Below are 105,919 nucleotides of genomic sequence, written 5' to 3'. Positions count from 1 at the left end.
TGATAACAACTGGTAGCTTACAGCCACCAATTCGCTCAAATCAGTGGTTGTGAGGGAGAGAGAATATGAGAAAAGGAGGCCATTTTAGAGTTTTGAAACAAGACCCTTACTTTGCTGACAACGGACAGGGTTACATCTGTTCCTGACGGGGTGCTGGCGGGCACCATGAGGCTCACTGTACCGTTGGCCGCAGCGCCCCCAGTCACCATGGAGATGTTGGCAGGGAAGGAAGAAGTGAATCTGCGATCGTTGGTGGCTCGGACGGTAAAGGTTCCTCAGGTTCTGTTGGCCGTTTCTACGGTGAATGGGACTGAAATGGTGGAAAACTATGGACAGAACAGGGCTTAGACTCTGATTGGTTAAGTAGTAGTAGTATTTATAAATGAGGCCTCAAGGCTCTGTATTTATGTTGATTTATTTTCCCTTTTGTACATTAACCATTTGTACATCGTTACAACACTGTATACAGTGCCTTGCGAAAGTTGTTGATGAAAGTTGATGCTCTCTGTGCTTTTAACGGACCTCTGAGACTATCACAGTGCAGGTGCATTTATACGGAGACTTGATTACACAGAGGTGGATTGTATTTATCATTTTTTATTTTTTTTTATTTAATTTTTTTAATTTTACCCCTTTTTCTCCCCAATTTCGTGGTATCCAATTGTTGTAGTGGCTACTATCTTGTCTCATCACTACAACTCCCGTACGGGCTCGGGAGAGACGAAGGTTGAAAGTCATGCGTCCTCCGATACACAACCCAACCAAGCCGCACTGCTTCTTAACACAGCACGCATCCAACCCGGAAGCCAGCCGCACCAGTGCGCCGGAGGAAACACCGTGCACCTGGCCACCTTGGTTAGCGCACACTGCGCCCATCCCGCCACAGGAGTCGCCGGTGCGCGATGAGACAAGGACACCCCTACCGACCAAGCCCTCCCTAACCCGGGCGACGCTAGGCCAATTGTGCGTCGCCCCACGGACCTCCCGGTCGCGGCCGGTTACGACAGAGCCTGGGCGCGAACCCAGGGACTCTGATCGCACAGCTGGCGCTGCAGTACAGCGCCCTTAACCACTGGGATTGTATTTATCATCATTAGTCATTTAGGTCAACATTGGATCATTCAGAGATCCTCACTGAACTTCTGGAGAGAGTTTGCTGCACTGAAAGTAAAGGGGCTGAATAATTTTGCACGCCCAATTTTTCAGTTTTTGATTTGTTAAAAAAGTTTGAAATATCCAATAAATGTCGTTCCACTTCATGATTGTGTCCCACTTGTTGTTGATTCTTCACAAAAAAATACAGTTTTATATCTTTATGTTTGAAGCCTGAAATGTGGCAAAAGGTCGCAAAGTTCAAGGGGGCCGAATACTTTCACAAGGCACTGTATATATATAATATGGAATTTGAAATGTCTTCATTCTTTTGGAACTCCTGTGAGTGTAATGTTTACTGTTATTTTTTATTGTTAATTTCACTTTTGTTTATTATCTACTTCTCTTGCTTTGGCAATGTCAACATATGTTTCCCATGACAATAAAGCCCCTTTAATTTAAATGAATTGAGAGACACAGAGAGACACACAGAGAGGAGACAGAATGTTTGTTACTGTGTTATTGTTACACCACATTCTCACAGATCCAGTTATGATTTGTGCCACATTTGTCATCATTCCATGTCTTTACAGGGTCATCTTGTCTAAAGTATATCTCAGCACAGTCCTCCTGCCCATAATTATCAGGCTGTCCTGCGCTCCAGTACCTAAACAACACAGAGAACCAGACAGTCAGACACTGTGGTACAAACATCCTCCTCATTTATACACATAGTCCTACGTTTTGAAGACACTCTCTGTAAGATGATAATACCGTTATCAAGAATGGGCCATCAACACATTTCACTACATTCATATGTAAATATTACCTGGTTTCTATAATACATCTATAGTTCTCATTGAATGACATTCATGAGTGGAAACATACCTTTTTATGAACATGAATGGTAAGCAATATGTCTTTGTTGTTTTTTTATCACCATATCAACTGGTAAAATGGACAAATCTCTCACCCTGTGGTCAGTGATGTGCCGTCCACCCACTTCCAGGTCCCCTCAGTGACAGAGTCAGTCAGACCAATCCAGGCTCTCATGTGGAGGTTAAAGACAAATGTCTGTTGTTGAGAAAGATAAAAACGTATTATACTGCACATATTAGTGTACTGCTGGAAATGGAAATCTCTCTCTCTCTCTCTCTCTCTCTCTCTCTATCTCTCTCTCTCTCTCTCTCTCACCTGTTCCTCTCTGCTGTTTATGATCACGAGGTCTGCTCCTCTCCTCTTGCAATCCTGTCTGCTCTCCTCCCAGGTTTTCTTCTCAGTAGAGAGGAAGTACAAACTGGAGTCAAAGTATCTCCATCCCTCCTGACAATGCTGCTCTGTTGAAGAGCAAAGGTGAACACATTGAGAAACTTAGCCAGTATCTTTATACTCATAAAGCCATGATATATAATTACTGTTGATTTTACTTCGAATTTATCACAGTTATATCTCACCCATCACAAAAAGCTTTGCCTGAATATGACCTTTCTCTTTAGTCAGGTTGTTGTATCTGGTCTGTAGCTGGTCTCTCTCTGCAGTTGCGTTATTCTCATAAAGGGAACAACTCTGTGACAAGTTGTTCCTTTTATCCTCAGAATCTTTGATGACTCTGTTATCTACAAGGTATAAACACATAGTTACTAGGTAAAACACCAGGTAAATAGGCTTAGTAACCTACACCTCTATATAACTGGGTGATAATCAATGAACTTGGACACAAACTCACAGTAGACAGACAGGCCTATGATCCCAGCCAGTAGGAGAACACACAGCAGCCCCAGACACACTGCGGCAACTAGGAAGGGTCTCTTCCCTGAGCTATCAGGTTCTGTGGACACACATAATATACTGTTATGTTTTGTGTGTGTGTGTGTTTTACCTGAGTGCTGGTCTCCTGGTCCATCATTAGGAGCAGTGTCTGCTGTCTCTTCTCTCTTGGTGCTGGTCTCACCGTCTCTCAGGGTGTCTGCACTGACGTAGATATCCACAATCCTCTCCTCCATCTCACCTCTGTCAAACTTGACCTTCTTGTTCATATCTGGTTCAGTATAGATGACCTTTGACATCTTTAACAATGCCTGGGTCTTTCTTTCTATGTAGGGCTACTTACTATACATTAAGTCTCTGCATCTAGAATTAATGTGATGGTCTTCCAACATGGCCACCAGGAGGCGTCATATGTCAACTGCAAGCCCTCTATACGTTCAGTCTCTGCTTCTAGTGACGTCTCTGTCTCTGAGTCATCTGTGTTTCTGTGTCTGTGTGACTGCTGTAGCTGTTAACTCTATGGAAGTAACAAAAAAATGACATGGGAAGTTGTGGCTATGATAATACAAAAATGTTTACAAGTTTGAAAACTTGTGTGTGTAGTTATGCAAGAGATTGTTACCAGTGGTTATTGTTAAACCATTTTCTGCTGCATAATATAAATCATTCCATGTCTTTACATGATCATCTTGTCCAGAGTGTATCTCAACACAGTCCTCGTGTCCAGGGAATGGGACTTGCTATTTGTGATGTTGGACAGAACACTAACATACCAGGAAGATATAGATCATACAGGGGAAGTGGAGAACAAAGGCTAGCTATTAACATATATTAAATATCATATGTAACAGTCAAACATGAGCATTTGATGTTGTGCTTATATGTAACTTGACAACAAAGACTGACTGTCAAAGATGATTAGAACACACAGCAGCCCCAGACCCACTGCAGCAACTCCAGAGGGTCTCTTCCACCACTGAACATGTACTGAATAACACATTATTAAAGTAAGATCTTTAGTGATGTGTATTACTGTATCATTTAGGATTGGGACAAATAAAGGTATAGAAATACTGGGTAATCTCACCTGTTTAATATATTGTGTGTGGTGTGTGTGTGTGTGTGTGTGTGTGTGTGTGTGTGTGTGTGTGTGTGTGTGTGTGTGTGTGTGTGTGTGTGTGTGTGTGTGTGTGTGTGTGTTCGTGCAATCTTACCTGAAGCAACAATTCCATCTCTTGGACTGGGCTTGAAGGCTCTTACATTGGAATATATTTGGCCATCAATGTCTGTGTTCTTCATAGCATCAGGCTCATCGTCTTTAAATGGTTCTGGGTTTTCATAGACTCCCTCTGACATCTTAACACACTGGTGGTCAAATACAGTAACTTCTACTTCTTACCTCAACTCTAATGTGCATCTAGATGTGTTGTCTCCCTGTGCTGTTCTGCGTCTGTGTGACTTTAGGTAGTGAAACTCCTTATCAGTCAACCACAGTGGATGAAAAATTGTGAAATCAACACAACACTGGCCACCATGTGACTTCCACCAGCCTTAGTTTGATAATATACATTATGTGACTCTATATCATGATATATGATGTATGTGTGAATTCACAGGGTCACAATTTTGTATCTGCTAAAATAAATTGGGATCCTGTTAATTGACATATACACTACATATATCATGACTGAGTTTACAGCATCCCTAGCCTTCAAATGGAGAACACATTATGGCTCTCACTCTGTGACTGGAGGTGTAGGGGGGAGTTGCCCTTAGATGCTGATCTTGTTCAGTTTTATATTTCTTCCACAAATGGTTAAGGTTGGGATTGGGGGAAAGTAACCTGATCCTAGATCTGTACTTAGGGGAAACTTCCCCCTGTGTTGTGACCGGCCACCAATGGCCATGTAGGGGTCTATGCTCTATCTATGCTGTCTGTGAAGAGTTACTCAGAATGAAAAAGCAGAAGATCTGACAATATCTCCATAGTTTCACTTTGACAGATTTAAGAGGAAGAAGAATAAAAACCCTTCACTTGTATTATGATAAAACGTTCATATTTCCACCCTGTCTTTCAGTACAACATAACATATATACTGGTTACATCTAATGACTCAACTCTCTCTGCACTGATTCCACTGTTCCACATGACTTCTACCTACATGAACTACTATACAACTCTATAGCTCTATTCTATTCCACTGGAGGAGAGAAAGCATCACACAGATCCTTAGATACAGGGACAGAGTCAAAGGTGTCCCTCTGGTGGACGTAGTACTAACTACAGGTACAGCTGTAGTGTTGGTGACAGAGACATTGGTGGACGTAGTACTAACTACAGGTACAGCTGTAGTGTTGGTGACAGAGACCTGGGTGGATGTAGTACTAACTACAGGTACAGCTGTAGTGTTGGTGACAGAGACCTGGGTGGATGTAGTACTAACTACAGGTACAGCTGTAGAGTTGATTACAGAGACCTGGGTGGATTTAGTACTAACCACAGGTACAGCTTTGGGCTGTAGAGCTCACAACCACCTCCAAGGAGTCTTTCAATGAGACCAGACTTACACCTACTTTGCCTGCCCTGTCCGCCACCACCAGTTCTACCTTCTATGAACAGCAGGTTGTGCTGCAGGCAACCCGGGTCACATTCCCGGCTCTGGGGCCCACCGCCGTAGAAGTCCTTAAAGACAATTATTTAAATTTAAATAATTTAATGGATATTTTTTGCACAAAGGTGATGACAGAAGTGTCTTACTAAGAATGTTCAAATGTGACAAATTTGACTCTGTGTCCTTGTATGGAAATTGTGTTGAGCGTCCGTTAAACAGCAGTACTGAAAAAAAACTGTAGGCGCAATCGAAACCGTGCTTCTAGACAAGAACCCTGGTAGCCCGCACTGGGGAGCAGTAAAATGTCACCTCGAGGAAGGAAGGAAGGAAGGAAGGAAGGAAGCAAGGAAGGAAGGAAGGAAGGAAGAGGGGATAGATAGAGAGAGAGAGAGCGCTTAGTCAGACAACTGATTTAGCTGATAACAACTGGTAGCTTCGAGCAACCATATCCTTTCAAATCAGTGGCTGTGAGGGAGAGAGAACATGTGAAAAGGAGGCAATTCTAGAGTTTTGAAAGAAGACCCTTACCTTGCTGACAAGGAAGAGATGCAGGAATGTGTTGTTCAAGTCTGCGGCTCCAGTGGCCTCGGCCCCGATGGTCAAGGTGATGTCCGTTCCTGACAGGGTGCTAGTGGGTGCCATGAAGCTCATGGAGATGCTTACAGGGAATAAGGAAGCGATGTGGCTCGGATGGTAAAGGTTCCTCTGGTTCCGTTGGCCATTTCCACAGTAAAGGGGACGGAAATGGTGGAAATCTATGTCTGCGTATTAATCAGAAGTTTTAAATGGAAAATGTTTGCGCATCAGTGGAGGCTCCTCAGAGAAGGAGGGGGAGGACCATCCTCCTCATGAATTTCATGATTTAATTATTATTATTATTTTTAGACCAAACTCAACTAAATGTGTTCACGTCACAAAATAATTGATTAAAACCGATTTTTTTGCAAAGAAGGTCAACAGTAGCATCAGCAACACTATGTAGGGTAGTACCATGGTGTAGCCGGAGGGCAGCTGACCTCTTTTGGAGTCTCGTGGTTCTCACCCTCTTCCATAAACTTACACATAAATGATGACAACGTCCGGAGGACGTCCTACAACCTATAATTCGTCAGTCACTGGCAGCAGAGAACTGGAAGGAAAGGCGGCCAAAAGAGGTGTTGGCTTTGGGGATGATCAGTGAGATATACCTGCTGGAACGTGTGCTGTTATCATGACCAGTGAACTGAGATAAGGTGGAGCTTTACGTAGCATAGACTTATAGATGACCTGGAGCCAGTGGGTCTGGCGACGAATATGTAGCGAAGGCGAGACGACTAGAGCATACAGGTCGCAGTGGTGGGTGGTATAAAGTGATTTGGTAAAAAAATGGATGGCACAGTGATAGACTGCATCCAGTTTGCTGAGCAGAGTATTGGAAGCTATTTTGTAGATGACATCGCCAAAGTCGAGGGTCGGTAGGATAGTTAGTTTTACTAGGGTAAGTTTGGCGGCGTGAGTGAAGAAGGCTTTGTTGCGAAATAGAAAGCCGATTCTAGATTTGATTTTGGATTGGAGATGTTTAATATGAGTCTGGAAGGAGAGTTTACAGTCTAACCATGCACCTAGGTATTTATAGTTTTCCACATATTCCAGGTCGGAACCATCCAGGGTGGTGATGCTATTCGAGCGGGCGGGTGCGGGCAGCGAACGGTTGAAAAGCATGCATTTGGTTTTACTAGTGTTTAAGAGAAGTTGGAGGCCACGGAAGGAGTGTTGTATGGCATTGAAGCTTGTTTGGAGGTTAGTTAGCACAGTGTCCAAGCAAGGGCCAGAAGTATACAGAATGGTGTTGTCTGCGTAGAGGTGGATCAGGGAATCACCCACAGCAAGAGCGACATCATTGATATATACAGAGAAAAGAGTCGGCCCCAGAATTGAACCCTGTGGTACCCCCATAGAGAGTGGCCAGAGGTCCGGAAAACATGCCCTCCGATTTGACACACTGAACTCTTTCTGCAAAGTAGTTGGTGAACCAGGCGAGGCAGTCATTAGAAAAACCAAGGCTATTGAGTCTGCTGATATCGTTTATTACATTTTTTATTTTTACCTTTATTTAACTACAAAATAGCTTCCAATACTCTGCTCAGTTAAGAACAAATTCTTATTTTCAATGACGGCCTAGGAACAGTGGGTTAATTGCCTTGTTCAGGGGCAGAACGACAGATCTTTATCTTGTCAGCTCAGGGATTTAAACTTGCAACCTTTCGGTTATTAGCTCAACGCTCTAACCACTAGGCTGCTCCATTGAGCGTAGCTGAGGTGCACCCGTGACCGGCTCGGAAACAGGATTGCACAGCGGAGAAGGTACGGTGGGATTCGAAATGGTCAGTCATCTGTTTATTAACTTGGCTTTCGAAGTCTTTAGATAGGCAGGGCAGGATTGATATAGGTCTGTAACAGTTTGGGTCTATGGTGTCACCCCCTTTGAAGAGGGTGATGACCACGGCAGCTTTCCAATCTTTAGGGATCTCGGACGATACGAAAGAGAGGTTGAACAGGCTGGTAATAGGGGTTGCAACAATGGCGGCGGATAGTTTTAGAAAGCGAGGGTCCAGATTGTCTATCCCAGCTGATTTGTAGGGGTCCAGATTTTGCAGCTCTTTCAAAACATCAGCTGACTGGATTTGGGAGAAGGAGAAATGGGGATGGCTTGGGCGAGTTGTTGTGGGAGGTGCAGTGCTGTTGACCGGGGTAGGGGTAGCTAGATGGCAAGCATGGCCAGCCGTAGAAAAATACTTACTGAAATTCTCAATTATAGTGGATTTATCGGTGGTGACAGTGTTTCCTATCTTCAGTGCAGTGGGCAGCTGGGAGGAGGTGTTCTTATTCTCCATGGACTTTACAGTGTCCCAGAACTTTTTTGAGTTTGTGTTGCAGGAAGCAAATTTTTGCTTGAAAAAGCTAGCCTTGGCTTTTCTAACTGCCTGTGTATATTGGTTTCTAGCTTCCCTGAAAAGTTGCATATCACGGGGGCTGTTTGATGCTAATGCAGAACGCCATAGGATGTTTTTCTGTTGGTTAAAACCTCTTGAGGATAGGAGAGACGTTAGCGTCTCAAGTGGCCAATTTCCAGGGGAAATGCAGAGCGCCAGATTCAAATAAAATGCTATAAAATTCAAACTTTCATTAAATCACACATGTAAGATACTCAATTAAAGCTACACTCGTTGTGAATCCAGCCAACATGTCAGATTTATAAAATGCTTTTCGGCGAAAGCATATGAAGCTATTATCTGATAGCCTGCAGCCACCCTCACGAGCAGTAAACAATGGAGCTAGCGTAGCAGGCGCTACACAAAACACTGAAATAAAATATAAAATATGCATTACCTTTGACGAGATTCTTTTGTTGGCACTCCAATATGTCCCATAAACATCACAATTGGTCCTTTTGTACGATTAAATCTGTCCATGCATATCGAAAATTTCCATTTATAAAGCCCGTTTGATCCATAAAAAAACAGCTTAGAAAAACTCAACGTCACTACAAAATATTTCAAAAGTTGCCTATAAACTTTGCCAAAATATTTCAAACTACTTTTGTAATATAATGTTAGGTATTTTTAAACGTTAATAATCGGTCAAATTGTAGACGGGCAATCTGTATTCAATACATGAACGAAAATAAAAAAAACTCTGCTCATCACGTCTTGTGCAACTCACAAAAGTGTTCCCCGTTCCGAGTTGGCCTACTTCCTGCTAAGACAAACAAATAACCTCAGCCATATTCCAAACACTGGCGACATCGTGTGGCAGATGTAGGAACTGAAAATATGTTCCTATTACATTTCCAATGGCAAAGACAATTATAGGGAAGAGAGATGGGAAAAAAATAAAATAATTCTGAACAGTTAGTCCTCGGTGTTTTGCCTGCTACATAAGTTCTGTTATACTCACAGACATGATTCAAACAGTTTTTAGAAACTTCAGAGTGTTTTCTATCCAAATCTATGAATAATATGCATATCTTATATTCTTGGCATGAGTAGCAGGAAGTTGAAATTGGGCACGCTATTTATCCAAAAGTGAAAATTCTGTCCCCTAGCTTTAAGAGGTTAAATCTTGTTAAGGCGAGGGGTTCCCCCCAGGGAACTCCACCCCCCCCCCCCCCGTTCAGCTGAAAAGGTGGCGGAGGGAATGCAAAAATATTCTTTAGAAATATTTAACCTCGACACATTAACAAGTCCAATACCTCAAATGAAAGATAAACACCTTGTTCATCTACCCAGCGTGTCAGATTTTTTAAATGTTTTACAGCGAAAACACAACATATATTTATGTTAGACCACCACCAAACCAAAGAAAGAACGTAGCCATTTTTTCCAGCAAAAGATAGAATCACAAAAGCAGGATAAAAAAAAAATCAATCACTAACCTCTTGAAAATTTTCATCAGATGACAGTCATATGACATGCTACACAGTACATTTATATTTTGTTCAATAATATGCATTTTATATCCATAAATCTTGGTTTACATTGACGCCATGTTCAGAAAATCCTTCAAAATATCCGGAGGAATTATAGAAAGCTACGCCAGATAACAGAAATACTCATCATAAACTTTGACTAAAGATACATGTTCTACATATAATTAAAGATACACTGGTTCTTAGTGCAACCGCCGTGTCACATTTTTTTTTACGTTACAGAAAAAGCCTAACATTGCAATAATCTGAGACGGCGCTCAGACGTAACAATATTTCTCCGCCATGTTGGAGTCAACAGAAATGCAAAATTACAACATAAATAAATATATAAATAAACATAAACAACATAAATAAATATTCCCTTACCTTTCATCAGAATGTAGTGCAAGGAGTCCTAGTTCAACGATAAATCGTTTTGTTCCATAATGTTCAATTCTAGTGTCCAAGTAGCAGCATTTGCTATCACTTTCAGCTCACATGCCCAAAAAAATGACTTCTGGTCCAGGATAACTTTGCATGAAAACTTCCAAAAGACATATTACAGGTCGAAGAAACTGGTCAAACTAAGTGCAGAATCAATCTTCAGGATGTTATAATCATATATATCCAATAACATTCCAACCGGATCATTCGTTTTCATCTGGGGCTGATTGGAACAGCCGTAGCACTCAAAGACAAATGCACCACAACAAAATGGCATTCTCTTGCGACACCGACTACTTTCCAACCCATTAGGTCAAAGTTCACAGCAAATGCTCCATTACACTTTCTACTGAATGGGGACATCTAGTGGAAGACGTAGGAAGTGTTTCCAGATCCATAACTTGTTGGGAAGGGAGGGGGCGATGACGTCAAAGTTGCCCCAACTGTCAGGATTTCAAAACTTGTTCGGAAGATTGCCTGCCCTGTGAGTTCTGTTATACTCACGGACATAATTCAAATGGTTTTAGAAACTTCAGTGTTTTCTATCCAATATTAATATTAATATGCATATATTAGCAATTTAGGACAGATTTTGATGCAGTTCACTATGGGCACGCAATTCATCCAAAGTGGAAATACTGCCCCCTATATCTAACCGGTTTTAATGATCACCAGAGGCCTCATCACCCGCAGACAGACACAAATCTGTTAGTAAACCATGTGTAGCGTAATTTCCACTCAAGGTCTGAGATTTATATGAATGTTTGCTTGATTTTACACACAGACATTACCATCCGCTAGGAACAATGAGTGCCAAGTGGTGGAATAAGGGAACTGCTTGTCAAGAATGGGGAAAACATATGTTGAAAATGTGTGAAAAAGTGAGTAATATATATTTATTTTTAATCGATTTTAATTGATCTTGACAGACTAATTATAATTTCACCACATCAGTGCATTTGTTACGATAATAATCAATATAAAGTAGGGTAATATGTTCAATTAGAGACATGTGTTAAAGTGAAACCATTGTAGAAATACTCTAAGACTGAGATAATGGAAATGGAATTAGAGATGCCTGATGTTGCTCTGTTAGAAGGTTTGTCACACACTGCATTTAGCAGAGCGTGTTTTTTTTTTTTTTTTTACAGAAAGTACAGATTGGCTCATCAGATATCATTTCCCAAAACCAATCGTATTGGATCTTTTCGAGGATTTAAGACCTACCTAAGAAAGGCAAAAAATGTCAGTCCAGCGCACATCAAGTGCCATCCAACCAGCACTTTTCAGCGGGAGCCGATTTGCCATCTGACATCCCTTTATGAGCCAATGTTTTGGATTTAGTCATCAGCAAAATTAACTGTAACATACAATTTCCATAAGTCATCGTGCAACAGGTTGAAATCAATCGTTTTTTTTGTCATCAGTGGATTTCCAATTACAAATGGATCAATAGACAGCACCCACATCACCATCCCAAAACCAGTTCAACTATGTCAACAGAAAAGGCTTCCACTCTTTATGTGCAGGTGATAGGTTACATGACAACAAAACAACGCTGCTGAATGTGCTGGCAGGTGGCCAGTTGGAACGCTCACTCTTTCATTCTGTTCATGTTGGCCTACACACCTACAGTAGGGAGCTGTTGAGGATGGATGGTTTATTGGTTAGTGTTGACCACTCATTTGTAGTAAATGTGCCGTTGATAAAGCAACTTAAATTGTCCTAATGGTCCTCTCTTTGTAGCTATGTTTTAATTTTTACTGTTCAAACCACAACTGAGTGAGACAATTAAAACATGTTGGTTGACCTCAATCTCTGACACTAGCACCTGTATTACAGTCTGGATTATTATCATTCTAAGGTTCTTTTGGTTGTGCCTTTGTAGCCTATATCACATACGGCGTTGTATATTCCCACGGGCTTTAAAGGGTTTATTTTGACCCTATATGATTAATTAGAGGCATTTCAATATCCAACTAGCCAAGGTTGTGCAAGAGCACTGAGGCTGAGAACAATTTGGTATTTATCAAAGGTTATCTTGGGGTGACAGGGTAGGCTAGTGGTTAGAGCATTGGACTGGTAACCAAAAGGTTGCAAGTTCAAACCCCCGAGCTGACAAGGTCTGTTGTTCTGCCCCTGAACAGGCAGTTAACCCACTGTTCCTAGACCAGTTAACCCACTGTTCCTAGACCAGTTAACCCACTGTTCCTAGACCAGTTAACCCACTGTTCCTAGACCAGTTGACCCACTGTTCCTAGAGCGTCATTAAAAATAAGAATTTCTTCTTAACTGAATTGCCTAGTTAAATAAAGGTAAAGTAAGATATATCTCCTGCTGTCTCCTTATGATGCTGGAAGGATTGTTTTGATAAATCTAACTGTTTCTATTCATACCAATATTCTAAATTCAGTTCTAATGTGGTATTGATAAATGAGGCCCCAGGTCTTTTACTCTCTTGATACAGTCCTGTCTGCTGTCCAGGTTTTGGTAGCTAGTCTCTCTCTAGTCAGATTTTTGTAACTGGTCTGTAGCTGGTCTCTCTCTAGTCAGATGTTTGTAACTGGTCTGTAGCTGGTCTCTCTCTAGTCAGATGTTTGTAACTGGTCTGTAGCTAGTCTGTTTCTAGTCAGATGTTTGTAACTGGTCTGTAGCTGGTCTCTCTCTAGTCAGATTGTTGTAAGTGGTCTGTAGCTGGTCTCTCTCTGTAGTCAGGTTATTATAACTGGTCTATAACTCGCCTTTCTTTAGTCAGGGTGTTGTAGCTGGTCTCTAGCTGGTCTTTCTTTAGTCCGGTTGTTGTATCTGATCTCTAGCATGTCTCTCTATTTGAGACGTTTTTATCATCAATAACAATAAAGAAGAACTGGTTCACTAAAACAGATCATAACAGAACTAGCCGGTCTCAATCTTTAGTCAGGTTGTTGTAGCTGGTCTGTAGGTGGTCTATCATTAGTCAAGTTGTTGTAACTGGTCTCTCTCTTTAGTCAGGTTGTTGTAGCTGGTCTGTATGTGGTCTCTCTTTAGTCAGGTTGTTGTAACTGGCCTCTCTCTTTAGTCCGGTTATTGTAACTGGTCTCTCTCTTTAGTCAGGTGGTTGTGTCTGGCCTGTAACTGTCCTCTCTCTTTAGTCAGGTTGGTGTAGCTGGTCTGTAGGTGGTCTCTCTTTAGTCAGGTTGTTGTAACTGGCCTCTCTCTTTAACTTCTCTGAGATAGCGTCCCACCTAACCAACAGCCAGTGAAATTGCAGGGCGCCAAATTCAAAACAACAGCAATCTCATAAATACAATTCCTCAAACATACAAGTATTATACACCATTTTAAAGATAATCTTCTCGTTAATCCAGCCAAAGTCTCTGAGGATTTACGGTGATAGCATACCTTGCGATTATGTTAGCTCAAGACATAGCCACAGAAAAACACAGACATTTTTCCAGCCAAAGAGAGGATAACAAAAAGCAGAAATAGAGTCAAAATTAATCACTAACCTTTGGTGATCTTCATCATAGGACCTCATGTTACAGGACTTCATGTTACACAATACATGTATGTTTTGTTTGGTAAAGTTCATATTATATCCAAAAATCTGAGTTTAGGCGAGACACTACTGTCTCACTTGGCTAAAAGCCAGAGAAAGTGTGCAAATTCAAATAAAATACTATAAAAATCTAACTTTCATTAAATCACACATGAAAGATACCAACTTAAAAAGCTACACTGGTTGTGAATCCAGCCAACGTCTCAGAATTCAAATAGGCTTTTCGGAAAAAGCAAACAATGCTATTATCTGAGTTAGCACCATTGTAAACAAAGAGAGATAAGCATATTTCAACCCTGCAGGCGTGACACAAAACGCAGAAATAAAATTATAATTCATGCCTTTATACAGTTATACGGTTATACAGTAACATGTCCTGGCTGGTTATAGTTGGGACACCTTCTTCTTTTCACCTTGTTATCTGATTCCTGAATAACTTCCTGGTCTACTGGGGGAAGTTCCACCCACATACACCAGACACACCCACCCTCTTATATGATCTCTTACTACTCTATATCACTGAATAACATATTGGATGTATACATCTTAATAATGTCTCTGGATGATTTAAAAAATAACTAATAACCAGACCTGGGTTTAAAAACGATCTAATATCTGTAAAACACTTTGGGCGTTTGGGACTATTCTATTGGTTACATTAAGCCAGACAAGCTCAACCAAGCACAGCTAAAGTATTTGGGTTGTATTTATTAGGCGCCAAAAAAAGAAAACAAACTGAAACAGGGAGGGACTAACTGTACCTGTCCAATAAGAATAACATGTTTTCATTTGTGGTTGTTAAATATTTTACTATGGTGTGCACTAATGAATACATGGCCCAGGTCTGCTAATAACCAACAACCACTGACAGACATACAGACAGCCAGACAGACAGGAAGCTGTTATTAAATATCATATGTAACAGTCAAATATGAGCATTTGATGTTGTGCTTATAACTTGCCAACAAAGACTGACTGTCAAATATTATTAGAACACACAGCAGCCCCAGACACACTGCAGCAACTCCAGAGGGTCTCTTCCAGTAAGTGCCAGGACTGTCTCCTAAAGTTGATTCAGCTGCGGGATCGGGACACCACCAGTACAGAGCTTGCTCGGGAATGGCAGCAGGCAGGTGTGAGTGCATCTGCACGCACAGTGAGGCGAAGACTTTTGGAGGATGGCCTGGTGTCAAGAAGGGCAGCAAAGAAGCCACTTCTATCCAGGAAAAACATTAAGGACAGACTGATATTCTGCAGAAGGTACAGGAATTGGACTGCTGAGGACTGGGGTAAAGTCATTTTCTCTGATGAATCCCCTTTCCGATTGTTTGGGGCATCCGGAATAAAGCTTGTCCGGAGAAGACAAGGTGAGCGCTACCATCAGTCCTGTGTCATGCCAACAGTAAAGCATCCTGAGACCATTCATGGGTGGAGTTGCTTCTCAGCCAAGGGAGTGGGCTCACTCACAATTTTACCTAAGAACACAGCCATGAATAAAGAATGGTACCAACACATCCACCGAGTGAAACTTCTCCCAACCGTCCAAGAACAGTTTGGTAATGAACAATGCCTTGATGATGGAGCACCTTGCCATAAGGCAAAAGTGATAACTAACTGGCTCTGGGAACAAAACATCGATATTTTGTGTCCATGGCCAGGAAACTCCCCAGACCATAATCCCATTGACAACTTGTGATCAATCCTCAAGAGGCGGGTGGAATAACAAAAACCCACAACTCCAAGCATTGATTATGCAAGAATGTGCTGCCATCAGTCAGGATGTGGCCCAGAGGTTAATTGACAGCATGCCAGGGTGGATTGCAGAGGTCTTGAAAAAGAAGGGTCAACACTGCAAATATTGACTCTTTGCTTCAACTTCATGTACATTTTCAGTAAAAGTCTTTGACACTTATGAAATGCTTGTAATTATACTTCAGTATTCCATAGTAACATCTGAAAACAAAATCTAAAGACACTGAAGCAGCAAACTTCCTGGAAATTAATATTTGTGTCATTCTCAAAACTTTTGGCCACGACTGTACATTGAGATGCAGAGAAAGAGAGAGAGAAGAGTGTCAGAGAGAGAGACAAAATGAGAACAAGAGAGAAAGAACAGAAAGACAGAAAGAAAAACAGTATTGAAAGCCCTTGTAACCACAAACTTGGTGCTCTCTATGATGGTGGTGACAGTCAATAGAGGCTGGTGGAAGGAGCTATAGGAGGATGGGCTCATTGCAGTGGCTGGAATGAAATTTTGGTCAAACGTGTGGATTCCATATATTTGATGTGTTCCATGTATTCCAATCCAGCCATTACAATAAGCTTGTCCTCCTATACGTCCTCCCACCAGCCTCCACTGGTGTATGTGTGTGTGTGTGTGCGTGTGTGTGTGTGTGTGTGTGTGTGTGTGTGTGTGTGTGTGTGTGTGTGTGTGTGTGTGTGTGTGTGTGTGCTCTACAGTGCAGTGTCTTTAGCAGGCGCATCAGTGAACACAAAGATCTCAGAGGGGGGTGACGCCACCATGAGGGCCAGCTGTGAATTACAACACACACTTAAGAGAGTCAGACCACACTGGGATCAAGTACTGGAACTCTACGGGAAGTAACATTTTCAGTCCACTGGCTAACTAACCAGCTCTGGCAGAGTTACCAAAACAGGCAACCACTTTTCAAATGCAGCCATTCAAATACAGCCTTCATTTTGGCACTGTAAAGAGAATTGAACAAGTGAATAGGCATTGGTTGGAAATGATGAACCATCCCCTTTTCTAAATGTCTATAAAAGGCCTGTGACCCAAAGCCACGTCATTTCCAAATACCGTGAGGATTTGTTCTCACGTTCAAAAGGGCTAATTCTAATGTCAACCATACAGGCCAGGAAACGTGGGAGCTTGCTCTATACGTGGAATGGTATGACCTCTGAACTACTGATCACTCAAGAAGAAGTGAGTCCTAGATGACAGCCGAACAGACTGCAGCTGGAAAGGTAGCAAATCTAGTACGAGAACACTGACAGACGTGAGCGAATCTCTAGAGTGAGATGAACCTCTCAGACCAAACCAACTTCTCACACGACGACCCGGAAGATTCCACAAAGGACAGGATGACATCGACTGGGCAAACCAGAGCCTCACATCACCAACTTCACGTAAACACTAAGCATTGCTTTTCCGGATGAGCAATAGTTAGTGGCATATGTATTTGTGTGAGAATAGCTTCCCAGGTCTGTCCCAAGACCAATGTTCCTAAATCTTTCTTCCAAAACCCCCTTCTCTTCTCACTGATTTTACTGTGTTATAACCAAACAGTTTTGTCTTGTTTAGTCCACTAGGGATGGTATTTTACTGTATAATGTTATTATGAAATTGTTTAATTAGTTAGTAAATAAATAATTGAGTCAATTGGTGTATGGATCATTCAAAGTAGAGGCTGGGTTCATGCATATAACCAACAATTTACAACGTTCAGATGAGACTGACGAAGGTAATAAGAACATTTAATGACTGATTGACTGCTATTGATATAAAATATCTCAGATCTTTAAGAGTGGATTCGGGAGATATATATATAAACAAATTCTTCCATTGTTCACCGACTTCCTAGTTAATTTAATGTACATGATTAGTTTAATCAGGTAATGATAATTACAGATAATTGATTTGATAAAATAGCAGGTCTTCACATTTAATGACAGAAACACTGGCTCTTTCCCCGGTGAGTCACCAGCAGACATTTTCTCCACCTTATTTTAATTACGTTGTCGTTTGTAAATGAGCTTTTTCTTTCCATTGTTGTTGTTTACATTATTACCTTGTCAGGGTTTTTTTAATGCTTTTTTTTGTCAGGAAAAGTTCACGTCAATCCATGGAGGCATAAATGACATGTTTGATGTTTAATTCAATAAGACAAAAGCTGCGAAAGGAGAGTTGAAGATAAAGCGAAGGCAGGGACAGAAAATATATAGAAAATATTTGGTGAAGTGGTAAAAGAGTATGATAGCAGTGTTGGGTTATGCTATGTGTTATATGTGATGATTGTGAGGTGCTACACACATTTGACAGTCATAAGATGGGACTTCAAATAGGCCTGTGGCACATCAAGGGGAACTGTAGCCTACTGTTTAGATGGGTTAAATAGAATCTGAAATCTGGACACTGACTATAGGTCTATAACCTCTCATATAGCCTTAAAATCAACTCCTGCAGAATTAAACACTTATCGCAGTAAAAATGAAACACCAAATGTAGGCAAAGCTTGGACAATGGAACAGGAGTGTAGAAATAGGATTTATTTATTGTAGTAGTGTGCCAGAGTCCCACAGGGGGAGTTTTTTGGTGTGTCTGAGGGGAGAGAGCAACAGCACCACCACCAAATCATCACCTAGCCTCTTCCAGAGACAGGCCTCCACTCAGATAAAGACTTCCAGCATCTCTGTTACGGTCAGTTGGTTTCCTCTTGTAGAACTCTCTGTCTGGGCCTGAAAGTGCACACTTTTCCTCTGGACCATGGCCCCGAGTGTTCTGGTGAAATGTAGTGGAGGAACCTTTGCCGTCCGAGACATCAACGACCTTCACTTCCTCCTTCCCCACCAGCATCTCCATGGTGACCCTCCTAGCGCCTGCCAGCACTCTGTCGGGAACGAACGTCACCCTGAACATCGATTCCGTTGGAGCGACAGACTTGAACTACGCTGTCCTGCGTCTCTCTGTTGTCAACAAGGTAAATGTCATGTTCCAAAACTTTAAAATGAACTACGCCGTCCTGTGTCTCTCTTTTGTCAGCAAGGTAAGAGCCATGTTCCAAAACTCTAAATTTGGTCCCCTTTCCTCATATCGTCTCTCTGGTCATTGATTTGAAAGGACTTGTTGGTGTAAGATACCAGCCCTGCTGGTCAGAGATGGTGCCACCTCTACCACCACAATCGACACAACCACCACTACCATCACCACAACAACCACCACAACCGCCACCAAAACCGCCACCACAACCACACAACCGACACTACCAACACTACCACCACAACGAACACTACAACAACTGACACTATCACCACAACTACCACTACAACCACCACCACAACCAACACTACCACCACAATCAGCACTACCACCACTTCCACCACAACAACCACAACCACAACTACCACCACAACCACAACCGCCACCACAACCACCACCACCACATCCACCACCACAACTACCACCAACACAATGAACACTCACCCCACTAGCCACCACAACTGACACTACAACAACTGACACTACCACCACTACCACCACAACCACCACCACAACCACCACCACCACCATAACCGCCACCACAACTGCCACAACTGCCACAAACGCCACTACCGCCACTACCACCACAACCGACACTACCACTACCGCCACAACCACCACAACCACCACAACCGCCACTACCACAACCGCCACTACCACCACAACCACCACAACCGACACTACCACAACCGTCACTGCCACCACTAACACCACAACCACAACTGCCACCACAACCTCCACCACAGCCGCCACCACAACTACCAACAAAATAACCACAACCACCACCACCACCACTACCACAACAACCGACACTACCACAACCGCCACTACCACCACAACCACCACAACCACCACAACTACCAACAAAATAACCACAACCACCACCACCACCACTACCACAACAACCGACACTACCACCACTACCACCACAACTATCAAAAAAACCACCACAACCACCACATCCACCACCACCACCACTACCACCACAACCGACACAACCACCACAACTACCAATACTACCACCACCACAACCACCACAACTGACACTACCACTACCACCACAACAACCACAACCTCTACCACCACTACCTCAGTTGTCTGACTAAGAGCTATTTCTCTCTCTCTTAACCACTCACTCTCTCCCACTGTCTCTCTCTCTCTCTGTCTGTTCCATCTCCCCTTCCTCCAGGTGACAACCCCCCTGTACCTGTAGTAAGTACTACATCCACCCAGGTCTCTGTCACCAACACTACAGCTGTACCTGTACTTAGTACTACATCCACCCAGGTCTCTGTCACCAACACTACAGCTGTACCTGTAGTTAGTACTACATCCACCCAGGTCTCTGTCACCAACACTACAGCTGTACCTGTAGTTAGTACTACGTCCACCCAGGTCTCTGTCACCAACACTACAGTTGTACCTGTAGTTAGTACTACAAACACCCAGGTCTCTGTCACCAACACTACAGCTGTACCTGTAGTTAATACTACATCCAACCAGGTCTCTGTCACCAACACTACAGCTGTACCTGTAGTTAGTACTACATCCACCCAGGTCTCTTTCACCAACACTACAGCTGTAACTGTAGTTAGTACTACATCCACCCAGGTCTCTATCACCAACACTACAGCTGTACCTGTAGTTAGTACTAAATCCACCCAGGTCTCTGTCACCAACACTACAGCTGTACCTGTACTTAGTACTACATCCACCCAGGTCTCTGTCACCAACACTACAGCTGTACCTGTAGTTAGTACTACATCCACCCAGGTCTCTGTCACCAACACTACAGCTGTACCTGTAGTTAGTACTACGTCCACCCAGGTCTCTGTCACCAACACTACAGTTGTACCTGTAGTTAGTACTACAACCACCCAGGTCTCTGTCACCAACACTACAGCTGTACCTGTAGTTAATACTACATCCAACCAGGTCTCTGTCACCAACACTACAGCTGTACCTGTAGTTAGTACTACATCCACCCAGGTCTCTTTCACCAACACTACAGCTGTAACTGTAGTTAGTACTACATCCACCCAGGTCTCTATCACCAACACTACAGCTGTACCTGTAGTTAGTACTAAATCCACCCAGGTCTCTGTCACCAACACTACAGCTGTACCTGTACTTAGTACTACATCCACCCAGGTCTCTGTCACCAACACTACAGCTGTACCTGTAGTTAGTACTACATCCACCCAGGTCTCTGTCACCAACACTACAGCTGTACCTGTAGTTAGTACTACGTCCACCCAGGTCTCTGTCACCAACACTACAGTTGTACCTGTAGTTAGTACTACAACCACCCAGGTCTCTGTCACCAACACTACAGCTGTACCTGTAGTTAATACTACATCCAACCAGGTCTCTGTCACCAACACTACAGCTGTACCTGTAGTTAGTACTACATCCACCCAGGTCTCTTTCACCAACACTACAGCTGTAACTGTAGTTAGTACTACATCTACCCAGGTCTCTATCACCAACACTACAGCTGTACCTGTAGTTAGTACTACATCCACCCAGGTCTCTGTCACGAACACTACAGCTGTACCTGTAGTTAGTACTACGTCCACCAGAGGGCCACCTTTGACTCTGTCCCTGTATCTAAGGATCTGTGTGATGCTTTCTCTCCTCCTGTGGAATAGAGTAGAGTTGTATAATAGTTAATGTAGGTAGATGTCATGTGGAACAGTGGAATCAGTGCAGAGAGAGTTGTGTCATTAGATGTAACCATGTTGTATATGTCATATGTATATGTCACGTTGTACTAAAAAACAGGGTGGAAATATGAATGTTTTGTCATAATACATGTGAAGGGTTTTTATTCTTCCTTCTATTCTCTTAAATCTGTCAAACTGAAACTATGGAGATGTTGTCAAAACTTCTCTTCACAGTCAGTATAGATGGAACAAAGAGCCTATATGGTACAGATCTAGAATCAGGTTTCCCTCCTAAAATCCTAACTTTAACCATTTGTGGTGGACATTCAAAACGGACCTAAGATCAGTGTGTGTGGCAACTTCCCCCCTGCACCGCCGGTCACAGAGTGCAAGACATAAGTGTCTCTCCATTTGAAGGCTGGGGGTGCTGTAAACTTAGTCAGGATATATGTAGGGTATATGTGAATGTATCCAAAATTGTGACCCTGTGACCCACACATACATCATATAGCATGATATAGAGTCATATTGTGTAGTATATTATCACTTTAGTTGAATCATATGTTTAAAACTAATGATCACTGTGGGAAACAAACATGTTCAGATTAGGAACTAAGACTGGTTCAAGTCACGTGGGGACCAGTTTCCCCTTCACTGTGGTTGAAAGTTTAAAAAATAGTGTCACTACAGTAAATCACACATACGCAGGACAGTGCAGGGAGAAGACACAGCTACAGACGTATATTAGAGTTGAGGTTAGAAGTAGAAGTTACTGTATTTGAGCACAAGTGTGTTAAGATGTCAGAGGGAGTTTATGAAAACTCAGATGGATTTGAAGGCGATGAGCGTGATGTAATGAAGAACACAGACATTGATGGCCAATTATATGGCAACGTAGGAGCCTTCAAACCCAGTCCAAGAGATGGAGTTGTTGCTTCAGGTAAGATTGCATGGACACACACACACACACACATAAGCACACACACACATTGAACAGGTGATATTACCCTGTATTGCTATAGCTTAATTTGTCCCAATCTTGGATGATACAGTAAAACACATTACCAAAGATTACTTTACTTACTTTAACAATTTGTGGTTTAGTGCATTTTCAGTGGTGGAAGAGACCCTCTGGAATTGCTGCAGTGTGTCTGGGGCTGCTGTGTGTTCTCTTATTGGCTGGGATCATCGGCCTGGCTGTCTACTGTAAGTTTAGTATGTTGTCACTGAGACTTAAGTAGCCTACTTAATCATCAATGGTGAGGAAATTACATTTTTAATGAACTCTTCCATTTTACAGATGGAGTCATTGGTCATCACTACTCAACAGAGAGAGACCAGCTACAGGCCAGTTACAACAACATGACTGAAGAGAGAAACCAGCTACAGACCAGTTACAACACCCTGACCAAAGAGAGAGACCAGCTACAGACCAGTTACAACAACATGGCTGAAGAGAGAAACCAGCTAAAGACCAGTTACAACACCCTGACCAAAGAGAGAGACCAGCTACAGACCAGTTACAACAACATGGCTGAAGAGAGAAACCAGCTAAAGACCAGTTACAACACCCTGACCAAAGAGAGAGACCAGCTACAGACCAGTTACAACAACATGACTGAAGAGAGAAACCAGCTACAGACCAGTTACAACACCCTGACCAAAGAGAGAGACCAGCTACAGACCAGTTACAACAACATGGCTGAAGAGAGAAACCAGCTAAAGACCAGTTACAACACCCTGACCAAAGAGAGAGACCAGCTACAGACCAGTTACAACAACATGGCTGAAGAGAGAAACCAGCTAAAGACCAGTTACAACACCCTGACCAAAGAGAGAGACCAGCTACAGACCAGTTGCAACAACATGACTGAAGAGAGAAACCAGCTAAAGACCAGTTACAACAACATGAATGAAGAGAGAGACCAGCTACAGATCAGGGTTAGGTTCTATGGTGGGTGGAGTTCATTTATTTCATTTAGTACATAGAAGAGATATATTTGTTGACTTTTGAATGCCTGCTGTTCTGTTGTGTTTATCTCAGAGAAACCCTGTCTAGCTGGATGGTGGAAGTTTGGCACCAGCTGTTATTATGTCTCCTCCACAATGAACTCACCGGGGGCCGGTCAGAAGGAGTGCAGAACAATGGAAGGAGAGTTGGTTGTTATAAACAGCAGAGAAGAACAGGTAATAGATAATACATTATTAATACTACAATACTACAGTTTATTTATTATCATCTACTTCTCTGATTAGTATTCAACATGTATAACCAACTGCATTGCAAATGTTTATATCACTGTTTTAAAATACATTTCCTCTCAGAAACGAAAGTTTGCATGAAATTATATAAACTCAGCAAAAAAAGAAAAGTCCTCTCACTGTCAACTGTGTTTATTTTCAGCAAACTTAACATCTGTAAATAATTATTTCTATGAACATAACAAGATTCAACAACTGAGACATAAACTGAACAAGTTCCACAGACATGTGACTAACAGAAATTGAATAATACATCCCTGAACAAAGGGGGGCGGGGGGTCAAAATCAAAAGTAACAGTCAGTATCTGGTGTGGCCACCAGCTTCATTAACTTCTTATGGCTGAAGGGGCAGTATTGAGTAGCGTGGATGAAAGGTGCACAGAGGTGCCCATATTAAACTGCCTGCTCCTCAGTCCCAGTTGCTAAAATATGCATATTATTATTCATATTGGATAGAAAACACTCTGAAGTTTCTAAAACTGTTTGAATGATGTATGTGAGTATAAAATAATTCATATGGCAGGCAAAAACCTGAGAAAAAAATCCAAACAGGAAGTGGGAATTATGAGTCTGGTCGATTTTTAACCTCTTGGATTTAGGGGGCGCTATTTTAATTTTTGGATGAAAAACGTTCCCGTTTTAAACAAGATATTTTGTCACGAAAAGATGCTTGAATATGCATATAATTGACAGCTTTGGAAAGAAGACACTCTTACGTTTCCAAAACTGCAAAGATATTGTCTGTGAATGCCACAGAACTGATGTTACAGGCGAAACCCAGATAAAAATCCAACCAGGAAGTGCCGCATTTTTTTAAACCGCCTCATGCCAATGACTCCTTATATGGCTGTGAATGAGCTACGAATGAGCTTACGTTTTCCACGTATTCCCCAAGGTGCTACAGCATTGCAACGTCTTTTTAGGCATTTCCATTGAAGACTGGGTGTAAGGGACCATATATGGCAAGACATGGTGTCTCCTGATAATCTTGCGTAAAATACTGAGGTAGCCATTTTTCCAATCGCTTCTTTTGAGAAACCAATTGCCTCGACGGATATATTATCGAATATATATGTTAAAAACACCTTGAGGATGGATCCTAAACAACGTTTGCCGTGTTTCTGTCGATATTATGGAGTTCATTTTGAAAAAAGTTTGGCGTTGTCATGGTAGCATTTTCCGGTCGATTTCTCAGCCAAGCATGATGAACAAATGGGAGCTATTTCACCTACAAAAATGTTTTTGGAAAAAAGGAACATTTGCTATCTAACTGGGAGTCTCCTGAGTGAAAGCATCCGAAGTTCTTCAAAGGTAAATGATTTAATTTGGTTGCTTTTCTTATTTTCGTGAAAATGTTGCCTGCTGCCAGCAGAGCTAGCATAGCATTATGCCATGATAAACTTACACAAATGCTTGTCTAGCGTTGGTTGTAACGCATATTATGAAAATCTGAGATGACAGTGTTGTTGACAAAAGGCTAAGCTTGTGTTTGAATATATTTATTTCATTTCATTTGCGATTTTCATTTACAGTGGGGCAAAAAAGTATTTAGTCAGCCACCAATTGTGCAAGTTCTCCCACTTAAAAAGATGAGAGAGGCCTGTAATTTTCATCATAGGTACACTTCAACTATGAGAAACAAAATGAGAAAAAAAAACAGAAAATAACATTGAAGGATTTTTTATGATTTTATTTTCAAATTATGGTGGAAAATAAGTATTTGGTCACCTACAAACAAGCAATATTTCTGGCACTCACAGACCTGTCTCTTCTTCTTTAAGAGGCTCCTCTGTCCTCCACTCGTTACCTGTATTAATGGCACCTGTTTGAACTTGTTATCAGTATAAAAGACACCTGTCCACAACCTCAAACACTAACACTCCAAACTCCACTATGGCCAAGACCAAAGAGCTGTCAAAGGACACCAGAAACAAAATTGTAGACCTGCACCAGGCTGGGAAGACTGAATCTGCAATAGGTAAGCAGCTTGGTTTGAATAAATCAACTGTGGGAGCAATTATTAGGAAATGGAAGACATACAAGACCACTGATAATCTCCCTCGATCTGGGGCTCCACGCAAGATCTCACCCCGTGTGGTCATAATGACGGTGAGCAAAAATCCCAGACCCACACGGAGGGACCTAGTGAATGACCTGCAGAGAGCTGGGACCAAAGTAACAAAGCCTACCATCAGTAACACACTACGCCGCCAGGGACTTTCAGCATAACAATGATCCCAAAGACACCGCCCAGGCAACGAAGGAGTGGCTTCGTAAGAAGCATTTCAAGGTCCTGGAGTGGCCTAGCTAGTCTCCAGATCTCAACCCCATAGAAAATCTTTGGAGGGAGTTGAAAGTCTGTGTTGCCCAGCAACAGCCCCAAAACATCACTGCTCTAGAGGAGATCTGCATGGAGGAATGGGCCAAAATACCAGCAACAGTGTGTGAAAACCTTATGAAGACTTACAGAAAACGTTGATCTCTGTCATTGCCAACAAAGGGTATATAACAAAGTATTGAGATAAACGTTTGTTATTGACCAAATACTTATTTTCCACCATCATTTGCAAATAAATTCATTAAAAATCCTACAATGTGATTTTCTGGATTTTTTTTTCTAATTTTGTCTGTCATAGTTGAAGTGTACCTATGATGAGTGTACCTCTCTCATCTTTTTAAGTGGGAGAACTTGCACAATTGGTGGCTGACTAAATACTTTTTTGCACCACTGTATAGGAAAAGTTACTAGGGGTATTTATGTCCGCTGCGTTATGCTAATGTGTTTGAGGCTATGATTACGCTCCCGGATACGGGATTGCTCGTCGCAAGAGGTTTTAACCAAGATCCTATTGAAATCACAGCGAGATATGGAGGAGTTTGCACTTCCTATGGGTTCCACTAGATGTCAACCATCTGTAGAACTTTGTCTGATGCCTCTACTATGAAGGGGTGCCGAATGAGAGGACAATTAGTCAGGTCTGCCATGAGCTGACCATGCTCTAACCATGCACGTTCACATGAGAGGGAGCTCTGTTCCATCGCTCATCTGAAGTCAATGTAATTCTCCAGTTGGAACGTTATTCAAGATTTATATTAAAAACATTCTAAAGATTGATTCAATCCATCGTTTGACATGTTTCTACTGACTGTTACGGAACGTTTGGACATTTCATCAGCTTTTAGTGAACACGCTTCGTGACTTTGGATTTGTTTCCCAAACGCGCTAACAAAAGTAGCTATTTGGACATAAAGGATGGACATTACCGAACAAAACAAATATTTCTTGTGGGAGTCCTGGGAGTGCATTCCGACGAAGATCAGCAAAGGTAAGTGAAGATTTATAATGTTTTTTATGAGTTTTGTTGACTGCACAATTTGGCGGGTAACTGTATGGCTTCCTTTTGTGGCTGAACGCTGTTCTCAGATTATTGAATATTGTGTTTTGCCGTAAAGCTTTTTGAAATCTGACACAGCGGTTGCATTAAGAACAAGTGTGTCTTTAATTCTATGTAAAACATGTATCTTTCATCAAAGTTTATGATGAGTATTTATGTTATTTGACGTGGCTCTCTGCAATTTCTCAGGATATTTTGGAGGCATTTCTGGTGGGATTAACAACAAGATTGATTAAAATGGTATGAGATACATGTATGTTTGAGGAATTTTAATTGAGAGATTTCTGTTGTTTGAATTTGGCGCCCTGCACTTTCACTGGCTGTTGTCATATCGATCCCGTTACCAGGATTTCAGCCATAAGAAGTTAAGATCTGCAGCGCATCTTCTCCTCATGGACTGCACCAGATTTGCCAGTTTTTGCTGTGAGATGTTACCCCACTCTTCCACCAAGGCACCTGCAAGTTCCCGGACATTTCTGGGGGGAATGGCCCTAGCCCTCACCCTCTGATCCAACAGGTCCCAGATGTGCTCAATGGGTTAGAGATCCGGGCTCTTTGGCAGAACACAGACATTCTTGTTTTGAGGGAAATTACGCACAGAACGAGACGCATGTGTCACGCCCTGACCTTAGACAGCCTTTTTATTTCTCTATTTGGTTAAGTCAGGGTGTGATTTGGGGTTGGCATTTAAGTGTGTATATGTCTTTTTTGGCCGGGTATGGTTCCCAATCAGAGGCAACTGACTATCGTTGTCTCTGATTGGGGATCATACTTAGGCAGCCCTTTTTCCCACCTTCAGTTGTGGGATCTTGTTTTCTGTATAGGTTCTTAGCCTTACAGAACTGTGCGCATTCGTTTTTTTGTCTTTGCTATTTTGTTTTGGTGTCATCAATAAAAAGACGATGTACGCCTACAACGCTGTGCCTTGACCCACTCCTTCTACAAACGAGAGCCGTAACAGAAGATCCCACCACCAAAAGACCAAGCAGCGTGCCCCGGAGTGGAGGACATCATGGACATAGGAGGAGGTAATGGCAGGGCATGAGAGCCTGCCGTGGAAACAGGCGGAAGGAGCGAGTGGCGATAGCAGGAGTCACGGCAAGGAAAGAAGCAAGAGAGGCAACCTCCCCCAAAATTTGGAGGGGGGCACACGGGTTGGCGAGCAAAGCGAGCGGAAGGAACGGAACTAAGGGGTGAACGAGAACCAACTCCCATGAGGAGTTGGTCACAGTTCAAGTGCCACATTTTCCGATTCTGTGCACCGTGCATTCAGTGCGCATCCACAGCCCGGTGCGGCCTGTGCCAGCTCCCTGCACTTGCCGTGCTACAGGGGTATTCAGCCAGGATGCGTTGTGCCAGCTCTGCGCTCCAGACCTCCATTGCGCCTCCACAGCCCAGTATATCGTACGCCGGTTATACGCACTATGCCTCCAGTGTGCCTTCTTAGCCCAGTGCGTCCTGTGCCAGCTCTCCACACTCACCGAGCTAAAGTGGGTATCCAGCCAGGACGCGTTGTGGCAGCTCCACGTACCAGGCTGCCAGTACGTCTCCTCACTCCTGTGGTCGCTGGGGAGGAGGTGCTAGTGGACGACACAGTGCTGCTATTCAAGGAGAGGCGGTGGTGGGACCCGGTAGGGACCAAGACGGCATTAGACGGGACCTTTCAATGGCTGAAGGGTAAAAAAGGAAGAGGCCACATTTCTTAAACTCTTCCACCACAGAGCGCATGTCCTTGCAGCGCTGGGACGGGTAACGTAATACTCTGGCAAATTCTGATTTGTTTACCATATAGGAGTGGTCAACATGGCTGAGGTCTCCAGCTACCTTGTAGAACTCAGCCTTTAAAGAGCCAGACTATGCCACGTCCAGAGGCTACAGGGCATAGGTGCAGTGTGGTGGAAGAAAAATAAGTCTTCCCTTAGTGCTGCCGCCATCACCTCCGGGGTCAACGTGTATCTTGTGCTCATCGAAGAGAAGAGGGAGAGGGCGCTCTTTCACTGTATGCTTATTGAAGTACTCAGACCACTTCCTGAACAGGTCCCCGTCAAAGTAGCCACTGTTTGACCGTCCATACAAGGCTTGGGAGGGGCCTCCCAACGTGTTGTGGCAGCAGGGGAAACACTTGGGGTAGATGATAAACGGGGGGGACGTCATCTCTCTCTCTGTCTCGTCCTCTCTCTCTGAAGCAGGCCAGCTCGGTGATGTGTTCCTCGGTCCGCAGTGCCTGCTGGAACACGCGTTTCGCACCCCGGGGGGCCAGCACTTTGTGCCTGCTCTGACTGCTACTAAACCCAGACTCGTCACACTTATAGATTTGTGTGGGTTTCTCCCTCAACCCACTCTCCTCCAAGTGCTTCTCATAAGAAGTGAAGATGTTGTCCATGGACGGACGTGTGGCACACTCAGCTCTCACCCTGTCCAGGGTGTCCAGCCTCCTCATGCTCAGGTTCTTGTGCCTCCTCCTGATAATTTCCCAACACCTCTTCCCCGGTAGTGGGATTGTCTTTCCTGGGTGCTGAAACCTGGAAGAGAATAGAATGAAAATTCTCCATCCTGGATGAACACATTGAGAACAGTCAGTCCACCATTCTACATACATTAACACATAGAACACTAGATACCTTCTGATTTCATCAGCCTCTATCTGGTGAAGGGGAACCCACGGCTGGCACAGTCGATTCAATACTGCTCCAGAGAATGTTCATCCTCGGTGCAAGCAATGTGGGTGGTCCAATGTGGATGGTCCCCTCTGACCACCATGGGTGACCCGAGCGGGGGTCTGCCGAGCTGCACCATGAACTTTGGTAGATAAGAAAATTAAACTGTTACATCATGGGTGTCAAACTCTGGCCCGTGGGCCAAATTTGGCCCACGGGGTAATTATATTTGGCCCGCGAGACAATACCAAATTACTACTAGAGCTGGCCCGCCGGTATTATACAGCGCATTCACCACTAATACTACGAATCCCATAATGCTCTGCTGTTTTCGCGCGCCAATCAGGACAGGACCCAGAAACGCTCTCTCCTCTGTGACAGTAGTCATAGCAACATAGACGCTACAACTGCCAGCGAGCTAACCCTTCCCAAAAATGGCGAAAAGAAAGGCAGAAAACAGGAGCTTTCTGGACAAGTGGGAGGCAGAATATCTGTTTACATATGTAAAAGACAAACCTGTTTGTCTTGTTTGTGGAGTCAATGTGGCTGTAAGTAAGGAGTACAACATTAGACGACACTATGAAACGAAACACCATGACAAATACAAGGACCTGGACATGACTCAAAGGAGCCAGAAAGTAGAGGAGATGAAAAGAAGTTTGGTTTCACAACAGAATATGTTTAAAAAAGCCACATCACAAAGCGAGGCTGCTGTAAAGGCTAGTTATATAGTGGCAGCAGAGATCGCAAAATCAGCCCGGCCCTTTAATGAGGGAGAGTTCATGAAAAAGTGCATGATGAAGGTTTGTGACCTCGTATGCCCAGAGAAAAAAACAAGCATTTTCAAACGTGAGCCTGAGCAGGAACACAGTAGCTGATCGCACATGTGATCTTGCCACCAATCTGTATGACCAGCTGATGGAAAAGGGAAAAGATGTTGTTGCGTTCTCCCTCGCTGTGGATGAGAGCTGCGACGCATCTGATACTGCTCAGCTGTCAGTCTTCATCCGTGGAGTGGACTCAAATCTGTGTGTTACGGAGGAGCTATTAGGATTCAAATCAATGCATGGCACAACCACAGGAAAGGAAATCTTTGAGGAGGTTTCCAAATGTGTAACTGAAATAAAGCTGCCGTGGGATAAACTCGTTGGATTAACGACAGATGGTGCGCCAGCGATGTGCGGTAAAAAGAGTGGGCTGGTGGGCATGGTTCGGGAGAAGATGCGGGAAGAGAACTGTGCAGGTGAGCTAACTGTTTACCATTGCATCATACATCAGGAAGCACTGTGTGCCAAAGCCCTAAAGATGGAACATGTTATGACCACAGTAACACAGGTAGTTAACTTTATAAGAGCCAAAGGTCTAAATCACCGCCAGTTTAAATCTTTTCTGGAGGAGTGTGGTTCGGAATACGCAGACGTGCCGTATCACACAGAGGTGAGATGGCTAAGCAGAGGAAAAGTACTGAACAGATGTTTCGAGCTGCGTGAGGAAATATGTCAATTCCTGGAAACCAAAGGGAAGGATACAGCAGAGCTCCGGGAGCAAAAGTTCCTGTGTGAGCTGGCCTTTCTCTGTGACATCTCGAGCCATCTCGATGCGCTGAACCTGCAGCTTCAGGGGCGGGGGCGCATCATCACAGACATGTACGCTGCAGTGAGGGCCTTCAAAACTAAACTGTGCCTGTGGGAGAATCAGATGCTGCAAGGAAACCCTTGCCATTTTCCCTGCTGCCAATCCATAAAAGCGCAGATCTCTACCGCCGTGTTCCCATGCGCACAGTTTGCTGAAAAACTCAGTGTTCTCGCCGCTGAGTTTAGCCGGCGATTTGCCGACTTCGATGCCCAGAAATGCAAGTTTGAACTGCTTAGTAATCCCTTCGCAGTTGATGTGGAAAATGCACCAACCAACATCCAAATGGAGCTGATTGAACTCCAGTGCAACGACACGCTGAAGTCAAAGTATGATGCTGTGGGCGCCGCACAGTTTCCACGGTTCATCCCTGACACAATGCCTCAGCTCCGCACCCAAGCTGCTCAGATGCTCTCCATGTTCGGCAGCACTTATCTATGCGAGCAACTTTTCTCCTCGATGAAGATGACCAAAACAACTCACAGTCTGACTGATGAACATCTTCGCTCGATACTGAGGATTTCTTCAGCTCAGAGCTTGAGCCCAGACATTGATGAACTAGCATCCAAGAAGAGATGCCAGGTATCTGGCTTGGGCACATCAGATTAGACCAGTGTGCAATAATTAACGTTTTCTTTATGCACTTTTTCTTGCTACAAGGCATGGGCTTGAATGGTTGATTGATTTATTATCATTTTATTTGTAAAATTATTAGCCAGTGGAAAAAGTTTATTTTGGTATTTAAATCAGGAGGCTGCAAATAGAAAAGAGGCATACAATTTTTATTTAAATTGTATTTATTTAATAAATGAATGCCATTGATGTGTTTTTTCATTTGAAATTCGATTTTGCATGTCTCCACTATTAAATTATATATTGTATGGTAATAAGCAATGCTTGTTCCATATTCAATGTTAAAGCAAAACTTGTTTGGGTCCATATTAAAAGGTTAATTTGTTCAATGTTGGCCCGTGACTTTGTTCAGGTTTTACATTTTGGCCCACTGGGTATTTGAGTTTGACACCCCTGTGTTACATGGAGATAAAATTAACATACACATGGTTATCTCCTAAAAACAATAGATGTCTAAACTTGCCAGTCTGACAGATAGTCATCCCTGCATGGAACATGTCCACCTGACTCCACTGCTTCCTCTTGTCGTCCTCCATGCTGTGTTGGGAACGTAGCTAAATAACTTGGCAGCCTGACAGATAGTCATCCCTGCATGGAACATGTCCACCTGACTCCACTGCTTCCTCTTGTCGTCCTCCATGCTGTGTTGGGAACGTAGCTAAATAACTTGGCATAATATACACATTCTAGAAAAATAACTCCATCTTAATATGTATAAACATCTACAATTCATAACTAAGGCATTGAAAGGTGACAGTGAAAGGTTTCACAATAACTGAAAGTGTACCCACCTTTGTTGTTATCTGAAATAAAAATGATTTTATATTGATACATACATTGTAACATTTGACAAAATACTGCCTCTATGTAGGTGTTGTAAGATGAAACAGCCAACAGTGATAGGTGTCAAAAAGTTAATGGTTCAAAGTAGAAATGACCCCGTCAGACGACTCAAATTTTGACAAGGTAAAGCTTGACAACTTTCAGCTGTTTTTGTGGTTACTTTTTTTGGTTACTAAGCAGTTTTATCAACGTTTAGTGACCAATCTAGCAATATTAGCAATGCCGGTGGCTATATTTCAGAGATAAAAAGTTGGATATTAAATTATGTGAGGTCTGTTGCGCAGTCAAATTTTACAACATACAGTGTCTCCCTCAAAAAAAAACATAATAATAATAATATATATATATACACTATAGTACTTTTTTTTTTTTTTTATAGTATATATAGTACTTTTTTGAAAACTCTCATAAGCTAACTCAAATTCCAAAAATTGTAATGAAAATCAGTGGTCAGGCAGCTAGAAGGGTGTATTTAGTCGCAAAACTTACCGTTATCTTCTTCGAGTCCATTTAAGTTTTGAGCTCGAGGTGTCTGATATTGGGGGGAAATTGGGGGGAAATTAGCGACAGTACAGTACTACTACTATTTCTGCTATTATGCCATTACTATTATACTACTACTATCATGATATTTTGGGTATGTGTAGTTTTACTTTCTACTTACAGCGGTGGAAAAAGTACTGAATTGTCAAAGTAAAGATACCTTAATAGACAATGACCGAAGTAAAAGTGAAAGTCACCCAGTAAAATACAACTTCAGTAACAGTCTAAAAGTATTTGATTTTAAATATACTTAAGAATCAAAAGTAAAAGTCTAAATAATTTCAAATTCCTTATAAAGCAAACCGAACAGCATAATGTTCTTGTTTTTTTTTATTTACGGAAAGCCACATGGGCATGCTCCAACACCCAGACAAAAATGACAAACAAAGCATGTGTTTAGTGAGTCTGCCAAATCAAAGGCAGTAGGGATGGCCAGGGATGTCCTCTTGATAAGTGTGTGAATCAGACAAATTTCTTGTCCTGCTAAGCATTCAAAACGTAACGTTATATTATAGATATTCTTTAATGAATTTAAGAAGAATGTCTGGATTGGTGCTTATTTTAATGAAGAAGGAATCTGGAAGTGGGTTGACAGCACACCATTTACAACTACGTGAGTGATTGACAGTTCTGAATTTCTTAATACTATCTGTTTCTCTGTTGTTGCAATGAACATTTCTACAATCCTGTAATCTCATCCCCATCTCTCTCTCTCTCTCTCTCTCTAATGGTAGCAATTAAGCCTGGTGACGAGGTTAACGGACTGATTCTCTATGATGTTTTAGACGATTTTCAACTCTGATTCACTGTGTGGTTTATAGGTATTGGATGGAAGGGGAACCTAATAACATCAATGGCACGGTGGCTTGTGTTGAGATCTCACAGACAGCAACAGACCCATTGAAGAGTTGGAAGGCCGGACCATGTGTTCCAAAACACTGGGTCTGTGAGAAACCAATCACACCGTAATTATTGGTTATCCCTGTGATAGGTTTAAGATGATTTTGTATCTCTCTTTCTCTCTCTCTCTTGTTGTTTACTGGTAAGTGACAATGTCTAGTAGTTAATATGTTCATAATCATGATGAATGGTTAAGAGATGATGTCTAGTAGTTATCATGTTGATGGTCATGCTGAATGGTTAACCATTCATTATGACCATCAACATGATAACTACTAGACATCATCACTTAACCATTCATCATGACCATCAACCTGATAACTACTAGACATCATCACTAAACCATTCATCATGACCATCAACATGATAACTACTAGACATCATCACTTAACCATTCATCATGACCATCAACATGATAACTACTAGACATCATCACTAAACCATTCATCATGACCATCAACATGATAACTACTAGACATCATCTCTTAACCATTCAGCATGACCATCAACATGATAACTTCTAGACATCATCTCTTAACCATCCAGCATGACCATCAACATGATAACTACTAGCCATCATCACTTATCATCACTAACCCTAACCCTAACCCACTATCGCCCCCCCCCAAAAGATATTTTTTTAAATATTTAACTTTCACACATTAACAAGTCCAATACAGCAAATGAAAGATAAACATCTTGTTAATCTGCCCATTGTGTCCAATTTTAAAATGTTTTACAGCGAAAACACAACATATATTTACGTTAGATCACCACCAAATCCAAAAAAACACAAACGCAGAATTAGAGATAAAATGAATCACTAACCTTTGATAACCTTCATCAGATGACACTCATATGACATCATGTCACACAATACATTTATGTTTTGTTCGATAATATGCATATTCATATCCACAAATCTGGGTTTACATTGGCGCCATGTTCAGAAATGCCTCCAAAATATCCAGAGTAATTACAGAGAGCTACGTCAGATAACAGAAATACTCATCATAAACTTTGACGAAAGATACATGTTTTACATATAATTAAAGATACACTGGTTCTTAATGGAACCCCTGTGTCATATTTTTTTTAAACGTTACGAAAAAAGCCTACCATGCAATAATCTGAGACAGCGCTCAGTAAAGTAAATATATATCTCCGCCATGAGTCAGCAGAAATACGAAATTACATCATAAATATTCCCTTACCTTTGATGATCTTTCATCAGAATGCAGTGCAAGGAGTCCTAGTTCAACAATAAATTGTTGTTTTGTTCCATAATGTCCACTACTAGTGTCCAATTAGCTACTTTTGCTTGCAGGTTTAGCTCACATGTCCAAAAGCTGGCGCTGGTCCAGGCGTACTTGGACGAAAACTTAAAAATATATATTCCAGGTCGAATAAACTGGTCAAACTAAGTAGAGAATCAATCTTCAGGATGCTATTATCATACATATCCAATAACGTTCCAACCGGAACATTCGTTTTTGTCTACAGAGTAATGGGACGCAGGCGATATCATGACTACTGCGCGTAACCAGGAACTGGCATTCTGCCAGACCAGTGACTCAAATAGCTGCCATCAGGTCCCACATCACACTAGCGGCTCTATTCCACGTTCTACTGACTGTTGACATCTAGTGGAAGGCGTGGGAAGTGCGAACACAACCATATCTTATTTGGATGTGAATAGGCGATGAGTTGAAAACCAGAATTTCCACTTCCTGTTTGGAAGTTTGCCTACCCTTATACTCACAGACATAATTCAAACAGTTTTAGAAACTTCAGAGTGTTTTCTATCCAATAGTAATAAAAATATGCATGTATTAGCATATGGGACAGAGTAGGATGCAGTTCACTATGGGCACGCAATTCATCCAAAGTGAAAATGCTGTTCCCTATCCCTAACAGGCTTTAGTTATCATGTTAATAGTCATGATGAATGGTTAAGTGATGTCTCGTAGTTATCATTTTGATGGTCATGCTGAATGGTTATGTGGTTATTATTAGTAGTTATTATGTTGATGGTCATGATGAGTGGTTAAGTGATGATGTCTAGTAGTTATTATGTTGATAATCATGATGAATGGTTAAGTGATGTCTCGTATTTATCATTTTGATGGTCATGCTGAATGGTTATGTGGTTATTATTAGTAGTTATCATGTTGATGGTCATGATGAATGGTTAAGTGATGATGTCTAGTAGTTATCATGTTAATTGTCATGATGAATGGTTAAGTGATGATGTCCAGTAGTTATCATGTTGATGGTCATGATGAATGGTTAAGTGATGATGTCTAGTAGTTATCATGTTGATGGTCATGATGAATGGTTAAGTGATGATGTCTAGTAGTTATCATGTTGATGGTCATGATGAATGGTTAAGTGATGATGTCTAGTAGTTATCATGTTGATGGTTATGATGAATGGTTAGGTGATGATGGCTAGTATACTCAGAAAAAAGAAACGTCCCCTTTTCAGGACCCTATCTGTCAAAGATCAAATCCAAATAACTTCAGATCTTCATTCTAAAGGGTTTAAACACTGTTTCCCATGCTTGTTCAATTAACCATTATTAATGAAAATGCACATGTGGAACGGTCGTTAAGATACTAACAGCTTACAGATTGCAGGCAATTAAGGTCACAGTTATGAAAACTTAGGACACTAAAGAGGCCTTTCTACTGACTGAAAAACACCAAAAGAAATATGGTCCCTGCTCATCTGTGTGAATGTGCCTTATGCATGCTACAAGCAGGCATGAGGACTGCAGATGTGACCAGGGCAATATATTGCAATGTCCGTACTGTGAGATGTTTAAGACAGCGCTACAGGGAGACAGGACAAACAGCTGATTGTCCTCGCCGTGCCACACCTGCACAGGATCGGTACATCTGAACATCACACCTGCAGGACAGATACAGGATGGCAACAATAACTGCCCGAGTTACACCAGGAACGCACAATTCCTACATCAGTGCTCAGACTGTCCGCAATAGGCTGAGAGAGGCTGGACTGAGAGCTTGTAGGCCTGTTGTAAGGCAGGTCCTCTCCAGACATCATCGGCAATAACATCCCTTATGGGCACAAACCCACCGTCGCTGGACCAGACAGGACTGGCAAAAAGTGCTCTTCACTGACGAGTCACTTTTTGTTCTCACCAGGGGTGATGATCGGATTCGCGTTTATCGTCGAAGGAATTAGCGTACACCGAGGCCTGTACTCTGGAGCAGGATCGATTTGGAGGTGGAGGGTCTGGGGTGGTATGTCACAGCATCATTGGACTGAGCTTGTTGTCAGTGCAGGCAATCTCAACGCTGTGCGTTACATGGAAGATATCCTCCTCCCTCCCTCATGTACCTTTCCTGCAGGCTCATCCTGACATGACCCTCCAGCATGACATAGCCAACAGCCATACTGCTCGTTCTGTGCGTGATTTCCTACAAGACAGGAATGTCAGTGTTCTGCCATGGCCAGCGAAGAGCCCGGATCGCAATCCCATTGAGCATGTCTGGGACCTGTTGGATCGGAGGGTTAGGGCTAGGGCCATTCCCACCAGAAAGGTCTGGGAATTTGCAGGTGCCTTGGTGGAAGAGTGAGGTAACATCTCACAGCAAGAACTGGAAAATCTGGTGCAGTCCTTGAGGAGATACACTGCAGTACTTAATGCAGCTGGTGACCACACCAGATACTGACTGTTACTTTTGATTTTGACTCCCCCTTTTTTCAGGGATACTTTATTCCATTTCTGTTAGTCACATGTCTGTGGAACTTGTTCGGTTTATGTCTCAGTTGTTGAATCTTATGTTCATACAAATATTTACACATTTTAAGTTTGCTGAAAATAATCGCAGTTGATGAGAGGACGTTTCTTTTTTTGCTGAGTTTAGTTATCATGTCATTCAGTCATGCTGAATGGTTAAGTGATGATGTCTAGTAGTTATCATGTTGAAGGTTGGAAACAGTGCTGAGTGGTTAAGTGATGATGTCTAGTAGTTATCATGTTGATGGTTGGATACAGTGCTGAAATGTAAGTGATAATTGAGATATCAACTTACCACAGAGGTAAAATAGTGGTATTACAGACTTGCCAACTGCTTTTTCTCAATGAATCCGTCCTCCTCGCATCCTTCCCCCTCTGCTCCTCAAAACACATTGGATAATATGGTCCAAGAGGAGTGACCCTGGACTTTCTCCTCTAATAGTGTTGTGAAGGAGGAGAGGAGAGGAGACAGGAGGAGAGAAATCTAGGAAAGACTAATTAATATAGAGCCTTAGTGTCAGAGAGACATAGAGAAGAAGAAAATTAAGAGAATAAAAACACAAAAACTAAAACATTGAATTGTTTTAATTTAGAGGATCGTATGTAGACATGCAATCAGTAAAATGCTTATATTCATAGTTTTAATTAGTATGTAAGTCTCTCTGGATGAGGGCTTCTGCTAAATGACGAAAATGTAAATTTAATGTAATTTGCCATAGGCTTATGCTAGTTTATTATTCATATCTTGATATTTTTTTTTGGATGTTAAATTGTTAGCATAAATGGCTTTTATCATAACAACAAAGTAAAGTAATAAAGGAACAATGTTCTTTAACCAGCTTCCTGATTGAATGTGATTGAATTGTTAAAACAGTGTCATCTGCTGTTGGACACACACAGAAAGCAGAACAGTACTGAGAGGGTCCGCCCGAATGAATGCATGAGCACACACAAGTCTGAAGTTCCCTTTTTACAACCTCTGAGAAAGATGCAAACATCGATTCATAGGTCATGATAGTTTATAATGGAGGAAACCATCTTGTCCATGAGAGTCTCAGCTTTCAATAGAGTGGTTCTAATAGTTTATAATGGAGGAAACCATCGTGTTCTTTAGAGAGTCTCAGCTTTCAATAGAGTGGTTCTAATAGTTTATAATGGAGGAACTATCGTGTTCATTAGAGAGTCTCAGCTTTCAATAGAGTGGTTCTAATAGTTTATAATGAAGGAAACTATCGTGTTCTTTAGAGAGTCTCAGCTTTCAATAGAGTGGTTCTAATAGTTTATAATGGAGGAAACTATCGTGTTCTTTAGAGAGTCTCAGCTTTCAATAGAGTGGTTCTAATAGTTTATAATGAAGGAAACTATCGTGTTCTTTAGAGAGTCTCAGCTTTCAATAGAGTGGTTCTAATAGTTTATAATGGAGGAAACTATCGTGTTCTTTAGAGAGTCTCAGCTTTCAATAGAGTGGTTCTAATAGTTTATAATGGAGGAACTATCGTGTTCATTAGAGAGTCTCAGCTTTCAATATTGTGGTTATAATAGTTGATAGGTGTTTTTGCGAGAAGACCAATTTGCAACCCATAACGGGACCTCAGTTTGAAGGCTGGGGTGTCAAAGCCTCAGTAATGCTATGTGATCTATGTGCAAATTCACTGAGTCCAATATTTTATCTAATACATACCCACACACTCATCATGGTGTATATCTGCTGTTGTGTCTCTTCCTGGAGGTTGCTGTCTGCTCAAACCACCGGTTAAGGTGTGAAGTTCTCCCTACACATGTAACACTACGTTCTCAGACCCAACAGACTGATAAACTAAAGCAGCTGTTTAACAGGATATACAACATAATATACTGTCTGTTGTACTGTGTGCAGATACATAAAGTACCAAAGTATATTTTAAGGTAGTAATTAGAATTAGCCTTTATATGGAGCAGTCTGAGGAGATTTATGCTAATGTAGATTTTGCCAGAATAACAACTTATCCCTCAACGTAGCCAAGACTAAGGAGATGATTGTGGACTACAGGACAAGGAAGACTGAACACGCCCCCATTCTCATCGATGGGGCTGTAGTGGAGCAGGTTGAGAGCTTCAAGTTCCTTGGTGTCCACATCAACAACAAACTAGAATGGTCCAAACACACCAAGACAGTCGTGAAGAGGGCACAAAGCCTATTCCCCCCCAAGGAAACTAAACAGATCTGGCATGGGTCCTGAGATCCTCAAAAGGTTCTACAGCTGCAACATCGAGAGCATCCTGACTGGTTGCATCACTGCCTGGTACGGCAATTGCAAGGCCTCTGACCGCAAGGCACTTCAGAGGGTAGTACGTACGGGCCAGGACATCACTGTGGTTAAGCTGCCTGCCTTCCAGGACCTCTACACCAGGTGGTGTCAGAGGAAGGCCCTAAAAATTGTTAAAGTCCCCAGCCACCCCAGTCATTGACTGTTCTCTCTACTACTGCTTGGCAAACGGTACCAGAGTACCAAGTCTAGGACAAAAAGGCTTCTCAACAGTTTTTACCCCCAAGCCATAAGATTCCTGAACAGGTAATCAAATGGCTACCCGGACTATTTGCATTGTGTGCCCCCCAAACTCTCTTTTTACGCTGCTGCTACTCTCTGTGTATCACATATGCATAGTCACTTGTACTATACATTCATGTACATACTACCTCAATTGGGCTGACCAACCAGTGCTCCCGCACATTGGCTAACCGGGCTATCTGCATTGTGTTCCGCCGCCCACCAATCCTGACAACCCCTCTTTTACGCTACTGCTACTCTCTGTTCATCATATAGTCACTTTAACCATATCTACATGTACATACTACCTCAATCAGCCTGATTAACCGGTGTCTGTATGTAGCCTCGCTACTTTTTTAGCCTCGCTACTGTATATAGTCTGTCTTTTTACTGTTGTTTTATTTCTTTACTTACCTATTGTTCACCAAACACCTTTTTTGCGCTATTGGTTAAGTAAGCATTTCACAACGGTTGTATTTGGCGCACGTGACAAATACACTTTCATTTGATTTGAGGAAAAGCTGTGGACAGGATACTGTGAACTGGAGCATAAACAACCTGAATCTCAGAACACTGGTAAATACATCGTAGTCATGGAGACACACACATGGAAATCTAAACCAATAGTTATTATTCTTGCAATGCCACACAAACAATTTAGCTTATGTTAATGTGATGAGGTTGGCTGATGCCCCATGCTCCAAGGCTTCAAAATAAACTAACAAACAGATTGTTAATATTCAAAAGCAGAATACAAATGATCTTCCAAATGAAGGTACCTTACTTCACAAGGAAAACTTTTGAAATGACGTACTTATGGAAATGAATACATCAAATGCTAAATACTACAGCTCCTAAATGAAACGTTGTTCCTTTAAGACGAGAATTTAAATGATCTGAAATGTTTGAGGCTCTGTATTTCAGGATGTAAAGTAACTGCAGAAACGTACATTGTTATGTTTATAAAGTCCTACGTAACTCGCCACTGTGTATTTCCAACCTGGTCTCAGAGCATTTCGTATTATACGGTACGCAAATCTGAGACACCCATTTAGTATGACATGTTACCTTTCACATGGTATGCATCAGTTTGTGGATGCCCATCATCCAATGTGTATGATATGTTATGAATTACAATGTGTCTGATCTGTTAAGAATTACAATGTGTAAATATGTTATGAACTACAATTTACATGAAATGTTACGAATTTGCTAAACATATGATGTGTTCTGAATTCTACTAACATTAGCTAGCTGACTAACATTAGGAAGGTGAGGGGTTAACTGTCACTGGCCACTATATTTCCTGTTCATGTGTGAAGCTGTATCTTTAACGAGTCAAGTCCCCCTCAACAGGAAGAGAGATGGGGTGAGAAAACACCACTTTGAATACAGCTATTCTTCCACCATTTACAGATGAAACAACAGAGATGCTTCATCATAGATTATATGAGTCAAATTATATTTTACACTCAAATCAAATTTAGACATTCATTGATGGCGATGGGAGACAAAGTGAAATGTTGTATTAAAGGGTTACTTCAGGATTTTGGCCCTTTATCTACTTCCCCAGAGACAGATGAGTTTATGGGTGACATTTTTATGGCTGTATCCAGTATGAAGGAAGTTATCTGAATGTCTTTAACCCTGTAGGTACTGGTATTAACCATGATATCTGACTGTTGTTTAACCCTGTAGGAACTGGTATTAACCATGATATCTGACTGTTTTTAACCCTGTAGGTACTGGTATTAACCATGCTATCTGACTGTTTTTAACCCTGTAGGTACTGGTATTAACCATGATATCTGACTGTTTTTTAACCCTGTAGATACTGGTATTAACCGTGATATCTGACTGTTTTTAACCCTGTAGGTACTGGTATTAACCATGATATCTGACTGTTTTTAACCCTGTAGGTACTGGTATTAACCATGAAATCTGACTGTTGTTAACCCTGTAGGTACTGGTATTAACTATGATATCTAACTGTTTTTAACCCTGTAGGTACTGGTATTAACCATGATATCTGACTGTTTTTAACCCTGTAGGTACTGGTATTAACCATGATATCTGACTGTTTTTAACCCTGTAGGTACTGGTATTAACCATGATATCTGACTGTTGTTAACCCTGTAGATACCGGTATTAACCATGATATCTGACTGTTTTTAACCCTGTAGGTACTGGTATTAACCATGGTATCTGACTGTTTTTTAACCCTGTAGGTACTGGTATTAACCATGATAGCTGACTGTTTTAACCCTGTAGGTACTGGTATTAACCATGATATCTGACTGTTGTTAACCCTGTAGGTACTGGTATTAACCATGATATCTGACTGTTGTTTAACCCTGTAGGTACTGGTATTAACCATGATATCTGACTGTTTTTAACCCTGTAGGTACTGGTATTAACCATGATATCTGACTGTTTTTAACCCTGTAGGTACTGGTATTAACCATGATATCTGATTGTTTTAACCCTGTAGGTACTGGTATTAACCATGATAGCTGACTGTTTTTAACCCGAATCCAGGTGGTGAGTCACATATAGTCAATATAATATGTAACAGCCTCAAGATAATTCAGAAGTTTCCGTAACTCCCCCTTTCATCTTTCTGCTGATTTGGACCCTCTGTTTACTCCCAAATATACATCAACATGTTCAGGAGGTCCAGGACTACAAACATGGGTCATTATAATGTCCAGACAATAGATGTGAGACTACAAACTGTTCCAAGTGGATATTGAGGATGGGTAGTCTTAACCAGTGAGGATGAGATGACAACAGAAACCAACCTCTACATTTACATTTGAGTCATTTAGCAGATGCTCTTATCCAGAGAGACGTACAGGACCAATTCGGGTGCCTTGCTCAAGAGCACATCGACAGATTTTTTTATGTAGTCGGCTCGCATTTTAAAGAAGCAGCAAACTTTCGCTTACTGGCCCAACGATCTTAACTTCTAGGCTACCTGCCGCCCTCTCTCTTAATGAACCTGATTGTTCAAGGAGGTTTTGATTGACAGCTTGTTGAACGACTTAAAATAACCACATCATTTCCCTCTTTTGGGACCATTATAGGGGAACAACTGTCAAATATGAGCATCTGATATTGTGCTTATATGTAACTTGACAACAAATATTGACTGTCAAAGATTTTTAAGTAGCATCCTTTGATACCCTTTGATATCTCTATTACACTCATTGATTGGTGATACAGTCCCCTCCTATACAGTGTATGTAATGGTGGTTTGGTACTGTTGAGAATGTCATCACCAGGCCTAAATTGGAGCATGTAAATATCTGTAGAATATATTTGAATTGAGAAATATTTGAATGCACAAAGTCAAATGTACTAAGTTCAAGTTGTATCTGATGATGTGTGAAACATAACTACTGGTCCACAGGAAGCTACAATGTCGCGACTCCTTCCGAAGTTGGTTCCCCTTCCTGTTCGGGTGGCGCTCGGCGGTCGTCGTCACCGGCCTACTAGCCGCCACTGACTTTTCCCTCCCCCTCCTTATTTGTTTATTGGTTACACCTGTTTTTAGTTAGGGTGATTAGTAGGGCTTTATTACCCAGCAGGCCCGCCTGTTGGGTGTGCGGGATTGTTTTGTGTACTGTTTGTACATGCGTGTATGTCACGGTTCGTGGTAGTTGTATTTTTCGGAACTATTTTGTTCCCCTTGTGTGTTGGGGCATTCGGTTGGAGTGTGCATGCATGTGTACGTGTACATATGTGTGCGTGCTTGTGCGTGCATGTGTGTGTGAGGGTGTGTGTGTAGGTTTGAGACAGAGAGACTGTGTGTGTGTGTGTGAAAGAGAGAGAGAGAGAGAGAGAGAATGAATTAGGAAATTGTGTGCACTGTAGGCTACTGTATGTGTTACAGTATGTTGTCATGGTGATGTTAAACCACTTTTTCACAAATGCAGTTGAGTTTCCTGTCACATGACAAGTCATTCCATGCATCTAGAGAACTCTGTTCATTACGTATCTCAACACAGACCGCCTTACCATATTCTGGTTTGCCAGCACAATTATCAGCCTGATGTGGTGTAGACCGGTATCTACAGGGTTAAAAACAGTCAGATATCATGGTTAATACCAGTACCTACAGGGTTAATAACAGTCAGATATCATGGTTAGTACCAGTACCTACAGGGTTAATAACAGTCAGATATCATGGTTAATACCAGTACCTACAGGGTTAAAAACAGTCAGATATCATGGTTAATACCAGTACCTACAGGGTTCACAACAGTCAGATATCATGGTTAATACCAGTACCTACAGGGTTAATAACAGTCAGATATCATGGTTAATACCAGTACCTACAGGGTTAATAACAGTCAGATATCATGGTTAATACCAGTACCTGCCATATGAGTTATGTTATACTCACAGACATCATTCAAACAGTTTTAGAAACTTCAGAGTGTTTCTATCCAAATCTACTAATAATACAGTTTACTCTGGGCACGGTTTTCATCCGAACGTGAAAATACTGCCCCCTAGCCCAAAGAGGTTATGGAGAAGTTTATCTTTAATCCTATGCATAACACTTGTATCTTTCATCAACATTTATGATGAGTATTTCTGTAAATTGACGTGGCTCTCTGCAAAACATTACTGAACATAACGCGCCAATGTAAACTGAGATGTTTTTATATAAATATGAACTTCATCGAACAAAACATACATGTAATGTGTAACATGAAGTCCTATGAGTGCCATCTGATGAAGATCATCAAAGATTAGTGATACATTTTATCTCTATTTCTGCTTTTTGTGACTCCTCTCTTTGGCTGGAAAATGGCTGTATGTTTTTTTTGTGACTAGGCACTGACCTAACATAATCACTTGGTGTGCCGTAAAGCCTTTTTGAAAAAACGATGGCTAGATTATCAAGAAGTTAAGCTTTAATGTGGTGTATTGCACTTGTGAATGTATTAAAGTTAAATATTTCACCCCCAAAAAGTTGCATTTCGCCATTTCACCAGATATTGTCGAGAGGTTCCGCTACAGGTTTAAATAATGTTTCTGGATGATTAAAAAAATAACAAATAACCAGAACTGGGCTTAAAACATATTTGAAATGTGTCAAATCTTTTGAGCTTTTGGGACTATTATATTGGTTCCATTAAGCCAGGCTCAACCAAGCAAAGCTAAAGTATTTGGGTTGTATTCATTGGGCACAAAATGGAAGAAAGCAAACTGAAACAGGGAAGGATGAACTGTCTAATAAAACATTTTTTAATTTGCCGTTGTAAAACATTTTTACTCTGGTGTGCACCTAATGAACGTGGTCCAGGTCTGCTAAAAACCACCATCCACTGACGGACGGTCGGAAGGACAGATGGACATACAGGAAGCTGTTATTAATTAAAGGAAGTTAGTGATAGGGTTAAATAGCAATGCATGCTGAAATCAACTGAAGTTACAATACAAAATGTGCTCAAGCAATAACTTCCCTTAACTCTGTGTCCCAAATGGAACCCTATTTCCTACATAGTGATGAACCCCGATCAAAAGTAGTGTACTACACAGAGAATATGGTGCCATTTGAGATATACCATTAATGTCATTATTCATATTCTATGTAGGCCTTATGTACTGCATCAGTACTAAAAACACAGGACACGTTTCATCCATGGATAAAAGGTCACCACAAGTACAACAGGACATTTATAAAGAAAATTGCTTTATTTTAAACATCAATAACATCATATTATTTAATCATAAAACATTTATCATCTGTTCAGTATCTGAATTGGTTCAAATTAGGTGAAGGTTAGGGTCAAGGAAAGGGTCAGTTTTAGGTTTTGTCTATAATCTGTGTGTCAATGTGATGCTGGTCAGAAAAGTCCCTCATGTTGGGTATAATACCTTCTTTATTAAGTGTTTGTCTCCCCCTACTGGCTGTTTTCTACAAGCTCAGTTTCTTCCTTCTATTAATGTGACCTTGACCCATAGAGATAGAAAGAGGATTCATCTTAAAATGTGTTCAATTATAGTGTCTTTGACAATGTGTGCAGCACCACTGAGGCTACAACCCATAGGAAAACCCACCCAGTTAACTACCTTGACTACTTTAAAATGTTGGAAGAATGGTGGAAGCCGTCAATGGCGCTGCAAGTGCCTTACTCTCCAATTTCTAGTTTAACATTTGGTATTCTACCAAATCAAAGCAGTCTTCAGACCATCATTAACATATATTATAGAGTTCCTTAAACAGCAGTGCAGACAAAGTACCTACAAAAGGAATTTCTCACTCTGGATATGAAAATTGACAGTCCCACTACTCTCCTTGGCCTGATAACCAGTAAGGTACCACCACACAGTTCTGACCTCTGCCACCATTAGAATCTCCACTCTACCAATACCTGCATTAAAGTTAGACTGTTAGACTGACCTCTCTCTCAGAACCTAGAGTATGAACAACACGGAGTTAGATTGACCTCTCTCTCAGAACCTACAGTATGAACAACAAAGAAAATGAGTCCAACTACTTAAACTGTGGTCAATCTTATTATAGCAGTAGTCTCTTACCTTGGGGTGGTCAATCTTATTATAGCAGTAGTCTCTTACCTTGGGGTGGTCAATCTTATTATAGCAGTAGTCTCTTACCTTGGGGTGGTCAGTGTTATTATAGAGCAGTAGTCTCTTACCTTGGGGTGGTCAGTGTTATTATAGAGCAGTAGTCTCTTACCTTGGGGTGGTCAGTGTTATTATAGAGCAGTAGTCTCTTACCTTGGGGTGGTCAGTGTTATTATAGAGCAGTAGTCTCTTACCTTGGGGTGGTCAGTGTTATTATAGCAGTAGTCTCTTACCTTGGGGTGGTCAGTGTTATTATAGAGCAGTAGTCTCTTACCTTGGGGTTGTCAGTGTTATTATAGCAGTAGTCTCTTACCTTGGGGTGGTCAGTGTTATTATAGAGCAGTAGTCTCTTACCTTGGGGTGGTCAGTGTTATTATAGAGCAGTAGTCTCTTACCTTGGGGTGGTCAGTGTTATTATAGAGCAGTAGTCTCTTACCTTGGGGTGGTCAGTGTTATTATAGAGCAGTAGTCTCTTACATTGAGGTGGTCAGTGTTATTATAGAGTAGTAGTCTCTTACCTTGGGGTGGTCAGTGTTATTATAGAGTAGTAGTCTCTTACCTTGGGGTGGTCAGTGTTATTATAGAGCAGTAGTCTCTTACATTGAGGTGGTCAGTGTTATTATAGAGTAGTAGTCTCTTACCTTGGGGTGGTCAGTGTTATTATAGAGTAGTAGTCTCTTACCTCGGGGTGGTCAGTGTTATTATAGAGCAGTAGTCTCTTACATTGAGGTGGTCAGTGTTATTATAAAGCAGTAGTCAGTCTCTTACCTTGGGGTGGTCAGTGTTATTATAGAGCAGTAGTCTCTTACCTTGGGGTGGTCAGTGTTATTATAGAGCAGTAGTCTCTTACCTTGGGGTGGTCAGTGTTATTACAGCAGTAGTCTCTTACCTTGGGGTGGTCAGTGTTATTATAGAGCAGTAGTCTCTTACCTTGGGGTGGTCAGTGTTATTACAGCAGTAGTCTCTTACCTTGGGGTGGTCAGTGTTATTATAGAGCAGTAGTCTCTTACCTTTTTAGTATGTTATGTGAATGTGTGTGTGTTACCAGGGTGCTGGTCTCCTGGTCCATTATTAGGAGCAGTGTCTGCTGTCTCTTCTCTCTTGGTGCTGGTCTCCTGGTCCATCATTAGGAGCAGTGTCTACTGTCTCTTCTCTCTTGGTGCTGGTCTCCTGGTCCATTATTAGGAGCAGTGTCTGCTGTCTCTTCTCTCTTGGTGCTGGTCTCCTGGTCCATTATTAGGAGCAGTGTCTGCTGTCTCTTCTCTCTTGGTGCTGGTCTCCTGGTCCATCATTAGGAGCAGTGTCCTCTGTCTCTTCTCTCTTGGTGCTGGTCTCCTGGTCCATTATTAGGAGCAGTGTCTGCTGTCTCTTCTCTCTTTGTGCTGGTGTCCTGGTCCATCATTAGGAGCAGTGTCTGCTGTCTCTTCTCTCTTGGTGCTGGTCTCCTGGTCCATCATTAGGAGCAGTGTCTGCTGTCTCTTCTCTCTTGGTGCTGGTCTCCTGGTCCATCATTAGGAGCAGTGTCTGCTGTCTCTTCTCTCTTGGTGCTGGTCTCCTGGTCCATCATTAGGAGCAGTGTCTGCTGTCTCTTCTCTCTTGGTGCTGGTCTCCTGGTCCATCATTAGGAACAGTGTCTGCTGTCTCTTCTCTCTTGGTGCTGGTCTCCTGGTCCATCATTAGGAGCAGTGTCTGCTGTCTCTTCTCTCTTGGTGCTGGTCTCCTGGTCCATCATTAGGAGCAGTGTCTGCTGTCTCTTCTCTCTTGGTGCTGGTCTCCTGGTTCATCATTAGGAGCAGTGTCTGCTGTCTCTTCTCTCTTGGTGCTGGTCTCATCGTCTCTCAGGGTGTCTGCACTGACGTAGATATATTAACAATCCTCTCCTTCATCTCACTTCTGTCCAAGTTGACATTCTTGTTCATATCTGGCTCAGGATAGATGGCCTTTGACAACTTTAACAATGTCTGAGTCTTTTTTTCTATGTAGGTCTACTATACATTAAGTCTCTGCTTCTGGAATGTGCTCCTGAGTGGTGCTGCGGTCTAGGGCACTGCATGTAAGTGCTGGAGGTGTCCCTACTGACCCTGGTTCAAATCCAGGCTGTATCACAACACTCTGTAATTGGGAGTCCCATAGGGTGGTGCACAATTGTCCCAGTGTTGTCCCGGTTAGGATTTGGCTGAGGTAGGCGGTCATTGTAAATAAGAATTTGTTCTTAATTGACTGGCCTAGTTAACAAAATAAAACATAGAATTATGTTACATTAAGTCTCTGCTTCTAGTTATATCTGTCATCTGTGCGTCTCTGTCTGTATGACTGCTGTAGGTGTTAACTCAACAAAATGACACGGGTAGTTGTGGCTATGCTAATATAACACGTTTGCATACTTGTGTGTGTACTTGTGTGCATGAGAGAGATTTGTTACAGTGGTTATTGTTAAACCATTTTCTGCAGAACAATATAAACCATTTCATGTCTCTACATGTTCATCTTGTCCAGAGTATTTCTCAACACAGTCCTCCTGCCCAGGGAATGGGACTTGCTATTTGTGATGATGGACAGGACACTATCATACCAGGAAGATATAGATCATAGAGGGGAAGTGGAGAACAAAGACTAGATGTTAACATATATTAAATATCATATGTAACAGTCCCAAGATAATTCAGAGAGTTTCCAGAACTCCTCCTTCCTTTCACCTTTCTGCTGATTTGGACCCTCTGTTTACTCCCAAATATACATCAACATGTTCAGGAGGTCCAGAACTACAAACATGGGTCATTATAATGTCCATACAATAGATTTTAGACTACAAACTGCTCCAAACTGGATATTGAGGATGGGTAGGCTTAACCAGTGAGGAGGAGATGACAACAGAAACGGACGCAGCTCTGTTCTCTCTAAATGAACCTGATTGGTCGAGGAGTTCGTTGAACCACTGAAAATAACAACTTAACTCCCCTCTTTTGAGACCCATATTGCAGAGTCTGATGTACTATCTTCATGTTGACTCTGGTAAACAGGAAGCTACAATGTCAGGAAACAAGTAGGACTTTTATTAATATACTAATACAAATAAATACAACATTTGTGTGCCTGAGTTTGAGACAAAGAGAGAGAGAGACAGAGACAGAGGAGGAAGTTCTGTGCACTGAAGGCTACTGTATGTGTTACAGCATGTTGTCATGGTGATGTTAAACCGCTTTCTCACAAATCCAGTTGAGTTTGCTGTCACATGACATGTCATTCCATGCCTTTAGAGGACTCTGGTCTTTGTGTATCTCAGCACAGTCCTCGTCCCCATTAGGGCCTGCATTATCAGGCTGTTTGGAATACCAGTACCTACAGGGTTAAAAACCGTCAGATATCATGGTTAATACCAGTAGCTACATGGTTAAAAACAGTCAGACATCACAGTTACAACATCATAATACTAAATAACATGTTGACATCTTATAGTTAACTGCGTTGACTGCTATCATCAATATCAGTAACCTGCATAGGAACATGTTGAATGGAGCCTTATTAATAGATTAGTTATCATCTCTCACCTTGTGGTCAGTGGGGTGCCGTCCACCCATTTCCAGGTCCCCTCCTTAACAGAGTCAGTCAGACCAATCCAGACTCTCTTCTTGAGGTTGAAGAGAAATGTCTGTTGTTGAGAAAGATAAATTAGCAGATGTATATGTTTGATCATATCTACCCGCTGCACACCCATTCCCTCTCCCATTCCCTCTCCCATTCCCTCTCCCATTCCCTCTCCCATTCCCTCTCCCATTCCCTCTCCCATTCCCTCACCCATTTCCTCTCCCATTCCCTCTCCCATTCCCTCTCCCATTCCCTCTCCCATTTCCTCTCCCATTCCCTCTCCCATTCCCTCTCCCATTTCCTCTCCCATTTCCTCTCCCATTCCCTCGCCCATTCCCTCTCCCATTTCCTCTCCCATTCCCTCTCCCATTCCCTCTCCCATTCCCTCTCCCATTCCCTCTCCCATTTCCTCTCCCATTCCCTCTCCCATTCCCTCTCCCATTCCCTCTCCCATTCCCTCTCCCATTTCCTCTCCCATTCCCTCTCCCATTTCCTCTCCCATTCCCTCTCCCATTTCCTCTCCCATTTCCTCTCCCATTCCCTCTCCCATTTCCTCTCCCATTCCCTCTCCCATTTCCTCTCCCATTCCCTCTCCCATTCCCTCTCCCTCTCACCTGTTCCTTATCACTGTTTATCATCACCAGGTCTGCTCCTCTCTCCAGACAGTCCTTTCTGCTCTCCTTCCAGGTTTTAGACTCAGTAGACAGGAAGTACCAACTGGATTCAAACTTCTGCCAGCCTTCAGGACAGGTTTGAAAATATTGATGACATACGCATTTCCTTCAATTTATCACAGTGGACACTTATTGAAAGAACACAGACTGATGATAAGTGGTGTGGTATTAATGCTAATTTATTACTGTAGGTTTACTCACTGAGATTGCTAAGAAAATTTCTCTCAGTCTGTAGCTTGTCTCTCTCTTTAGTCATGGTGTTGTAACTGGTCTGTAGCCGGTCTCTCTCTTTAGTCAGGGTGCTGTAACTATTCTGTAGCTGGTCTCTCTCTTTAGTCAGGGTGTTGTATCTGGTCTGTATCTGGTCTCTCTCTTTAGTCAGGTTGTTGTTGCTGGTCTGTAGCTGTTCTATAGCTGCAGATGAGTTGGTCTTATAGGCTAAGAAGCTCTTAGAGACCCCACCATCTGTTATAACAACAACAAAGTGCATCAATAAAACATATAATCTGGTGAATTGTAGGTGAATGCTGGTGAATTGTAGGAATTATAACTTCAGACTTACAGTAGACAGACAGGCCTATGATCCCAGCCAGTAGGAGAACACACAGCAGCCCCAGACACACTGCAGCAACTCTGAAGGATCTCTTCCCTGAGCTATCAGGCTCTGTGGACACAGGTACTGTACATAGCATCAATTAGACACAATAACACTTTTAAAGTGATGTTTTCTCACCCCAGCTCTCTTCCTGTTGAGGGGGACTTGTGGTTGTTAAAGATACAACTTCTCACATTAACAGGAAATATAGTGGCCAGTTACAGTTAACCCCTAGCCTTGCTAACGGTATCCATCTGGCTAATAGTAGTAGAATTCATATGTTTAAGACATTCGTAACATATACAAATTGTAATTCGTAACACGTCATACAAAATGTAAATCGTAACATCATAGAAATATTCATTTGTAACATACAAAATGGATCATGGTGTCACATCCTGACCTTAGATAACCTTTTACTGTCTCTATTTGGTTTGGTCAGGGTGTGATTAGGGGTGGGCATTCTATGTTTTTGTTTTGTATTTCTATGTTTTGGCCGGGTATGGTTCTCAATCAGGGACAGCTGTCTATCGTTGTCTCTGATTGGGAACCATACTTAAATAGCCCTTTTCCCTCCTTTCCTTGTGGGAAGTTAACTTTGTTTGTGGCACATAGCTTCACGGTTGTTTTGTATTGTTTATTGTTTTTGTCGGCGTCATCCTAAATAAAAGGAATATGTACGATCACCATGCTGCGCTTTGGTCCTCTTCATTCCACGGCCGTGACACATGGACATCCACAAATTGATACATATCATATGAAACCTATCATATTACACTAAATGGAGTGACTCGGATTTATGTACATAATAATAAAAAATGCAATGAGACCAGATGGAAATACACAGTGGAGATTTGCATTGGACTTTTTGAACATGAAAATTAATGTTTCAGCAGTTAGTAAACATCCTGAAATACAGAGACTCGAACATTTCAGAACATTTAACCTCTAGTCTTAAAGGAACAACCTTCCTTTATGAGATGTAGCATTTAATGTATCCTTTTCCATAAGTATATCAATTCCAAAGCTTTCCCTTGTGAAGTAAGACCTATATTTGGAAGACACGTTGTACTCCTTTTTTTGAATATGTAATAATCTGTTTGTTACAGTTTATTTTACTCAGTTGACATTTGAAGTCTTGGAGCATGGGGCATCGGCCAAACTCATCACATTAACATAGGCACAATTGTTTATGCGGCAAGTGGAAGGAGAATAACCATTAGTTTAAACTTCCACGTGTGTCTCTATGACTGTGGTGTATTTACCAGTGTTCTGAGATTCAGGTTGTTTATCTGTGCTCCTGTTCACAGTATCCTGTCCACAGCTCTCCCTGTCTACAGTAGCATAAATATCCTCCATATAAAGGCTAATTCTAATTGACCCCTTAAAATATACTTTGGTACTTTATGGATCTACACACAGTACAATGGACAGTATATTCTGTGATATACTGTATCCTGTTAAACAGCTGCTTTAGTTTAACAGTCTGCTGTGTCTGAAAACGTACAGTGTTATAGGTGTAGGGAGGACTTCACACCTGAGAACGTACAGTGGTTTGAGAAGACAACAACCTCCAGAAAGAGACACAACAGCAGATAGACACCATGATGAGTGTGTGGGTATGTAGCAGACAGGTCCACTGGTGCTTGGTGCATTGTGTTGCCGTTGGTAACCTACACGTTGTCCCTTGAACAGTGAAGGTTGTGAGTCATTCTCACCTTCTATTAGCATTGATTTTGTGTGAGTGAGTTTCCTCTAAGTAATGTTCTGCCATCTGTGTGGGTCCAGGTAACACTGTTTAATGTATTTAATCACATTTAATCAGGAAGCTGGTAGACCTTGTTAAAACTTCTTATTGCTGCAGGGGCAGTATTGAGTAGCTTGGATGAAAAGGTGCCCAGAGGTGCCCAGAGTGAACTGCCAGCTCCTCAATCCCAGTTGCTAATATATGCATATTATTATTAGTTTTGGATAGAAAACACTCTGAAGTTTCTAAAACTGTTTGAATGACGTCTGTGAGTATAACAGAACTCATATGGCAGGCAAAAACCCAGGAACAAAATCCAACCAGAAAGTGGCAAATCTAAGGTTTGTAGGTTTTCAACTCATCACCTATTGAATACACAGTGGGATATGGGTCAGTTTGCACTTCCTACGGCTTCCACTCGATGTCAACAGTCTGTAGAACCTTGTCTGATGCTTCTACTGTGAAGTGGGGCCGAAGGAGACTGGAATGAGTAAGGTCTATCATGAGCTGACCATGCTCTGACCATGCGCGTTCACATGAGAGGGAGCTCTGTTCCATTGCACTTCTGAAGACAATGGAATTCTCTGGTTGGAACATTATTGAAGATTTATGTTAAAAACATCATAAAGATTGATTCAATACATCGTTTGACATGTTTCTACTGACCGTTACGGAACTTTTTGACATTTTGTCTGCTTTAGTGAACGCGCTTCCTGACTTTGGATTTGTTTACCAAACACGCTAACAAAAATAGCTATTTGGACGTAACGAACAAAACAAACACTTCTTGTGGAAGTGGGAGTCCTGGGAGTGCATTCCGACGAAGATCAGCAAAGGTAAGTGAAGATTTATAATGCTATTTATGAGTTTTGTTGACTGCACAATTTGACAGGTAACTGTATGGCTTCCTTTTGTGGCTGAACACTGTTCTCAGATTATTGAATATTGTGCTTTTGCCGTAAAGATTTTTGAAATCTGACACAGCGGTTGCATTAAGAAGAAGTGTATCTTTAATTCTATGTAAAACATGTATCTTTCATCAAAGTTTATGATGAGTATTTCTGTTATTTGATGTGGCTCTCAGCAATTTCTCTGGATATTTTGGAGGCGTTTCTGAATATAGCGCCAATGTAAACTGAGGTTTATGGATATAAATATGAACTTTATCGAACAAAACATATAAGTATTGTTTAACATGAAATCCTATGAGTGTCATCTGATGAAGATCATCAAAGGTTAGTGATTAATTTTATCTCTATTTCTGCTTTTTGTGACTCCTGTCGTTGGCTGGAAAAATGGCTGTGTTTTTCTGTGATTTTGCGGTGACCTAACATAATCGTGTGGTGCTTTCGTTGTAAAGCCTTTTTGAAATCGGACACTGTGGTGGGATTAACAAGAAGTGTATCTTTAAAATGGTGTGAAATACTTGGATGCTTGAGGAATTTTAATTATGAGATTTCTGTTGTTTGAATTTGGCGCCCTGCACTTTCACTGGCTGTTGTCATATTGATCCCGTTAACGGGATTGCAGCCATAAGAAGTTTTAAAGAACATTGTTCCTTAATTTATTAATCTGTGCTTTGTTATTCTTATTATTAAAGTGATGAGCACAGGTGGGGTGGCAGCGTAGCCTAGTGGTTAGAGCATTGGATTAGTAACCGGAAAGGTTGCAAGATCAAATCCCTGAGCCAACAAGGTACAAAATCTGTCGTTCTGCCCCTGAACAAGGCAGTTACACCATCATTGAAAATAAGAATTTGTTTTTAACTGACTTGCCTAGTTAAATAAAGGTAAAATAAAATAAAAAAAATAGGTTAATAATTGGGCCCACTTTTTTGGGGAAAATCACATGACATTTTTCCAATAAAACTAATGAAGAATAATTTTAGAGATTACAGTATGTCTACATACTCTCCTCTAAATCTAAAAAGAACGATTATTTGTCTTATTTTTTCTCTCTTCCTCATTCTATTAATTTTCTTCTTTCTCCTCTGTCTCTGACACTAAGGCTCTATCTCAATTAATATCTCCTCTCCACCTATCTCCTCACCTCCTCATATCTACTCCTATCTCCTCTCTCCCCTCCTCCGATCTTCTCTCCTCCTATTTCCTCTCTTCCGTATCACTGTATCCAACGATCAGCATAGTAATTACTACCAGATAGCTAATGTTAGTAGAATTCATATGGTTAGGACGTACGTAACATATTGTATGTTTTTGCAAATTCGTAACATATCATACACATTATCATTTGTAACATATCATACAACATGGTTGATGGGCATCCACAAATTGATACATACCATATGAAAGGTAATATATCATATTAAAATGGAGTATCTCTGATTTAGGTACAGAATAATACAAAATGTTTTGAGACTAGGTTGGAAATACACAGTGGCGAGTTACAGGACATACTGAAGGACTTTATCAGCATAGTAATTACTAGACTACCAGAAAAACAACGAGAGAGAGAGTTTCCAATCACGTTCCTAAAAATGTATGTTTTGACTCATGGATGTCATTCCATGAGAACTGTAGATGCATTATAGAAGCCATGTACTATTTGCATTTGAAAATGTAATGGAAAGAGAGAGAGAAAAAACATGTGTTGATAATGGTATGCTCATCTTAGAGAGTGTCTTTAAAGCTGTAAAAACATAGGACTATGTCTATAATTGAGGAGGATATTTGTATTACAGTGTCTGACTGTCTGGATCTCTGTGTTGCTTAGGTACTGGCAATCTCACCTGTTTAGTGTGTAGTGTGTAGCGTGTGTGTGTGTATGTGTGTGTGTGTGTGTGTTCATGCCATCTTACCTGAAGCAACAACTACATCTCTTGGACTGGGCTTGAAGGCTCTTACGTTGGCATATATTTGGCCATCAATGTCTGTGTTCTTCATGGTATCAGGCTCATCGTCTTCAAATCCGTCTGGGATTTCATAGACTCCCTCTGACATCTTAACACACTTGTGATCAAATACAGTAACTTCTACTTCTAACCTGAACTCTAATATACATCTATAGCTGTGTCTTCTTCCTGCACTGTCCTGCGTCTGTGTGATTTATGGTAGTGAAACTCTTTATCAGTCTACCACAGTGGATGATAAATTGTGAAATCGACACAACACTGGCCAACACGTGACTTGCACCAACCTTAGTTTGATAATAAACTACACTGTATGACTATATATTGTGACTATATATTGTGCTATATGGTGTATGTGTGAATTCAAAGGATCACAATTTTGGATCTGCTGAAGTAAATTGGGATCCTGTTAATTGACATATACACTGTACACTACATATATCCTAACTGAGTTTACAGCACTCATAGCCTTCAAATGGAGACCACATTATGGCTCTCACTCTGTGACCAGTGTTGTAGGGGGAAGTTGCCCCTAGACGCTGATTTTAGGTCTGTTTAAAATTTCCACCACGAATGGTTAAGATTGGGGGTGGGAAACCTGATCCTAGATCTGTACCTAGGGGAAACTTCCCCCTGTGTTGTGACTGGCCACCAATGACCAATGGGGTCTTTGTTCTATCTATGCTGACTCTGAAGAATTACCCAGAATGAAAAAGCAGAAGTTCTGACAATATCTCCATAGTTTCAGTTTTAAGGGAAATGAAAGAAGAATAAATAGCCTCCACATGATTTATTATAAAAAGTTGATATTTCCACCCATAACATATTGGTTACATCTAATGACACAACTCTCTCTGCACTGATTCCAATGTTCCACATGACATCTACCTACATGAACTATTATACAACTCTACAGCTCTACTCTATTCCACAGGAGGAGAGAAAGCATCACACAGACCCTTAGATACAGGGACAGAGTCCCTGTTGGACGTAGTACTAACTACAGGTTAGGGGGCGGCAGCTTAGCCTAGTGGTTAGAGCGTTGGACTAGTAACCGGAAGGTTGCAAGTTCAAACCCCCGAGCTGACAAGGTACAAATCTGTCGTTCTGCCCCTGAACAGGCCGTCATTGAAAATAAGAATTTGTTCTTAACTGACTTGCCTAGTTAAATAATGGTAAAATAAAATAAACAGGTACAGCTGTAGTGATGGTGACAGAGACCTGGGTGGATGTAGTACTAACTACAGATACAGCTGTAGTGTTGGTAACAGAGACCTGGGTGGATGTAGTACTAACTACAGGTACAGCTGTAGTGTTGGTGACAGAGACCTGGGCCTGGTTTCCTAAGTTAATCTTAGATCATTAGGATCCTATGGTAATAACAATGGACTTAGCCGGTATTAGATAGATATTGGGAATCTGGGCCCTGGGATGTAGAGCTCACCACCACCATGTTGCCTGCCCTGTCCACTACATCTACCTTCTTTGATCAGCAGGTGGTGCTGCAAGCCACCCGGGTCACGTTCTCTGCCCTGGGGCCCACCGCCGTAGAAGTGTTGAGGGTCCCGTTTCCCTGGCATAGGGAAAACAGACGATGCCTGTCCAGTTGACACCGTCGGTGAGGTTGGCAGAGTGCTGCTGATTAAGGGGCACTGAAGTCGGCCGGGCAGTTGGACAAGGGGGATCTATCACCTGGAGGGAGGGGGGGGAGATGGAGCAGACAGACAGAGAGAGAGACGCTGGGACTGGGAGTGGGGAGAACAAGTTTTGCCAATTTTGCAGGTTTTCCTACTTATGCATCCTACTTTTGCATGTCTGTAATTTTTATCATATTCAACTGTGAGAGATGGAATCTAAAACAAGAATCCAGAAAATCACATTGTATGATTTTTAAGTAATTAATTTGCATTTTATTGCATGACATAAGTATTTGATCACCTACCAACCAGTAAGAATTCCGGCTCTCACAGACCTGTTAGTTTTTCTTTAAGAAGCCCTCCTGTTCTCCACTCATTACCTGTAACTGCACCTGTTTGAACGTATTACCTGTATAAAAGACACCTGTTAACACACTTAATCAAACAGACTCCAACCTCTCCACAATAGCCAAGACCAGAGAGCTGTGTAAGGACATCAGGGATAAAATTGTAGACCTGCACAATGCTGGGATGGGCTACAGGACAATAGGCAAGCAGATTGGTGAGAAGGCAACAACTGTTGGCGAGAGCTGGGACCACAGTCTCAATGAAAACCATTAGTAACACACTACGCCGTCATAGATTAAAATCCTGCAGAGCACGCAAGGTCCCCCTGCTCAAGCCAGTGCATGTCCAGGCCCGTCTGAAGTTTGCCAATGACCATCTGGATGATCCAGAGGAGGAGTGGGAGAAGGTCATGTGGTCTGATGAGACAAAAATAGAGCTTTTTGGTCTAAACTCCACTCACTGTGTTTGGAGGAAGAAGAAGGATGAGTACAACCCCAAGAACACCATCCTAACCGTGAAGCATGGAGGTGGAAACATCATTCTTTGGGGATGCTTTTCTGCAAAGGGGACAGGACAACTGCACCGTATTGAAGGGAGAATGGATGGGGCCATGTATCGCAAGATCTTGGCCTACAACCTCCTCCCCTCAGTAAGGGCATTGAAGATGGGTTGTGGCTGGGTCTTCCAGCATGACAACGACCCGAAACACAAAGCCAGGGCAACTAAGGAGTGGCTCCATAAGAAGCATCTCAAGGTCCTGGAGTGGCCTAGCCAGTCTCCAGACCTGAACCCAACAGAAAATATTTGGAGGGAGCTGAAAGTCTGTATTGCCCAGCGACAGCCACGAAACCTGAAGGATCTGGAGAAGGTCTGTATGGAGCAAACCTGGTCAAGAACTACAGGAAATGTATGATCTTTGTAATTGCAAACAAAGGTTTCTGAACCAAATATTAAGTTCTGCTTTTCTGATGTATCAAATACTTATGTCATGCAATAAAATGCAAATTATTTACTTAAAAATCATACAATGTGAGTTTTTGGATTTTTGTTTTAGATTCCGTCTCTCACAGTTGAAGTGTAACTATGATAAAAATTACAGACCTCTACATGCTTTGTAAGTAGGGAAACCTGCAAAATTGTCAGTGTATCAAATACTTCTTCTCCCCACTGTATATCTTAACCTAAAATAATCCGAAGAAGAGGTTTTTGCTCTAGACAGTGTAATTACTAAAATCGATAAGTAGGAACAGGTCCGTAACGACTTGAAGTTAACTGGCCAGTACCACAAATAAACTAACTTAACTTCTTGACGCAACCCATCCCGTTACCAGGATAATTCTCATCAACAACCGCTGAATTGCAGAGCGCCACATTCAAAAAATATATATGAAATCACAAGTGCAATCTATTAAAACACAGTTTAGCTTTTTGTTAATCCACCTGTTGTGTCAGATTTTGAAAATGTGCTTTACAGTGAAAGCAATCCAAGCGTTTGTAAGTTTATGGATCACTAGACAAAACATTATGAACACCTAGCATCAAAGTAGCTCGGTCACGAAAATCAGAAAAGCAATCCAATGAATCGCTTACCTTCGATCTTCGGATGTTTTCACTCACGAGACTCCCAGTTACACAATAAATGTTCATTTTGTTCCATAAAGATTATTTTTATATCCAAAATACCTCCGTTTGTTTGGCGCGTTATGTTCAGGATTCCACAGGCTCGAGCGGTCACGACAACGCAGACAAAAATTCCAAATAGTATCCGTAATGTCCACAGAAACATGTCAAACGTTTTTTATAATCAATCCTCAGGTTGTTTTTAAAATATATAATCGATAATATATCAACTGCGACTGTCTCTTTTTCAGTAGGAGAGGGAGAGACAATGGCTGCCCAAGCTCTGTTGCGCAAGAAAAACTCATGCGGACACCTGACGCGATGTTATCTTTCTCGTTCATTTTTCAAAATAAAAGCCTGAAACTATGTCGAAAGACTGTTGACACCTTGAGGAAGTGATAGGAACAGGAATCTGGTTGATATCTCTTTAAATGGAGCGAAGGCAGGCTATGGAACATGGAGCTTTCAAAATAGAAGTCACTTCCTGGTTTGATTTTCCTCAGGTCTTCGCCTGCAATATCAGCTCTGTTATATTCACAGACAATATTTTGACAGTTTTGGAAACTTTAGAGTGTTTTCTATCCTACTCTGTCAATTATATGCATATTCTAGCATCTGGGCGTGAGAAATTGACCGTTTACTTTGGAATGATATTTTTCCAAACATGAAAATAGTGCCCCTAGCTGAAAGAGGTTATTAATATTGTGACCTAAGTATAATTGGTCGATTCTTATGAAGGGATATAAAATAGATACGTGAGAAAGAATGGTTATTCTGACTATTTCATGAAACTAGGGTCTTATTAATACACTCTGGGTTATGGGTAGAATAATTTAAATGGTTAATTGAATAATTCAATCATAAACATTCGTTCAAGAGTCGTGTCTAATAATAAAATCCAAGGGAAATTTGTTTCCAAGTAGAGTTAAGAACAGTGACTAGAATAACATTCTAACTTAGTCAACCATCAGAGTAAATCCTCAAAGGAGAAAGGTTTATTACTTGTGTGAGAGATAGATATATTGATTGGTCGAAATTCAACAGAAACAACTTAATTTGATTTCTGTCTGTCTCATGAAACTAGAGCCTTACAATCTCTGGGTTACAGATAGAGCTGATTAACAAATTCATGGGTGAGACCTAATAATAATCTAAAAGTCATGAGTGATTATTCCGATTTTCTTAGTGGGTAACAATGAGAAGGGTTAACCAATAATGGGGAGTAAATCCTCAAAGGAGGTTCCGGAATTAACCAGAGATGAGGGATATGTGGAGTCTAAGGATAAAATTAACATTTATTTTGGCCCAAAATTGAGAAAAAGTATGAATTTGATGGACGTCGAGATGTAGAAAAGTTAGAAACCATGCTGCATAAAATGTGTGGGGAGAAGGCAGGGAAGTTGCAGGCAGAAGGACTAGACACAGCTAGGGTTGGCTAGCTGAAGCCAGAGAGAGAGAGTTACCTGTACCAGTTGTTGTGAAATGAAATGGTGGAAATCTATGTCTGCATCTTAATCAGAAGTTTTAAAGGGGAAGATGTTTGTGCATCAGTGGAGGCTCCTCAGATGAGGAAGGGCAGGACCATCCTCCTCTTTGAATTTCATGATTTAAAAAACAAACATTTTTAGACCAAAATATATACTAAATGTGTTCACGTCACAAAATAATTGATTAAAACAGATTGTTTTGCAATGAAGGTCAACAGTAGCCTCAGCAACACTATGTTGGGTAGCACCATGGTGTAGCCGGAGGACAGCTAACCTCCTTTTGGAGGCTCTTGGTTCTCACCCCCTTCCATAAACTTACACATAAATTATGACACCTTCCGGAGGATGTCCTCCAACCTATCAGAGCTCTTGTAGCATGAACTGACATGTTGTCCAACTTAACAAAGGATCAGAGAATGAATCTAGTACTGAAAGCATAAGCTACAGCTAGCTAGCACTGCAGTGCATAAAATGTGGTGAGTAGTTGACTCAAAGAGAGAGAAAGACTATAGTTGAACAGTTTTTAACAAATTCATTTCTTCAAAAATGAAGGAGAAGCAAGAGAGAGAGAGTCATTTTCTTTTTCAGTTTCACTCACTTAGCTATCAAATGAAGCTAGCTAGTTTAGCCAACTCAAAACATCCTGCTCAAATAGAAGGCTGCTATGTTAGCTAGCTGGCTATGTCTATCCAACACAACACTGGAACTCTTTCAAGTCAAGCTAAGAGTTTGGTTGTTTTCATACATTGCCAAAGGGGCCTGCAGGTGTAACTGCTAAACTGCTTAGTGACTGTAATGTTACTGCATGATTGTAGCGATTTTACTAACACATTATATTAGCTATTTTGACTAGGACGTTACAATAGCTAATATGGTGACAACGATGTAGGCTGTGTGCAGCGATTAGAATACGGTTTGGCTTGGAATGTTTTCACCTGGTCACATACAGCTGATGTATTGTGCATTGAAGTTCACAAACAAAGAGAAAAGATGAGAGGAGAATGGCGCATAGATGCGAGAAGGACTACAAACTGGCTGCTAAGAAAGTGAACTGTGCTCAAAAGTGTATTCATTTAGCCGATTTTGTTGAAAAACGTTTCTTAAATTAAAGCAAATGGAATGAAATGGGGATAAACATACCTGGATTTGTCCTATAGAAACGCTTGTTTCCAACTGTTGGACTAATGATTACACCCTACATAAGTTGGATGGAGGCAAGAGTGTGCAAGGCGGTATTGAATGTGTCACTGTCTGTCCACGTCTCACTGTCTGTCACTGGACCTGTGAAAACCTACATTGTAAACCTTCATTCATAGGGTGTAACAACCACATGATGTGTATAGGGAAAATTTGAGTATCACGTAGTAGCCTAAACCTATGTCACGTATCCCTCCGGAACGGTGTCATTACTTACACCTGATCGCCATTCCCACTGATTGTAAGTGTTTAAATGTGCCATTTGGTTTCCATTGGGCTGTTGATTATTGTTACAATGTCTGTTGGTCGTGTGAGTACCTGAGCTGTGATGATTAGGCTTGCATGCCACTTGTATTGTTCAGATGATGACTGGTTTCATCCCCTGTGTTATCTTTGTGCGCCCCGTGTATTTATCAAATCAAATCAAATCAATTTATATAGCCCTTCGTACATCAGCTGATATCTCAAAGTGCTGTACAGAAACTCAGTCTAAGACCCCAAATAGCAAGCAATGCAGGTGTAGATGCACGGTGGCTAGGAAAAACTCCCTAGAAAGGCCAACACCTAGGAAGAAACCTAGAGAGGAACCAGGCTATGAGGGGTGGCCAGTCCTTATTGTATGTATGTCTGCATTCTGTCATTAAGTGTCCAGCGTGATACATTGAAGGAAATACATGTTATCATCTTGTAGAAAAACCTCTCCTGAAGGCTGGAAGAAGTTTGAATCCAGTTGGTACTTCCTGTCTACTGAGACTAAAACCTGGAAGGAGAGTAGAGCGAGAGCGAGAACGAGAGCGAGAGAGAGAGAGAGAGAGAGAGATGACCAAACAAATAGGTATATATTTATATTTATCTTATTCAACAACAGGAGATTCTCTTCAAACTCAACAAGAGAGTCTGGATTGGTCTGACTGACTCTGTTACTGAGGGGACCTAGAGATGGGTGGACAGCACCCCACTGACCACAGTGTAAGGTGTAAGACTGATTCTCTGTGTTGTTCATACTCTAGGTTCTCCATACTCAACTGGTGGACTAACACTGACCACAGAGTTAGAGCAGTGGTGATTCTATACCATTTCAGATTGGGGGGGCCAAGCTGGGGCCAGTTCTACTGTTAGAGGGGCCAGTTACATTAGATGTTATTGTTGTCATCTAGTTTTCTTCACTGCATTGCAGGCATTAGCAGGCAAAAGACCATGTCCATAATCATTCAACAATTGATTTGCATTTCCATTATAATTTAATTTGCAATACATATTCAGTATCAGGTCACATCAACTGCATTCTCCGGTTTTTGTGTTTTTTTTGCAAAAAGATCAGCAAATTCATCTAGACTCAAGGCCTTTGCCCTCCTTGACTCAATACTTAATACACCTAAATTGCTTAATCTGACATTGTGGTCCTGAGATACGTTTTCACCAGCTTTAGTGCAGAAACACTCAGTTCACAAGAAGCAGTACTGACAGGGATTGAAACAGCTATCTTGCACAGTTTAAAAAACGAAAAGAAAACTTCTTTATACGGCTCAATGAATAATGCCAGCTCTACTACACCGGAGGGTCTCTGCATGCCACTCTGTATTTTCCTTTCTAAAATTCTTCTGAACTGATGTAGTTCAAGCCCCAAGTCCTCAATATTGTATTCATACATTCTAGCAAATGGAAACAGGAACTTCTCTTTGAGAAACACATCACTTGTAGTGTTTACAGTTTGGATGCCATTAATTATGTCACAGTTTTTGCTAGGGAACCTTCTGTTAAGCTCATATATGATCTAAAACAGGGTAGAAAAGGGTTGTACGAAAACTGCCTTTTTCTTGTTCTGAATCTGATCTCTGACCCACTGTACTGAGTACACAGTCTCCATTAAATTGAGAGCTTAGCTTTTTGGTCGTTTTGCAGGGGGGAGTATTGCAGTATCACATTGCTCAGCTGTGTTCAACACTCCATTCCATAGGTCATCAAAAAATGACTCATCCCTGTAGTCATTCAACGTTTGCACTAAATCAACAGCCTTTGACAGGTCAAGTGATGAAGACTGTAGCATATCTGATAGAGATTTTGCTTCTCCAAACACGTTATGGAGTGTAACAAGGCACATAATGAATTGTAAATCTACCTGTGCAAGCAGACCTCATGCCTCAACAGATCTGTCACCATTGTGTTCTTGGACTATATCTTGAAGGACTCGCTTAATGGCAGGTAATCTATCCATAATAGTATGTAGAGCCATATTTCGACATGCCCAATGTCGTGTTTTTGGCTTCATTAAACTGAAGATGAATCTTTATCAAATAACTCTAATTATTATTACGTGATTAAACTTATTATTCATGTAACTGTAATTAACTAGGAACTCGGGGCACCAAGAAAATGATTCGGATTACAAAGTTATAATTTTCCTAATATAACTTTCAGATATTTTAATATCTGATCAATAGTCTTCTGATTAATGACGTATTCTTTACCTCAAGTTAGTCTCATTCCAAACGTCGTAAAGTGTTGGTTATCTGCACGAACCCAGTCTTCACTATGAGTCATCCATACATCAATTGTCTTAAATCATTTATTTACTAACTAAGTAATTCACAGAAATGTATAAACAAACAGTAGATAGTTACAAGGAAATGATAGCGGAGTTTCCCTAGTGGGATAAACTGGCATCGCGGCTTGGGGAAGTGGGGTCTCGACTGAGATAAGACAACACACAGTTGATAATTATAACAATTGTAATGCTAATCCTTTGCACATGAACGCTCACTCATTTGGGAACAATTGCAATCAATATATATTTACGCTCAGTGTGTCGTCGGGATCTCTGTTGAAAGGTTTGTTTCTGTTGGAGAGTTTGTCCGCACTCTCTCTGTCACTCTTTCTCTGTCGTGGTTAGCATGGATAGTTCAGAGTGACATTCATTCATGTCGTTATAGAATAGATGTTTCGGCGGTTGTCGGTCTTTGCGTTCAATGATACCGAATTCCTAGCTTCAGACTAGTAATTAATATCAAAGACTTGTTCTTACTCTGTCGGAATCGATAGTCTAAGAGTTTATCCACGTGGTGTGGTTAAAAGATTCAGCAATCGACTCAAACCTTAGCTTATACTCAGGTGTATGGTCTCTACTCAAACCTTGGCCCTCTTGTTATCGAGGTAAGCTGGTCTGCAACCTTTAGCCATCTCGTAATTGAGGTATGCTTGGTCTGGTGATAGAAAACCCGGGTGGAGGTTTTATTCAGAAGAGCAGAAAAGGGCCTGTCCCAGGATGCCAGACCATAACTGTGCTCATGGGCGGTCCTCTGATTTAGTTAAACTCCAAAGAGAATTGAGGTTTCCTTCATTAAACAGTCCAAAATCACAAACAATATCATCTTCACTCATTCATCTTATACAACAATTAGATGTAAGCCTCATATCTGAGGCTATTGTATAAACAGCATTATGGTAATGTGGCCGTATTGTCTCCCATGAGTTTCACAAAATTGTACCAAATGGACCAGTTCGTAGCTGGATTCTTCACAGATCTTTTATACATTCTCCAGAACATAAATATTGTTCGGACCTCAAGTTCTGTGAGGTGGAAGAAATTCCTTTGTTCTCTCTATGAAACTCACTCTCTCTCTATACTGTGGCCATGAGGAGATAATCTCCTCCAGGAATTTACAACCTCTCTGACCACAGCAGCCTGGTTGTAGGAGACAGAGAGAGGGGGATGGTGCTCGCTGTACCCAAAGAGGGAAACATCATGACACCAGCGAGTGTCACTTAGTCTCTGAAGCTCTCTAGGTGCACCTGGGTACATCTCTTTTTGTATGCTAAGCCACTTTTGATGCACATATGACCCAGATCTGAAGACGTAAAGTCTTTCTAGTAAGGAGAAGAACTGTCTGACCTCAGGGACAGCTTTGACTGTATCCACTATAACTAAGTTTAGAGAGTGTGCACTGCAGTGAATGTAAAAGGCTTTGCTTGTTCTTTAATTCGTGCCTGGACGCCTGAATGCTTGCCACTCATAACGGAAGCACCGTCATATCCTTGGCCTACTAGGTTGGTTTTGTATTCAAGACCATGACTTTCTAATACGTGTATGATTTTGTCAGTAAGCCCTGCTGCATCTAGTCAATCAGCCCATTCAAAGTGGAGAAAGCTCTCATGGACAGCTCCTCTGAAATAGTACCTGAGTACTAGAGATCTGCTCCTTTTTTTAAACACCTTTTGTTTCGTCTGCCATTATGCTAAAGACGTTCCCTGTCTTTCATTTCTTCTATCATTTTTGTTCGAACCATGTCGGCCAAACAACTCAGAACCTCATTCTGAATCCCTTTGCTTGTATATTTTGCATTATGAATAGAAGTCAACCTTTTTTTCACAGTTGTGTCATGCTTAGCTATTTCTAGGATTGCCATGAAGTTCCCTTTATGTGTCCTCTTTGTGCAATGTTTTGTGTGGCTGTAAGTAGTAGTACTTCTATTGTTTTAATATAGTCCCGATTTTTCTTGAACCTGTTTGTTGTGTTCCTTGTTTAGGGCATTTACCAGTGTTTCATTACTTTGTACAGCGTTCTGATAGTCTCTCCATGTAATCCTTGCTTGTTTGTGCTGCTCAGACCTCTTGCATGAATTGCAAATCCCCCCTCTTTGTAAGTTGCCTTCTTCCAGTTGTTAAAACCCAATTGTGAATCAAATTACAGTCTCTGAGACTTTGAGAGGGCTAAAATGCCTGCAGGCGTAACAAAACACAGAGTCTGATTTATTGGAATATTCAAGCCAGGGATGGATATGGTACCAGGCTGCATTGAAGCTCCTCCTCCGATCTCCCATCAGAGTTCTTGGGTATATGTTCATCATTGGCTGCACCGGTGGTTTCCTCCCGGGATTTGCTGATATCTGCCAAAGAAAAAATATATAATTAAATGTATCTGGGTAATTTTAGATATACCATTGCCACCAGGCAACTTCTGAAATCCATATGATATCTATATCACAAGCCCAATAGCATGTTAAATAAGAATGAATTTCAATCACAAACCGACTCATTTCATTTCAAACCGACTCACACCATATAAACTGACTAATTGCACTGCTTTACAAGTAACCACAGATTTATTCAACATCACAAACCTGACGGTCCACTGCTTGTGGACGCACGAGGAACCTCTGTTGGTGTCTCACTCTTAGCCTCTACCTCAGCCTCAGTCTCTCCATCTGTCTCACTTCCCTGCTCTACTATGCCTTCACTCTCAGTCTCTCCAATGGACAAGTCTTCCTGCTCTCTCTCTGCAGGCTCTATGCTCTCTCTTGCGCTCTCCACACCTCTGGCTCTGTCTCACTGTCTGCCTTGTCTTTTCTTTGGAAGAAGGACATGATGCTTATTAATTAATTGACTTAAAATAACTGACTTGCTAGGTAACTACCCTTTATATCCAACCGTTTTACATTACAATGCTTTTACGGAGTGTGGTTTAAGTAAAAACACTCAGCACCCTGAGTTAGTTGATCATATATTGTATCCCTTTTCATACTGCCACAAAGTAACAAACGGCCAGGTTAAGATAAGCTAATCTAACGTTACACCTCTGTAATGCATTTAATACTAATACAACATTTTAACAATTTTACTCACCTCTATATTTCCTTCTTTGTGCTTGAACTCTAATTTTCGTGCGGAATTTCTTACTTCTGAATAGAAAAAAAAATTGCAGATGCATGTGGTACGATACTGTTGTGTTCCGCCTAAAGCCGTCCCTCTAGAAAATCTGTGGGTTAAATTAGTGTTCCGCGTTGCCACTGTCTAATAACAGATGTAAAAAAATAATGATAGCAAAAATTAGTTATGTAAAAATGATTTCATAATCCACATTTAGGGTAGCCACAAGGGGGTCCAAAATTGTGTGGAAGCCCCCACAGGATGATTCAGGTTTTTACCCCTTGTGACACACAGTGTTTCCCCTTTTTTACCCCTTGTGACACACAGTGTTTCCCCTTTTTTTTATCCCTTGTGACACACAGTGTTTCCCCTTTTTTATCCCTTGTGACACACAGTGTTTCCCCTTTTTTATCCCTTGTGACACACAGTGTTACCCCTTTTTTATCCCTTGTGACACACAGTGTTACCCCTTTTTTATCCCTTGTGACACACAGTGTTACCCCTTTTTTATCCCTTGTGACACACAGTGTTTCCCATTTCACCTGTGCTAGAACTGCAATGCAAGGTGTCCTCAGGGCTAAAGTCACCAAGGACCAGAAAAACCAGTGCTGCGTCATACATGGGTGGTTCCACAAAAAAAACTGTTGTGCGTATCGACATAACAATGGAAAACACGAAAGAAGAAGATTAAGAGCTTTTGCTCATAACTTGGCCTCACAAAAAAGGATTCCATAACATTGAGTGACCAGAACTGAACTAACAGGTAGGAATGGAACATTTCTTTCTGTCAACGCCTGTACATCCAGTTCTCTACAGATTATTTCACAAGCAAAATACACTAAAAATGAATGATTTATGAATGATCATAGTGGTAACTTTGCTCTCTCACAGAGTACAGTATAACACTAACTTGTGAGTGATAATTAAAAGTGACTTACTAGCGAGAACAGAGAGCACAAATACATTTGATGGCAGATATTACAAATGTCACATTTACATTTGATTTAATTTCAAGGTCTTCCAATTGTACCTCTCAATATGAATGCCTCAGGAACAGGCACAGTAGGACCTGAGCTGTGTTGGAATACTCATACTAACCACACTAACCGTACTATTTGTGACGGAAATTGAGTATGTAGTCTGCTTATTGGTCATAGTATGGATATAGTTAGTATGCCACAAGTCCCGGATGTCGTACTACATTAGTCAAAATAGGAAGTATAACAAGCAGTGGACACCATTTCTGTGCTTTTGGGGCTCATAATGCAATTCTTCAGAAAATGGGCGTGGCTTCACAACATTTTCAGATTTGTAGAAAATGGCAAAAATATGCCGTCCGATGAGAGCAGACACCAATGCATTGCTTTAAGTAATTATGACATATTTTAAGAAAATGTTCAGCAATGTAATAATGTAATGACTTTTCAAATAAATGACGTTACACATTATGTTGGGTGACAATTTGTTAGGTACGCTAGCCTTACGAACCCATAGCATAGCATATCATCGCAGCAGTTGCTTGTATGTACCGGAATGTTAGCTGGCTACCTAACGTTAGTTGGCTACTAATACATCAAACCACATTAACTATATGCTATCTAACTAACTACCCAACATTTACTGACTTTACTATTCAGGTCATTCTTAGGTTAGTTAAGTGGTATAGTCATTGTGCGTTCTCATTGGACATTGTTAATGAAGTTGTAAGATGTCTAGCTAGTCATTTGTTAGCTATGCTAACAAGCTAGCAAGAAGTTGCATAGCAACAGCAGGCAAAGCGCTAGACAGGCAAAGCTCTAGTACACTCTACTGAAAGGATACCGTTCGTTTACAGTATACTAAAATGAAATTATAGTATGTAGTATGTACTCATTAAGTATGTAGTATACAGTATGTAAGTATGAGTATTCGAACACAGCACTGGTTTCTTGTTGAAACTAACTGTAACCTTTTACTTCCTTCTTCAACGTCACTAGATGGAAATCAATCACATACACAAAAAGAAGACAATCGTCTTTTCTGTTATTTTCCTACTTGTTTTGATGGTAATCTTAGTTTTAATCTTCGGCATACCCCATTCAAAGGTGAGATATTTGACTTTTTTTGTATTTATTTTTTAATTTTTTTTTAATGATTACATATTAAATTGTCATTGTTTGCCCCTACATCAGATCAGCGTTTCCAAACTTTAGTACAGTTTGCCATAAGTCTCATGAATGGAAACGTGTCTAAATAATGTCACTGTTACAGGATGGAGAAACTGAGAATGGAGGCATTCAAGATGGAGGGATGCAAGATGGAGGGATTCAAGATGGAGGGATGCAAGAGATTCTACCTCTAGACATGGTCCGTTCTTCTGTTGATGACAAATATGATGGGTGCAGAGATTTAATGTTATGGGCGGTTGAAAACATGTACCTCTTCGATGAGTTAAACACTAATCCTCAATTCAATACATCCTGGAACATAGCAAAACCACACGCTATACCACATGGAGACAGTTTGAATACAGAGCATTCTATTGCTATCTATTTGTATACAAAAAACATACCAGGATCAAATTCCAAATCAATGTACCTGGACTTTAACAAAGCAGTTCAAGAGGGCCATTCTGCATATATGACATCATCATTCAAGTACCATGCACTGTATTTCTACCTGACTGATGCCATTCAGATTCTTAGAGAAAGACAAGAGACATGTAAGGAAACCTTTCACAGAACCAACAAGAAGTTTGATATGAGTGTTCTCAACCACGAGATCCGTTTCGGCACCTTCGCCACAAGCTCTTTAAGATCCGACTTAACCAACTTTGGGAATGTGTCTTGCTTTGAGGTCCACACTTGCTTTGGTGCTGAGCTAACTTCTTACTCAGCCTTTCCTGAAGAGAGACAAGTTTTAATTCCTCCATATGAGATTTTTGAAGTCACCAAAATCCAGACAAAGTCACCAGTGAATAACCTGTTGTGTGAAGTCGTCTACACACTAAAGAGCAAGGGAACAGACACTGATCTGAATTGCAAATTGATTTTCAGTGGAGGAGAATCGAACATCATCAGAGCATCAGATACAGGCTACATAATACTCTATATTATGTTGATAACTACTGTATATTACTGATCATTACCACCACCTCTAACAATGAGAAGTAGCCTGATCTGACACAACAGCTGCCCCAGCTTCACAGTGTAGAGATTTTGGCTGTGTTCCAGGTCAGCTACATTGCAGACGCATGCCTAATCTCACACCTGTATAGGTCTTTAACATATCAACTAACCACATCATTTAGCAATCTGTTGCCCGACTACGCAGTCGATGATGTGGCACACAACCATTGGTTGATGCAATGCATTGTCTGCAATGTATTCGACCTGGAATGCAACCCCTGTTAATGCTTGTATTAACCTGCATTGATTGCTCGGTTGCATATTTTTTTTTACTGCTACTGTTTTGAAATGGTTGAGATTACATGTCTTGGTCACGTGTAATATTTTCTTGACCTTTGCTGGCATGTACACCGTGACCGCGGCTACCTACAGTACACCTGGCAGCATTTGAGTTTTGGAAGGGGAGGGATTTTTCGGCCATACGTTGCACGCGACTTGCAGAGAGAGGGGGAGGGCTACCAAAGATGATCGTCCCTGGTTCCACCACTAGTCCAACATCTCAACCCCCCACAACCAACACTAGTAACTGTTTAGAGGCCAGTGCTCATGTAATAATTGGTTCTGAGTTGCCGAGATGAAGCCAAAGAGAACCAGCCACTATCATCACATCTGAGTGACATTGTGGTTAACATGATAAAGCTTTTTTCACATTACACCATTTTCAAAATCCTTAAAATCACCATGTTCTTGACTGTCATGCCTAATGGCTGTACAAAGAAATGACACGTCAGTACTGGCTTTAAAGCTTGCTTCACATTACATGGTTTACAAAATCCTTCACTTGTATTACCTTTCACACTATGCAAGTCTTGACAGGATTGCATGTGTCCCATCATGTCTAATCTGTAATGTATTATATCTGACAAACTGACTCAATTGAACCTAAGGTCAGTTCGTAACGGGTTGTAAGAATAACAAGAGTGAGGAGAAAATAAAACTTGGAGGGCTCTCTGAGGCTGAGTGAGAGGGTTGGGTGAGAGAGCACTGAGAAGGGTTAGTCGTTTTCTGTCTGTGAGGTCACTGGCCGTACGCCTCTCAGATGAGTGGGAGGAGACAAAATAAAGATGATTGATGCAGCTATAGTATCAAACCTAAATACCATGCAGCCTTTTCATGGGAGGGATATTCTGTCGGTTTCATTAAGTACGTTGTTCACCTGGAAAAACTGGTTTGAGAGACTCAAACACAACCAACACACATTGATAACATATAAGAACAATATAGGCCATAGGTTAATAGAGAGAAAGAACTATATGTAGGCTTCTGTCTGGTATGTGATTCTACCATAAGACTAAACACACGGGCCAAGTCCAACTCCCCATACTAACTAGTAAGCTGATGGATATGAGAAAATACAATGTTTTATAATATGTGACATTTCTAATATTGAGTATGCTTTCAATGCCAGGACGTCATAATAATTTCAGTTTTTAATTTAGTGTTCTTCACCACATTCTATTGAGGAAGAGAATTGTCACTTCAGACCCAGATGATAATCAGCTGATAATAAGATAAGTGGATAGACTGTAGAAGACACATTCTCAGTATGGGTGAACCTAGTATGTTAATATTTGTTGCTTATTGTATACATTTTAACTAGACTACATTGTAAATAGCGTAGTAATAACCAGACAGATAACCATGTAGCGTAATATTAATGTAAGAGATCCAGCCGGCTCACCAGGCTCCATTCTAAATAGTGTGTAGTATGATCAGTACACAGTAGTTATAGTCAGTTGTAGTCAAGACAGATGTCAGACATGGTCTAAGTGGTTTGCCTAAGAGGCAGGTTGACAATAAACATCAAATAGTACAACAATCAAGGATATATTTTAGTCATTGACCTTTTTTTAATTGATCTGATGATCAATATTCATATGATTGTCTCACACCTGTTAATGGGCAACACTTATTTAGAAGTTGGATTCTGGGGAAATAAACATTTTAAATAGATGGTTGACAGATCCTTCAGTTTAGGTAGGCTGCAGTGACATGGAGCATTCTTCACAGTTACCAGAAGAGGAAAGCATTTCACTTAACCAGCTAAAGGCCTGATTGACAGAGAAAGCTCAGACTAGGGTTATTCAAATCCAGTCTCACACCGTAGGGGTCAGTTCTGTGATTGCCTAAATTCAACACAACTGGTCTTCCAGGTAGGTTAAATTTAAAACATGATTTGCCTGGGCCCCTCCAGGACCACGGTTGCCTACAAGGTGCAGTACTTCCCAACACTCTCCTCTGGGTTCACCAGACAGGCACACCTGCATCAATTAGTCAACAATTTGATGATTAGTAGACTGAATCAGGTCTGCCAGATTAGGACCACTGAAAACCAAACACACACTAATGTACCCAGAGGCCTTTAGTTAAAAGACACGGTTCATTCTGCACAGAAGCCGGAAGAGGGCAGTATTTAACTCCACCAGCTAAAGGGATGATTGGCAGACAAACCTCTTTCTGTAGTGCTGCAGGTACTGCAGGATTTTGTCGCAACTACAGACCACATTGAGCTACTTAGCTAATTGATCAGTTCAGTGATTGCCTAAATTCAACACCTGGTCTTCCAGGTTAAATGAAAAACATGAAGTGCCTGCAGCACTACAGGACCAGGGTTACTTACTTGGTGCAGTACCTCACAACCCTCTCCTCGGAAACGACCAGACTGGCACATTTGCATCAATTACACACACACACACACACACACACATACAAACAATGCAAATAAACTAACAGAAAAACATGTAAAATATCTGCCTTCTTCTCCGACTAGTCATCTGTCCTGTTATAAATGATACCCACATTGTTTGTTATATTGTTAATATTTCCTCTGCCAGGGAATTGGCATTTGTTGTCATGTGCATTGCAGCTTTTGTTAAAACCAATAAAGAAAAGCATTGAGCAATATGACATCTCCTGTCCTATTTATCCACTTCCTGTACATCTGCTATAAAGATATCAATTTCATTTCACTTGAAGAAAATATGTTTGTTCTCAGGTATAATTAGAAGTGGCTACAAATATATTTAGTTTTAACCAAAGATTAAAAGTTAAAAACATATTTGTAGAAATAACTGACATTTATGGTTTTGAAATCAAAGTGATGGAGGGAGAGCAGTAGCAGGGTTAGTAGTTTCCTGTGTCTGTGAGGTCAGAGTGAGATAGGAGGGAGAACAGTAGCAGGGTTAGTAGTTTCCTGTGTCTGTGAGGTCAGAGTGAGATGGGAGGGAGAACAGTAGCAGGGTTAGTAGTTTCCTGTATCTGTGAAGTCAGAGCTCAGTACAGCTCAATCTATCAACTACAACGAGGAGAGAGCTGTCTCGTTCCAGGCCGACTATATTGCAATTGAGTTGCAACCAATGCTCATCAGATTGCTATACCATATGATGTGGTTAACTGAGATGTTAAACACCTATCCAGAAGTTGTGAGTTCTGTTTGCAATGTAGTCAGCCTGGAACATGGCCAATGTTATGACAGGGTGGAAGGAGAGAGGGGGCGGGGCTCAGTTATCAAGAATCCTTTCAGCAGCCATGTATTCACTAACAGAGACAACAGAAGTCACAGGGACGCAGTGAACAATCATACAACCTACCGTCTATCCGCTTTGACACTAAACTGTTGCTTTGACAACTGTCACTAAGCTAACATAATGCAGTCGTTTTAAGATGGTCATAACAATCGGTCCTTTAGCTATTTGATATGTAATTTTATGTATGAAAAAAATGTAAAGAAATGTATTGATAAAATACTGAATTTGGATTACTGTAGTCCACAGAAACACATTGAATAACACATTCATAAATGGCAAAAAATACAGTAAAAACGTTTTCAAGTGTCTGTCCTATATCTAGGAGATATACGAAAGCTCAGGAAAAAAAGCAACAATTAAGATGTTTAATTTTATTGTGTTTTATTCAATGCAGAATACATGATTCTGCCACAAAATTGAAAAAAAAAACATGTTACTGAGAAATGTCTGGAACTCATCCAGTGACACAACTTGCCAGTGACCATGACAACTGGCATTAGGTGCAGTGGTTAACTTGTGTGTGAGGAAGACAGAAAGGTGGAATGTTAACTATCTCAGCAGCATCACTTTTAGTGGCCCTGTAGTGAACCAAGGTGTACTGTACATTATCATGTATGTGTGCAATCATGAAGATCTGTGTCACACCCTGATCGGTTTCACCTGTCTTTGTGATTGTGTACACTCCCCTCCAGGTGTCGCCCATCTCCCCATTATCCCCTGTGTATTTATACCTGTGATCTCTGTTTGTCTGTTGCCAGTTTGTTTTGTTTCGTCAAGCCTAACAGCGTTTTCCCCTCTATTCCTGTCTCTTGATTGTCCCTGTTCTCTAGTTTTCTGGGTTTGACCTTTTCTGCCTACCCTGAGTCTGCCTGCCGTCCAGTACCTTTGCCCTACCAATCTGGATTATTGACCCCTGCTTGTCCTTGACCTGTATTTTGCCTGCCCCTAATGGATTATTAAACAATTGTTAATTCAACGTTGTCTGCATCTGGGTCTTACCTTGAAACGTGATAGTACGAACTGGCCATGACTGACCCAGCAGACTCGGGCCAGCTGCGCAATGCCATCTCCTCCCAAGGAGCCACCATCGTTACGCACGAGAAATTGCTTCGTGGCCTTATGGAGGGAGTCCAAACGTTGGCTGAACTCCATGACCGGGCGTTGGACATTTTGCTGGAGCAATTCTGCAGTTTGTCTGGGAGGCAGCCTACCACTGTGGTAACCCCACAGCCCCTCAGTAACTCAGCTGCTAGCTGCGCCGTGTCATCGGTCACTCCACCTTCTCTGGAGTCCCGCTTACCTCTACCTGGAACGCTTCAATGGAGAGCCGAGCACCCGTCGGGCGTTTCTTGCTCAGTGGGCCCTCGTCTTTGAGCTTCATCCCTCCTCCTTCCCCTCAGATCGCTCCAAGATAGCCTAACTCTTCACACTGATGTCCAAGAGGGCTCTCACTTGGGCTACTGCTGTATGGGAACAACAACCGGCCATATGCGTTAGTTTCTATGGGTTCGTGGGAAAGGTGAAGAAGGTTTTTGATGCCCCATTCTCCGGGAGAGAAGCTGCCTGGAAGCTAATCCAGATTCGTCAGGACTCCCGCAGTGTGGCAGACTATTCTGTGGATTTCTGCAAGTTGGCAGAGGAGAGTGTTTGGAACCAGGAAGCGCTTTTCGATATGTTCCTGCAGGAGGTCAAGGACGAGCTTGCTGCTCGGGAGTTACCTACGGATTGCGCCTCCCTCATCGCGATGACCATCTGCATCGATGGCCGATTTTGCTCGCACGTCCAGGGATTCCACCTGGCCTCAGAGTAATCCCGGAAGTCCCCAACCCTCCCGTTGCCGAGAGAATCCGAGGCTTCCTGACCTCCCCCAAGAGTCGCCGAAGATGGCTGAGCACTGCTTCCCGAGCCTATGCAACTAGGCAAAGCTGGGATGCCAGTGGAAAGGCAATACAGGATCAACGCGAAGAGTTGTATGTATTGCGGGACACTTGGTCATTTTGTAACCTCTTGTCCTTTAAAAAGAGCAGGCTCACCGGTAGGAGTGAGTACTCTGGTGGGCTATACGGAGAACCTTTCTGCTTCCCTTGCTCGCAACCCTATTTCATCCCATTCTGCTATAGGGAAACCAGCCCATAGGCCGGGTCACTCACAATACCACTCCCATCAACCTACGGGTGTCAGAGAATCACAGTTAGACCATTCAATTTCTGCTCATCAAGTCTCCTCAGATTCCCGTGGTTTTGGGAATCTCCTGGCTTCGGCGACACAATCTCTCATCAACTGGTCTATGGGTGCCATCATGGGCTGGAGTCCGTTCTGCTACGTCCATTGTCGGAAGTCAGAACAACCTGCACCGGGACGTCTTCCTGGGGCCCGGAAGATGCCCCGAAACTCTCCGCCATCCACACAGAGTACCATGACCTTCAGGGAGGTGTTCAGCAAGACCACTGAAGCCACTTTGCTTCAGCCGCACTGATCCTATGACTGCGGGATTGGCCTTCTCCCTAGCACCATACCACCCCATGGATGTTTGTACTCTCTGTCGGGACTTGAAAGCAAGGCTATGGAGACCTACATTTCTGCAGAATTTATATGACCAGTGGCTACTACGAGTATCTGGTCATGCCTTTTGGCCTCACCAACGCCCTTGCTATGTTACAGGCTCTGGTAAATGATGTTCTCCGCGACATGTTGAACCAGTTTGTCTTCGTCTACATTAATGACATCCTCGTCTTCTCCCGCTCCCCCCTGAAAACACGTACTCCACATCTGGCTGGTTCTTCAACGCCTTCTGGAGAAGCAGCTGTTTGTGAAGGCAAAGAAGTGCGAGTTCCATCGCTCCACTATCTGGGTTACATCATCTCTGCTGGGAGTGTCCAGATGGATCCCGGCATTGTGAGAGCAGTGGTGGATTGGCTTCAGCCTACATCCAACATGCAGCTACAATGTTTCCTGGGGTATGTCAACTTTTATCACCGCTTTATCCGGGGTTACAGCACCTTCCATCCTGTCTGCATTCACCTACCAAGGTTCCATTCACGTGGTTCTTTGCTGCTGACCGAGCATCCTAGAACCTCAAACACCACTTCACCACTGCTCCTACCTTGGTTCATCCTGACCCTTCCCTTCAGTTCGTGGTGGAGGCCAATGCTTCGGATGTCAAAGTGGGGGCTGTCCTCACCCAACGTTCTTCCCTGGACCTTAAGATGAATCCCTGCGCCTTCTTCTCCCACCGCCTCAATGCCACAGGGAGGATCTACGATGTGGGGAATCGGGAGTTTCTCGCGGTGAAGATGGTGTTTGGCGGAATGGAGGTACTGGCTGGAAAGGGTGGAACATCCATTCATTGTGTGGACCAACCACAAAAACCTGGAAAAAACAAAGGAACTAAGGTCAGAACGTGACAGTACCCCCCCAAAGGTGCGGACTCCGGCCGCAAAACCTAAACCTATAGGGGAGGGTCTGGGTGGATGTCTGTCCGCGGTGGCGGCGTGGACCCCACTCCACCATAGTCCTTCTTCGCCTATCTACCCGCCTCTGTGGCCTCTTTAATTTGGCGCCCCTTGCCGCCGACCTCAGACTGGAGACCCAAGCCACGGGTCCCGAATGGACGGGAGATTCCGGCAGCACCGGACGGACGGGAGACTTCGGCAGCTCTCCTGGCTGACTGACGGCTCTGGCAGCTCCTGGCCGACTGACGGCTCTGGCAGCTCAGGGCAGACTGGCGGCTCTGGCAGCTCAGGACAGACTGGCGGCTCTGGCAGCTCAGGATTTGCGGGAGACTCTGGCAGGTCAGGACAGACGGGAGACTCTGGCAGCTCAGGACAGACAGGAGACTCTGGCAGCTCAGGACAGACGGGAGACTCTGGCACCTCAGGACAGACAGGAGACTCTGGCACCTCAGCACAGATGGGAGACTCTGGCAGCTCAGGACAGATGGGAGACTGGCAGTGCTGGGCAGGAAGAAGGCTCTGGCAGCGCTGGACAGGCGGGAGCACCTGTAGTGAGGAGACGGAGAGACAGCCTGGTGGGGGGGGCTGCCACCGGAGGGCTAGTGCGTGGATGTGGCACCTGATAGACCGGACCGTGAAGGCGCACTGGAGGTCTCGAGCACCGAGCCTGCCCAACCTTACCTGGTTGAATGCTCCCCGTAGCCAGGCCAGTGCGGCGAGGTGGAATAGCCCACACTGGGCTGTGCTGGCGAACCTGGGACACCATGCGTAAGGCTGGTGCCATGTACCCCGGCCCGAGGAGACGCACTGGAGACGAGAAGCGCTGAGCCGGCATCATGGCACCTGCCTCGATGCCCAACCTAGCCCGGCCGATACGAGGCGCTGCGCTATAACGCCCCGGGCTATGCCTGCGCACCGGGGACACCGTGCACCTCACGGCATAACACGGTGCCTGCCCGGTCCCTCTCTCTCCATGGTAAGCACGGGGAGTTGGCTCAGGTCTCCTACCTGACTTAGCCACACTCCCCGTGTGCCTCCCCCCAATCAATTTTTGGGGCTGCCTCTCGGGCTTCCTTGCCAGCCGTGTTCCCTCGAAGCGCTGGCTCCCATTACCTACTGCCTCCGTTCTCCTGGCTGCCTCCATCTGTTCCCATGGGAGGCGATCCCTTCCAGCCAGGATCTCCTCCCATGTGTAGCAACCCTTGCCGTCCAAAACGTCCTCCCATGTCCAGGAGTCCTGAGATCGCTGCTGCCCGATACCACGCTGCTTGGTCCTTTTTTGGTGGGTGATTCTGTAACGGCTCTCGTGGGAAGAAGGTGAGGACCAAAGCGCAGCGTGGTAAGTGTTCACCTTATTTAATGAAAAAACTCAACACTGAATAACAAACAACAAAGAAACATCCGAAACAGTTCTGTCTTTTGCAGACACAAAGACTGGAAATAAACACCCATGAAACACAGGTGGAAAAAGGCTACCTAAGTATGATTCTGAATCAGAGACAACTAAAGACACATGCCTCTGATTGAGAACCATACCAGGCCAAACTCAAAAACCAACATAGAAAAACAAACATAGACTACCCACCCCAACTCACGCGCTGACTATACTAAAACAAAGACAAAACAAAGGATCTAAGGTCAGAACGTGACACCAATGTTATTACAGGGGTGGGAGGAGAGAGGGCGTGGGGCTCAGTTAGCAAGAACCCTTTCAGCAACATTTTTAAATAAAACCTGTCAAAACCTGTGTTGACTAATAGAGACCACAGTGAACAATCATACAACATACTGTCTATCCACTTTGAAACTAAATGGTTGCTTTGACACTAACATAAAACAATGTTTTTTATATAGGAGATGGACATGATAATGAATGTATTTTACAGCAATGGCACATGCAAAGTTACATATTGGTAACTAAATGACATTTATCTTATCTTTGTTAGGTTATTTGTGTGTTGTGGTTTACACCAAACTCAACCTGATGACTGTCTGTCTCACACCTTCAAGGGGGCCTCAAACTTGTTAGCAGGGGGTTTCTGAGGGGGGAAAGATCACAAAAGATACCTGTTAGGAACAGTTAGAAATTGTCCAAAATAGGGGTGGGTTGTCAAACTTTTTTTTGCATTTGGGAGGGTAGTGCGGGGTTTTCCGGGCACAGGGGCACGTTCTTCCCTGATTTACATTAACCATTTGGCAGGTTTTACTATATAATGTATTCTACAGTTGGATTCGGGCAAAACTTGGAAACTAACAATGTTACTACGGGAGAGAGGGTAATGTATAACGTTTACATTGTCAGGATATGTTATTGTTAGCCATCAAGGATACTCTGGGAGGAGAGGAGACACAGTCTGGTATCAATCACCCTGACAGCCTTGAGTTGGGAAGGAGTGAGCACTTTGGGGTAGAGGTCAGGTCAGATGAAGTGAGGAAGAACAGATATAACTAAGGTTCTGTCTGGATGTTCAGTTGTGGAGGAGAAGACTCAACCTAGGAGAAAGGGTTAAATATCAGTGCTTGTGTGAAATGTTTTTTATCTGAATTACAGCTGTAACAACCCTTTGGGAAGAATTAAACTTGGTTAATCGTGAGTTATTTACTCTGAAAAATTTGAACCTAACACTACGGTATATAACCACATGTCCTCATCTGCTTGCATGCACTTCTGCTATCAAGGTGAATGGTACTTGTCTTATGCACTATGCTTTTCCACAAGCTTACTATACCACAGGTCAATATAGTCTACCAGTCAACTGTCTATCCTGCCCTCTATCCACCATTCATAGTGGCAATAGTGGTAGGTGGATCATTTGTCCAGATCTGCTGTAGGCAAACTAGAAATCATACCACACATAAAAGCATTCAAAGCTGCATCAATGCTTAGTATAAATCCACAACAACAAATAGGAATTGCTGACAGGCACTGGAGAGAACAGGTGCATCATTGCGCATGAAAGAACAGTGAAGACCCATGCAGCTCCCCTATTGATCTTGCTTAGGGACAATACAATATTCCTACCTACACTAGCCTACGAGACCAAAAACCAATGAATAATTGCTTTATTGTTCTACTCTAGGCTGTAGACTGCAGTAAAAATGTAATAATAAGCCCTGTTATTTGAATGTTTCATTGCATTTGGATCAGTTGTGGGTCTACTCTGACCGATTCTAGAAAGGAGCAGCAGCAGGCCAGTCTGGCTGTATTTTTACAGCTGCTACTTTAAAAGTCTCCTATAGGCTACCTGCACACGCTCATCCACTCCCCTCTAATATAATTCCAGCATCCAAACTGCACACCGGCCATTCCATTACACCAAAAAATGTAAATACATTGGGAGATTGTCAAGCCAAGACTTTAATACTGAGTAGGGAGGGTCAATTATGGAGATAAGCACTCAAAGTCAGTAATCGGTATGCAGTTATGCGTTGCTTATTGATTGGTGGAAAATGTGTTGCATATATCTTATATCATCATTATCTGAAGCCGGCTCTTATCATAGTGTAATAAAACAGGCAGAGAGAGCTGGCTCGTCTGTTGTGGTCGGCGAACCCTCAACCTTCTGGCCCGTTAGCCCTGCGTGGCATCGACTGTGGTAAAGTTGATATCCACGTTTATAAGCACAGGTTTGCTACATGTATTGTTATTAATCGTCGTAATACATTTTTCTGAGTACATTTTAATAGTAGGGAGTGTCTGCACATTTTTGGACAGGACAAGGGGAAGGTTATGTGGAAAAAAAATTACATTGCAGAGGGGGTGAATCTTTTTTATGACACCTCAAGTTAGCAAGACAGTACAAACAGATCTGGGACTAAGGCTAGGAAAGATCTAAACAGCAGTCAGAAGTCATGAGTGAAGTCCCCCTTGGTGACTGACTGATGACTGGTATCCTTCCATATCACAGGAGGTTGGTGGCACCTTAGTTGGGGAGAACGGGCTTGTAGTAATGACTGGAGCGGAATCAGGGGAATGGAATCAAATACATCAAACACATGGTACTCCCTTCAGCAGCCTCCACTGTTCCACATATACCAAATATGATATATTTTACAACATATTTTAATTGACAATTAAGATTTTCTATTTTATTCTATTAAAATTATGATACTTGGTTCTGCCACAACATTTTTAAATAAAACTTGTTGTTGTGAAGTAGGTAGAACTCATCCAGTGACGTCATTCCCTGTCACACAACCTCAGAGATGGTGACCATGACAACTGACTGACCACACATTGAGGTGTTTGACTTGGGGTTGAGAAGAGCGTGAGAAAGACAGAAAGGGGGAACGTTAACTCTTTCTCAGCAGCATCACTTTTAGTTTCAAATGGCCCTGTGGTGAACCAAGGTAGAGCTGTGTACATCCTCATGCATGTGTACGTGTGCAGACATGAAGATCTAAATGACTTTGTGCACGTGTTATCTTGGTGCTTCAGTGTGGGAACATGGTTTGTGGTCATGTCTGCTTGTAAAGTCAGAAATCTGACCAGGTATAAGTAGATCTTATCAGACAGTCTGCAAAACAGTGAAGCTGAACAATACAAAACTACCTCTATCGTGCTCCAGTCTGGTAAGTTCAACTATCATATCATTATAGTCTGATAAGATGTTACAACAAGAGTGGTGGTATCAGATATAGGGCCTAGTGCAAAATCATTGTGAAATGTGCAAAAAAGACATTAAACATTGTAATCTCTGTGTGATTTCATTTGGTAACACTTTTTCTGTATCAATTTCCACTGGCCATTAATATCAGGGCCAAATTATTATTTTTTATTTTACCTTTATTTAACTAGGCAAGTCAGTTAAGAATAAATTCTTATTTACAATGACGGCCTACCCCAGCCAAACCCAACCCGGACGACGCTGTGCCAATTGTGCGCCGCCCTATGGGACTCCCGATCACGGCCATATGTGATGCAGCCTGTATTTGAACCACGTACTGCAGTGATGCCTCTTGCACTGAGATGCAGTGTCTTAGACCACTGCGCCACTCGGGAGCCCCTTAGGGCCAAATTAGGGTCAAATTCAATCTGGTTCGAATGGAATTCTCGAATTGGTGCTGGGTCGAGAGAAACCCAGGCCAGTGCATCCCAGTTTCACAACTGGTGCCAGCTCGATTAGAAATTGTACTGGTGACGTCGTTACTATGCAACCACCAACTGATCACTGCTGGATTCTGATACCATGTTTAGCTATCTCGTCTGGGCTTGATGCTGTTAGCTAGCACATGGACAAGCAACACTGCTGTAGTCAGACATGACATGAATTAACACCATAGCTGGATCATTAATTTATTTTTGAATGAGCTAACGAGAGCTATCAGTAATTTTAACTGGCCATGTCATATTGAAAGCTAGATAGCTACATCATATCAAACAAGTCACGTGGTTTGCTTGGCTTCCTAGCTAGAAAATAGCCAATGCCATGGCTAGCAAGGTAGGTATAAAGCTAGCTAGTCTGTTATGCTAGTGATGACGATAACCAATTAGCTTGCTAGCTAACGTTAGCAAGCTAAATACATGTCTCTGTGTCTGGCTTCAAAGTGCAAATGGAAACGGGGCTTCAGTAGCATTTCAACTAACTATCTACAAACCGTAACAATAGCCATAACCCTAACCTTAACACTTATCCTAACCCTGAACTGTGTTAAACACCTAGCTACACATCCATATTTTTATCAATCCATGTTTACCAAAATATTTCAATAGACAATAAAGATTTTCTATTTCATTCTATTATATTCTGTCCTAATCTATTCAAATTAGGATACTTGGTACTGCCACACACAAAAAAAGACTGACGTGAAGTTGTCTACACATTAGTGAACACTGGCGTTTAGAGTGACTTGAATTGCAAGTTGCAAAATGATGCAAAATCAAACCTGAGAAGCAGCTTTTTTGCATTCAGCAGAGCATTAGCTACAGGCTAATGATACAAACATAAAACAAAATATCTTGATCTAATGAACTGTCATAACCTACTTACTAAACTGGTGTTTTGACATTAGCTGTTGCTTTGACACTACTATAAAACACAATATCTCTAAGAGATGGAAATGATAATGAAAATATTCTACAGTAATGATGACAACTACATAGTTACATCTGGGAAACTGAATGACATTTATCTTTGTCAGGTTGTTTGTGTTGTGGTTGTGGTTTGCATCAAACTCAGTCTGATGATGACTGTCACACCTTCAAGAGGGCCTCAAACTTTAGTGTGGGTTCTGAGTGGAAAAATACTAGAAAAAGATACCTGTTAGTGGGAAAGAGATCAACAGTAGTCAGAAGTCACCCTGATGATTGACTGATGACTGGTATCATTCCACATTTAACCAAATGTGAAATATTTTCTGAAATATTAAAAAACATTTTATAACATTAGCCACTTACACTCATGGGAAATTACCTACAGTTGAAGTTTACATACACCTTACCCAAAAACATTTAAACTCAGTTTTTCACAATCCCTGACATTTAATCCAAGTAAAAATTCCCTGTCTTAGGTCAGTTAGGATCAACACTTTATTTTAAGAATGTGAAATGTCAGAATAATAGTAGAAAGAAAGATTTATTTCAGCTTTTATTTCTTTCATCACATTCCCAGTGGGTCAGAAGTTTACATACACTCAATTAGTATTTGGTAGCATTGCCTTTTATGTTTAACTTGGGTCAAATGTTTCAGGTAGCCTTTCACAAACTTCCCACAATAAGATGGGTGAATTTTGGCCCATTCCTCCTGACAGAGCTGGTGTAACTGAGTCAGGCTTGTAGGCCTCCTTGCTCGCACACACTTTTTCAGTTCTGCCCATAAATGTTCTATGGGATTGAGGTCAGGGCTGTGTGATGGCCACTCCAATACCTTGACTTTGTTGTCCTTAAGCCATTTTTCCACAACTTTGGAAGTATGCTTGGGGTCATTGTCCATTTGGAAAACCCATTTGTAACAAAGTTTTAACTTCCTGACTGATGTCTTGAAATGTTGCTTCAATATATCCACATAATATTCCTACCTCATGATGCCATCTATTTTGTGAAGTACACCAATCCCTCCTGCAGCAAAGCACCCCCTTAACACAACTGTGCTTCACGATTGGGATGTGTTCTTCGGCTTGCAAGCCTCCCCTTTTCCCTCCAAACATAACGATGGTCAAAATGGCAAAACAGTTCTATGACCAGGAGGACATTTCTCCAAAAAGTATAATATTTGTCCCCATGTGCAGTTGCAAACCGTAGTCTGGCTTTTTTATGGCGGTTTTGGAGCAGTGGTGTCACGACTTCCACCGAAGTCGGCTCCTCTCCTTGTTCGTGTGGCGTTCGGCGATCGACGTCACCGGCTTTCTAGCCATCGCCGCTCCATTTTTCATATTTCCATTTGTTTTGTCTTGTTCCATACACACCTGGTTTTCATTCCCTAATCAACCTACATGTATTTAGTCCTCTGTTTCCCTCCATGTCTTTGTGTGATATTGATTATTGTAAGTGCTTCTGCACATTTTGTTTGACTGGTGCATGTCGGGTTATTGTGCCCATATTTTTGTGTTTCTATGGCCGTTGGTTTTACTATTAAAACTACCAAGTTCTGCTCTCCTGCGTCTGACTTCCTCACCTCCAGTACACACCGCATCACAGGTGGCTTCTTCCTTGCCGAGCCGCTTTTCAGGTTATGTCGATATAGGACTTGTTTTACTGTGGATATAGATATTTTTGTACCTGTTTCCTCCAGCATCTTCACAAGGTCCTTTGCTGTTGTTCTGGGATTGATTTGCACTTTTCGCACCAAAGTACGTTCATCTCTAGGTGACAGAACACGTCTCCTTCCTGAGCGGTATAACTGCTGCGTAGTCTCATGGTGTTTATACTTGCGTACTATTGTTTGTACAGATGAACGTGGTACCTTCAGGCGTTTGGAAATTGCTCCCAAGGATGAACCAGACTTTTGGAGGTTCACAATTCTTGGCTGATTTCTTTTGATTTTCCCATGATGTCAAGAAAAGAGGCACTGAGTTTGAAGGTAGGCCTTGAAATCCATCCTCAGGTACACCTCCAATTGACTCAAATGATGTCAATTAGCCTATCAGAAGCTTCTAAAGCCATGACATCATTTTCTGTAATTGTCCAGGCTGTTTAAAGGCACAGTCAATTTAGTGTATTTAGTCTTCTGACCCACTGGAATTGTGATACGGGGAATTATAAATGAAATAATCTATCTGTAAACTATTGTTGGACAAATTACTTGTCAAAGTAGCTGTCCTAACCGACTTGCAAAACTATAGTTTGTTAACAAGAAATTTGTGGAGTGGTTGAAAAACGAATTTTAATGAGTCCAACCTAAGTGTATGTAGACTTCCAACTTCAACTGTATATGGATAGGGCTAAAATGAAACATTTCTTACGGAAGATATATTCATACCCATGGTAGCACTTAAAAGGAAATAGTTGGGAGACTATGGAGCAATGATTATACTAAAGGTGAGGACACAACAGGTCACCTGACAAGACTGAATCTAAACATTACACCGTTGATTTTATGTGCATTTTACATTGACATTTACATTACAAACCAGAACTGAACTAAAAACTATTCATCTAACATCCAACATTTACAAGTCATTCAACGAAGTCACTTGTACCCAAAATAAGAGCTACAACACAACATCCCTGTTGTGAATGGCCCCACAAGTACCACTCCCTGCACCTTCTGACCAATGCCTTAGGAATTCTGAACAAGAACATGAAGTATTTCCAAATCTTCCGATGAACCAGAGGCTTTCTATGGTGTCTGAAATACTACAATGTGATTTGGACAGCTCTTTAGACAAGCAAATCACCTCTAAATGCCTTGGAACTCGCTCCTGTTTTGAGGTCACCACCTACATTGGTGCCCCACTGGGGGGGTACTCTCAGCTGCCGCAGGAGAAGGAGTTGCTGATTCCCCCCTATGAAGTGTTCAATAGACAATATTTTCTATTCCATTCATATTAGGATACTTCCCAATAGGCATAGACGTCAATTCAACATCCATTTCACGCTGGTTCAACCTAATTTAATTTTAAATGACGTGGAAACAATTTTGATTCAACCAGTGGGTTGGTTCTTCAACAATTTTTTTAAATTAAAACGTATCACTGAGAAATCGCTGGAACTCACCCAGTGACGTCATTACCAGTTACTCACACAACCTGAGAGCCTGTGGCCGTGTGACCATAGAATCTGGTACTTCTGTGTTGGAACAATGTTTGTGGTTGTGTGGGCTTGTATTAGTCAGATGTCTGACCAGGTATAAGTAGACCTTTGCAGAAAAGCTGCAAACACAAGTCCTGAAGCTGATCAATACAAAACAACCTCAATCGTGCTCCAGTCTGGTAAGTTGAACTATCAGATCATTATAATCTTATAATTCGTTACAACAACAGTGGTGGTATGATATATAGCATTGTCAGTAGTAGTACTCATTATTTCTCTATAGAGTTTATATCAGTAGTACTAACTAAATGACACTAGGTTGTTTAACGTGGCTAATGTTATTTCTCCATAGAGTTTATATCAGTAGTAATAATGAAATACTACTAGATTGTTGTAGCTAACATAGCTATGATTTTTTAAATTTTTGAAAAATTCTATATATCCATTGTTTAGCTGGAATGGAATGTTTTTATCCTTTATATTTGACTGTAATATGTGGCTGTCTCACCTAGCTACTGTACAGTGCCTTCAGAAGGTATTCTTACCCTTTATTTTTTCAAAATTTAGTGTTTTTACAAAGTGGTAATGAAATGGATTTAAACGTCATTTTTTTGTCCAAGTTTTACACAAAATACTATGAAGTATCAAAGTGGAAGAAATTATTTTACATTTGTGAAAAGTTAATGAAAAAATAAAACACAAATATCTTCATTAGATAAGTATTCAACCCTCTGAGTCAATAAATGTTAGAATCAATTTTGACAGCAATTACAGCTGTGAGGCTTTCTGGGTAAGTTAAGAAATGTGCCTACCTGTATTGTACAATATTTGCAAATTAATCATTTTTTGCAAATATTATAAGTTCTATCAAGTTGGTTGTTGATCATTGCTAGACAGTAATTGTCTAATCTTGACATAGATTTTCAAGATGATTTAGTCAAAACTGTAACTAGGCCACTCAAGAAAATTCAATGTTGTCTTGTTAAAACTTCTTTGGGACAGGGGGCAGTATTTTCACATCCGGATGAAAAGCATGTCCAAAGTAAACGGCCTGCTACTCAGACCCTGAAGCGAAGATATGCATATTATTAATAGATTTGGATAGAGAACACTCTGAAGTTTCTTAAACTGTTTGAATCATGTCTGTGAGTATAACAGAACTTATTTGGCAGGTGAAACCCTGAGGACAAACTTTCTTTTCATTGGGTTTTCATTGGGAATCCAGATTTCTAATCGACTTTCCTGCAGTTCCTATCGCTTCCACTGGATGTCAACAGTCTTTAGAAATTGTTTTAGGGATATCCTTTGAGAAATGAAGAAGTAACACTGTTCAGAACGGAGGTAGAGAGATGTGTACTCTTTGATAGAGGCGCGTGACCTGAAAAGCTCGCTCCACTTTGTTTTCCTCCGGTATTGAACACAGATCATCCCATCTTCAATTGTATCAATTATTTACGTTAAAAAATACCTTAAGTTGTATTAGGAAAGTAGTTTGACATGTTTGGACAAAGCTTACAGGTAACTTATGAGAAATTTTGTAGTCATGTTGCGCAACTTGGAACCGGTGTTTTTCTGGATCAAACGCGCCAAATAAATTGACATTTTGGATATATATCAACGTACTTAATCGAACAAAAGGACCATTTGTGACGTTTATGGGACATATTGGAGTGCCAACAGAAGAAACTCGTCAAAGGTAAGGCAAGAATTATATTTTATTTCTGAGTTTTGTGTTGCGCCTGCAGGGTTGAAATATACTTTTCTGTCTTTGTTTACTGGGGTGTTATCCTAAGATAATAGCATCATTTGCTTTCGCCGAAAAGCCTTTTTGAAATCTGACACATTGGCTGGACTCACAAGGGTAGCTTTAATTTGGTATCTTGTATGTGTGATTTCATGAAAGTATACATTTTAGAGTATTTTTAAAACATTTGGCGCTCTGCATTTTCACTGGATGTTGGCCAGTTGGAATGCTACCGTCCTGCATATCCCAGAGAGGTTTAATCACCAAAGGTGGATAACTGACTAAAAGGAGTAAAATACACAAAATCGTGTCTCGTACAATTGAAAAAGATCTCTCATGGTTGAAATTCTCCATTATATACCGCCATTCTGTCCTTTAGTAGTGTTTTTGTAGAAATCGCCTCAAACGTCATTTTACATCATGTTAAACAGTACTGCAAAAATGTTTACTTACAGAGTGCATCAAACATGATTTAGACCTTGTTTATGGAAAAGTGTTTATTTCTGTATTTCATGGTTGCAACTTGCTGAAAATTGTTCACAGTGTTCCTATTCTTGTTAAAGCAACTCCAATGTACATTTGGCCTTGTGTTTTAGGTTGCAAGATTTTACTCTAGGATTTGGCTTGTGCTTAGCTTTATTCTCAAAAAAACTTGTCAATGACAATTATACCCATAACACGATGCAGCCATCAGCATGCTTAAAAATATGACAAGTGGTACTCAGTCATTTGTTGTGTTGGATTTTCCCCCTTATATAAAGCTTTGTATTCAAGATATAATTAATTTCTTTGAATTTAAAAAAAAAAGTTTTACTTTAGTGTCTTATTGCAAACAGGTCGCATGTTTTGCAATATTGTATTCTGTACATGCTTCCTTCTCCATCTGTCAGTTAGGTTAGTGTTGTGGAGTGAGTACAATGTTGTTAATCCATTCTCAGTTTTCTACCATCACAAACATAAACATTTTAAACTATTCTAAAGTCACTATTGGCCTCCTTGTGAAATCCCTGAGCGGTTTCCTTCCTTTCTCTATAAAGTGTACTGTTGTCATTCTGCAGTCAATTGGAAAAAAGTAGCAAGCCAATTATTGAATGAGACTTGATTGACAGTAGTTTTGCTTCACAATAAAGGCTTTGTTAAATGGTGGCATTCCAAAAACTCCTATCAATTCTTAGAAGTGAATAATATCAAAGCTATTTTTATAATGATTATAATGATTACCAGTATGTTTATGTTTACTATCCGCTTCTATATGGTGCTTGTCACGCTCTTGACCAAGGCGCAGCGTGATTTGAGTTCCATATCCATTTATTAAGTGAAAACTTCTCAACAAAACAATAAACAAGCAACGAATCATGACTTCCGTGGTGTAACAAACACAATCAATATCCCACAAATACAGGTGGGAACAGGGACAACTTAAGTATGATCCCCAATTTAAAGACAACGATAATCAGCTGCCTCTAATTGGGAACCATTCTCAATCCCAAACATAGAAATAAATCGACTAGAACTTCCCCTAGTCACACCCTGACCTACAACACCATAGAGAATCAAGGGCTCTCTATGGTCAGGGCGTGACAGTGCTATTGCAATTCATTTTAAAACGTGAATAGTATCAAAGCTATGTTGTATCATGTTGGGTACTGTTGTGATGATTGGTATTTGTCTCCTGTATATGTTGTTTTACTACAGGTGCTGTTGAAGTCATGGGGCGAGACAACATCCTAACCTTTGCTGTGCTGTGTGTCTTCCATGTTTGGACTCTGGGTGTGGACTCGAAGATGGTAAGACGTGGACTCCAAGATGGTACTTTCAGCATATGGTCTTGCTACTTTTAAGATGAGAACAAGATTATTACAGTAAAAAAATATATAATAATAATATATATATAAAACTGTTTCTCTGTATTCTCCTCCGTGTTCTCTGAAGGTTCATCTCCATCAGCCTGGTCTCAATTCCAGCATACCCTTAGACATGGTCCCTGACTCTGTTGACGACATGTATAACGGCTGCACTGAACAAATGTACAACAAGGTGCAGAAGGAATATCTTGTACATGAAAACAAAGAGCCCTTCAAAAATGCCTGGAAGTGGGCCGAAAGGTGTGCAAAAAATGTGAAGGAACGATTCCGAAAGGACAAGTCTGAGTACAATGTTAGCGACAAACTTTCACATAATCATATCAAGGCTATCTGTGCTTACACAACAGGTCATCCTTCAATACACTCAGAGTTCAACCAAGCAGTCCGGACCAATAGATATAAGTATACAACCTCCTTCCAGTTCCACTCCCTGCATTTCTTCCTGACTGACGCCATTCGCCTCCTGAAAAAGAAGCAATCTTGTCACATCACATACAGAAGAACCAAAATGAAGTTTGTGGGTAAAGTTAACAAAACTATTAGATTTGGCTACTTTGCCTCCAGCTCTCTTAACAAGGACAATTCTGAATTTGGAGACAAGTCCTGCTTTGAGATAGAGACGTGTTTTGGCGCTTACCTGAAGTCCTTCCCCAAAATGGGGACAAAAGAAGAGGAGGTGTTGATTCCACCCTATGAAGTGTTCAACGTTACTGAAGTACTCAAGAAAGAAGACGATCCAACACTTTGGTGTGATGTTGTGAACAAACTACAGAGCACCAAAATAGCCAAGAGTAACCTGAATTGCAAAATGTTTAAGAAGCCAATTTTTAATTAAGAAAATTAACATTGAGTCATTGTCCCTAAAGAGGATGTAATTCAACCAGCTCAGCTTCTTATTCTCAGGCTTCTTACAAAAATAATAAAATGTTGAGTGACCATAGTTTCTATTGTAATAAGTTAATTGGTGTTTATTTGTGGATGTTACATACAAACCTCATCCTGACTACCAGAAATAGTTATTATTAAGATGTGTGTATTAACCTGTGTATCAGACTCCATAGGAGACTTTAAAGCACTTATATACCTTCTGCAGCTTGTGGCAAAATGAATAAAGAAAATCATTGAGCAAGAATACTGTATTCGTCATGTATTTTTTGTTTAAACTATTAACGTACTACGTTTAGACAAAGTGAAATTAATCCATGGATCAATCTATAATATTACATGACAAGTTTCATTGTTCAATAAAGTTATGCTTAATTACTTCCTCCGAGGTGGCACATAAAGCCACAAATAAAGTGATACCTGAAACTACCATTTGGTACTGAAGGAATTTTTTTTTAAATCCCATGAAAGATTCAAAATCATGTAAAAACATTCAAACATTTACTACTTTCACAAAAAGACAACATAAGGCATCATGGAATTATACAATTAATGTTCTTCCATAGAATACTTCTAACAGTCCAACATGGCTTCTGACCAATCATATGGCCAAATCAGGATTGACTGGCTGGCTCCACAGTACTGTTACAGAGCAAAGTTGGCGTCTTGACTTAAATTGGCCGACAGGCGTCACCAGATTCTCAGAGCAGGTGGGGCCCCACCACTGCTGTCCCTGATTGGCTCCCCTCCTATTTCTGTCCTCCAATGGGGTGCAAATACACACGTGATTCTCTGCTGGTTGGTTAATAAATCAATATGCAGCACAGAGAAACACACACACTCAGTCAAGTGAAGAAGTCCCCCCCCCTCTCTCTCTCTCTCACTGTATCTTCTTCTTTCCTCCCTCCCTCCACCCCCCCCCCCCCCCCCCCCCCCTCTCTCTCTCTCTCTCATCTCTCTGTCCCTCCCTCCCTCAGGTTGGAGGTGTGCAGGACCCTGATGGAACCTCTGGCTCCCAGGTAAAGTGTGTCAGAGCTGGGGTCCAGCAGGAGGACGCTGGTGTTGGACACCCCCAGAACTGTGCCTGATGAATAAATTAACTAAGCTGATGCTGTGTTGTTTGTTGAATTATTTGGGTCTAAAAACAAGACATAACCAATGAGTTTTCAAATAGAATAATGGACATTTTATAGTATATCTCTAATTTCTCAGCATACCATAGATTAAAGCAGCCTTTTTCAAACCTCTCCTCTGGAGCCCCAGACATTAAATGTTGTAGCCCTGAACTAGGATGCCTGATTTGAATAGTTAAAGGCTTCATGATTAGTTGACAAGTTGAATCAGGTGTGCTACTTAGTTCTGGAATTGTTCAAATACATGGAACGGCTGGGGGTCCCTGAGAAGAGGTTTGAAAAAGGTTTAAACAATAAACTCAATACAAGACACCTTCTCACACAGCCAATATATCGCTTTGTTGGAGAGAGAGAGAGAAAACAAATCTTGGTCCTCCTCTCCCTCTCCATCCCCATCGTTGGGCTCTCCTTTCCTCCAGAGGCTGGAGAAAACACACAAAGATAGGGCTGGATTCAACCACGGCTGGCTGGTGGCACCATAATTGGGGAGGAAGGGCTCATGGTAATGGTTGGAATAGAATGATGTCAAACACATGGTGTCCATGGTTTCCATGTGTTTGATACTACTCCATTCACTCCATTCCAGCCATTATTGTGAGCCATCCTCCCCTCACCTGCCTCCCCTGGCAACCAAACCACTTCAACACTTATGCATTCTCTTGTTTAGCGATATTGAGTCTTTACAGTTTGATTGTCCGCATGGTCAGTAGTATCTAGTCTATTGATGCAAGGAGCATCAATCTAAGGAACATAACGAAGAAATGCCCTTCCAAATCTGTCAGTTTAAGCTAGAGATACCTGTTTTTCCAAGGGCTGCTTCTCAATCTAGCACATCTGCCTATAGTGGCCTTCCACATCTGCGGTGGAAGGTGTCCGAGTTACAACTGCGTTTGTCAGACCATGAAAAACGGTCTTCTCATGGAAACATCTGTAGCGTCCGAACGGGTTGGCCGACAAACTAATATGGATAGATGAGACTCTCACAAACACGATGGTGTTCTCCGTTTTGCACTACGACCCACACAAGTATCATGGAACTATTTTGAAGGTAACCTGTACCGGTAGAAAATGAATGGAAGCAGGGAAGTAGCGCCACAGTCAAATAATATTACTAAAAAATATTCATATTCATGAAATCACAAGTGCAATATTGCAAAACACAGCTTAGCCTTTTGTTAATCCACCTGTCGTCTCAGATTTTGAAATGATGCTTTACAGCGAAAGCAATCCAAGCGTTTGTGTAAGTTTATCGATAGCATAACATAACATTATGTACACTAAGCATTAAGTAGCTAGGTCAAGAAAATCAGAAAAACAATCAAATTAATAATTTACCTTTGATGATCTTCGGATGTTTTCACCTACGAGACTCCCAGTTACACAACAAATGTTACTTTTGTTCCATAAAGATTATTTTTATACCCAAAATACCTCAGTTTGTTTGTCGCGTTATGTTCAGAAATCCACAGGAAAGAGCGGCCCCGACAACGCAGACGTATATTCCAAAAAATATCCATAATGTCCACAGAAACATGTCAAACGCTTTTTATAATCAATCCTCAGGTTGTTTTTAAAATATACTGCATATTCGATAATATATCAACCTGGTGTGTAGGTTTTCCAATAACACCGGGAGAAACAACGGCCGCTTTACTCTGTAGCGCAAAACTCATACTGAGAGCCCCCACCTATCCACTTACGCAATGTGATCTTTCACGCTCATTTTTCAAAATAAAAGCCTGAAACTATGTCTAAAGACTGTTGACGCCTTAGGGAAGACATAGAAAAAGGAATCTGGTTGATATCCCTTTAAATGGAGGATAGATATGCATAGGAACAGAGAGGTTTCAAAATTAGAGGCACTTCCTGATTGGATTTTCCTCAGGCTTTCGCCTGCAATATCAGTTCTGTTATTCTCACAGACAATATTTTTTACAGTTTTGGAAACTTTAGAGTGTTTTCTATCCCAATCTGACAATTATATGCACATCCTAGTTTCTGGGGCTGAGAAATAGGCAGTTTCAAATGGATACGTTTTTTAGCCAAAAACGAAAATACTGCCCCCTACACGCAAAAGGTTAAATATACTTAAGTGTCAAAAGTACGTAATTTAAGCAAAAGTATTAATCATTTCAAATTGCTTATATTAAGCAAACCAAACGGCACCATTTCCTTGTTTTTATATTATTTACGGATAGCCAGGGGCACACTCCAACACTCAGACATAATTTACAAACAAGGCATGTGTCTGCTAGATCAGAGGCAGTGGAGATGACCAGGGATGTTCTCTTAAAAAGTGTGTGAATTAAACCATTTTCCTGTCCTAAGCATTCAAAATGTACAAGTACTTTTGGGTGTCAGGTAAAATGTATGGAGTAAAAAGTACAATATTGTATTTAGGAATGTAGTGAAGTAAAAGTAGTCAAAACTATATAAAGTCAAGAATAGGAAACAAGTTTAGGTCTACAAATGATGCACATAGAAAGGCATCAGGTTTATTCCGGACAGATTTTGGCAAGAGAGCGCTCTCACTACACCTCGTCCTCTCTGCTAAAACTATCTCACCGGAGAAAGCATCAGAGTGAGCGAAACAGTCTTGCATACTGTATACTGAGTGTACAAAACATTAAGGACACCTTCCTAATATTGTGTTCCACCCCCCTTTTTCTCCTAAGAACAGCCTCAATTCCTCGTGGCATGGACTCTACAGGGTTCGAAAGTGTTCCACAGATATGCTGGCCCATGTTGACTTCAATGCTTCCTACAGTTGTGTCAAGATGGCTGGATGTCCTTTGGATGGTGCACCATTCTTGATATACATGGAAAACTGTTGAGCGCGAACAACCCAGCATCGCTGCAGTTCTTGACCCAGCATTGTTGCAGTTGTTGACACAAACATTCACCCTCTGAATGGCACACATACACAATACATATACAGTGGGGCAACAAAAAAAACATAATTTGCAAATAAATTCATTAAAAATCCAACAATGTGATTTTCTGAATTTTTTGTCTCATTTTGTCTGTCATAGTTGAAGTGTACCTATGATGAAAATTACAGGCCTCTCTCATCTTTTTAAGTGGGAGAACTTGCACAATTGGTGGCTGACTAAATACTTTTTGGCCCCACTGTATATCTCAATTGCTTCAAGGCTTAAAAATACTTATTCAACCTGTCTCCTCCCCTCCATGTACACCGATTGAAGTGGTATTAACAAGTGACATCAGTAAGGAATCATAGCTGTCACCTGGATTCACCTGGTCAGTCAATGTCATGGAGAGAGCAGGTGTCCTTCATGTTTTGTACACTCAGTGTTTGTATCCCATCTATCTGATGCTGTCTGGACAGAAATAGCATGTATGACATGCCATACTCTCTTTGTCCAGACAGCACCAGATACATGGTCTACACATACTGAGGCAGAGGGGCGCTGTTTCGCACGCTCGGATGCTTTATCTGGTATTGATGCGTCTTTCTGTCTGCACGGGTCTCGTGTCAAATAATTTATCAATATTTCAATATTTTATTTGTAGAGGCAAAGAGGTATGTTAGGGTGGGCCAGGCCCCCTAAGGCCCACAACTTCGACCCTGTGTAAAGCACTTTAATTGTGTCAAGACCTGCCCTCAGTATCTTTAGTAGAAGATCAATAAGTCGGAAAGCCTGAACGGTAATTCAAACACGCATGTTAAAAATGTATATATTTTAAATCAAAGTTTATTTTATTTTCTATTTTGTAAAAAAATACATATGCAAATGCATTTTGTCAAGGCACATAGTACATTTTACAAATCCTTTTCAAGATATTAATCAAAAGAGGGATATTTCAAACATGGATTCCTCATCAAAATAGAGCCCCCCTCCAACAGAGAAAAACAACAATATCATCATAAAACTCTTCCATCTATGAATCCTAGCGGTTAAGAGCGTTGGGCGAGTAACCGAAAGGTCGCTGGTTCAATTCCTCAGACCGACTGGATTAAAAATCTGTTGATGTACCCTGGAGCAAGGCACTTAACCCTAATGGCTCCTGTAAATCGCTCTGGATAAAAATGTCTGCTAAATGACTAAAATGTCCATTTGGCTGATGAGAAGTAAGCAAATAAACATACAGTTCTTCACTCCACCACCATTACGCTCTCCACTCCCAGTACCTGCAGTAGAACCAACACAGAGTTAGACTGGTCACCCTCTCAGAACCTAGAGTATGAACAACACAGAGAATCAGTCCTACTCCTTACGCTGTGATCAGTGTTATTAGAGCAGTAGTCTTTTACCTCGGGGTGGTCAGTGGGGTGCCGTCCACCCATTTCCAGGTCCCTGCAGTAACATTGGTGGAGTGGAGAACTGTGGGTATATTTCTTACTTCTCATCAGCCAAAGGGCAATTCATTGGATCTGTGAGAAATAGGCCTCTCTGGCTACGTTTACACAGGCAGCCCAATTCTGATATTTTGCCCAATAAGTGGCAAAATATCTGATCTAATTGGTCAAATACCAATTAGTGGAAAATAATCAGAAGTGGGCTGCCTGTGTAAAGGCTGCATGGTACTTTCTCTGCATTGCTGTTTAAGGAACTATATATACAGGAGGAAATCTAAGGTGGAATTACACAGAAAAATATATATATTCAGGTCCATCCATTTGGACCTGATCCATATCATATGACATGGATACCACATTTTGGGGACCTGTTTTGGCTAGTGAGGGCTACCTTCAAAGCTACTGGCTGAAATGATACAAACCTTTATAATGCATATTTAACACAATGTCTGTGGCAGGTAGCCTAGCGGATAAGTGTGTTGGGCCAGGAACCGAAAGGTTGTTGGTTTGAATCCCTGAGCCGACAAGGTGAAACATCTATTGGTGTATCCTTGGGCAAAGCACTTATCCCTAATTGCTCCTGTAAGTCGTTCTGGATAACAACATCTACTAAAATATATTCTCTCTCTTTTACCTGTTCCTCTCTGCTCTTTATGATCTTACTCTGTGGTCAGTCTTGGTCCACCATTTGGGAATGGAGGACCTACACTGTGGTCAGTGTTATTAGAGCAGTAGTGTATTACCTTGGTGGTCTGTGTTATTAGAGCAGTAGTGTATTACCTTGGTGGTCAGTGTTATTAGAGCAGTAGTGTGTTACCTTGGTGGTCAGTGTTATTAGAGCAGTAGTGTATTACCTTGGTGGTCAGTGTTATTAGAGCAGTAGTGTATTACCTTGGTGGTCAGTGTTATTAGAGCAGTAGTGTATTACCTTGGTGGTCAGTGTTATTAGAGCAGTAGTGTATTACCTTGGTGGTCAGTGTTATTAGAGCAGTAGTGTGTTACCTTGGTGGTCAGTGTTATTAGAGCAGTAGTGTATTACCTTGGTGGTCAGTGTTATTAGAGCAGTAGTGTGTTACCTTGGTGGTCAGTGGGATACCGTCCACCCATCTCCAGGTCCCTTTAGTAACAAAGTCAGTCAGACCAATCCAGACACTCTTGTGGAGGTTGAAGATCATTTTCTGTTTTTGAAAAAGATAAACATATATACATTCTGTTTGATTATATCTAACCCCTGCACACCCATATCGTCTCTCTCTCTCTCTTACCTGTTCCATATTGCTGTTTATGATCACAAGGTCTGCTCCTCTCTCCAGACAGTCCTCTCTGCTCTCCTCCCAGGTTTTAGTCTCAGTAGACAGGAAGTACTAAATGGATTCAAACTTGTGACAGGTTACAGGACAGGGTTGTTGTGAAAGATGAAAACATGAATTGACGTCCAACTTCTTACACTGTACACTTAATGACCGAATACAGACACATGCTCGGGCCTGTGTGATAATGACATGATCATTTAGTGAGGTAGATTTACTAGCCTCCCACTGAGAACATTTCTGTCAGTCTGTCGTTGTTCTTTCTCTGCAGTACATTTGTTTTCATAAATTATGAATCTCGTTAAGTTGCTCACTAAATTAGATAACATCAGAACTGCTAAAATAGTAAGAACAATAACTATAATGTTTACAGTAACTTTGAGCGCAGCAAGAATGTCACGTTGCCAAGCCACATCCAAAGGTAAGGCCAAGATGTAAATAGAAAAGTAGATAATCTGGTGATCTGTGATGAAGACGGCACAGCATCAAGTCTAGTCAATGTAATGAGGGCCTTATACTCACAGTAGACAGACAGGCCTATGATCCCAGCCAGTAGGAGAACACACAGCATCCACAGACACACTGCAGCAACTAGGAAGGGTCTCTTCCCTGAGCTCTCAGGCTCTGTAGACAAATAAGAGAGACTTGTGGTGTGTTGTGTTGGTCAATTATTTGTAACAGTGTCTGCTGTCTCTTCTCTCTTGGTGCTGGTCTCACCATCTCTCAGGGTGTCTGCACTGACGTAGATATCCACAATCCTCTCCTCCATCTGACCTCTGTCAAACTTGACCTTCTTGTTCATATTTGCTACTACAGCAAAAGTTGTAAGTATTTGTTGTCGGCAGCAGTCCTTTGGGGCATGGGCTGTAGCTATTGGGTAAAAAACTGTCTACTTCCGTGAAGACTCTCAAATTATATTTTTGAGTAAGGTATTGGAATGAAAAAAGCACGCCAGGTGTATGTTAAAGTAACTCTCCAGTGTTTCCAGATTTCTATAAATTATTACCTATAATTTATAAAAATATGAGTGAAATAGTTTAAGTTCCAAAAAATTCTAAGTGCGTTATGTTAAAATACTTTTCTGTGTTGGAAAGGTGTCAACCCAACAACAGAATGGGGCATATACCGGTCATAAAAATATGAACGTGAGTAGACTGCTGATTGGGCACCTCATCCTCAGGAGTATGACATCATTCCTTATGAAGAAATAGCAAGCATGTTTTAAACAGTCTGTTTGAGATACAAGTTTGAGATGGAGACATATTTTTTTTAAGACATATTTTTTCTCCAATTCATGCTTTGGCCACAAATTCGAGTAAAGAATGAGTCAACAACATTATTTGGGTCGAAGTTAACAGAATATTAACTTTGTGAGATTTTCACTGGACAGGTGTTCATTTATTGGTTTCTACCTTTATTGTTATCCAAAGCAACACGAGTGGAAACCATTGAAGGAGCAAAGCTGCACAGATATTCCATGGCTCATCACATTCACACTGTTCTGTGTCTGTATGGTTAGTTTTCTGTCAGTGGAGGCTGGTGGGAGGAGCTATAGGAGGACAAGCTCATTGTAATGGCTGGAAAATAATTGTGGTTCTCTATTGCCTCTCTATTGGATGGTTTGTCTATCATTCAAGAAATGCAGGCTAATGAGAGATTGCTATTGGTGCATGATAACCATTACAGGCAGCTCACTCATCAGTAAAGATCAAGACCAAAGCATAATGCAATGTGTTTGTTTTTTTACTTTAGACATTTCCACAAATGAATAACTGTATTTTGAGCAACCTATTCTTTCCTACTGCATGTTTGACAAGTAGGCCTTCAAATGAAAGGTTAAAAAACAGTCAAAATTCCTAAATAGTGCGTGTCTGCGTGTTTTGTGTGTGTGTACTGTCTCTGCGGGTCTGAATGGAGGAAGCTGAAGCGTTGGACTGGGATATTTACTGCCATCTAGTGGTAGTAAACGGAACAACGACACTGCAAAGACAGCGCTTGCTGCTACAATGAACTGTATAACAATGCAATGTAATTGTTTCACTGTGTAGTTTCAGCAGATAAGACCGTTTTCATTGTGATTGTGCCCTGACAACAACAAAAAATTGCAGTTTTGAGAAGTGCAGTAACTGCAGTCGACTGTGGTATTTTGGACGCAGTAATTGCTGCATTCAACTGCAGTTGATAACTGCATTGTACTGCAGTTGAACTGCAGTTATACTGCACTCTAATTGCAGTTACACTGCAAAATTACTGCAGTAAAAAAAGTGTTTTATGCATACTGTAGTTATACTGCACTCTGACTGCAGTCTTTCTTCCGTAGCGGTGATATAACATTTCTGATTGTATGGGGTCCCCTACGGAAATTCCGGTTAACTTTCATGCAAGAAACTTGAGTCTGACATAACACCTGCAGCTAGCAGAGGCAGAGGTTCATTTTATTACAGCACCCCCGTTGCATTCTGGGAGAGTGGATAGAGACTGAGCAGTGGATCTTTTTTAGTAGTACGGCAATTTCTGGCACCCGAAATCTCATGTCGAAATAGCTAGTCTTCCGCTATCGGTAGTAATGGCGCTGACACGGTTCGAACGGTTCCTGGCCTCGATACTGCGGGGAGCGGTCGGGATGCTGTTTGCTGTCTTCCAGCTGCTCGCTCAGCTGCGGGGAGCCGACAGGTCGGTGAGGAGGCTCCCACCAATCACCAACCCACTGTTGATGGTCCCCGCGATGCGGCTCGCCCGCATGATTCGACGGAGAGAGGCAGGTGAACTTTATTAAAGTGTTGTTAGGTGGTTAAATGCCACCCGGTAGATCGTGACATAACGTGTAGTCATATAGAAATGTCCGGGGTAAATGAAGAACTGCCAGTTGCTTGTTTTATTATGCATCGTAGCTCGGAATGTTTAGGGAAGAGAAAGATGCTGCAAGGTGACTCGGTGGCACTGACGAATGCTGGGATATGTAGGCTAGTAATAACTCACGACAGTAGTTTACTGACAGTAGTTTACTGTACTTCGTAACTAATAGTACTTCTATTAATTACTCTTGGCCTACTTGAATAAATTAGCCTATTGAATTAACATTTCATATAAAATACATTCAAGTTGGTTGTGTTTTCAAACACATCCTGTCACATCCCAGAATATATACTGTAGTTTGGTTCTCTATTCCATACAGGGCTCTGTTCAAAAGCAGTGCACTACATAATAAGGTACCAGTTGGGACACAGATTTGTGTGGCTTTTGATGGTTGAGCCGGGCTCCCTGTTGAGAGGGATTTACTTCTAGAACGTAAACAATAGTGGCAGGGGGCCACGTAGGGCCACCGGAGGGGACTTGACTTAACCTGCACAAAGGTCACTGTAGTCAGAGGAGGCTACATCCCAAATGGCAACTGGTGACCTATATAGTGCACTACTTTTGACCAAGGCCCATAGGGTTCTGGTTGAAAGTAGTGCACTATAAAGGGAATAGTGTGCTATTTTGGGATAGAGACAGAGACAATAGGAACTCTTTCCCCGACTCCCGTTCTCTCTCTGCTATGTAACGTTACAGTGCTTTGAACATCTGGAAAATGTCACTATACATCCTGCCAATTGTACTCTCAGAATAGCTTTTTACAGTGTTTACAGCGTACGAGAATATACATATTCATCCTAAATATTCACGGTTGTGCTTCTCATTTATTTTTTGGATTGATCATGTGTGTATCCCAAATGGCACCCTATTCCCTATGTAATGCACTACTTCTGGTCAAAGGTAGTGCACTAACAGGGAATAGGGTGGCATTTGGGGCACAGAATATCTTGATGAATCAGACTGTAATTGATATAATTGCCCCTGTTCTCTCAGGTAACCAGTGTGGAGGTGGTACAGACCTACATAGACCGCATCCAAGAAATTAACCCTCTCATCAATGCCATGGTCAAGGACAGGTAAGAGAGAGGGTGTGTGTGTGTGAGATCGAGAGAGGACACCTACTTTCACTGTGCATTTCAAGTCAAGCCACACTCCCGTCCTCCCGTTATCTCTTACCTCCTATTCTCTGTCCTTCCCTCCTACCACCCCTCTCTCTCTCCATCCCTTCACCCATCTCTCTCAGGTTTTCATTGGCCCTGCAGGAGGCAGCCCAGGTGGATAAGCTGATAGAGGAGGAGACAGGAGGAGAGGATGTTCTGGAGGACAGGCTTCCTCTACTGGGTGTCCCTTTCACTGTCAAAGAGGCCTTCTCCCTCCAGGGTAGGCTGCTAATGCTACTCCTTCTAATGATGGTTAGAATAGAGTCACTTTATGTCTATGTACCCTGGTACTCTGGCAAACAGGGTCACTGCCCTGACCTGCAGCAGTACTGCTGTCTGTTGTATTTCAATATTTGATGCAACGTTTGGTGCCAAAGTATGGAGTCTTGCGTCCAGGGCAGGCTACTAATGCTACTTATAGTGAGGATAATATGATCAACATGGCCAATACCCTGAGCTGTAGTTGTGCCTGTGCTGCAATCAGTGTTCTTTCCCCACTGGTTGTCCTTGATGCAACGTTTGTTGCTAAAGTCTATCTGTCTCTGTGCCATTCCCTCACTCTCAAGGTCTAAACCTGCTGAAATTGCAAACCTACTGAACTACTACAGTTGAAATAGAAGCCTTGTTTGTTCCAATGCCTTGTCCACTGTCCCCATTTACCATCCCTCTCCCTCTCTCTTCTCCCCAGGCATGCCTAACTCCACAGGGCTGGTGTCACGGCGGGGGGTGATTTCGGCAACGGACGCTCCCCCGGTGGCTCTGCTGAAGAGGGCAGGGGCCATTCCTCTGGGGGTGACTAACTGTAGTGAGCTCTGCATGTGGCTTGAGTCCCATAACCACCTGTATGGAATCACCAACAACCCATACGACCTGGAGAGAATACCAGGGGGAAGCTCCGGTTAGTTACACCGCTGTCATTCTCCAATGGAATGGAATGGATGGAATCCAATGAAATGGAATGGCAACAGAATGTTTGGAATACGGTGGAATGGAGCAGATAATAGAATGTTACCTTTACTGTCAACCTTCAATATATTGTTACTACCATCTAGTATGACCTTTATCTCTCTGTCTGTCTCTCTCAGGAGGGGAGGGCAGTATTTTGGGGGGCGGTGGTTCCGTGATAGGGGTTGGCTCTGATGTTGGGGGCAGTATTCGCATCCCAGCATTCTTCAACGGCATCTTCGGCCACAAGCCAACATCAGGTGAGGGCGTCCAGTCTGACACCTGTGTGTGAGTGTTGTGTGCATGGAGGTTTGTATCTATCCCCGCGTTGTAGAGAGACACGTTCTGTGTGTGAGTGTTGTGTGCATGGAGGTTTGTATCTGTCCCGCGTTGCAGAGAGACACGTTCTGTGTGTGAGTGTTGTGTGCATGGAGGTTTGTATCTGTCCCGCGTTGCAGAGAGACACGTTCTGTGTGTGAGTGTTGTGTGCATGGAGGTTTGTATCTGTCCCGCGTTGCAGAGAGACACGTTCTGTGTGTGAGTGTTGTGTGCATGGAGGTTTGTATCTGTCCCGCGTTGCAGCAGCTACTCGTCCTGGGGTCCACACAGAACATGATACAGAGCATCATTAGACAACAACAGCTCAAGGACAGAACTACATACATTTAAAAAGGGCACACAGCTTTCATGTCCAATACAATAAACACAAACTATCTAGGTGAAATAGGGGAGAGGCGTTGTGCCGTGAGGTGTTGCTTTATCTGTTTTTTAAACCAGGTCTGCTGTTCATTTGAGCAACAGAGTTCCATTGAATAATGGCTCTATGTAATACTGTACGCTTTCTTGAATTTGTTGTGGATTTGGGGACTGTGAAAAGACCCCTGGTGGCATTTTGTTTTTATATATTTTTTTATTTCACCTTTATTTAACCAGGTAGGCTAGTTGAGAACACCTTTATTTAACCAGGTAGGCTAGTTGAGAACACCTTTATTTAACCAGGTAGGCTAGTTGAGAGCAAGTTCTCATTTGCAACTGCGACCTGGCCAAGATAAAGCATAGCAATTCGACACATACAACAACATAGAGTTACACATGGAATAAACAAAACATACAGTCAATAATTCAGTAGAACAAAATACAACAAAAAGTCTATATACAGTGAGTGCAAATGAGGTACGATAAGGGAGTTAAGGCAATAAATAGGCCATGGTGGCAAAGTAATTACAATATAGCAATTAAACACTGGAATGGTAGAATGTGCAGAAGATGAATGTGCAAGTAGAGATACTGGGGTGCAAAGGAGCAAGATAAATAAATAAATATAGTATGGGGATGAGGTAGATAGATGGGCCGTTTACAGATGGGCTATGTACAGGTGCAGTGATCTGTGAGCTACTCTGACAGCTGGTGCTTAAAGCTAGTGAGGGAGATATGAGTCTCCAGCTTCAGTGATTTTTGCAGTTCGTTCCAGTCATTGGCAGCAGAGAACTGGAAGGATAGTCGACCAAAGGAGGAATTGGCTTTGGGGGTGACCAGTGAGATATATTTGCTGGAGCTTTGGTGACAAAACGGATGGCACTGTGATAGACTGCATCCAATTTGTTGAGTAGAGTATTAGAGGCTATTTTATAGATGACATCCCCGAAGTCGAGGATCGGTAGGATGGTCAGTTTTACGAGGGTTTGTTTGGCAGCATGAGTGAAGGATGCTTTGTTGCGATATAGGAAGCCAATTCTGGATTGGAGATGCTTAATGTGAGTCTGGAAGGAGAGTTTACAGTCTAACCAGACACCCAGGTATTTGTCGTTGTTCACGTATTCTAAGTCAGAACCGTCCAGAGTAGTGATGCTGGAC

The 105,919-nt window shown here is 41.7% G+C and overlaps 6 protein-coding genes across 10 annotated transcripts in view; 4 read left to right on the top strand and 2 right to left on the bottom strand.

Moving 5' to 3' along the window:
* Positions 1-1,597: 1,597 nt before the first annotated feature.
* LOC118941388 (CD209 antigen-like protein E) lies at positions 1,598-4,313 on the bottom strand. The gene is made up of 6 exons (XM_036953892.1): positions 4,074-4,313; positions 2,819-2,920; positions 2,547-2,708; positions 2,287-2,429; positions 2,066-2,166; positions 1,598-1,759 (listed from the first exon to the last, which is right to left on the bottom strand). Exons 1-6 carry the CDS (start codon positions 4,213-4,215, stop codon positions 1,618-1,620), a joined length of 792 nt encoding a protein of 263 aa, XP_036809787.1. The 5' UTR covers positions 4,216-4,313; the 3' UTR covers positions 1,598-1,617.
* A 17,730-nt stretch (positions 4,314-22,043) lies between these two features.
* Positions 22,044-28,845, top strand: LOC118941530. The gene is made up of 6 exons (XM_036955456.1): positions 22,044-22,283; positions 22,448-22,549; positions 22,644-23,297; positions 23,388-23,530; positions 28,503-28,677; positions 28,793-28,845. The coding sequence occupies exons 1-6, from the start codon at positions 22,142-22,144 to the stop codon at positions 28,843-28,845; spliced, it is 1,269 nt and encodes a 422-aa protein (XP_036811351.1). The 5' UTR covers positions 22,044-22,141.
* Positions 28,846-50,140: 21,295 nt separating this feature from the next.
* Positions 50,141-68,763, bottom strand: LOC118936295 (CD209 antigen-like protein C). Of its 2 annotated transcripts, XM_036953879.1 has the most exons (7): positions 68,487-68,763; positions 67,650-67,750; positions 51,930-52,031; positions 51,569-51,832; positions 51,308-51,432; positions 50,657-50,757; positions 50,141-50,447 (listed from the first exon to the last, which is right to left on the bottom strand). In XM_036953879.1, exons 2-7 carry the CDS (start codon positions 67,657-67,659, stop codon positions 50,300-50,302), a joined length of 750 nt encoding a protein of 249 aa, XP_036809774.1. In that variant the 5' UTR covers positions 67,660-67,750; positions 68,487-68,763; the 3' UTR covers positions 50,141-50,299. The 2 variants fall into 2 exon arrangements, with proteins under 2 accessions (XP_036809774.1, XP_021428956.2); XM_021573281.2 differs by lacking the exons at positions 67,650-67,750; positions 68,487-68,763 and adding an exon at positions 56,528-56,800.
* A 1,972-nt stretch (positions 68,764-70,735) lies between these two features.
* LOC118941383 (NAD(P)(+)--arginine ADP-ribosyltransferase 2-like) lies at positions 70,736-72,352 on the top strand. The gene has a single exon (XM_036953878.1). The coding sequence runs from the start codon at positions 70,746-70,748 to the stop codon at positions 71,628-71,630; it is 885 nt and encodes a 294-aa protein (XP_036809773.1). The 5' UTR covers positions 70,736-70,745; the 3' UTR covers positions 71,631-72,352.
* Positions 72,353-83,136: 10,784 nt separating this feature from the next.
* On the top strand, positions 83,137-92,587 carry LOC110497267 (T-cell ecto-ADP-ribosyltransferase 1-like). Of its 4 annotated transcripts, none has more exons than XM_036953882.1 (3): positions 83,137-83,228; positions 91,286-91,377; positions 91,523-92,587. In XM_036953882.1, the coding sequence occupies exons 2-3, from the start codon at positions 91,300-91,302 to the stop codon at positions 92,288-92,290; spliced, it is 846 nt and encodes a 281-aa protein (XP_036809777.1). In that variant the 5' UTR covers positions 83,137-83,228; positions 91,286-91,299; the 3' UTR covers positions 92,291-92,587. The 4 variants fall into 4 exon arrangements, with proteins under 4 accessions (XP_036809777.1, XP_036809778.1, XP_036809776.1 ...); XM_036953883.1 differs by lacking the exon at positions 83,137-83,228 and adding an exon at positions 87,977-88,025; XM_036953881.1 differs by lacking the exon at positions 83,137-83,228 and adding an exon at positions 91,131-91,159.
* Positions 92,588-101,482: 8,895 nt separating this feature from the next.
* LOC110498620 (fatty-acid amide hydrolase 2-A) overlaps positions 101,483-105,919 on the top strand; it is a 10,372-nt gene continuing 5,935 nt past the window's right edge. Inside the window, exons 1-5 of the mRNA XM_036953867.1 lie at positions 101,483-101,862; positions 102,954-103,036; positions 103,204-103,340; positions 103,809-104,018; positions 104,206-104,325. Of these exons, the coding sequence (XP_036809762.1) occupies positions 101,671-101,862; positions 102,954-103,036; positions 103,204-103,340; positions 103,809-104,018; positions 104,206-104,325 (742 nt within the window). The 5' untranslated portion in view covers positions 101,483-101,670. The remainder of the gene's footprint in view (positions 101,863-102,953; positions 103,037-103,203; positions 103,341-103,808; positions 104,019-104,205; positions 104,326-105,919) is intronic.

This window comes from Oncorhynchus mykiss, chromosome 19, assembly GCF_013265735.2.
Source record: "Oncorhynchus mykiss isolate Arlee chromosome 19, USDA_OmykA_1.1, whole genome shotgun sequence".
In the NCBI taxonomy this organism is placed as follows: Eukaryota; Metazoa; Chordata; class Actinopteri; order Salmoniformes; family Salmonidae; genus Oncorhynchus; species Oncorhynchus mykiss.
Note: the sequence above shows the minus strand (reverse complement) of the source record. Positions and strands in the feature narration are given on the sequence as shown.

Bases quoted from the DNA above. Each gene is read 5' to 3' on its own strand.
- LOC118941388 (XM_036953892.1), bottom strand. From the start codon at position 4,215: ATGTCAGAGGGAGTCTATGAAAACCCAGAACCATTTAAAGACGATGAG. The intron at 2,167-2,286 runs GTGAGAGAGAGA...TCTCAACAACAG, and splicing joins TAAACAGCAGAGAGGAACAG to ACATTTGTCTTTAACCTCCA. The intron at 1,760-2,065 runs GTGAGAGATTTG...TGTGTTGTTTAG, and splicing joins GGCACATCACTGACCACAGG to GTACTGGAGCGCAGGACAGC.
- LOC118941530 (XM_036955456.1), top strand. From the start codon at position 22,142: ATGTCAGAGGGAGTTTATGAAAACTCAGATGGATTTGAAGGCGATGAG. The intron at 22,284-22,447 runs GTAAGATTGCAT...TTTGTGGTTTAG, and splicing joins AGATGGAGTTGTTGCTTCAG to TGCATTTTCAGTGGTGGAAG. The intron at 23,531-28,502 runs GTAATAGATAAT...GTGGGTATCCAG, and splicing joins TAAACAGCAGAGAAGAACAG to CCAGGACGCGTTGTGGCAGC.
- LOC118936295 (XM_021573281.2), bottom strand. From the start codon at position 56,669: ATGTCAGAGGGAGTCTATGAAATCCCAGACGGATTTGAAGACGATGAG. The intron at 51,833-51,929 runs GTAAGTCTGAAG...TTGTTATAACAG, and splicing joins CATAGGCCTGTCTGTCTACT to ATGGTGGGGTCTCTAAGAGC. The intron at 50,448-50,656 runs GTGAGAGATGAT...TTAACCCTGTAG, and splicing joins GGCACCCCACTGACCACAAG to GTACTGGTATTCCAAACAGC.
- LOC118941383 (XM_036953878.1), top strand. From the start codon at position 70,746: ATGTCACTGTTACAGGATGGAGAAACTGAGAATGGAGGCATTCAAGAT.
- LOC110497267 (XM_036953882.1), top strand. From the start codon at position 91,300: ATGGGGCGAGACAACATCCTAACCTTTGCTGTGCTGTGTGTCTTCCAT. The intron at 91,378-91,522 runs GTAAGACGTGGA...TGTTCTCTGAAG, and splicing joins TGGGTGTGGACTCGAAGATG to GTTCATCTCCATCAGCCTGG.